Genomic DNA, 144,179 nt, shown 5'->3' with positions numbered 1-144,179 from the left:
GGTACTGCTTCCTCTCCCCAAACACTCTTCCCCCGCCCACCCAACTCCATCTTCCTGTTCCTCCTCATGCACAGGGAGAGCACAGGTTTCACCCTCTCCAGGAGGCCCTTCTGCACTACCCTCCCCAAGCCATTTCCTATAGCTAGTGCCCTAGGTCTCCCCCTGCCAGGCCAGAGCACGAATCACAGCTCATCCTTGACGACTCTGCGGTTCTTGGCCTGTCTTTCCCCGCTAGACTGTGAGTTCCTTAGGGATGTCTTCGCGACCAGTGTTTAGCCCATTGGCTGTTTGTTGACTGAGTGAATAAATGAACATCTAGATACGACTTCCTTGCCTGGAGCGCCCTCTGAAGTAGCCGAGGCCCACAAGAAATCCACAGCTTTCCAGCAGCCTCAGAGCCACTGCTGGAGCAGGAGTGCAAACTAGAGCTTACCCAGTTTAAGTTCATGCCGTCTCTGAAAACAAGGACAGCAGTAACATCACCACCATGTCGTCTATTGCCCCTCATGCATGGCAGATGTCTTATTTCACTAGAGATGCTTGTATCTGACCTGCTACACACTTCCAGAGTGGTCTCTCTGCTCTCAGTCTGACCCCCACCTCAAATCACAGAATCATATCTGCCCACCTCCATATGTCCAGTGCCTAAAACAATATCTGGCACACAATGACTTTCACTTAATAATAGTTGAATGAATGAGTGAGTGAAAATTGCCTAGGCACAGTCCTTTCCAAGTGTCCACACTGTCACTGTGGCACCTGACCCTGTAAAACGAGCTTGGCTGGGGTGGGTATCTAACTAATGGCAGCCAATCTGCAGGATTCTCTGTGATCTATGATCCATCATCTGCTGTAAAAGTTGGCTTTACAGAGTAGATCCTTTCTAGAGAACTTGAACTAAGAAAGATCAAGAAAAATTCCAAGGCAAGTACAGGGTCAATGGCTAAAAGAAACCAAGGTCAGATTGTTGTGGTGGCAATAGGATCCATGAACCTATGAGCAAGAGAGCTTTGCTCAGACAGGAGAGTAAGAAAACTGGTCAGCAGGGAGGCCAACAGAAGTTGGCATGTCAGCTGAGCCCATGCCAACCTCAAGTGCTAAAGAAAGAGGAACCAGTTGCCTCAGTTCCTGATAATTTTCTCATTTCAACTCTCAGTCAGGTGCAAACTGACTTTAGAGGGGGCATCCTTACTTTCTGGAGAGGCTGATTTTTAAAATGTGCCAGCTTCAGGTACAGGAGCACCATGCACTCACATGGTGACCTTGTGGCAATTAGATCAAAGGTGCCCCTCCCAGCTGGGTAAGAAGCCATTGACCTTTGTGCAAAGAGAAAGTTCCCCTTGTTTCCCTCCTTGGGGGGGTGGGGCACACATGTCCATGCCAGGTGCACAGCTTGGCCAAGGCAGAACACCGGCTGGATTTGAGCCCTCCAGCACCTGCTCCACCCGGCATCCTTCTGCACGGTCTGCCTTTCCCGGCAGGGTCGCCTTGCTGTTCTGTCACCAAGCAGAGACCCAAGGTAAACTTAGACACAGATGGTCTTTGTTTGGCAAAAAAAAACACTCTTGAAACACACAAACTTAAAGTGAGCAGGTGTCTGTTGTCCCTGGTTTAGGGCACCTCCAGTCTAGCTTGTCGCTGGGACCCAGAAACCCCTTGGGACCCAGTCACCCTGGCACAGTACTATGCTTTGGTGAGCAAAGCATCAACTTAAAGAGTTACAACCTTAGAGGTCTCTGACAGGCACCCTGGGAGCACCCCCAAGGTATGCACAAGCAAGGCCTCCTCCAAAGGAGTAGGTGATCATCAACTGCAGAACTGCCCTGGGACAGGACAGCACCCCGTGACAATGACCAGGAAGCAGAGGGTATGGACAGACAGGACATCCAGGTTGCTAGATTCCTCATTTCACTCAGTACTGATCAAGAAAAAGATGAATTTGCTTTCCCTACATACCTAGATATACCAACACATGGGATGCTGGCGGAGGCAGGGGTGATTAGAGTAATAATAATAAAAGAGCTGAGACTGGCTGGGCGTGGTGGTGCACGCCTGTAGTCCCAGTGACTCAGGAAGCTGAGGCAGGAGGACCACACGTTCAAAGCCAGCCTCAGCAACTTAGTGAGACTCTGTCTTAACATTTAAATATAATATTTATTTAAAAGGGAGGCTGGTAAAGTGGTAAAGTGCCCCTGAGGTCAATCCCCAGTACCAAAAAAAAAAAAAAAAAAAAAAAAAAAAGAGCTGAAACTGTTTTTGTTCACTAAGATGCCCATCTGCTTATGCAGCACCTTTTGGAGGTGGCTGAAATGGTTTTCTGTTCCATGAGCCCAGTGTGCATCACTTGAAGAGACCACTAGCCCCCATAGGCACAGAACAGTGTTTAGCACACAGTGGGGTTTCAGCCATCAATTTCTGGACACTTACAAAAGGAATTCTAGGTGGTATCCAAAGGCTCTCTGCTTCCTAAACACTGGGCTTATCATAAGAGTCTATAAGAAGCAGCTAATTTAGGACTGGGACTGTAACTCAGTGGCAGAGCAGTTGACTAGCACATGTGAGGCACTAGGTTCGATGATTAGCACCACATAAAAATAAATAAAATAAAGGTATTTTGTCCATCTACAACTAAAAAAATTTGAAAAAGAAACAGCTACTCATACGGAAGCTTCCAACTTGGAACAAGACCAATCTACAAATTAAAATAACTATGTAGCTATGTAAACCTTGTTTCAAGATTTTACTTTTAAAACTTAATTAAAACCTTGCTTTGTTTACAAAGAAATACTAGATTTAAAAAAAATCCAGACCTTTTGTTGCACTTAAGAACTGTGAGTTCAAAAACCATAAGACAAAAATCAGTTGGAGCTTTTATAATGCCAAAGCAATTCCACTTTTTAATAAGGTCAATAAAAAGGCTTATTCATCAGTTCTATTGTCATTTCAATTTTCTCTTTTTAATTCTGTATTTGAAAACACTTGGGTTTCTTAACATTTTTGTATGAATTTTAAAATATAAAACTAAAGATTTTGCTGATAAAGCGCATGCATTTTTATTATGTGAAAAATGAACTCCTCAAACCAGGAATCAAATAAAAGCCCCTGAAGTCTGAAATGACTTTTTTGGGGGGTGGGTAACCGAGGATTAAACTCAGGAGTACTCAACCACTGAGTCACATCCCCAGTCCTATTTTGTATTTTATTTAGAGACAGGATCTCCCTGAGTAGCTTCTACCTCGATTTTCCTGAGGCTGGCTTTGAACTCGCCCTCCTCCTTTTCAGCCTCCTGGGACTACAGGAGTACACCACATGCCCTGTCTGAAATGGCTTCTTGACACTTGACAAAAGCCTAGTAATAATAGAGACCTCTCAGGGAATGGGGATTTTCTAGGGAGATCTCCACAGCAGAAATACAGAGCCAGCACTAAGCAGGTCTTTTAAAAATATGTTTGGTATTAGACTGTAATTGCAGTACCTGGTAAAATGTTAGCTTTTTAATATTCTTTCATGGAAGAAAGAATGGAGGGGAATTGGTGGTGGGAGGTGGGGTGATGGCTGTGGCAAGCAGGCAGTGGTCAGTTGTCTTGGAGTGAAGCTGTTCTCTGACAACTCATGGGGAAAACCCTTCCTTCCCCTTCCTTCACCCTGCAGGGAACACAGCACTGCAAAAGGCGATCTCCTTTTCCCCTCAACCTCTCCCAGGGACTCCTACGGTGAGATCTTAGAAATGATCCCATAGGAAGAATGACGTGACAACCAGCGGAATCAAGAATGAGAATGAGAAAGGCTGCTTGGAGGTTTCGTAGTGAAAAGAGGACTAATGGAGACTGGGAAGGTACTTCAGTGCTTCAAGCTCACACTTGCCTAGGCCAGCCTTAGTCACAGTATCATAATAATACATGGCCATAGGACAACGGTTCTCAAGCTTGGCCTCAGGGATTCACCTAATGCTGGACTGCACCTGATATCGATTAAATCAGAATCCCTGGGGGTGGGAGCAGTCACAAGTTAATTGTTTGTTTGTTTGTTTGTTTTTTTCAATTCCCCAAGAGATTCCTATGTGTATCCAGTGTTCAAAAGAAAGGCTTTCCAAACTTTAAGCTACCCAAGAACAGCCTGGGGATCTTATCAACATGCAGATTTGGATTAAGTAGGTCTGGGGTGGGGCTGAGATTCTGAGATGAGGCTGGTGCTGCTGGCCCAGGGTTGGGTTCTGGCAAAGTCACACAGGAGCTAGCTCTCAATATTGCCTCCAAATGTACCGAGTTGCTGGGGGTGGCCCGGAAATTGGGCTATTCCAGGAATGTTTTCACAAAGTGTGTCAACTCCTTAATGTGCATCTAAGAAAATTCAGGTGTCATTTTGCTGGTTCTCTGATCCATCAAAGGCTGCAGCATTCTTGGAAAACACTCCGTCAGTGAGGGACTGGCTCATTCTTTTTCTCAAAGATTCTAAGAAGACTCTGATCTGATAATGGAATCCAGTCACATGGAAGACACTCACTCTCCTAGCTATGGGGCAGAGCAATACTGAGCTGAAAGCTGTCATTTCTTAACATCCTATAAGAAGGCATAGAAAAGACAAGAATCATTGGAAGTAAAACTAACTTAATAAACATGGTTCACATCACATTTGAAAGACTTTTACTGTCCTTTTTCTGAGTATAGGACTTAATTTCTATCTGTAAATACACAAATTGGAGATATTATCTATGCTTACTTATAGTATTAACAGGACTAATATTCAGTTGTCTCCTTAGGACGATCTAATAGTTAATATTTGTTAAAAAAATCAATCAAGATTATTCACGGCTTGAATTCAGTTAGTTCAAGACACCCAAAGCTGGAGGTAAAATTCATTTTTATTCTGTGTTTTCGTAAAATAAATTCAGAGGAAGACTCTTTACACAAATTCCATGATTAAATCCACTACTTGTATTTAATAATTCTGACTGGCTTTATCCATGGTGATCTGCAAAATCAGGTCAGTAATGGCTTTGATGCTTTTTAAGTACACACACTGGGTGGCAAAACTGTTTTAAAAGAATAAGACAATAGTAGGCTTTTGTGGAAAACAGCTAGCTAGCTGAAGTGGAGACAGAGGCATAGAAATGTGCTCTTTGTGAAGCAGGAACATGGCCTCATGTAGCAGTGAGTTTGAGTTAGAGATCACAGAAGGCCTGACCCCAGAACACCCAGCCAGAAAGAGGTAGTGACCCAGGTAGTGCATACAGGCACACCAGAGCAAGGGCCTTTGTTGTTGGTGGTGGTTGCAATGTCAGTTTCATTTCGAGTTTCCCAGCTCCCTTGCATCTCCATAGATTGCAAATTATTAAACAGTCAGTGAAAACTTGTGGACTTAAAAAAGAAAAAAAAAACTAGTTCTACAGGCTGGGGATGTAGCTCAGTAATAGACGGCTTGCCTAGCATGCGTGAGGTTCTGGGTTCCAGCCCCAACACTGGAAATAAATACAATCATCATCATCTAAAATTTTTAGGATAATACTTTGTTCAAAACCACTTTGAATGATTAGTTATTTAATTCATGTAACCTCCCCCATGTGATAGTTCCATAATATCATTCCCATGTTAAATACAGATATATGAGAGACAAGGTCAAGTGATTTGCCCAACATTCTACAGCACAGCCTGACAGCATGGGGCCTCAGCCGAGTTCCTGGTTCTGCCATCCAGGTGCACCAGGCAATCTCTGAGGACACAGTGTAGAGGGCCAGTGCTACAGCAGCGATGCTCTCTCCAGTCTTTTCCAAATAACAGTGAAGGATGAAATACCCAAACAGCCTGGACAAACTCTCACCACCACTTGTACCGGTTTTTCAGGAAGGAAAACTCATATCCCGTGTCCTGTTACCAGCAAACATTCAAAGAACCCTTAATTTCAGAAACCTGAGCAGCTGCGAGGGCTCCTTATAACCGCACTAGTCCCAGCCCCTCAAGTCCGGGGACCGCACCCTTCCGAGGGACTGAAGTCGCACCGAAGACCGAGAAGGTTCCTCTTCCTGATGGACAAACCTAAAGAACCCAAGCTGTCGCCGGCGCTGCCTGGCGCCATACAGCTTAGAGGGAGCGCTTGGTAAACCAGCAGAGACCGCACACTGCACTCTCCCTGGCCAAACGCGCACCCACCGGGCGCACCTCCTGATGGTCTGCATTTAGCATCCTCCACCGAGGGTCACCGAGCCTCCGCAGCCGAGCAGGAAGCGGCAATCGGGGGAGATCACCTTCACCCCGTCTCCACCAGCCTGCCCGGCTGGTGCCCGCTAGCGCCCCGGGCTGGCGGCATCGTCTCTCCGCCACCTGCCCGCTGCTGGCCCTCCACCGGCCCGCGTCCCAAGCCACCCTTACCTGAGCCGGAGATGTGGACCCGGAGCGGGCGGCCCCTGCTGGAGGACGATGAGAGGTCGCTCTGGGAGCGGCCGCGGGGACTCAGGTCTCCGGGCAGCCAGCGCAGGGCAGACGCCGGCGGCGGAGCGGGAGCCTCGGACTCGGAGGCTGGAGCAGCCGCCGCCTGCTCGGCCGGCTCGCCCGGGAGCCCCGCGGGACTCCTCCCCGCCTCGGCCATCGGTTCCGGGCGCCGGGCCCGCGCGCCGGCGCGGAGGACTGCGCTACCGGGTGCTGCCCCGCGCGTCGCGACCCCGAGGCAGCGAGGCCGGCGAGGCTGGACGCCCGGTGCCGAGAAGCGGGTGGAGAGGGCGGGAGGAGGAAGAGGACAGAAAAGTTTGCACAGGAAGGAGCCGCCTACAGTCGACTCTCGCTCCCGCGGGCGAAAGCCGCAGGGTTGAAGCTGGGCGGCCCTCGGTGCCGGTGAACCTGCCCGGCTGCTCCTCCCCCAGGCGCCAGGCACTGCCCCTTTGCAGGACCGCAGCGGAGGGTCCCCCCTGGTGGGGCGCGGTTCACCCAGTTGGCTGGCAACAGAAAAGTGGAGTCTGGGCTTGGGGAGCTGGAATGCAAAGTCAGGGCTAACGGTACCTTTTCTACACGGAGGCGGGGGGCGCCGAGAGGGACGACTTGTGCACGCTTAACCGTCTTGTAATAGGACAGCAACCATCATACCCAGTTTACGGGTACTGGCGCCCAGGGGCCTTGGGATCGCGGTGGGTTAGTGGCAAATCTGGAGTTGTTTGCGAAGTCAAGCCTGATGACCTTTCCCACCACTAAAGCACCCTGCCCTCAAAGCCCATCTCTATTCTCACCGTTGTCCACATTCCTGGGTTTCTGTCTGCTGGGTCAAATTCAAAGGTCATGTTTAAAAAGCCAGTCTTCTGAGAACTGAACAAACACCATAGATTGGATGTCCGAGTCAACCCTTTCTAACAGGGATGAAGCTGAGTTGATGGGAAGTATCTTGGTTGACACCGCATCTTGTAGGGTGTTGCAAAATGCCCAATGGAGATTTTTCCTAATTCCTTCAGTGATTTCAGGACCTGAGCTCAATCGGTTTTACAGATAGGTCCCTCAGTTGTGGGTTGTCCAGAATGGAAAGGCTGTAAATTAAGCTCAGGAGTCACCACTTCTGGAAGTTACCGGGAGAGAAGGAATATCTCTGGGCTCACCTGCAGATCACAGAGGGTGGGCAGGAAGAGGAGGAGACTATGGAGGGGAAGGACAGAGTTAGCAATTGCCACTTACCAGACATATTCACAGCCATATTCCAGGCGCTACATCAGGCACTTTGCAGATAATATATTATTTAATAAGAGAACAAACCCAAACAGTGAATGTAAGAGAAAAACAAAAACCAGGAGTGCAAACTGGAGAAGCCCCTGGAAACCCACAAAGCAACCAGGTCATCATCATCATAATAGTTTGCCCTTGATAATTGAAAAGGTTGTTCCCCATAATTCTCACAGCAACTCTGTGGGAAGGTTATAAGTGTTCCAGCTTTACTGTGAAAACTGTCCAAATACAGGTCGCTTTCCACAAAGCCAGCCAAGGTTGCCTGGTCTTGCTCTAAATATTTCCTACTAATGAACCCTTTAAATTTATACTACCTCAAATGTCACTTTACTTTCTGGATAAAGTGTATAGTTTATGATACTAAAATGATGGGCTATGTGTCACTTCAATGATAAAAGTAAAAGGGCACTTATATGGGTTTTATACTTACCCCCAAATAGTTAACATTAGGTTACATTGAGTTATAATTAGATTACAACATGAGATTATAACCTTGAATAATAAATGCTAGATTACAATGGTAATTCTCACTGCTCTTGGCAATCTAGTATACTGTATTACTGCATGGGTGGTGACAATGCTGTCTATTCCCCTTATGTCCACTTCCTCAACAGCTAGATCAGCCATGTGCAATCCCCCTCCTCCCCAGGGTGTACATCCCAGAGGCTCCACGTGGGTCTCCCCACCATCTGCTGTCTCCGTTGCCTACGATGTGAGTGCTCACAGTCTTCCAGGCTGCTTGCTTCTCCTGTCTCTGGTATCTTCCATATCATCTCTTGTGAAGAGAAATGAGTAATTAAATACTTTAAAACACAAGAAGTCTTCTCTGACTCATTATTCAGGTATTCCAATAATCCATTATTTTGACTTTTATTCAAGAAATATGTACTTGAGTGCCTTTTGTGGGCCAAGCACTGTGCTAGACATTCCATGCCCTGTGTTCCTCCCCTCATTTTCCCTTTGCAGCCAAGCTTCCAGAGAGAGAGAGAGTAGTTTACACTTGCAATTCCTGTGCTTCTGTTATTTTCCCTTTCCACTCACTCCTCTGCTGTCTGCAGTGTGATTTCTGCCTCCAGTACTGCACGATGCTGCTTTGGCAGCTGTCACTTTGAAGCACCTAGATGCTGGTATACTGGGAACCTCCCAGTTCTCCCTTAGTTGGACTTGTTCTGCAGCCTTTAACATGTTCAATAATTTGCTGCTCTTCTAGACTCTACCGTCCTGGTTTCTAGGGCACTCATCTCTCTAGATGTTCCTCCAGCCTTTTGATTCCTTCTTACCCTCTTCTCAGGGTCTCTTTTTGCCACCTTCCCTTGGATAGTGTTGCCTAGAGTCCCAGCATCAACCTTTTTCTCTTTGCAATTAACAAATTTTGCCTGGAACATCTCGCCTGGGGTTTTGAGCTATGCACAGATGACTACCAAATCTCCATCCCGGACTTTTGCCCTGAGCTCCAGATCCCAATGTCCAGCTGCCTACTGGGTTTCCCTTCTTGAAGTTTCCTTGACACTGACTGGGTGGGTAGTCAACGTTCCCAACGTTGAATTCCTTCTCTGCAAGTCTGCTCTGCCTATTCTCAAAAAGTGTCTTCAGAATCAGTTTCTTCTTGCAATTCACAGTCACCTGTATTGTTAGAACCTTCATCTTCTGTTTTCCTTTAAAAGGACTCTCTGCCTCTATAGTCACTTTCTCCCACTCTGTCCCCATCTCATTCCTAATATGATCTTTCTAAAACATTCTCAAGACTTTGCTGCCCCTCCATTTAAATTCTTTTCAGAAGGCTGGGAAGGTAGCTTAGTGGTAGAGCTTGTGCTTAGCATGCACAAGGCTCAATCCCTAGCACCTACCTAAATAAATGAATAAATTATTTTAACACAGTGTGCAGTCAAATAGATGATTTTTCCTCCTCCTCCTCCTCCTCCTCCTCTTCCTCCTCCTCTTCCTCCTCCTCCTTCTTTTTATGTGTGTGTGTGTGTGTGTGTGTGTGTGTGTGTGTGTGTTACTAAGGATTGATCTAGGGCCTTGCACATGCTAGGTAAGCACTCTACCACTGAGCCACATCCCCAGCCCATGACACATAGATATGCATACTCAGCATGTGTATCAGGGCTTCTGTATCCTGCCCAGGCTCTTCCCTCACTGCTGTTCCCTTTGGCACCACTGCTCTACTCTCTAGCCAAGCAGATCACTTGTAGTTTCTGGAATGCAGCCAGCTCCTCTTCTCATGGTACCTCCGTGAACCTGTTTTCTCTGTCTGCAGCATCACTCCGTGTCTTCCCTAACTTTGCCTAAATGACCATCACTTATCATTCCACCCTTAGTTCAAGTGTCTCCCCATACATGAAGCTTTTCTTACTCCCCCCAGCTGACACACCAGGCTAAGTGCCCCTGCTGAACTGTGCCATTAGGCCCATGTAGGTCTCTTATATTACCTTTCATGCAGGTTTGTCTCCCCTACTCCCTGTGAACTACTTTAAGGCAGGAAGTACCAATACCTGACTTTGTCCCCCAGCACCACTGTATATTGAGTGGATGAATAAATGAGTGAAATCTGTTTGGGGAGACAGACGTTAACAAATGATCACCTGGAAATTTATGGCAATGGGTAAAACTGAGATGTAGATGAAAGGTGCTCTGGAAACCTGAAGGAGCAGACACCTAACCTGCCTGGAGCAGAGAACCAGGGAGGGCTTCCCAAAGGAAGTGGCATCTGAGATGCAAAGGTACCCCAAGATGAGGTAGGGATATGCAATGATAGAGAGACTTGGCTGAAGCTTTTCAAGACATGGTCATGTGGGACTAAAGATCAGGAAGCTTTCTTTTTGAGAGAGAGAGAGAGAGAGAGAGAGAAAGAGAGAAAATCTTTTTTTTTTTATATAGACACAACACAATGCTTTTATTTTTATGTGGTGCTGAGAATCGAACCTGGTCCCGCCCGTGCTAGGTGAGCATACTACTGCTGAGCCACAATCCCAGCCCAAAGGGAGCTTAATTAAGATTCACTTTTCAAATACCATATGTTTACACAATGGTAAAATAATGAAATTTCTATTTAAGTGAGGGCTTTTTTGTTCTCAATTTTGTGCATCCTGACTCCTGTAAGATTTCTGTTTCCTTAGAAATTTCCCTCAACACCAAACACAATATTTTGCCTAGCACCTAGTAAATGTAGCCATTGGACAAACTGATACAGATATATATATATATATGGAGAGAGAGAGAGAGAGAGAGAGAGTGTGTTAGAGTTCAGTTTTTTTCAAAGTAAAATATTTCTAAATGTGGTTTTTGTTAAATTTAGCTCTTTTCATTAAATATCACAAAAGATTAGGAATAAAAAATGAAGATAAAGATAATTGCTTTTAATCACATAATTAAAATGTTGACAGAAAGACAAATAGGACACATTGTCATTCATTTGCGGAAAAAAATAGTCAGTTTTGTAGAAGAATAGAGTGGAAGAGTGGTCACTAGAGACTGGGGAGGGCAGCGGGTGGACAGAAGGAACTTCAAAAAGAGACGTCCAAACACAATAGAGGAATTACTTATGATTCCTCTACAGCAGAGTAGGGTAAATGTGGACTCAAACAATCTACGATATATTTCGAAAGGCTAGAAGTGTATGAAATTTCCAACATATAAAAATGATTGTTGCTGGGTGCAGTGGCACACGCCTGTAATCCCAGCGGCTCGGGAGGCTGAAACATGAGGATAGAGAATTCAAAGCCAGCCTCAGCAAAAGCAAGGCACTAAGCAACTCAGTGAGACCCTTTCTCTACATAAAATACAAAATAGGACTGGGGATGTGGCTCAGCAGTCGAGTGCCCCTGAGTTCAATCCCCAATGCCCCCCCAAAAAAGATTCTTGTGTGAAAAGATGGAAATGTTTCCAATCCCAATTTGATCACCTCATATTGTATATATGTATCAAATCACTGTAGCATATCCCACAAAATGTACAAGTATCATGCCTCAATTGTAAAACCAAAAAAAAAGAGATTAACCTCATTGTTTTATCATGTTCTTTAAAATTATAACCCATGTAATATCATAAAGGACAAAGGGAATGTTATCAATTAGTCCATTCCATGCATTAGTGCTTTCTACAGGGGAGTGGATGTGGTCTGGAAGATGTCTAATCTGTAGCCATGGAGCATGGTGGCATGTACCTGTTGTCCCAGCTACTCAGAAGACACAGGAAGATCACTTGAGGCCAGGAGTCCCAAGGCAGGAAGATGAGGTCTCTTAAAATAGAACAAACAAAAACCTCAGTGGACTAAGTTGAAGGCCCTATATAGATTAGTTTCATTGGTGGAAGAAGAAATTTTTATTCAGACTTAGATGTGCAAGAAAGGGTACCACCAATTCTTGAATTAGACAAGCTAGGGAGCTAAAAGATATTTTGTAACTTTATGTATTGGTATTTCATAGTACTCTATGGTGATTTTTATATATGTAAACATGGATTTTTCATGGTAATGCCAGCAATTGAGCTCTCAGGTTAAAATCAAACTCCCGAAGTTCTAATTGTTAGCAATATCAATCCCCTTCCAACTTGGATTGGAAGTTCTGCTTGTTACCTGAGTACCAAGTTCTGCTTGTTACCTGAGTTCCTTGCCTTTCTGCTATTTAATTTTGGTTGCATATCATCAGTTCTGATCTCAGAGTGGCAGAGATATATTTTTATATTTGTAAGTTTATATATTTTTATATTTGTAAGTTTCCATTGCTATCTTCTGCACCACCATATGTTTATATATCACCCAATTTATCATCCTTTTTGAGGGGAGGGGTACCGGGGATTGAACTCAGGGGCTCTCAACCTCTGAGCTACATCTCTAGCCCTATTTTGTATTTTATGTAGAGACAGGATCTCACTGAGTTGCTTAGTACCTTGCTTTTGCTGATATTGTGTTTGGAATCTCCAGTCTCCTACCTCAGCCTCACAAGCCGCTGGGATTATAGTTGTGTGCCACTGTGCCCAGCTACTTTATCATCCTTTATGTGTAAAACATGCATACAAAAGACAATTTATCTTATTATAAAGTACTGTTCCAAAATATGTGGCACTGTATATCAGCATCTTTCATTGACAGTAGCATTTCCTTAATATAGGTAGATAAAAATCACTGTGGGTAGAGGAAAGGAGATCGAAATAATATCTGAAAAGAGTGGCAGAGATCAGAACTGATGATATGCAGGCAAAATTAAATAGCATAAAGGCAAGGAACTCAGGTAACAAGCAGAACTTGGTAACAAAGCAGAGATAAAACACCACCATACAGTTAAAAATAGGCCTGAATTTAAAGTTGCATTGTTAGAAAGAAAAGAAAAACAAGAAATTTGTTTGATAACTTCTAAGGCCTCTTCTGGTCTGGGATTTTGATGAAAATGTTTGTTTGTATTTATTTTAAAATTGAAGATGAAATTATTTGTGAGAGGCCAGAGCTGGTTCATAGCTTTGAGCCCACCGTACCATTTCCTTCTATGATACCAGTCTGCAAAAGTCAACAGCTTCACTTTGACCTTCCTCTCCCCTCCCCTTCTTTTCCTCTTCTCATTATAAAAATGAACTCCAGAAGTAGAGTAGAGGAGGCTGGGGAGGGGCTGTGAAGATGAGAGACATGGTCAACCAGCACAGTTTCAGTTAGAAAGCAGGGATAAGTTGGTGTTGTGTTACACAGCATGGAAACTGTAGTTAATAACACTGCATTTTACATTTCCAAATAACCAAGATTATTTTCAATGTTCTTACCCCAAAGAAATGATAAATCTTTGGGATGATGGCATACTAATTTGCCTGATTGGATCCTCCCACAGTCTACAGAAATGTGTATGTATGGAAACATCACATTTTACCCCATAAATATATATTACTATTTGTCAATGACAAAGTAAAACTTAAGAATAAATAAATGCATAAAACCAAGATAATACCTCCTACTATTCCCAGGCTATTTTCCAGGTACATGGAGGTGAACAGGAATCTATCTTGTGCTAACAACCTAGGAGACAGGGTTATTCAAATTTCAATGGAAAGAGAAAATTGCCCCTTTGGGGTTAGGTTGGGGAAAGCTGCAACAGAAATACAAGAAATCAGTCAGAAAACTAAGAAGGATAAAAGGGCGGGGGTGGTCATGCTAAGCAGGGGAAATACTCTGTACAAGGGCCCAAGGTAGGGAGCAGAGGAGAGGACGTGGGAGGTAAATGCGCCTGGAGCCTTGGAGGAGAGTGGGGAGACGTGGAATATGAATTGGGGTGGGGGGCTGTGGAAGGATTTAGCAGAATTATAACATGATCAGAGTCACTATCTTTTTCTTCAATTTTAATACTGAAATGAAGCATATATTTAATTTGTTGGGTTGTTTTAAGATTGAAAAAATATATGGAAGATGTCAAGTTGAAGATTTACATATAATGGCAGCTCAATATAATGATCAAAGAAATTTGGGACACACATTTTATTAATTTATTTCTATAAGTCACACCAAGCACAGCTCCTCTACAAAGGTTACCCAAAAGACATTGTTATGATCTAGATGTGAGGTGTCCCCAAAAGTTCATGTGTGAGACAATTCAAGAGGGTTCAGAGGAGAAATGATTGGGTTGTGAGAGTCTTAACCCAATCAGTGAATTAATGCCTGATGGGATTAATTGCATGGTAACTGAAGGCAGGTGGGGTGTGGCTGGAGGAGGTGGGGCATTGGAAGGCATGGGTTGGGATATATATTTGTATCTGGCAAGTGGAGTCTCTCACTCTGCTTGCTGATCACTAAGTGAGCTGCTTTCCTCAGCCACACTCTCTGCCATGTTTTTCTCCCTCACCTCGAGCCCTGAGGAATAGAGCCAGCTGTATATGGACTGAGACCTCTGAAACTGTAAGCCCTCAAATAAACTTTTCCTCCACTACAATTGTTCTGGTAAGGGTTTTTGTCATAGCTGTGAAAAAGCTGACTCAAACAGACATTTTCCAGGATTCCCTCCTTCTCCTTGGTCCAAACAAAAACTTTGGGACATATGAGTCTGGGAAGACAGGTGGGGACTGCTTTGGTGGTCCACACCTCTTCTGCTCTTTGGTTCTCCCATTGAAGGCAGGGGGTCTCTACTGGCACCTTCCATTCATGCCAAGCTCAGTGTGGTTCTTTGATTAGACTTCCAAGGCACCACATGTCGTATTCAGGACACCCAGGAAACCAAGAAGCCACCCCTCCCATGTTCTGATTACTTAGATTGCTGTTGGAGGGGAAAGCTAAGATGTCCATCACTCAGATGCTAAAGGTCCCCCATTCTCTGATGGGGGTTGGAGGTGTCCAGAACATCTGGGGACCTGGCCTCCACAGTTTAATCCTCAAAACACTAAAATCAATTGCTAGTAGGAACACAAAATGGCACTGATACTTTAGAAACTAATGTTTCTTAGAAAGTGGAACATATATCTATTTACTATATGACCCAATAACCCCATTCATAGCAACTTACCCAGAGGAAATGAAAGCTTGACATTCATGCAAAACTTTGAAAGCAAGTGTTTACAGAAGCATTTTTCATAATCTCCAAAACAGAAACCCCAAATCAGTACATGCATACAATGTAATACAGCTTGGCATGATAAGAACAACCAATACACCCAAATGGAAGATGCTCATATGCATTATACCAAGTCAGAGAATCCAGGCAATACCATATTGTCCCATTTAAAATATATTCTAGGAAAGGCAAGGATGTAGGGACAGAAAGAGAGATCAGAAATTAATCAGTTGTTGGGAGTAGGGAAGAGGATGACCATTGAGGATACTGGAGCTGTTCTAAATTTTGGTTGTGGTGATATTTATACAACTCTATTTGTTAAGAAGCATAGAATTAAATGCAAAGAAGAAATTTACTGTGTGTGAATTATACCAACAACAACAAATCCCATCAGATTACCTTCTTACTCTCCCTTTGGAGACAATCCAACCTAATTCTCTTGAATGAAAAAGACTGGGCAAACAGTGAGCCAGTGAGAGCTTGTTCTGTGCTTTGAAACTTCTCTGACTTGAGAACATTGAGCTGAGATAGAAAAACATTTAAAGACACGCCCCTGGCTGCTCCATTGCAACAGGCAGGGCCCAAGCGTGCCCCCCGGGCCTTCCCCCGCCCCCAAGCGGCCTCGGCCGGCCTGGGCTGCCCCCCCCCAGGGAGGCCGCCCCCGACCTGCGGTGGGCTCCCCGAAGCCGGTGACACAGCTGCAAAAAAAAAAAAAAAAAAAAAGTTTCCGGGAGACAAACAGCTGTGACTCAGCATTAATCCATCCGGCTGAAACAACTGGTCAGCCCTTCTCATTCTATGGAGGTAAATGCCTACCGAGCCTTCATAGGTAGTGGCCACAGGTTTGAAACGGGGCTTGGGAGAGACAGTAAGGACCCACCCGTTGCATTGGTCACCTGGCAAAGGGAAACGAACTGTCGCCATTTGCAAGAGATACCACCATGGCAGAGAACTGACGTCATCAGACTGCGGCGGAGGAGATAACTTCATTGAAACCTGCGGCTACAGTGACTTCTTCCCTTCCCTTCTAATACCTTTCCTCCCAAGCATCTAATAAATTTATAGGAGTAAACAGTAACTCATCAGTCAAACAGAACAAGAAGTAACATGAGCAGCTTCAAAAAGCAAGGAAGAAAAGGAGTACAAACAATGCAGGACAGCCTAAATATTCAGGAGGACCTAGAGTCATCAGAAAAATGGTCATATAAAGAACTCAAGGAACACCTTAGACAGATGGAATGGAACCTTAAAGAGGATACAAGACAGCAAATTCAAGCAGCGAAAGAACACATTGAGAATGAATTACATAAACAGATAAAAGAAGAAGTTAAGCATCTTTATCAGGAGATAGAGATTATAAAAAATAATCAAACAATAATTCTAGAAATGAAGGAAACAATAAACCAAATTAAAAACTCAATTGAGAGTATCACTAACAGAGTAGAAGCCAGAACGTCAGATAATGAAGAGAAAATATATCATCTTGAAAAGAGTCTAGCCAACTCAGAAAGGCTGGTAAAAAATCATGAGAAAAACATCCAAGAGTTATGGGATAACATAAAAAAAACAAACTTACGAGTCATCGGGATAGAAGAAGGTACAGAGATTCAAACCAAGGGAATGAGTAACCTGCTGAATGAAATAATTACAGAAAACTTTCCAGAAATAAAAAAGGAAACAGATATACAAATTGAAGATGCATACAGGACACCGAGCACACAAAATCACAGTAGACCAACGCCAAGACACATTGTTATGAAGATATCCAATATACAGAACAAAGAGAAAATATTAAAAGCTACAAGAGAAAGGAGACAGATTACATTCAGGGGTAAACCAATAAGGTTAACAACAGATTTTTCATCACAGACACTGAAAGCAAGAAGGTCATGGAACAACGTATTTCAAACACTAAAAGACAATGGATGCCAACCAAGAATTCTGTATCCAGCAAAATTAAGCTTCAGGTATGACAACGAAATAAAAATCTTTCATGATAAACAAAAGTTAAAAGAATTTGCAGCCAGAAAACCAGCATTGCAAAGCATTTTGAGCAAAACACTACACAAGGAAGAAATGAAAAACAATAACCAAAACCATCAGTAGAAAGTGCCTTGGTAAAGACAGAGGGCGAGGGGAAAGATAATCATGGAGAAACAAACTAAATTTTTTTTAAAAAAAGGATAAATAATCAAACATGGATGGAAGTACAAACCATATATCAATAGTAACTCTGAACGTTAATGGCTTAAACTCTCCAATAAAGCGACATAGGCTGGTATCATGGATTAAAAAAACAAATCCAACAATATGCTGCCTCCAGGAGACACATCTGATTGGAAAAGACATACACAGGCTGAAGGTGAAAGGATGGGAAAAAATATACCACGCACACGGTCCTCGTAAGCAAGAAGGGGTGGCCATCCTCATATCGAATAAAATCGACTTCAAGACTAAGTTAATCAAAAGGGATAAAGAAGGACATTATATACTGTTAAAAGGAACCATTCACCAACAAGACATAACAATTATCAATATTTATGCACCAAATAATAGTGCTGCGACATTCATAAAACAAATTCTCCTCAAGTTCAAGAATCAAATAGACCACAACACAATAATTATGGGTGACTTCAACACACCTCTCTCACCATTGGACAGATCCTCCAAACAAAAGTTGAATAAAGAAACTATAGAACTCAATATCACAATCAATAACCTAGACTTAACTGACATATATAGAATATATCAACCATCATCAAATGGATATACTTTTTTCTCAGCAGCACATGGATCCTTCTCAAAAATAGACCATATATTATGCCATAGGGCAACCCTCAGTAAATATAAAGGGGTGGAGATAATACCTTGCATTTTATCTGATCATAATGGAATGAAACTGGAAATCAATGATAAAAGAAGGAAGGAAAAATCCTAATCACATGGAAAATGAACAATATGTTACTGAATGATCAATGGATTACAGAAGACATAAAGGAGGAAATCAAAAAATTCTTAGAGATAAATGAAAATACAGACACAACATATCGGAATCTATGGGACACAATGAAAGCAGTTTTAAGAGGAAAATTCATCGCCTGGTGGTCATTCCTCAAAAAAAGAAAAAACCAACAAATAAACGAGCTCACACTTCATCTCAAAGCCCTAGAAAAGGAAGAGCAAAACAACAGCAAATGGAGCAGAAAGCAAGAAATAATTAAAATCAGAGCGGAAATCAATGAAATTGAAACAAAAGAAACTATTGAAAAAATTAACAAAACTAAAAGTTGGTTCTTCGAAAAAATAAATAAGATCGACAGAACTTTAGCCATGCTAACGAAGAGAAGAAGAGAGAGAACTCAAATTACTAACATACGGGATGAAATAGCAATATCACAACAGATGCTACAGAAATACAGAAGACAATTAGAAATTATTTTGAAAACCTATATTCCAATAAAATAGAAGATAGTGAAGACATCGATAAATTTCTTAAGTCATATGATTTGCCCAGACTGAGTCAGGAGGATACACACAATTTGAACAGACCAATATCAATGGATGAAATTGAAGAAGCCATCAAAAGACTACCAACCAAGAAAAGCCCAGGACCAGATGGGTATACAGCAAAGTTTTACAAAACCTTTAAAGAAGAATTAATACCAATACTTTTCAAGTTATTTCAGGAAATAGAAAAAGAGGGAGCTCTTCCAAATTCATTCTATAAGGCCAACATCACCCTGATTCCGAAACCAAACAAGGACACCTCAAAGAAAGAAAACTACAGACCAATATCTCTAATGAACCTAGATGCAAAAATTCTCAATAAAATTCTGGCGAATCGAATACAAAAACACATCAAAAAATTGTGCACCATGATCAAGTAGGATTCATCCCTGGGATGCAAGGATGGTTCAACATACGGAAATCAATAAATGTTATTCACCACATCAATAGACTTAAAGATAAGAACCATATGATCATCTCGATAGATGCAGAGAAAGCATTCGACAAAGTAAAGCATCCCTTTATGTTCAAAACATTAGAAAAACTAGGGATAACAGGAACTTACCTTGACATTGTAAAAGCTATCTATGCTAAGCCTCAGGCTAGCATCATTCTGAATGGACAAAAGTTAAAGGCATTCCCTCTAAAATCTGGAACAAGACAGGGATGCCCTCTATCACCACTTCTATTCAATATAGTTCTCGAAACACTGGCCAGAGCAATTAGACAGACGAAAGAAATTAAAGGCATAAAAATAGGAAAAGAAGAACTTAAATTATCACTATTTGCAGATGACATGATTCTATACCTAGAAGACCCAAAAGGGTCTACAAAGAAACTACTAGAACTAATAAATGAATTCAGCAAAGTGGCAGGATATAAAATCAACACGCATAAATCAAAGGCATTTCTGTATATCAGTGACAAAACTTCTGAAATGGAAATGAGGAAAAACACTCCATTCACGATATCCTCCAAAAAAATAAAATACTTGGGAATCAACCTAACAAAAGAGGTGAAAGATTTATACAATGAAAACTACAGAACCCTAAAGAGAGAAGTAGAAGAAGATCTTAGAAGATGGAAAAATATACCCTGTTCATGGATAGGGAGAACTAACATCATCAAAATGGTGATATTACCAAAAGTTCTCTATAGGTTGAATGCAATGCCAATCAAAATCCCAATGGCATTTCTTGTAGAAATAGATAAAACAATCATGAAATTCATATGGAAAAATAAAAGACCCAGAATAGCAAAAGCAATTCTAAACAGGAAGTGTGAATCAGGCGGTATAGCGATACCAGATTTCAAACTATATTACAGAGCAATAGTGACAAAAACAGCATGGTACTGGTACCAAAATAGGCAGGTGGACCAATGGTATAGAATAGAGGACACAGAGACTAATCCACAAAGTTACAACTATCTTATATTTGATAAAGGGGCTAAAAGCATGCAATGGAGGAAGGATAGCATCTTCAACAAATGGTGTTGGGAAAACTGGAAATCCATATGCAACAAAATGAAACTGAATCCCTTTCTCTCACCATGCACAAAAGTTAACTCAAAATGGATCAAGGAGCTTGATATCAAATCAGAGACTCTGTGTCTGATAGAAGAAAAAGTTGGCTCCGATCTACATATTGTGGGGTCGGGCTCCAAATTCCTTAATAGGACACCCATAGCACAAGAGTTAATAACAAGAATCAACAAATGGGACTTACTTAAACTAAAAAGTTTTTTCTCAGCAAGAGAAACAATAAGAGAGGTAAATAGGGAGCCTACATCCTGGGAACAAATTTTTACTCCTCACACTTCAGATAGAGCCCTAATATTCAGAGTATACAAAGAACTCAAAAAATTAGACAATAAGATAACAAATAACCCAATCAACAAATGGACCAAGGACCTGAACAGACACTTCTCAGAGGAGGATATACAATCAATCAACAAGTACATGAAAAAATGCTCACCATCTCTAGCAGTCAGAGAAATGCAAATCAAAACCACCCTAAGATACCATCTCACTCCAGTAAGATTGGCAGCCACTATGAAGTCAAACAACAAGTGCTGGTGAGGATGTGGAGAAAAGGGTACACTTGTACATTGCTTGTGGGACTGCAAATTGGTGTGGCCAATTTGGAAAGCAGTTTGGAGATTCCTGGGAAAGATGGGAATGGAACCACCATTTGACCCTGCTATTGCCCTTCTCGGACTATTCCCTGAAAACCTTAAAAGAGCATGCTACAGGGATACTGCCACATCGATGTTCATAGCAGCACAATTCACAATAGCTAGACTGTGGAACCAACCCAGATGCCCTTCAATAGATGAATGGATAAAAAAAATGTGGCATCTATACACAATGGAGTAGTATGCAGCAATAAAAAATGACAAAATCATAGAACTTGCAGGGAAATGGATGGCACTAGAGCAGATTATGCTTAGTGAAGCTAGCCAATCCCTAAAAAACAAATACCAAATGTCTTCTTTGATATAATGAGAGCACCTATGAACAGAGCAGGGAGGAAGAGCAGGAAGAAAAGATTAACATTAAACAGAGACATGAGATGGGAGGGAAAGGGAGAGAAAAGGGAAATTGCATGGAAATGAAGGGAGACCCTCATTGCTATACAAAATTACATATAAGAGGTTGTGAGGGGAATGGGAAAATAAACAAGGAGAGAAATGAATTACAGTAGATGGGGTAGAGAGAGAAGATGGGAGGGGAGGGGAGGGGGGATATTAGGGGATAGGAAAGGTAGCAGAATACAACAACTACTAATAGGGCATTATGTAAAATTGTGGATGTGTAACCGACGTGATTCTGCAATCTGCATTTGGGGTAAAATTGGGGGTTCATAACCCACTTCAATCTAATGTATGAAATATGATATGTCAAGAGCTTTGTAATGTTGTGAACAACCAATTAAAAAAAAAAAGAAAAACATTTAAATTTTTTTTTGTTTTTGTTTTTGTTTTTACTCTTTCATTGTTTCCAGGAAGCAAATGTCTGGCTTCCCTTCTAGAAGAGAAAAAAGACTATCTTTTACCTTTCTTGATGCCTCTCCAGCTGCACGGGAAACACCACATACACAGAGAAAATAAGGAAGAGGATGAAGAGTGGGAGGAGAAAAAATAGGGGAAGAAGAAGAAAAAGGAGGGGAGGAAGGGAGGGAGAGAGAGATGAAAGAAAGGAAGGAAAAAAGAAATGGAGGCAAAGAAAGCTTTTAAAAAATTAAAAGACAGAACAGTTTAGTTTAAGGGTTACTATGGGTCTTGGCAATTTCCAATTTGTTTTTAGGTTTGAACTCCCCAAAGAGGGAAGGTCAGATAAAAATTAACTTTCATTCCTCAGGGAGACTGAACCTGCAAAGAAATAAGAAAGTAAACTTTTGGTAAATTTTCTGCTACACTGTATCTTAGCATACAATCCCAGTTTAGGATTTCTAGTCCAGGTTGACCTGTTTCCTGGCCGTGAGGAGGCAAGAGGCCCTAAAGGGAACTCCCAATGAAATCCAAGCACAGGAAAGGAAGACTGAAGCATGAGTCTGGTTTTTATTGTTGTTGTTGCTTTGCTAATAACACAATGCCACAGACTGGATAAGATTTCACAAAAAAGAGGTTTATTTGGGTTCTGGGTTCTGGAGGTGTAAAGTGGAGGGGCCACATCTGGTAATGGCCTTTGGCTGACTGCATCCTGAGGTTAGGCAGGACATCCTAGACAGGAGTCAAAGAGTCTGCCTGTGTATATGCAAATTTTCTTGTCTCTCATCCTCTTCTATAAAGCCATGAAAGTTCAATCATAGGCCTTCACCCTAATAACTTTACCTAATTCTAATCACCTCCCAATGGCCCCATCTCTATACCATATTCAAGTTGAGTTTCCACCCTCTCAATACCTCACATCGGGGATCAATTTTCAACAGATAAGACCTTGGAGGTCACAGTCTACCTATATCCAAACCACAGCAACAGACAAACAAGGTATGACTACTTCTCAGAGGTGTAACTACATTGAAGGAAGAAAATAGTGTGGTGTGGTAGAAAATATCTGGAAGAGGGGATACTTTAGCTAGAGTTATCTTTCTGAAGATGGGACCTTTGAAAAGACTTAAAACATGAGGCATCACTATACCAAGAACTGAGGGGCCAGCAGATGCAAAAACTGCCACAGAAGGGAGGCAGGGGTACAATGAGTAAGAGGATGGGTCTAGGTGACAGAGGTCAATGGGCCCACATCCCCCACTAGTCTAAGAGGAAGACATTGACAACAGAAAGAGCATCGTCAGAATCGCATTTGAAATAATCACTCTGGATTTTTAGCTGGGCATAGAGGTACATGCCTGTAATCCTAGCAACTTGGGAGGCTGAGGCAGGAGGATCACAAGTTCAATGCTGGCCCCAGAAACCTAGCTTGATCCTATGTCAGAGAAAAAAATAAAATGGGGGCCTGGGGTTGTAGCTCAGTGGTAGAGTGCTTGCCTAGCTCGTGTGAGGCACTGGGTTCGATTCTTAGCATCACATATAAATAAATAAAATAAAGGTATTGTGCCCATCTACAACCAAAAATATAAAATAAATAAATAAGACTAAAGATGTATCTCAGTGGTAAAGTGCCCCTGGGTTCAATCCCCAGTACCTAAATAAATAAATAAATAAATAAATAAATAAATAAATATTGCTCTGGATTTTTAAAAAATGTAAGTACTGATAGACAGGAGGCAGGGAATAAGGGGAAACAATGAATGAGGTACAGCTTCAAGATGTTGGGGTTGAGAAGAAATCAGCCTATTTTTTAAAGAAATAAAAATTAAGAAGATTTATTCAATATTTTAAAAACAAGACAGAGGCTGGGGTTGTGGCTCAGTGGTAGAGTGCTTACCTAGCATGTGTGAGGAGCTGAATTTGATTCCCAGCATCACATATAAATGAATAAATAAAATAAAGGTCCATCAACAACTAAAAAAAAAAAAAAAGACAGAGCTGTAATCATTGAAGAAATGTGCTATTGGCTACCACTTACTTAACTTGGACAATGGACCAGGCCTTACTCTGTTTTATACACATAACTCATTTAATCCTTAAAAAGTTGCACACGACAGATAACCAGTAGCACTAGTTTACAGATGAAGAGCAAAGCTCCAGAAAGGGTTAGTAGGATGTCCATGCACAAAGCTCAGGAGCGGGTGCCCAAGGTAGTCTGGTTCCAGTGCCAGGAATCATACACCCCATCCTGTAGTTTCTCATCAGCGGCTACAGATCAGACTGCTAGGCCCTTAGATCAAGATATGGAGTCCTCAAAAATCTCAGATATATATAAATCTTAGTCTGTCATAAACGTATCACTACAAATCAATGAAAATTAATCAATAATGGCTGCATTGTTTCCAAAGTATTTGAAAATTATTTTTAGCACATTCAATGGTAAAGACATGCTAAATATAGATTTAAGAGTTAAATGCAAAGAAAACACAAATCACAAAAATAGTTACAAGTAAATATGGGATGAAAAACACTTTCTAGAAATGAAAGTAATGTAAGAAATCACACGAAGAAAACAATCAATAGGTTTGACTTCATAAAAATTTAAGACTATAAAGTAAAACAATCCAGAAATACAATTGCTTTCCAGAAAGATTGTATAAAGTCTACATTATGGCTCACAAGATTACGTCAATTTCTTACCACACTAAAGTATCTAAGAGTATCCATCATACTTTGCCAACACTGGCCATAAAATTCTTTCTAAATATTGTTTTTTCCAAATTGACAAGAAAGAAAATAGTAAGCTTCTGTTGTTATAATCGGCAATGTAAAATGTCTGGTGACTTTGAACATTTGTTTGATGTCTCCACTGACTATCTGAATTTCCTGTTTGCAAAATGATTGTTCCTGCTCTTTCTCTATTTGCCTGTACGGATCTTAGCCTTATTGATTTGTATGAGCACTTTATAGATCAAGATGAGTATAATTTTTTCACATTTGCAGAATATGAGTTTGCCTAATGTTGTTTGCCTTTTAGTTTCTATATTTTTTGTTGCTATTGCTAATGGAATGATTTCCATTGTTACTGTTATTCAAGCCAGTTTTGTATATAGGGAAGCTATTATTTTTTATATCTTTGTTACTTAGTACCTTATTGAACTCTTTTAATTCTAAAAGTTTTTGGTTGATTCTTTCTTGGGTTTATGATAATATCATCTACAAAAACCTCTTCCTAATAATAAAACCCTTATTTAGATTTGATTGTTTTTTTTTAGCCAGAATTTCCAGAAAATTGATAATAATAAATATTAAACACCCCCCCCCTCCCACCCCGTTTGAATAGGAATGTCTCTGGAATTTCACTATTAAGTGTTGGGAGCCATCCGTGGACTTTGTGTGTGAGCTATGCGCATTTGAGCATATGAGGGGACTGGCCCAACATTACTGCCTGATGGGGCTGTGCAACATATGTGTGCCTTTCCTCTCGCTCTGCCTGTAATCCCACACAGCACCTGAGATGGGTGTGGCTTTCCAAGATGTCAATCTGCAGGACATCACCAAGCAAGACTCCACCCTTCGAAACCCAATCCCTTGCCTTATTTCGGTGGAACTTTCTATCAAATGTCTTTCCCTTAAATAAATAGAGGGGTTTGGGGTATGCTCTCTCTCTTGCCTCTTGCCTCCCTTGCTCCCCTGCCCTCCTGTGTGGGAGCTGAGAACCATCCCTGAACCCCCAAAAAAGGTATTTCTGTGTTTGTGTGGTCTTTTAGTTGCCAGCCCAATTCACATGGAGTGACCCTGACTCTGTCACCCACAGGGATGTGGGTGACAATTAAGTATGAAGTTGGCTTTTGTTTTTATATTGATATTAATAGCTATCTTAGAAACTTTATATTCTAAGGTAATTTTAAAGGATGTTTTTGTCTATTAAAGATAGTAATAAGACTAAAAGCAAAATGTTTGACTTCATGCATAAAACCCACTAGCATTAGTATAAGTGAGGCAAGAAAAATCTTCAACTCTTTTCTCTCTGTGGTGAGCAATTTTTCTTTTCTTTGTTTTTTTTATAATATATATTTTTTATTACCAGTCCCTTGATTTTCCTTTGGATCTGACTCCTCCCATTTTAAAAAATCAACTCCACTGAATTTAATTTAAATGCCATACATTTTATCTATTTCAACCCACAATTTGATGCATTTGAGCAGATGGACTCATCAGTGAAACCGCCACCATCAAGACACTGACAATTTGCAATTTATAACCCCCCCCCCAAAAAAAAAAAAACTCTGCCTATGTCCTTCCAACCCTTTGCCTTTGCCTCATAGCCCCAGGCAACTACTGATCTGCTTTTTTTTTTTTTTTTTGTAGATCAGTTTGTGATTTCTGGAATTGCATAAGTAAAACTGTACTGCCTGGGCTCTTGAGTCTGACATCCTGTATGTAGCTCTAATCCCACCTGTAGAATGGTAGAGGTAGCACCTTGAAAGGTAGATGAAACTTTGAGCTGCTACAGGTAGCTTTCTTCAGAATGAGCCATAAGTTTCCTTGGAAGCACCAAGCACAATAATCTCCTTTGGGGAAGAGGTGAATAGCTACAAAGTCAGCACCTCCAGAGGGTTAGTCAGACCCTCTCTGTTTTAAGGGTCCACAAGAAAACATGTTCCTATTCTTGGCATGGAGTTCTTTCTCCCTAGGAAGACAACAGAGGTTCTGGGTCCATGAGGGATCTGGTTCTGGAACTAGTCACATCAGTGCTCTGAACTTCTACAAGATGGCTGTTTGTCAAGTGAAAGGACTAGCCTCCAGGACCCGGCACTTCAGAAATTCAGAACATGACTTTCATGAGCTGAAATTGCTGACTGTGAAAATCTATCCCAAAATCCAGGCATGAGCACCCTGGGGACTTAGAGAGGTCATGTGTGTGTATTAGTTTCTTATTGCTGCTGTTACCAATTACTATAAATAGAGTGGCTCAAAACAATACAAATTTATTATCTTGCAATTTTGGAGGTAAGAGTCCAAAATGGGCTACTGTACTAAAAATCAAGGTGCTAGTAGAGCTATGTTTTTTCCTGGAAGCTTTGGGAAGAATCCATTTCCTTCCCTTTTCCAGCATTCAGAGGCTGACCACATCCCTTGGCTGTGACTCCCTTCCATCTTCAAAGCCCGCAACAGTCTATCAGGTTTTCTCATGATGTCCTCTCTCTGACTTTTGATTTTTCTGCACCTCTTCCCCATTCAGAGACCCTTTTGATTACATGGGTCTTACCTCCATGATCTAGACTGAGCTGTTTATTTCAAGTTGGCACGTTAGCCACCTTAGTTCCATTAGCAATCTAAATTCCCCTGTGCTACATGACAACATAACAACATGTTCACAGATTCCAAAAATCAGAAGTGGACACCGTTGGGAAGAGGGCATTAATTTGCCTTTAAAAACTGTTTTTATTGGTGCATTACAATTATATATAATAGTGGGATTCCTTATACCATATCTGTGTATGTTACTTTGCTTTTCACAGTGTATAAACTAAAAGAACTGACCACAGAGCACAGTTGTTTTGAGAACTCACATACAGACATCTGGCATGCAAGAGATGGCCATCCATCTGAATTAAATGAGCTAGTCACAAGAACTAACCATTATGAGGTCCCACACACAGCCATTCTGGGTACTCAAAGATGGTTAGGAATAAATAAAGAATAAGTTAAAATAAAGAATATGGGAGGGGTCTGGGTGTAACTCAGTGGTAGAATATGTGCTTAGCAGGAATAAGGTCTTGATTCAATCCCCAGAAACACACACACACACAATGTGTGTATTTGTGTGTGTGTGTAAACATATACATGTATACATATGTATATTTACACACACATATATATATACACATGTACATGTATACATATATATATACACATACTATATAAAATGGGAACATCATCCTCTTTTGAAGAACACAGAGGACTGGTATCAGATAAGCCACAGCACAGAACCAGGGCAGCTGTGGAAGGCCAACATCAGGAGTCTCTCCATCAGAATATGGAAGTTGGGTCTGCTTCCTTTTTCGCATTGTGGGTCCCCAAAACAACTCATGTGGGAAGGCCAGCCCCAGAGGGGGATATCAGGCTTTCTCCTAAGAAGGTAGGTGGGAGCTGGGGGCAGAAGTCATGAAAACAAACAAAATAAAAGATGACACACTAAATATCAAAATTTTAAATCAAGGCAAGATCTAACTCACCTTTCACAACTGACCTCATTTGCTACAACCTCATCTTAGCTTTGGTAAAACTTCATTTACAAAAATGGGTGGCAGGGTAGACATCTGTAGTTTGCTGACAGACTTCTAAAAATGTAGCATTTGCTGGGTGCGGTGGCGCACACCTGTAATCCCAATAGCTCGGGAGGCTGAGACAGGAGGATCAGGAGTTCAAAGCCAGCCTCAGCAAAAGCAAGGCACTAAGCAACTCAGTGAGACCCTGTCTATAAATAAAATACAAACTAGGGCTGGGGATGTGGCTCAGTGGTCAAGTGCCCCTGAGTTAAATCTCCAGTACCCCCCAAATAAAATAAAAATAAAATTATCATTTAAAAATTGATATTGATTGATAAATTTTCTTTGTGCTCCCTGATATTTTGCTCCTGGAGTGAGGGTCTCACTTGTCTCTTGTTTGAATGTGGCTTAAAGAAGACAAAAGGTCTTGATAAAATTCACATCCCAAGAGTGCACAGACAGTATGCTCACCTCATGGACCATGTGCTTCAGATCAAAGCTGCTTCTCCTGGTCTTTAGGGCAGTTGCCTTTGTTCACATGGGAAGGCAGTGGAAAGTCTTCTCAAGTGTGGACCTCCCAGTGAGCCAGACCCCAACTTTCTGCTTAGAAGATCCAAGGCCTTGTGAATATTTCCTCATTTATGAAAAGGGTACAGTGCTATACAACTTAACAGTTGTTAGTACGATCATGGGATCATCTACAGTGACTAGCATTGAGATTGCACAATGGGAAGCAATACATATGAATTATTTAAATGGCTGCTGTACATCTCTGCTAAAATCATTCATACATTAGAGGTTCATATTTCCAAATAAAGACAAGTGAACATATTTCCAAGTAAAGACAAGCAACATTAACAACTGAACGTCCATAACAAACAGAATACACAGATGTTGTCTATTTTGATATAGGAGCTCCAGGAGGCTGCGGGGGGTCAAGACAGGAGGGGTAACCCTAAGAACAAGCTGGTTAGGTGGCTGCTGGCTTGAAAGTTACTCCCCATAAAAGTTTCCTCTCTGTCTGGCCTAATTCTCTCCATGGATGGATATTTGCATCCAAAACAAACTCTTCAGCCATTCTGGGATTTCAGAGCTTTGGATTTAGAGAAATGGGAGGGAGCTCAAGTAAGGAGCATCCCTGAGGTCCTTCAGGCTCAGCCCCTTGGGTATGAGTCTCTCCTCGGGAATGAGGATAGGACCCCAGACTTCAAGGTCTTCACTGAACCTGGGGTGCCAGCTCTAGATCTAGCAGTAATTCCTCTGTGATTGCCTCATTAGGACAGTTCATTTCCTTGGTTGGGAGCTGAGGCAGATGTCTCTCTCTTTGAAGAATCTGCTGATGACTACCAGTGGGATTTGGTAGGGAAGAGCAAGGTGGCTGAGGAGGTGCCTCCATCTCACCTGTAAGGGCTGCATTCTTGTTTTCTGACAAAAGGTATCATGGGGAAAATCTATAATGAGGAAAATTATTCTGCCTTGTTATGGGGTGACTTGTGGAAGGGACAGAAGAGTCTTGTTCATTTATTCAAACCTTTTTTTAATTGAATACTTACCATGTTTTGGCCTTCTTCTAGTCACTGAGTATGCTATGATGGGTAAGAGCTTAAAATCTAGATGAGTTCTAGCAGAATAATTTTTGCCCTTCCAAATGTCTACCTCCTAATTCCTGGTACCATGAATATGTTATATTACATGGGAAAACTAAGTTTGCAGATGGAGTTAAAGTTATTCATCAGCTGACTTTAAGATGGGGGTTTATCCAAGCTCATTAGCTAAGCCTGATGTAATCATAAATGTCCTTGAATGTGGAAGAGGAAAGCAGAGAGTCAATCAGAGAGATGGTATCACAGGAGAGACTCAAGCTGACTTTACTGGCTTTAAAGATCAAAGAAGCTCACAAGATAAGAAATGTCAGCCTTTAGCAACTGCAAGAAAGAAACAGAATCTCCTCTAGAGCCTCAGAAAGAATGCAGCTCTGCTGAATCGGATTTTATTCAACTGAGACTTATTTCAGACTTCTGATCTCCAGTACTGTAAGACAAGAAGGTTGCGTTGTTTTTAGCCCACTAAGTTAGTGGTGATTTGTGGCAGTAAAAGAAAACTAGTAGAGACACATTGAACAAAATGAATAAATGAATGAACAAATGAATAAAATAATGTGAAAAAAAAATTACTGGCTAGGATGAAAACTAAAGAGATGTGGAATGAAGGGATAGAGTAAGAGATGAAATAATGGAAGTGATGTTTTCAAAAAAGGAGTTTGGGATTCAGAGATGGGTTGAGGGTGGAGATAGTCACTATAAGACATGACCAGGGCCCCAGGAGGAGGCAGCACTGGACAAGTTCCCTCATTGGACTCCTTTAACTAAATTGTGTAGCTAGTGGGTTGCTTTATGTTGCAGAGACAGTACCTCATAAAAGCCTGTAAACTGAGTTTAGTGCATAAAGAGAAATTGACTTCGTATTCTAGGCAAGTAACATGGGAATCCAATTTAATCTTCTCTATCCACTTGGTCTGATCCATGTCTGAATCATTTTAAAAATTCATTCATTTATTTATTAACATATTTATTCATTCATTAAATAAACATTTCCTGAGCACATTTCTAAGCCTTGGAGATACAACACTGAGCAAAACGCATCTGGTCTCTGCCACCATGGATCACTGAGTTGTATTATTAAAAATATTTAAACAATCACAATGTTTGACTTCAACCAGTCAGAAGGGACCCAGTCCTTTTTTTGTTTCCTGCCATCCCACTCTTAGAACCTTCTCCTACCTGGGAGAAGTGATTCCTGTCACATCCATCCTTCCTCAGTCAAGTGAAATTTTTTTAAGAAAAAAAAATGCCCCTTACACTCCTCTGATTAAAGAACTCCAATGGCCTCTCATTGTATACTGGAACAGGTCCATCCAGACTCAGAGGGTGGGGGGAAAGGAGGTGCATGACCCTCATCCCTCCAATGTCCTCTGCTTGATGTCCCAACATGCTCAACTCTCTCCTGTCTTGCCCAAACTGCCCTCTCAGCCTGCAGTGCTGTGCACCTCTCCCCTGATGAGATGTGCAGATGTGCCATGGTGGAGAACACATTCCTCTGAAGCCCAGAATCCTGGATATATGTAAATCCTGTCTGGGCCACTTAGAACTGGGTGACCTTGGGCAAACAGCTCAAGTATCTAGGTCTTGGTCTTTCATCTGTAATAACAGATATATCACAGAGTATCTGAGGCTCACGTTGCTTATGTGTATATAAGCAAAGAACTGAGAACTGTGCCTGGCACAGAGAAGCAGTAAATGGGTGTTCATTATTTCTGGGTCTCTCCAATGTTCTACCTCTTGTTTTCCTGCACATATTTCTACAGATGTACTGTAACTCCTTATTGTATTTATTTATTTTCATCTCTACGAGGCTGCCAGAACTTTGAGGTCAAAAATTTCCTCTGACTCAGCCTTAAATCTGGAGTTGGTGCATGTTATGGTAATAGATGTGAGGTGTCCCCCAAAAGCTCATGTGTGAGACAATGCAAGAAGGTCTGGGGGAGAAATGATTGGGTTATTAAGACCTTAATCCAACCAGTGAATTAATCACCTTTGGGGATCAACTGAGTGGTAACTGAAGGCAGAAAGGGTGAGGCTGGAGGAATGGGTCCTTGGGGGCATGGCCTGGGGGTATAATTTTATATCTGGAAGAGTAGAGTCTCAGCTTCTGGTCATCATGTGAGCTATTTCCCTCCACCACACTCTTCCGCCATGATGTTCAGCCTCACTTTGAGCCTGCTGCCTTTGGACTGAGACCTTTGAAACTGTGAGCCCCAAAATAAACTTTTCCTCTCTACAATTGCTCTGGGCAGATCCTTTAGTCACAGCATCAAAATAAACTGACTAAAACAGCACATTTGTTAGCATATAGCGGTGATTAAAAATGTAGTTATTGAAATAATAAATTTAATGAAATATGATTTAAAATAAATAAATGAAAAAATCAGAAGAAGCTTGTTATTTAAGCATATCTAAAGCTATTATGAAGTAAATAAGTTAAGTGTTTCCCATAAATCTATAAATCTAATATCACTTTTCAGGATTTTCAATAAAAGTAAAGAAATCCTTGTTTCCTTTTAATGTTTTCAGTAGCTAACATAAAGGAATTCATATGTGAATCTTGCCTCCTAAATTAAGCAAGAGCTGGTGGAGTAGTGCACACCTACAATTCCAGCAACTTGGGAGCCTGAGGCAGGAGGATCACAAGTTTAAGGCCAGCCTCCAAAACTTAGGGAGTGAGGCCCTAAGCAACTTAGTGAGACTGTCTCAAAATAAAAAGGGCTGGGGATGTAGCTCAGTGGTAGAGTGTCCTACCACTGGGTTCAAACACCAGTACTGCAAAAATAAACAAATAAAGCTAAAATAAGCAAGATTTCACAGCAGGTTGCAAAATTGTAATGAATATTTCATTTTAATAACCCATCTTCATATGTTGATGAACACTTACATGACCTAATGTTAATTTTTTAATTAATGACGTGTGTTTGAAGAAAGCCAGGAAGATGAAATATAGAGTATAAATCTTACACAGATATTAAAGGAGTCTTATCTTTTGATATGAATATTTGAGCAATGCAGTTGTCAGATAATAATATGGCCTTTACTGATATTTACAGAATAAATGACGTTCCTTCTGACAAGTTCCCAAGGTATCTGTGTCCCTAGGGGAGGTGGACGTGATGAGGTGCCTCTGCTAGAAACTTCAAGTGACAGCAGCTATGTGTACTACACATTCCCCTCTTTGTCCTGCCCCAAGAGCTTATTTGGGAAACTTGGGAAAGGGGTGTCTAGCTTGGTGCCAGCTGTAGGACAGGGCATTTCTTCCCATGAGACATAGATCTGGGGTCGCTCTGTAGGTCTGTGGTAGCCTTACTGGGCTCTGGGCATGAAAAGATTTCAGCAATTCCTTCCTATACTGTCTGCAGGGCTATCTTCAACTACTCTGGTAAATAGCCCCCAAGGCACTAAAATGGATAAGATCCTCTGTCTGTGCCTTAGGGAAATTGTTAACGGCTTATCTAGTCTTCTTTACAGATCTATCCTAAGTTATTTCCATGGGTTAAAATACCACCTCTCCACACCTCTCCATTTCTTACTGAAATGCTCCACCATCTCTCATTGCTTACCTTCAGGAATTTCTTCTCTCTTTACAACTGGAAATGTGCTGAGAACTGATTTTCTTTCCTGGGTATCTGGCCCAGGCTGTCTGCCTCTGCCTGGAACACCCTTTCTGTCACTGTTTACCTAGTCATTTATCCTTAAGACCTCAATTCAAATTCTATGTACTCTGCAAAGCCGTCTCTGGTGCCCAAATTCAGTTGGGGTCCAATGACGTGCACTTTGATGGGACTTTTTAAAAAATAGATATATTAATTTATTTATTTTTGAAATAAGTGAACCTATTCTGAAAATAAAAATTCAACAAAATTTTAAAAATTGAAGATTACATTTTATATTTTATTTTTTTCTAATAATACCTCTTTTCTTTTTAATGTAAATTTAAAAAAAAAATTATATATGATAGAATGCATTTCAATTCTTATTACATAGGCAGAGGGGTTGGAGGGCAAGGGAGGAGTCATGGGGTAATTATGATGGTAGAATGTGACGATCATTACTTTCCAAAGTACATGTATGAAGGCATGAATTGGGGACTCTATATTTCTTAGCACAAACTCCAGTTTACAAGGCTGTATTTAGGTGGTCATTTGCTTAATGTCAGTATTTTCCACTAGAGAGCAAGCCAGAGGAGGGGTAGGGCCATGTCTGCTTTCTTACCTTTGTAACTACTGAGCCAACTTAGTGCCTGTCCAAAGTAGAACCTGAATAAATATATATTTTGACCCAATGAAATAAAAAGGCAATAACCAAAAAAATGAGTGGGTGAATGCAGTGTTTTCTTTCATATGACATAAGCAGCTTTCCTTAGTTGAGTATGACAGCTAAAAATGGGTCCTTGGCCATACTACCAAAAACAACATACAGATTCAATGCAATCTCCATCAAAATGCCAATGATATTCTTCACAGAACAAGAAAAAATAGTCCTAAAAGTCATCTGGAAGAATGAAAGACCAGAATATCCAAACCAATCTTAAGCCAAAAAATCAGCTAGAGGCATCACAATACCTGTCCTCAAACTATACTACAGAGATAGTAACAAAAACTCCATGATATTGGCATAAATACAGACACATGGACCAATAGTACAGGACAGAAGACACAGAGACAAACCCACATATCTATAGTCATCCAATCCTTGGAAAAGATAACAAAAACATACATTGGAGAAAAGACAGCCTTTTAAACAAATGGTGCTGGGAAAACTGGTTATTCATATGTAGAAGAATGAAACTAGACCTTATCTCTCACCCTGCACAGAAATAAACTCAAATGGATTAAAGATCTTGGAATTTGACCAGAAACTATGCAACTCCTAGAAGAAAACTTAGGGTTAACATTCCAGAGTGTAGGCACAGGCAACAACTTTCTCCATGGGATCCCTAAAGCTTGGAAAATAATTCCAAGAGTTAATAAATGGGATGACATCAAATTGAAAGCTTCTGCACATCAAAGGAAACAATTAGAAATGTGAAGAGACAACCAACAGAATGAGAAGAAATCTTTGCTAGTTACTCTTCTGACAGAGGATTAATATCTAGAATATATAAAGAACTCAAAAAACTCAACACTGAAAGAATCAAATAATCTAATTAATAAGTGGGCAAAAGAATTTAAAAGACATTGTTTAAAAAAATACAAATGGGCAACAAGTATATGAAAATATGTTCAACATTATTATCAATTAGGGAAATGCAAATCAAAACTGGATTTAGATTTCACTCACACCAGTCAGAATGGCAATTATCAAGAACACAAATAATAATAAATGCTGGAGAGGATGTGGAGAAAAAGGAACACTTTTACACTGTTGGTGGGATTGTAAGTTAGTACAACCACTTTGATAATCAGTATGGAGTTTTCTCAAAAGACTAGGCATGGAACTATCATATGACCCAGGTATATAACTCCTTGGTATTTTTCCTAAAGAATGAGAGTCATCATACTACAGTGAGACATGCATGCCCACGTTTATAGCAGCACAATTCAAATTCATAATAGTCAAACTTATGTAACCAGCCTAGGTGTCCATCAACAGATGAATGGATAACAAAAATGTGGTGTATATATACACAATGGAGTTTTATTCAGCCATAAAGAAAAATGAAATTGTGTCATCTGCAGGAGAATGGGTGGAACTAGAGACCATTATGTTGAGTGAAATAAGTCAAACTCAGGGGTCAGGGGTTGTATGTTTTCTCTCATATGAGGAAGTTAGAGAGAAAAGGGAAAATAAAAGTGGGGGGTGCATCTTATAAAAATCAAAAGGAGATCAACAGAGGAAAGAGACAAGAGGTGGGATGGGAAGAAGGAGGGGGATAGTGGGGTATGATATTGGCTAAATTATATTGTTATATTGTGTGCATGTGAGAATATGTAACAATGAATCCCATCATTACTTACAACTGTAATGTGTCAATTAAAAAGTGTGGGGGAAAATGAACCCTTGGCTATATAGGTAAGTGATTTAAATCTCTATGCCTCTCAACCTCATTTGTAGAATGAGAATTATAGACCTGAAAGAGTGTTATGGGGGTTCAATGGAAAAATAAAAGAAATATCACGTGGGACAGTGCCTACCATACAGTAAGCATTGAACAGCATATGCCAGCACCCAAAAAAAACACCTCTCTCTGGAATTACAAAATCCCCATGATCATTGCTTCTAATTGCTGCTATTTTAATGCACTTAACCTGGCTCACATTAATATAAATATTTAATGTAATCCCTTTGTATATTTTTAGAGCTTATTATTCTGTGTCTCTGCATTGTTCAGGGTTGTCTTATCCACCAGAGCAGCAAACACAGCACCTGCAACACTTACAGAGTTCCAAAAAGTGTTTTCATTTCTTCTAAAATCAAAGGGAAATAAAAGAGCCTTTAGTTCAAAGAGAAAGTTTTAATAAATATATATAATATTAATCTATTCCCTTGTATCCCAACGTAGTCATAAGATATTTTTGTTTCTATAGAGGAGGAAGGGGCCCAGAGGCAAAGGGGCTCAGGGCCCACACCAGACAATGCAGTCCCATGAGTTTGGACTTACCCCTTCTGATTCGGAACCTACACCCTAAAAGGGGAGTGAAGATGCCAGTGTGGCTTCAGGACACTCACGCACCATCTCTGGAGTGGTTTAGGTTGGACCAGACTGCTCCTGGAGGAAGGACTCCTGCAGGAGGAAGCTCTCCATTTGGTTCTGCCTTCCCCAGCACACACATTCAGATGTTGCTGGCCAAAAAGGACTCCTCTTGGTTCCCCTTCTCTCATCCACCTGCTCTCTCCAGCTTGTTCTTCAGCCCTCCCTGCAGATGTCCTGTACCTGCTGCACTGGTCTTTGCCAGTCACCCCTTGTTTGCTGCCACGCAGGGCCAGGACTCACACGCAGGCCATCCACACCTCACCTAGCTTACAGCCTTCTTCCTCTGCACGACCATCCCTTTAGTTTCTCGCTTTGTTCTTTTAACATTTTTACTTTCTCATCTGCTTTTCTTTGTTTCAGTTTCTTTTTTATTCCAGTTTTGGGATACTCTTTCTCTCCTGTTATCCTTTTATGCTTTTACTGACTCCATTCTCTTATACATTGATTTGTGTGGGGGATGGTATGAGGGATGTGTGTGTGTGTGTGTGTGTGAGAGAGAGAGAGAGAGAGAGAGAGAGAGAGAGAGAGAGAGAGAGAGAGAGAGAGAGAGAGAGAGAGAGAGAGAGAGAGAGAGAGAGAGAGAGAGAGAGAGAGAGAAACATCTCCCCTGTCCCTCTTGCCCAGTCTTCTCTCTGTTCTCTGCTAGTTCCTATTTTTGCTTTCTCTTCCTCTTGAGACCTGGCCTCCTCCCTCACACTCCTAACAGGGCTGTGGAAACTCCACCCTCCACTCTGACTGGCCCACACCACAGGACATTGTCTCTATGAGCCACAAGGGCCACGAGAAATGAGGTTTGATGTGCAATGAAAACACCAGACCTCTTCTCCCTGAACAGGACCTCCGTGGGCAGGCACTTATTAGATCATTAATTTTTCAATGGAGACATTGGGAAGGAGGAAAAAGGGAGGCAAGTGTGATGCTTACCTGCATTACCAGGAACAAAAATTTACTTGCTGCTACTCACCATGGTGCAGAAAAAAAATGTGACTTTTTCATTTTATTTATAGTCAACCTGCTTGCCTTGCAGACCAGCATATCTTTCTCTGCCCCTGTAAACACATCCATTGGTCTGTGTGTCACAGGAGAATGGGGAGCCCAACCTCCAAATCTCAGTTCTTATGTTCTGATGAAAGAAAATATAAAGTCAGACATGAAAAGCCAAGCAAGAGAACTTCATTATAAGGGAAAGTAAATTAAGACAGTGGGCCCTCTCCAAGCAGAGAAGGACAAAGGGCACACTGCTGTCTCCACATTCATCGTTGTTTAATGCTGACCAGGAGAACTGGGCTCCACCTTCTGCAGTCTTTACCCATCAGTGTTTATCTCCTCCCTCACATCTGGTGGGGGCATTTTTGACCTTAGCTGGTCTTTTCTGGAACTGTCATGGTGACCATCCCATTCAGCGGGGCTGCATCTATAAGTTGGTCCTATATTAATGTAGGTGCTGGGGTCAATGCCCTGTAGACTTCATCTTAGTGCACCTGCACTACTAAAGGAATTTCCCTTCTGGAATACATGGAGAAATCTATGGCCATTAATCCTAACTGTATAATAACATCAGTAGACCTTGCCTGGAGTTGGTCCCATTGATCTTTCTTTCTTGACGTAGTTCTTAATTAGCTCCCTTTATTTCCATCTGTTTATTCTCAGGGTTAGTGAACCTATTGTTCTACAAATTATTTGATTTGTTCACGAAAGGCAATTTCAAAGAAACCCCACGACCCTGCTGTCATTGGTTCACACTTCACTGCTCATTTCTAACTACTATCTAACTCATGGGCAAATTTCATTGTTCCATCTGGAGTAAATGTAGACACCAAAACAAGGTGCATTAGCAAATATTTAAGCTGGTCTCTGCGTACAAGTACTCTGTTTTGAAGATGCCTCCCCACGTCCTGTGTCTTCCTTACTTATGGTAAAAATAAGACCTCCTTTAGTGTACCTTAGGACATAAATGATCTTAAAATACCAGGTTAACAATTGACATAAGATTTTGAAAGAATGGCAAATTGTGTTATTTGGAAAGGAAGAAGAAGAGAGATTCTACTGGAAAAAATTGTCAAATAACTGTAAGAACAAAATTTATGAGCTATTTTAGGACACAGTATTATGGAGAGACTCACATGCAGTAGATTTCTTACTCACATAATATTTTATAAGATAATACTTAGTAAAACTAGTTTTTGCAGCTGGGAAAACTGTGGTGAATGTCTATAATCCCAGCAGCTTAGGAGACTAAAGCAGGAAGATCCCAATTTCAAAGTCAGCCTCAGCAACTTAGAGAGGCCCTAAGCAACTTATTGAGACCCTGTCTCAAAATAAAAAAATGAAAGAAGGCCCGGGGATGTGGCTCTGTGGTTAAATGCCCTGTCCCCAGTACCAACCAAACAAACAAAAACCCTTTGCTAGTTGAGTATTAGAACCGCTCCAAACTAAGGCTTAAACTCTATATTTGAAGGTTTTGATAGAAGATCCGGAAAACTGACATATCAAGTTCTTTGGGGGGACATGGTTTATTAATAAGGCTTTTGGGGGCCCTGGGCCTCCATGGGAACATTGTCAAGAAGCTCTGATCTGATCCTGCTTGTCTGAAGGAGCCAATTGCAGGAAACGTGAGGTCGTTGTCCTGTAGCAACAGGTGTGCTCATGGAGCCACCACGGCTGGCAGCTGCTGGCACACAGGGCACTGGGCAGGAAAGCCTGGGAGACCAGCCCCCAGCAGATTCTGTGTTGCTTTCAGAGAAAGAAGTCCTGCCAGTTGTATCCTCAGGGATGTCACCGACTGCCGAGGGTGGAGCTGATATCTGAGTGAGCTCTTGATGACATTCTGGATCTCTATATGGGAGTTGGATGATGGCCACCAACCAGTCTCAGCACTTCCCAGAACTCCTCTGAAGTGGAGAGTGGAAGAAGTGAGACATTCACCCCGCAGCTGACATCAACACACAGCTGAAGGAGAGTGTTCAGAACAAATCGAATGCCATCCAGCCTTTATATGGTAACTAGTCCAGTTTCATGGTAGCAAGAGCCCATGACATAGCACAAATGAAAGAAACCCTTTCTTTTTTTGGCCTGGAGTCAGGGAATACATAGAAAAGGAGTAAAGGGAGGATGACAAGGGATTACAAATAATAAGGAGCACCCCAGAAAACAGTTTGAGACCACTGGGGTTTCCAGACAACTCCTCTCTCAGCTACAGGGCTGTGGAACACTGGGTAAGGCACTCAACCTCTCTGAGTCTCAGTGTCCTCACCTGTTAAATGTGAATGATAATGGGACATCATCTTCCTCAGATTGAGGTGAGAATTAAATTATGCATTGTACATAGTAAGCCTCCTGTAAGTGTGTGAACACTATCTTTGTGGGTGTTACAGAAGTAAGGGGGAGACTGAGAGAAGGGGCTTTTCTATCCCATCATAGGCTGATGAGCACATTTAACAGGTATAGCCCTGTTGGGCACAGAAGGCTGAATTTTACATTTCTAGGAATGAACTTGATATTTCAGTGTCACAGATAGGATCCAGAAGTAGCTGGGAAGTTAACAGAAAATTTGACCAGAGTGATTCTTTGTAGCAGGCCCTCTTTGCCATGGGTGTGCAGTTCACAACCATGCCTTAAAAGACCCCAGCATACCCCTGGAGGCCTCCCTGCAGACCAGATCATGAATCACAGGAATTTCAAGCCTCTTGTGGCAATGGCAAGAGGACCAAGGTCAGCACCCAGGGCCAGAGGAAGCAGGGACATCATATTCCTTTCCAGAACCTGGAGAGCACCTGAGCCTCCTGTCCCCAACTCCCTGTAAGCCTCATGTAAGTGTGAACACTATCTTTGTGGATGTTAGAAAAGTAAAGGGGAGCCTGAGGGAAAAGGCTTCTCTGCCCATTGTAGGGACAGAAAAGCTAACTAAAATAGTTTCTTTGCCTTCACAAGAAATGATAAATGACCCAAGTGTCATTTATGTAGATCAGAGCTAATCAGCACTCTTAAAATGAAATGCATGGGAATGTAAATAACTTATTACATGATAAAAGCATAGTTTGGAAGATGGAAGTTTTTGCTACATGGGGTTCACATAGGGCTGATGAGAAGACCAGGCCCCACTGCTGCGTTGTCACCATGACCATATCTACAGTCCCATTGACTCTTCACAATATATTGTCACTAGGAAAAAAATGTCACTTGCACTTAATACACAAACCTCTGATGAGGGATGATGTTAAGGCAACAGTGGTGAGAAGTCCACCTTATTGTTCTAGTGTGCCTTGGGTTCAGTGGCTACTGAAGTCTCAGATGGTTCTAGGGCTTCAAAGACGAGGTAATAAAAATTATCACTTTCTTTTTGTATCAAACTGGGACTGTTGCAATTGGTAGTTCATGTTTAGCAGATCTCTTGTGCCCTCTCTTCCAAAAGACCCTCGCTATGACAAAACTGGGGACTCTCATGGCAGAGCTGCAGTCCTGGGGAGCCACTTCCTTCCTGCAGAGGAAGAATGCCACTATTCCTGTGATGTCAGTGACCTCAGCTGTTCCCATCTCTCTGCAGAGGTGGGAGAGTGCAGGCAACATGCCACTTCCTTCCTTGTTCACTCACTAATTAGAACCCCGATTCTGCGAAGAAGTTCAGCAAACACATTTTGAGTGTTTTGACACAGCTTCTCTGTGTCAGGCTCTGCTGTACATGCAGGGACAAGAGAAATGAAATTCACTATTATCACCCTCAAGAAATGCACAGACTAAGGAGAAATGGGGTCTATATGTACCCACTTACAAGACGGAGCCTGAAATCCTGTCTTAGTGGTTGCAATATGGTGTTATGGAGATACACAGGAGGGCATAAAATGTTTAGGGAGGGAAGCAGGAGGCAGAGAACATCACACAAGAGGTGGCATTTAAATTGACCCAACAAAGGGAGAGGATTTTTCAGAAAGAGGGGAGAGGACTCTTTCTGGCTTTACTCTGAAGATATTTATAAGGCAGGAGAGGTAAACTTGTGAAGCGGGCTCTTGATTAATTTTTCCAAGTTTCTGGCTCCTTTCCCCAAGCCAGCTTGGAGATTTCTGAAACATTCATTTCAAAAGTGTCACCTGTCTCAGATCACCTTGTTTTCTAATGAGTAGTTCTCGGAAAAGTTTGGTCCACCCACTAACAACATGAAACTCACCTAGAGCCTTGGTAGAAATGTAAATTCTTGGGCCCCAGTCCAGATTAACTGAACCTGAAACTCTTGGGACTTCACATGATACAAATTGAAGGTTGGCAGTGACAGTTCTAACATATCCAGAAACTCTGGGGCAAATGTAGTGGTTAAGAACAATCTGGATTACTTTCTGAGTTCCTGCCTGGAGAAACTCCTGCCTCTAAGAACATGGTTGAGACACATTAGGCAGCCTCCACAGGGGATGGGGTCACGATGACCTTTCTAATGATTTCTGTAAGGGTCATATTGTTACAGGGTTTCGGGTCTTCTGAGAAACTGAAACAGCCTGAAGTCCCCCTTTCAAACCCTGATTCTTGGAATCAAGTCAGAAAGAGTTGAGACAGTGTAGCTCAGAGTTACAGGCACCAACAAGTTTATTAGAAGGAATGGGAAAGAGGAGAGGGGAACACTCTTGAGGGAGAGAGTGGGTCCTCTTGGAGAGGAGAGAGTGTGCCCCTGCTCCCCTCCAGTTTCATTGGACATCCCAGGGAAGTTTCCAGAGAGTTCTGCTCAGGTCCTCATCTTGGCTTTTGACTGACAGCAGGATGATGTCAGACTTTCAAGTCCCCACTGCTGTGGCAACTCCAGGTCACTCTGACTAATGCTGACTGTTTCTATTTGGAATCTGTTCTCACAGATTTTATGCTTAGGCCTTATCTCCCTGAGTTCTGGGGTCAGATCTGTGTAAGGGTCACAAAAGTGTCCCCCTTCAGATTAACTTGTCCTCTTCTTATGACTTTTTACACCTGCATTTCTCCTTCAGATAATAGGCAGTTTGCTGAGGAATGTAACATATCCTATTGATGTAAGCCAGTTAGGGCTAGAGGTAGAAAGGAAAGCATTTGGATCAGCACAGAGGGCCCAGTTTATAGATTTATTCCCTTAACCTCATGTTCTCACCACTCATGTCTGTCCCTATCAGTATCAGATGGAGGGCAGAGCTCTGGTCACAGGTCCCTCATCCACACTTAACTTTTCTCTCCTCAAAGCAGATGGACTGGGAGTCTTAGCTAGGCTGGCTGTGGGATAATAATTGGCCTTCTTAGTTTTGCAAGTGAACCAGGTAACCCTCCTGGGTTCAGTTTAAGGGCCCCAAAGCGGGCACACCCAACCCACAGGGAGAGAGGATGGTCCGTCATCTGACGGAGGCCGGTTTGGTCAGGTGACAGTAGCAGAGCATACTTGGCAGGAGACGCGGAAGTACAAAGCTCCAGCGGCCGCGGGAGCGTGCAGACGGGACCGTCGCCGCCCCGGGGACATGTTGTCCTGGGAGCTGGCGCGCACGCGCCTCGCGCTCCCGCTATTGCTGCTGCTGCTTCTGCCACCCCCACCGGGCCCGGCCAGCTGCGCGGCACCCTACGACCCGACCTGGGAGTCGCTGGACGCCCGCCCACTGCCCGCCTGGTTCGACCAGGCCAAGTTCGGCGTCTTCATCCACTGGGGCGTGTTTTCCGTGCCCAGCTTCGGTAGCGAATGGTTCTGGTGAGTGCGCTCCCCCCACCCCAGTCTCCTTGCAGGCTGCTTTTTGTCCCTCCACCGAGGACCCCGGACGCGCCCCAGCACGCCTGGGCCTATGGCTGCCCGCTTGTCAGTTTCGCTTGTTCCAGAGTTCGGTTCCCAGGGTTGATGACTTCCTGACAGCGCCTGGGGCTAGAAGAGCACTGGACAGTCCTTCCTCGTGACTGCAAGTTTCCAGACACCGACCCTGGATCGACCTCCTCACCTCCTGGAGCCTTGCGCTGGTCGAGCTGGAGTTATGACACTATGTATGCCGGGAAGCGACCCGAAAAACCAGTTTGTGTCGGGTAGACCAGTGCCTCGGACTCACGTCCCACTGTTGTTAGGCGGCTACCTGCCCACTTTCAGTCGTTTTGCCTTGAAGTATGGTCCAAGTGTATGTGGAACGGCTTTCATTTGTTTTTGTTTTGAAACCGGGTGTCACTGAGTTGCGCTTGCTGGCCTGGAACTCCGGGGGGGGGGGGGGGGGACTCCTGCCTTAGTTAGCTTCCAGTGTGGCTGGGATTTCAGGCGTGTGCCAGCCTGCCTAGCTAGAACCTTCTTTAAAAGTTTCTGGAGTGACACATGATAGCATTTTAACATAGCACACCAATGTGTGATGGATGGTGTGTATCCACCAGAGATGCTGAGGCAGGAGGATGGGAGTTGGAGGCTAGCCTGGCAACTTAGTGAGACCTTGTCTCAAAAAACAAAAACATTTAAATCATTAATAGACTGCCATATGAAAGGTGCTGCACAAAAACGTTTGTTAGATTTTATCTTGAGATTTATATGAAATGTGCATGTGATTTTATAAATGGTTACCACACCTTTTTTGATTAAGTGCTTCTAATATTCAGCTCTTCAAATGAGTGTGTACATGTTTATATTTGTGTTCAGCTTTCTGATTGTCACAATTTCTTTTGTAGTTCACTTTTTTTTTTTTTTCCTATTGATACTCTTACCTCCCAGCTACATCCACGGCCCTTTTTATTTTTAAATTTGAGACAGGGTCTCCTTTTGCTTAGACTGGTCTTGAACTTTTGATCCTCCTGTTGAGTTAGGAGGATCCCCAGTTGCTGTTATTATAGGTTTACACTACTGTGCCAAACTTGTAGTTCAATTTAAAAGATAAGAATGTTGGCTGAAGGGATAGCTCAGAGGCAGAGCATTAGCAGCATGTTGGAGACCCTGAGCTCAATCCCCAGCAGCATAAATAAATAAATAGTAAAAATGCATCATAGATCACTTGTGGTATTCTCATTTCAAGGCATCAAAAACCCAGGTTAAAGTTGTAATAATAGGACTTTATTGTCTCACAGAACAAGAAGTTTAGAAGTAGTTGGCTCACAGATGAATCAAAGATGCAGCCTCTGTTTGAGGGTTTGGTCCTTCATAGTCTTATGATAGTGTCCAGGCATCCCAGACCTTACATAGCCTGCAATCTTGCCCAAAGGCAGGAAGGAAGGCCTTGTTTGTCTTTTTTGCTCGGAAAGAAACCGTTCCCAGAAACCCCCAAGCCACCTTTCCCACAAGGTCCACTGGCCAGCATAGTTCTCACTTCTGTGTCCTAGCTACCGTGGAAGCCAGGAAAATATGTATGTGACTTTGGACCAGGCACAGGGCAGTACTCAGTATGTATTATGTTCACCAGCGAAGTCTTCACAGCCAGAAGAGCCTCCTAGTCATCTTTGGGAATGCAGTGCTGACTGTGGATTTGTTTATCCAGTGGAAGTATTCTTATAAAAGGAGAGGTGACGGACAGGCAGAAGATGGGTCCGAGATATAGCTTGCATCTGTTTTGTAAGGAAAGTTACTGTCGGGTTGATTTCATGTGTTTTAGATGTACGTTTCCTTATGCAGCCTTGTGGAAGCAGTTTAGGCTCAGTTCACTCTTGGTCAGAATGAATACATGTGACAAGTCATTCTTGAAGGCTGAGTTAACTTGTTAAAAACAGCATCTTCTTATTTACTGTTGCTTCTTTTTCATCTTACACCCAAAAAATGTTTTCTGCTATTGAATATAGTAGGGGTTGTCTCTTTTGAAGCCCTAGTTTCTTGTGTTACAAAGCACTTAAAGGTCATTCTAGGTATTGTGATTTAAAAGTGAAGAACTAAGAAAATATCTAGCCAGGTTGTCCAGAATGTTTTAATTTCAGAGCTGAGAGGATTTCACAGTGGGAATAGAGGGAAAATGAGTGGGGAGTTTGGTTTACATCAGCTTGTCTTAATACAAAGTCAATGGGGAAATTGATGGGGAAGCCAAAAGGATCTGGATAATTTTTGAGGATCTGGGAGATACTAGAGGGAGCCAGGGCAATTATTTCAAATGGTTATGTTTGTGTTGTTTATGTGCTACTGCTCTTCTTCCCATAGGTGGTATTGGCAAAAAGAAAAGAGACCAAAGTTTGTGAAATTTATGAAAGATAATTACCCTCCTGATTTTAAATATGAAGATTTTGCACCACTATTTACAGCAAAATTCTTTAATGCAAATCAGTGGGCAGATATTCTTCAGGCCTCTGGTGCCAAATACGTTGTCTTGACTTCTAAACATCATGAAGGTAATGTGCACATAGATGCTGACAATGCTCAGGATTTGACAAGTTATTCCTTTGCTAAAGCAAGGCTGTCCCTATGCGATCAGTTCTCCAGACTGACATTTAAGACCATGTTTTACCTAAATTGAGAGACAGTAGGGATACAGACAGATCATATATTTCACAGAACAAGATGGCCACAATTTATTCTATGCACAGTTGTTTCCAAGCATTACTTAAAGCCAACTGAAGTGGGATGAGAGAGTTTCCCAGAGGAATTGCATACTTAACTTTCTTCCCTTTGAATACTTTCTGTGAAGACACCATGAAGTCTGTGCTGCAGTCTTGCAACATTACTGATAAACTTGACTGCAGTTTTGACTAACTCTTAGGTGGCCATATGGTACAAATGGTGGATGAGCTACTAGTGATCAACACAGATTACCTGGAGGGAAAAGGATTATGGAACTGCTATGGTGCCTAGAAATATCATAGTTGGTCGAGGAATATCTAAAAGAGAACACAGTGGTCCTACACTAAGACTGCACTCCACCCATTACCACTTAGTATCATAAGACCAAGGACACATCAATAAGTTTATTGTCCCAACCTCATAATTCATTAGGTAGTTTCATTTCTATGACCATCTTTGCCTTGATATAAGAAATTGTTTTTTCTAGGAGTACAAAGGAAATAGGAAGGGAGGAACAAAAATTTGGAATTATCTTAGAGTATTTTCCTCTTTGGCCACAGTCTGAAGCTTCATGATTCTTTCTTATAGATATTTCTGCTGAGATGGATTTTTATTAAGTGTGTTTTCTTGAGATCATGTTGATTTCTTGATATCTAGGAACTTCCCCAACCTATATGGCACAAAGTATTACTTAGTGAGTGTATTAAAACACCACCACCACCACCAACACAATGATCTTAATCAAGCTGTGAGGAGAGATGACACAGCCCACATTTATACATTCTCAATTTTTATTGCTCATGGACAATGTGCTACTGGTTCCCGTTAGGAGGGACCAGCACTGTGTGAGCATATGGTGGAGATACTGAGTCAAAGATCCAAGTGGTCACTGCACTGCCTGACGTTAGGATATGTCAAGTTGAAAATATTTGAGTTAAGACCTCAAATGTTAACACTGCTTTGAAGCTTACCCCAAATGTCTTTGGAATGAGTGCAAACTATTTTAAAAACTTCATGAAATAAATCTGAAGAGAGACACAATCTTAGACTTGACTGGAACAATAACATGATACCTATGATTCTAGGAGTCTTTCATGTTGTTTCTTAAGCATTTCAGTTTATATCTCTTTGAACATGTTTATATAGAACAACTAGCAATCAAAATGCACATTACCATTAAAATATTTATTATTTCAAAATACTTGGGTAATGGTATACTACTATTTTCTCAACTATTTAATTGGTAAATTATTCACTTTGGGGGCTGGGGTTGTGGTCAGCGGTATTCTGCTTGCCTACCATGTGCGAGGTGCTGAGTTTGATCCTCAGCACCACATAAAAATAAATAAATAAACATATTGTGTCCAACTTACAACTAAAAACATTATTTACTTTTGTGTTTAGAGTAGGGTGAGGTTCCAAATGGTGGGTAGCATGAAACTACTGGGAAGTGATGTCTTTTCTGCTTCTTGGTTAAATGAATTGTCAAGATCAAGGAGATTGTTTACATATGGATCCCTAGTGTTCTAGAATCACACTATGATAAAATAGACAATCCTACAACCAAGCAATATACCTTCACGTTTGGATAAGAAGTCACATAAGAAAATTGTAGGAATGCATCATCTCAGAAACTCCATTGTAAACATTGGTGGTCATTGTTGTAGCTCGTGGGTGTGGAAGATGTCCCCATCTTAGAAGTGACCTGCTGTTGTTGGTTTATTTTGCTTTGATCTTGAGCTAACAGTTGGCTGAGCATAGTGGGGAACACTGCAGACATGATGCTGCCCCTCAAGGATCTCAAAATCCTAAGGAGAAAAAAAGAGATCACACTATATAGACCTTACAGTATACCCTGAGTGATGTTTTTAAAGATTGAGGTTCCACTTTGTTTAAATTCTCATTTGTTTCTCTTATAAGAACAGAATATGAAAAAGAAATGCTAAACTATGAAAAAAATGCTAAACAATTGTCACTTGTTTAAGTAGTTATTTATATATTGCATCTGAGTTGTTTTGGCATTTTTATGAGTGGAAATTTACTGAAGTGAAATTGACAATGCTTACAAAGGGTTTTAATGTCACCTTTCAGGCTTTACTTTGTGGGGTTCAGAGTATTCCTGGAACTGGAATGCCATGGATGAGGGACCGAAGAGAGACATTGTCAAGGAACTGGAAGTGGCCATCAGGAACAAAACTGACTTGCATTTTGGACTGTACTATTCCCTTTTTGAATGGTTTCATCCACTCTTCCTTGAAGATGAATCCAGTTCCTTCCGTAAGCAAAAATTTCCAATTTCTAAGATGTTGCCTGAGCTCTATGAGTTGGTGAAAAAGTACCAGCCTGAGGTTCTGTGGTCAGATGGAGATGGAGGGGCACCAGATAACTACTGGAACAGCACAAACTTCTTAGCCTGGCTGTACAATGAAAGGTATGTGTGCTACTAGGTGCCTGTAATTTCCCAAGAGCTCCTAATTTGCATATAGCATTTAAATTTACATACTTCTTGAAATATTTCCTTTTAGGCTCACTTGTGGTATGGAAAGTGTTACAGGGTTGGGATCTGCCAAGAAACTGAGGCTGCACAGAGACCCCTCCTCCAAATCCCCATTCTTGTGATCAAGTCAGAAAGAAAGATTTCAGACATGTCACTCAGAGTTACAGGCACAAGTTTTTTTAAAGAAAGAATAGGAAAGGGGGACACTCTTAAGGGAGAAAAATGGGTCCTTTCAGAGAATAGAGCGACAGTGTACCTCTCCTGCTGTCTAGTTCTATTGGGGGTTCCAAGGGAAGTTTCCAGAGTGCCCCCCAGATCCACCTTCTTGACTTTTGACTGATAGCAGGATGATATTAGACTTTCAAGTCCCCACTGTCATGACAACTCTAGGTCACTTTGGACAATGCTGACTAATTTTATTTGGAACCTGTTCTTGAAGATTTTATGCTTAGAAGGAATGATCCTTACCTCCTTGAGTTCTGGGGTTAGGACTGTGTTAGGGTTACAAAAGTGCCTCCACTTCACAGGAACTTGTATTCTTCTTATGACATTTTGTGCCTGCATTTCTCCTTCAGATAATAGGTAATTTGCTGAGACATCCTGTCTACCTAAGCCAGACAGGGCTGCAGGTAAATTGTTTTTTTTTTTTGTTTGTTTGTTTGTTTGTTTTTTTTAAAGGGAAAGCATTTGGGGGTTGGCAAGAAGGACCCATTTATAGAATTATTCCCTTAACCTCATGTTTTCACTGCTCAAGTCTGTCTGTCCCTTATCAGGGAAAGAAATCATTATAAATAACACTTATTAGCTGTATCCATATTCACTTGAAATTATCAGAAGTAAACAAATCAGGAATTAAATACAACTTTGTTTTCTGATTTTGAAGTCAGACTAAAAATCAAAGAATCAAAAACTTTAGAAGTATTATTTTTGTGGGTCCCTCTTTTAATCAATTCTTTTGATCTGTTAAGGACCTTGTACTACATTTTGATTACATTTTCACTTCCTCTAATTGCTTCTTTTTATCATCCTACCTTCTGATAATCTTTGCCGGTCTGTCAAAATCAACCTTGTCTGTCTTCTCTTTCCACTCATCCTCAGTATTCTCACCTCTTCCCCTTCTTTCCTGTTACTTTCTTGAGCATTCAAGACTGTCCTGTGTGAATTGGAAGCTCTTACTGAATTCCTCCATTAGGCTAGAACCATGGGAACCACATTTACATTTGTAAGCACTCGATACTGTGCAGTAAAGTCAGGAAGCCTTCTGCTTTTGCTTCCCGGGTCTACAAAGCACATAAGTACATGTTCTGGAAAACTTTTGATACCAAAAGTGGTAGTACTTCCAGGTGCTCCTTCCAAGGAAAAGGACTGGAAGCCATCTCCTTTGGTTTGTGAATCAAAACTGCCTCTTTAGAGGTGCTAAATATCTTGTAGAGGAGGAAGATTTTCATCTTTAGCAAAGGAATTTCTGTCATTTACAACAAATATTTTGAAAACAATGGAAAAACATTTTTCTGAATAAATTCATGTCTCAGTTACATTCACATCAGGATTATGTTCTCAGAGCAAAATGGATCAACTCCTAGGACACACCCAACTTGTCATGTCTGCGATATGTTGAAGATTGGAACATTTGTTTTTGATACAGCACAAGCTTTTTACATTAGCTTGGGAGAGGGGGCAATGACCTTAATTTATCCTCAAGAAGTTGTATCTGACTTGATCTGAAAAGAATTGACACAAAGCCCTGTTATGAGCTGTATTAAAATGCATTTAAATTAAACAGTAGAAAGTAAAGAGGTTGTTAATGATTAAATGTATTCCTTGTGACAAAAGGAAAAAAATTTGCCTCCTTTAAGTGCAATGAGTTCCTTCTGTGTGAACTACCAGTCATGATAAGAAATGTTGTGAAGTTATTTCACATGATTTAAACAGTTTATTTTTCTGAGATTCTAAAATACTAAGCACAATTAGAGGAGAAAGGTTAGAATATACACTTGAGATTATTGGAGAAAAATATCTTGAGTATAAATCTAGTTTGGGGTGCCATTCACAGTATGGGAGGCAGAGCTTCAAATAATAGTACAATGCTCTTGTAAGTGCTGTGTGTGCTGGGCACTGGGCTATTTACATCAATTATTTTTGTTCTAATGATAATGAGGCAATTGATTATTCAGAGGAGTTAGAAAACCTGCTCTAGGTCTTGGAGCTAGAAGGTTGACAGAGCCAGAATTCCAATCAACCTGGGTCTATTTGACTTCAGCACTTTGGGGTCCCACTCTGTCATTCTGTGGTCATTTTTCAGGAATGGATTTTGGCTAGACCTCTTTTCAGTGACATTTCCTTTTGCATATAAGACTCATTGTCTTTGAAAAAAATCATACTTCTCATTTCAGCCCAGTTCGGGACACAGTAGTCACCAATGATCGCTGGGGAGCTGGCTGCATCTGTAAGCACGGTGGCTACTATACCTGCAGTGATCGATATAACCCAGGACACCTTTTGCCACATAAGTGGGAAAACTGTATGACAATAGACAAGTTTTCCTGGGGCTATAGGAGGAATGCTGACATTGGCGACTATTTTACAATTGAAGAGTTGGTAAAGGTACGGTAAAATGTATGATGGCCATTATTGTCATGTTCTTTTTTTTTTTTTTTAATTTTTTTTTTTTTTTTAGTTTTAGGCAGACACAATATCTTTATTTTATATTTATGTGGTGCCTCAAGTATGCTAGGCAAGCACTCCACCATTGAGCTACAGCATTAGCCCATGTTCTTAATAGTGAGGTTGTGTGGGAACAATTTCTTACAAGTGGGGTAGCTTGATGACCTGCAAACACAGGGCATTACTCTATGTCTAGGTTTGTTCTTCTGGATAGTGACTGTATGTACACAGAAAATTATGATGTATTAACACATGAAAGATGAATTTTTGTAAACCTAAGAACTGTATTTATTCTTAATTCTCTAGCAACTTGTGCAAACAGTTGCATGTGGAGGAAATCTTTTGATGAATATTGGACCCACACTAGATGGCACCATTTCTGCAATTTTTGAGGAGCGATTAAGGCAAATGGGGACCTGGCTAAAAGTCAATGGGGAAGCCATTTATGAAACCCACCCATGGCGATCCCAGAATGACAGTGTCACCCCAGATGTGTGGTAAGTTTTTCTGGGTACCAAGTTCCATTTGATAGAGGAAGGCATTTAAATTTCTCAAAGATAAAAATAAGAGCAGAATAATAAGGGAAATCGGATGATATTACCCATCCAAAGCACTTTCCAACTTTACTCAAATACAAAGAGAAGAAGAAGAATTAGTATATTTTTGAATACTTAATGTTTCTCAAATTCTAGATATCTCCTAGGGATGGAAAAATTTTAGCCCAAAGTTGTCAGCTCTTATAAGAGCCATTTAAATAAGTTGTAAGCCATTTAAATAAGTTGAAAATGCTGAGTGGTTAATCTAAAGCAGACTACTATTGAATCATCAGTAAATTCTAATTTTTGCAGATGTTATATCCTATCATATTAGCAAGCAAGAGATATCCAAGGGAGGAGAAAAAAATCCAAATTACAGAGGTTTTGGGGAAGATGTCCAATACAAGTAGGAAGCACCAGGTATCTTGTCTCCCTACTGAGATAACAGTTGTAATGGTGTAATTTGTCTCATGGCGAACAAGCACAAAATGAGATACTTAATATCATAATAATTAGGGAAATGCAAGTAAAATCCATAATGAGGTACTACCTCACGTCCACTAAAATGGCTACTATCAAAAAAGGGGAAGCAAGTAAGTGTTGATGAGGATGTGGAGAGACTAGAACCCCTGAGTACTGTTAGAGGGAATGTAAAATGTTACAGATACTGTAGAAAACAGTATGGCAATTCCTCAAAAAAATAAATTATAGAATTAACCTATGACCCTTGAGTTTTACTTCTGGGACTCATATGTGCCAGGCAAGTGCTTTACCACTCACTGACTTATTGCACATCCATGTTCATAGCAGAATTATATTCACAATAGCTATCCAAGAGTCCATTGACTGATGAATGGATAGGCAAAAGGTGTCATGTACATATACTGTGGTATGCACATATTATTCAGCCTTGAAAAGGAAGGAAATTCCAACATATGTTACACATAGATGAACATTCATGTTGTTATGTAAAGTGAAATAAGCCAAAAGACAAATACTAAATATTCCATTTTGCGAGATATCTGCAGTAGTTAAACTCAGAGACCGAAATTAGAATGGTAGTTGGTGGGAGGTGGGGCAGAGGAGGTGGGAAGTGATTAATGGGTACAGAGCTGAGTTCTATAAGATGAAGAGAGTTTTAGAGATGAATGGTGGTGTTAGTTGCATAACATTATGGATGTATCTAATAACACTGAGCTGTACACTTAAACAAATTTAAGATGATAAATTTTGTTATATCTTACCACAATTAAAAAATTGGAAAAAATCAGTCTCAAACAACAGCATTATTCTTATTGATTAAAAAATGTGTTACTTGTTTATACTATGCTAATAAATCTAAACCTGATGTTTCTTTAAAATTAACTTGCTTAATTTTCTTTAACTAATATCTTCCATAAAAGTTTTTCCTCAAGTTTCTACCTGATCTTGGGAAGTTTCTGTGTGCCAATGAGTACCCAAATTACACTGCAAACCTAATGGTGTTTGATGTGGGGCCTTCATATGCATACATAAGTGCAGTCAGTGAAGTTCTAAAATTGCACCCCACTTCCACCTAAGTGAGTGCTTCCTGATCAAATATGAATCAGAAGGTTAAACTAAATGTTCTTGCTCAATCGTACTTAACTTATAACTTAAAACCTATAGTCAACTCTCTGAAGAAAATAAAGAAAGGCAATCTATTCAGAGACAAATAATTGAAAAAAAAGGTGTTTTTTTTTTTATCATGTTGGATCTTGGAGAAACCCTAATGAGAACTCAGTGCCAATTCTTCATATTACAGATAGTTTAAATCTAATTTTGGAATTTGCTTCTATGTTTTTAATTTCACAATCATTAGTATTATCTATCGAGTGGTGTTGCAATAACTAAAAGTAAAATACAAAATATTTTATGTGACCTCTGAAGCTGAGTGTCTCCCTCCTTCTTCCTCATTCTTGGGAGCTCTTCTTATTCTCAGAAGAGTTCCCAAGAGCCCTGCCTCTCCTTCTGCTATGGTCATCTACATATTCCCAGGTCAAACCTTGAAATCCTTTGAGAGTTTAGCCTTAGCTCACTATCCCTGTTCCCAGAACAATTTTTAAAATACTTCTTAATGGTTTTACTTTATCTATTCACAGTTCTAACTTGCTGTGTGACTTCTCTCCTAGGGATTTTGTCTATTCTACCTTTGCTACCCCTTCCTTTGGTTACAACTTAGATTTTGCTGCACATTTTCCATGGTTTTAATTTGAAACATTCTTATATCTCAGCTCACTCCACAAAGCCTGTCAGACTCCAAAGGGATTTATAATCCAATGATCAAATGTCTTTAATCCTATCACATTTTCCCTGTCCCTCAGCCCTCTCAAGTTTTCTTTTCTTCCTTATCTGGGTCAGATCTCTGGCCCATCACTGCAATAAATCCACTGCACATGCCCTCAGCTCCTTTGCCCTCTCTCTGTTGTATTCACTTAATGTAAAATCAGCTTTGGTTAAGTTAAGCTCTAAGTTTAGCTCTCATCTTGGCTGCCCCTAGAAAGATAATTGTCACTAGAAACACGTGTACACATGTACAGTGTCAATTTATATCACTTTTGATTTAAGGTCATTTCTTGGGGGCTTTTGTTTTTTCTTGTGGTGCTAGAGATCTAACTCAGGACCTTGCACATGCTAAGCCAGGACTATATCACTGAGCTACACTTCCACTCTTAATCCTTGTTTTAAGGATCCCATCCTAAATCCTATACTCAAGGATATTGTAGCAATTCTCCATTTTTACTGTGTGCCAATACCATGCCCTTTTTGTTATATAAGTCTGTAGTATAATTTAAGGTCTGCTATTGTGATGCCTTCTGCATCACTTTTCTTTCTAAGGATTCTTTGGCTATTCTGGGCCTCATTTTTTTTTGGGGGGGGGTACTGGTCATTGAACTCAGGGGCATTTGGCCACTGAGCCACATCCCCAGCCCTATTTTTGTATTTTATTTAGAGAAAGGGTCTCACTGAGTTGCTTAGTGCCTCATTTTTGCTGAGGCTGGCTTTGAACTCAAGATCCTCCTGCCTCAGCCTCTGGAACTGTTGGGATTACAGGCATGCACCACTGCACCTGGCAAGGGCCTCTAATTTTTCCAAATGAATTTCATGAATGCTTTTTATATTTCTATGAAGAATGACATTGGAATTGCATTAAATCTGTATAGCATTTTTGGCAGTATGGCCATTTTGACAATATTAATCTGCTATACTACCTAATCTGCCTGTGGAAGAATGTGGGATAATCATATGATTATCTCAATAGATGCAGAAAAAGCATTTGATAAAATTCAGCATCCGTTTATGTTCAAAACACTAGAAAAACTAGGGATAGTATGAACATACTGCAACATTGTAAAAGCTATATGTGCTAAAACTAAGGCCAACACCATTCTAAATGGAGAAAAATTTTCTTCTTCTAAGGTCTTCTTCAATTACTTTCTTTAGTGTTCTATAGTTTTTGTTGTAGAGGTCTTTCACCTCTTTTGTTAAATTAATTCACTTTGTTGTTGTTTGTTTTTGAAGCTATTGTGAATGGGATAGTTTTCCTGATTTCTCTTTCAGCTGATTCGTCATTGGTGTGTAGGAATGCAACTTATTTGGATGTTAGTTTTATAACCTCCTACTTTGCTGAATTCATTTATGACTTCTAGCTTTTTTGGGTCTTCTAAATATAGAATATATATTTATTCTAAATATATATATTTATTTATAAATAAATAAATATTATTTATTCTAAATATAAATATAGAAATGGGGATAATTGAGCTCTTCTTTTCATATTCATATCTCTTTAATTTCTTTCTTTTGTCTAATTGCTCTGGTTAGAGTTTCAAGGAAGATGTTGAATAGGAGGGGTAAAAGAGGGCATCCTGTCTTGTTCAGTTTTTAGAGGGAATACTTTCATTTTTTCTCCATTTAGAATGATGTTGGCCTTAGGTTTAGCATATTTAGCTTTTACAATGTTGAGGTATGTTCATATTATCTCTAGTTTTTTACTGTTTTGGACATGAATGGATGCTGAATGTGATCAAATACTTTTTCTGCATCTATTGAATAATCATATGATTTTTGTCCTCAAGTCTATTCATATAATAAATTACATTTATTAATTTTTGTATGTTGAATCAGCCTTTCATCCCTGGAATGAAACCCACTTGATCATGGTGCACTATCATTTTAATATGTTTTTGTATGTGATTTGCCAGGATTTTTATTAAGAATTTTTGCATCTATGTTCATCAGGGATATTGATCTGAAGCTTTCTTTACTTGATGTGACTTTGTCTAGTTTTGGTCTTATAGAACTTAGCTAAGAATCCATCTGATCCTGGGCTTTTCTTTGTTGGTAGGCTTTTGATAGTGTCTTCAATTTCATTGTCTGAAATTGATCTGTTTAAAATTTCTGTGTCCTCCTGATTCCATTTGTGTAGGCCATATGTCTCTAGAAATTTGTCAATGTCTTCACGATTTTCTATTTTATTGGAGTAGATTTTAAAACTAGTTTCTGATTGCAACTTCAGTTTACCCCTTTTTCTAAATCTGCTCTCATCAGCATATGAACATGTTATTTCTTTCATTTTAATAAAGTGCTTTTGACTCTGCTTATGTTTCCAGCTACATGCCCATTCTTTCCTTTCCTTTCTAGTAAAATATCTTGAAAGAATCTCCAACCTTTTGCTCCAGTTTTGCTCTTGAACTCTCTCTGGTCAGACTTCCACTCCCAACATTCCTCACAGTTGCTGTTGCCAAGTCCCATTGTAACCTCTGGTGGTTAATGCCCAGTTTCTCATTTTCTGAACATATTGGTAGTATTTGCCTCAGCTGACTGCCATTTCTCTTGGTTTTCATTGCACCTCTTGGCTGTTCCTCTTTGTTGATCCCACCTGATTTTCTCAACCTCTGAATCTTGAAGGTCCTGTGACTTACTCTTTGGGCTTTTATTTTCTCTCTAGTTCTTAATTCCAAAGTTGATCTCATCCATTTTCTTGGCTTTAATGCCATATGGATGACCTTTCCATGTCTGTTTCCATTTGGATGTAGAGCATAGTAAAGCTGTATGTCTAAAACAGAAGTCTTAATTTAAAAATTTTACTGTAAACTAGCTGAGTGCTGTTCTTGTTGGATCCCTAACTGAGCACAATACACAGATGACATGTGCATACCTGGGAAGATTTGAATTAACAGGTGGAAAGCTATCTAGTTCTTGTGTCCTACACTTAGTTCATTCTCACCCCTTTTCCAGTTCCATGAGAGCAGTCTGAAAAGAATACTAGCCAAAGAAAATTATTTTCTTCCAAGCACTCCCTTTTAGTACTAGAGGAGTGGAGAGAGTGCTTTTTATACAACCAGGGGGCTATTTTCATTCCTTCTTTTTTAGCAGAGACCTTGGTAAATGCACATAGAATTATTTCTAAAATAATTCTAGACCTGACCTATAAAGAAGGAGTAACATAGGATGTAACTTGTTACTATGCTTTCTATTTTTTCTTTTAACCAGGTATACATCTAAACCTAAGGAAAAATTAGTCTATGCCATCTTCCTTAAGTGGCCCGCCTCAGGACACCTGTTTCTTGGCCAACCCAGAGGTATTCTGGGGGAAACAGAGGTAAGAGGAAGTGTTCCTTTAAGTTGCTGACTAAAATATCCTGATGAGAACATAACTTGTTTTAATTTGAAGGGGAGCCTTATATATGTTCCTCTTATATCTAATAAGAGTAATTTTTAAATGAGCTTCATCAATTGCAAATGTTTGGCCAAAATTTTTTCAAATTCTTCCTAAGAAAATTAAACTTACAACAGATATATCATCTCCATGCATATTAATATAAAATAGATATTGTTCTTCAGTCATTTTACATTGTTCAAGTTTACTGATTTTTTTCCATAAAATTGATATTCAGGTGCTTCCTCTGACATCCCAGCCCAGAACACATCTGATTTATGATTTAAGATGTCATGGCCCTACTTTTTTCTTTTTGATATCCAGGATTGAATCCATGGGCAATTAACCACTAAACCCCATCCCCAGCTTACACCCCTTTGGGTTTTTTTTTTAGATGTTGATGAACCTTTATTTATTCATTTATTTATTTATATGTGGTGCTGAGACTCAAACTCAGTGCCTCATGCATGCTAGGCAAGCGCTATACAACTGAGTCATAACCGCAGCCCCAGCCCTTTTTGAAAAATATTTTTTATTTAGAGGCAAGGTCTTGCTAAGTTGCTTAGGGTCTTGCTAAGTTATTGAGGCTGGCTTTGAACTCTTAACCCTTCTGCTTCAGCCTCCCAAGCCTCTGGAATTACAAGCATGCACCGTGGCCTGGTTATTACCCTACTATTTTAAACTAACTGTTGTAACCACCAGGTCTGGTAGTCAGTCCATTTTGACATATTTTATGGCTTGTTCTTTAAGATGTTGATTCCTTTGGAGCTGAGTTGCCCAAATAAGCCTTTTTGTGTCACTCTCCACATTTGTGACACTTATGGTTATCAGGCAGAAATAAGATGAGTTCAAATCTAAAGTTTAAGGACACCTTTAAAGTCTGGATATGACATTATTTAAGTTTATCTATGTTTTCTTTGGCATCAGTTAGTATTATTATTTAAAAGTACATGGGATGCTGGGTGTGGTGGTGCATGCCTGTAATCTCAGCTATTTGGGAGGCTAAAGTAAGAGGATCACAAATTCAATGCCAGTCTGGCCAACTTAATGAGATCCTGATTCAAAATAAAACTAAAAAGGGTTGTGGCCTATGAGTCAATTAATATGAAGTTATTGATGAATATTTTCTTGTAGACTGCTTATCTAGCATGTGGAAGACTTTTTGACAGCAAAAATAAAAGTAGAAGGATTTTGTTCTTATGTTGATCCATCTGAGAAAGTTATGGTTCAAAATACTCTTAGCATATGTAGGGAATAACTTCTTTTAATCCACTTAGCATAATGAAAATTAAGGCTGTGAAACAATTACAGCAGTAACTGATTAAATTTATATATTATTGATTAGTGGAGGCTATTAGAAAATCTGGGAAGAAACAGTGGCTAAAGAAGAGAGTTGTTTCTCCAAACATTCAGTGTAAGCACTGGGCAGGCCTTGGTTGGGCAAAATGGTTCCAGTCTTTTTCTATCTGATTCTCTCTTTAGCATTTCCCCTCCTTGGACACTTCATTCAAGCTTCACAATTTTGATTCCCCCAATCTTTGTACAATTTTGGAAAAAGATGTATTCACTGAATTGACTTAAAACTTGTAACTCTCGAAAAGTAAAAATGTATCTTCTGCTGAGCCCCGTGGCAGGTGCCTGTAATTCCAGTGGCTCAGGAGGCTGAGGCAGGAAGATCAAGAGTTCAAAGCCAGCCTCAAAAGCAAAAGCGAGGTGCTAAGAAACTCAGTGAGACCCTGTCTCTAAATAAAATACAAAATAGGGCTGGGGATGTGGCTTAGTGGTCATGTGCCCCTGGAGTTCAATCCCTGGGACCAAAAAAAAAAAAAAAAAAAAAAAACCAAAACAAAAGAATCTTCTGTCAGTGGTGCTTTTTTAGAAATACCAATCACTTCTTCTCCCCAAAAAGTGGGTGGATCTGAGAGATGCATCTGGAGACATTGTATGTCTAATGTTTCTAATTTCAGGTAAAACTACTGGGACATGGAAAGCAGCTTAACTGGATTTCTTCAAAGCCAGATGGCATTATGGTAGAACTGCCACAGCTAAGCTTTCCTCAGATGCCCTGCAATTGGGGCTGGGCTCTTGCTCTAACTAACGTGACCTAACGTGCAGCAGAGAGGCCTATGCTGCAGTTAGCTCTAACACTAGGAAATGATAGGTGTCTGTGATTATACTATGTGGAGAAAGCAAATATAAAATTTTATCCCATCTGACTCAAATGTATGATATGTCAAGGTCATTGTACTGTCATGTGTAACTAATTAAAACAATAAAAAAAATCAAGTAATTAGAAAACACAGCTCTCTGTTCCCTTTTCTCCCTGTTGCCTAAATTACTCATGGTATCATTTTAACTTTCACTGCACTTTACCATTTAAGTTTTTCCTCTTCACATTGAATTCATTTCTATGTGTGTCAGAGGTAAAATTATTTTTTGTTTTTAGTTTTGCTTGGGAATTAGTGGTGCTATGGATTAAATTGTGTGTGTCCCCCCCACCCCACCATTCTTGTGTTGAAGGTTCTAACCCCCGATGTGACTATATTTGGAAATAGAGATTTATAAAGAGATAATTAAGATTAAATGAGGTCATAAGGGCAGGGCCCTAATTCAATAGGACTGGTGTCCTTATAAGGGAAAGAGGTACCAGAGATGCAAGAGCACAGAAGAAAGCTATGTAAAAACATAGCAAGAAGGTCACCATCTGCAAGCCCAGACAGAAGCATCAAACCAACCAAATCTGCCAATATCTTGATGTTGACTTCCAGCCACCAGAACTGAGAAAATAAATTTCTGTTGTTTGAGCCATCTAGGCAAGTGTGTGTGTGTGTGTGTGTGTGTGTGTGTGTGTCTTGTTTTGTTACGACAACCCTAGCATACAATAATACAAGTATTTAATAAATTTGGCCCAATGTGTATTTCCAATATATCCAGTAATAGTCTTTTCCCTCTTAGTTATAAAACTGATACATGTTTATTATAGATATTTTAAAACAAATTCTCCAAGATGAAATTGCTACTCAGATTGGCACTACTAATATTTTAGAACATAGTCTTCCAATTTTTTTTCCCTTGCAGAAAGAGAGGTTAGAAAGAGGTATGAGATTTGAGGTGTGGGCCTATTTTTGAAGATGGGTTAATCTGAAGGCCAACTTAAATTCATAAATTTGTTTACTGTATTTACCTTCAAGCAAACTGAAGTTGAAAATCCATTTGAAAATTAGGAAATCTATTCAGATCTTCTCTTAGAAGGAGACAAAAATAATTATGATTTTTCAAATGTAAGTTTAATGAAAATTGATTAAGGAGCTCATTCCCCTCAACAAAAGATGTTTTATATGGCCCTATCTTTATTTGAAATGCTATAGATTCCACTTTGTTACAATCAAATGTAGAAATGTGTTTCAAAAAAGTCCTTCAAATAGTGAGATTAAACATTATTTTTATTTCCTAAAATCAAGCCAAGGTTGAAAACTTTATTTTTAAAATTACTCATTGTTGAGGTTCTTGAAACTAACCATTATTTTTTCTTGTTGAGACAGGGTCTCACTATATTGCCCAGGATGACCTCAAACTTCAGGGCTCAAGTGACATTCTTGCCTCTACCTCTCAAGTAGCTGGGATTCAGCTGCAATTATTAAATATTTGAAGCTATGCCAAAGAATTTATGTGGATAAATATTTCAGTAGTTCCTAAATCCCAATTAACCTTTTATTAGAGATCCACTCTATGTAGATTTTCATGATTCCAAACACTATATGAAGAAAAACAACACAAAAAAAGAAAGAGAAACCAACAAATAAAATAATACATAAAGGAAAATGACAAAACAAAATCCAACCAAATGATACTAACAGTAATCTAAAGGCAAAAGTAGGGTTAGCTGTTTGAAGAAATTATTCTTGAGCCCAAAACTTCTGAATTGCTTAAATTCCTACCTTGCTTTTATCGTTTAGATGTGGTGTCTCCCAAAACCTAACTCGAGAGAGAGACAATACAAGAAGGATTGGAGGAGAAATGATTGGGTCATATCCTCAACCTAATCAGCAAATTAATCCATGATGGGATTACTGGTAACTAGAGGCAGGTGGGGTGTAACTAGAGGTGGGAATTGGGGGTGTGTTTTTGTATCTGGCAAGTGAAGACTGCTTTCTGATCACCATGTGAACTGCTTCCCTGTGCCATACTCCTCCACCATGATGTTCAGCCTCACCTGGAGCCCCATAGAATGGAATCAGCCTTCTATGACTGAGACCTCTGAAACTGTGAGCCCCCAAATAAACTTTTCTCCCTCTACAATTGTGCTGTTTGAGCCTTTTAGTCACAAGAGTAAAAACGCTGACTAAAACACCTGCCCATCTTGATCTCTTAAAATTAAGAATGAAGTTATGCTAAAAATGGAAATACTTCAGGAAATCATAGTTAGAGACAGGGTTTAGTAAATGAGTAGCTATGAGGGAGCTATATGAAAAAAAAATCAGTATTCAGAAGTGCTGATGTTTTGCCAATAACCGGACTATATATAAAAAAGTATAGATCTAAATTTAGATTTATTTAAAGTATATCTTGTTTATATGTGAAATGTACTACCACTGGGTAAATTACAACTGTAAAGACAACATTTCCAAGTGAGCTAATACTCAGAGGTTCCAGGTGAATAATTTGGAGGGAACACTATTATACTATTATAACAAGGATTTGAAACACTCCAAATTCTTAAAATGATCTGAGGCATGGAAGGCAAGGATTGAGGATGGTTAGAAATCAGACCTTTCACTACCTTTCTAACCCAATAGTTTTTTATCCTCTCACTAATTAATCCTTTTCCTAGAGTTGCTCATAGGCACAAATTTGCTTTACTTGAATTTTGGTAATTTCTGATTTACTTTTAATGACTATATATTAAAGGCAGAGTAAACCAAACTATATATTAAAGGCAAAGTTTTAGATTGAATAATATAGACATTGATGTTTGTTTTGCCATTTTAAAAATGAATATCAATTTAATAAGATTTATCTCATTTTCTTCTGAGTGCCATATTGAAGAATGTAATTGCTCTTAGAGGTCAGACTACAAATAAATATGAATTATAACAAACCTTCATTTCATTTTGGCTAAGTGAAAAACTTGGTTAGATAAGAGTCTTCTTAATTTCCAGATAAAATAAATGCCCATATAAAACTTTTATACATATATAATAACAAGCATATTTATGCAAGTTTGAAAGTATAAAAATAGAGACAGTTTAAAGTCATATCCATTTAATCATCAGATTAACTGATACTGTTCATTTCCTTGTAAAAAATAGACAGATTGATGCCCAGGACAAGCTTTAGGCTTTTATTTGGTAAGCTCATCCATTTCCAGTTGCTAAAATATGTATAAACCAAAAGTTAGTTGAGTATGTGACTATCATAAGTTGAATAGTGTTCTCAACAATTATGAGCATGATCTCACTTGGAAATGGTGTTTTTACAGATGTAATTAAGGATTGAGACAAGCACATAGTGGATGTGGGTAGGTCCTAAATACAATGCCAGTATCCTTAAAAGAGACTTTAGAAAAGGACACAGAGATACATAAAGCCTTGTGAAGATAAAGCAGAGATTTAGGGTTATGCAACTACATAAATCAAGGAATGCTTGGTGCCACCAGAGATTGGACGAGGCAAGGAAAGACTAGAAGGATCTTCCCTAGAGCCTGCAGTGGAAGTGCGGCCTTGCTGATACCTTGATTTTGAATTTCTAACCATATCTGTTGTCTTGAGCTTCCCAGTTAATAGTAATTTTTTACAGCAGCCCTGAGAAACTAATATGGTTGCTAAATTGATTATGCAAGTTGACATTTTATTTTTATGATTATATTAGTTGATGAATGTTGAAGAGTTATAGTTGCTGTGAAAGCCAAGTTTAATACTTCAGAAAGAACAGATAAAATATTGCCCAAATGTTAAAAATGCTATTGGTTAAGTGTAGGCAAAACAGTACTAACAAACTGGAGAGAACTACAATAAAAATGTACAAAAATTTTGCCCCTCTAGTTCACAGCCATGCAATGAAATCCATGTGATTTGTGTAGGAAAGACAATTATAGAACACTTACAGTGGACCTCCACTGGAAGGCAGTTCTGCTAATCACTCCACCACCAGTGTTCCAGCTCAGCAGCGCATACTGAAGTTAGAAAAGGCCCGGGTCCTATGAAAAATCACGGGCAAATAAAGAATACTTATAAGTTAAAATGTCTAAAATATGTGTATATAATAATCTGTTTCAAATAACTTTTTAGATTAAGCATACTAAGTGTCTGACAAAGCAACTCTAGTATTACTAGAAAGTAAACTAGTAATGCCTAACACAAATAATTTTAAATACATATGGTTTTACCTTGCTATCTTTCCAACAGCCACAACTGTACAGATGCAGATGATTCCAAGTAATAATTTTCAGTTGATCAAATGTGTTCTTATAAAACCGCCCCTGTTTATTCTCAAAATTTCTCTGATGAAATCCTGGGTAAATATTGCTGGAAGACATGCATGCCCATTATATATGTTCCCTAACCTTCCAAAATGCAATTTTTCCTTCACCGGATTAGGAATGATAACAATATATTCTGTCAAACTTTGAAAGCATTCCCTCTTCTCGATTATACCTGTTTTCATTTTTTAAAGCATTCTAGACATACACACTTTAGCAGTAGGCTCTGGGCCTAGCTCAGAAAAGACTTCACAATTCATTTTTGCCTTTTACTATTTAGCTATGTTATGTTAGAGAGACATAAATGATGTTTGAAAATTATCTATTACTGAAAATATATCTAATACACTAATGATAATGATTCATTTATTTCTGCCATAATTCCCCTTCTATATTCAGAACTATAAAGTTACTAGAGACAATGCATTCATTTATTTTTCAGAAAGTAATGCTATTTATTTTTTTTCTAAACAAGTTAAAGCAACTATATTAGCAGTTAAAATGAAACCTAAAACTTGTTCTTCCAAAATAACAGTAAAAGCACTATGGGACAAATAATGGCAGTAAAATATTAACTCAACAAATCTGTTGTATTAAAATAGTTTATTGCAATAAGATTCATTGTACTCAAAATCATTACAAAGTAAGTTATTAAAATTATTTACATACAAATTAATAAAATTATGCAGTTAATAATAGCTGTGAGTAAAACAGCATTAACACAATTTGAGCCTATAAATCAATATGTAACTTTCTAAGAAAGTTAGAAACTATTGCAAAGAAATAGCAAAGAAAAAAAAAGCTCATCATAATTGTTAAAATTCACTGATTTCCTTAAGGAAAAAAAAAACCCTCCAGAATATATGAAACAAATAATTTATTCCTTTGAAAGGTAACTGGAGAAAAGTCCAATATTTACTCCTGGTTACTGCAGAGTCCAAGGAATTTTATGATTAGTTAAACAGCACATTTTCCAAACTTCATACATTTTAGGCTTATTTCCTGAACAGATTTTTCTTCAGTATTAATGCCAAAATACACAGCACTTCATAGTTTATATAAAAGTAATTACCTTAGTTGTAGTCAGTTTGGATCAAATATCCCTGATGTAATAAACTTTGAACAATTCTTATATCTGCATTGTGTGTACATTTAGATATACCTGCAAAAATTGGTCTGTTGATGAATTTAAAAAAATATATTAAGATGCCAAATAAATCTATTTCATTATGAAATGAAGACTTTGATTAAGAATATATTTTTATTAGGCATTTTTGTAACAAATTGTCACTCTATGTATAGTTGATTTATTCATGTATTTTTAAAAGTAACTGAATCCCACTGTAGTTTTTCTTGAAGGAAAAGTCATTTCTCCAATTGCTGAGGGGTACTAAAAGCTTCGTACACATTAGCAGCAAAGTCTTTCACTTGTTCCATCATCAACAGATCCTAGCAAAGAGGACAATATAACATTACAATTTGTAAAAAGTATAGGTAATTTTGAATTCATTTCTGCAATAAAACAATGAATTTGGCTCTAAGTGTTGTGGTAGTTAAATCCAAGAAATATACCATTAAGGAAAGGAATATTTTTTCTTATAATAAATCCTAGGACATATTTATTGTTTGAAAGATGGCGTACAAATATTCAAGTATTATTTAGCAAAAGAAAGTCCCAAATAGTCTTCACATAAATTTAAATGTATATTCATATAAATTTAAATGTATGCCAGGTGAGAGCTCTACCACTGAGCCACAACTCCAACCTCATAGCGGGCTCATATTTTATATACACACACATACAAACCAACTATATAAACGTTAGAGCAAAGGTTCTTAACCCCAGGGGTTTGTGAATATAAAGATAAGGAAAAAATTACCTTTATATATATATATATTTTTTTTATTAACCTTTAACTCTAAAATCCAAAACTTCCTTCAAATATGAACACAGGCCTCAAAACACAATAATATTAAACAGGATATATAAATTTGTCATCAATAAAAATCAGACATTTTTATATTTTACTTATGTTACTAGACTTCCCCATCTTGACATTTAATAAATAAAGCAGCAATACTGCTACAAAATGTTTGATTTTAAGAGGTATTTTGAAAACTGTATTAGTCACCCTTAAAAAAAATTTGCATGAAAGTTTTTTAAAAAGCAGTTTTGCTGCCTTCATTTGTAGACATGATTCTAAAAAGGGGTCCATGACAGAGGCTTAAAGCCTCTGAAAGTGTCAAAGACATAGGAAGTGAACCTGAACCTTGAGTACTAGAAAACCTAAGTGCACTCAGTGCAAGTGCTGATCTCAATCAGTTCATGGTTAAATTCTCCCACCAAAGAACTCAATGTATTCAGTTTCAACTATGTTCAATGAAACAGTTTTAGATCAATGTTTTTTTCAACCAGGATTTATAGACATGCTTTCAGGGCCCAAGAATTTGAGAGGAAATTTTGAGTTTTAATTTCTATGAACTCTAAAAGAAAATTCACAAATTAGATCATTTGAAAGATAAATGTATAACCTAGAATTTAGGGCTTTTGTATTTATACTTACATTCTTACTGGCTCCAAGTAAGTAGTATTTTGAGTCTTACGAATTAATTAAAAGTACAGAGGTAATGAGAAAAGAATAGAGATAGAAATTCTTTTAATGAAGCCCAAATCATATACTAGTAGCTCATAGGATATAAATGAAGGTTTCAGAATAGTTAAAGTAGACAAAAAAGAGTGCCCAGCAAGTTAGGTGTAGAAAAAGCAGGTTGAATGCCCACAAACATGAATGGTAATAGATAGGTCCATGTTCACTTTGGAACAACAAATTAGTAGCCATCAGCTATGTTTAGTAAGGTGTGCTTTTTGTAGTTCAGATCTAATCTAATGAAAAAAAAACATGCTTTTTGTTTTTAAGTTATGAAAAGGTCTAAGCTTAAGGAGTTTATATAGTTTTTTTTTAACTTACATATTAAAACAATTTCAACACTGGTGGACTGATTGTTTTTTTAAACTTAGAAGAGGTATATCAATAAGTTTGAGAAATATTTATTATTGCAGTGCAAAGCAGTATCAAATAGTACATAAACTAAAGGACATAGGTTTGTCCAATAGAACAAAAGCAGGTGGTTGGCCAGATTTGACTCAAAGTTTATAGATGGCTGACCCAAGCTCTACCCTACAGGGTTGGTTCAGACTGTTATGGTTTGGATATGAGGTATCCCCCAAAGACTCATTGTGAGACAATGCAAGAAGGTTCAGAGGAGAAATGATTGGGTTATGAGACCCTTAACCCAATCAGTGAATTAATCCCCTGATAGGATTAACTGGTAGTTGAAGGAAGGGAGGGTGTGGCTGGAGGAGGTGGGTCATCAGGAACATTTATTTGGGGTATATATTTTGTATCTGGCAAGTAGAGTGTCTCTCTTTGCTCCCTAATTACAAATGTTCTTTTCTTACGTTATTTGGAAGCAATCTGAAATAATTTGTCTCATTATGTTATTTGAAATAGCATTGAAAAAACTAACTTTCTCAATTGTTTTCCAATTTTGTCCAATTTCCTACCTTTTCTAGCCATACTACCATCCTAATATCTTTTACTACAAGGGTCAGCAAAGTATGGCCTACAGGTCATGACTTCACATGACAGATTATCAAAAGGTAGGTGCAATAAAAATATTGTTTAAAATTATCTTCAGGCTATAAGATGCATTGAAACATAAATGAATTTTGTGCTTAGACTTGGGTCTCATCCTTAGGATATCTCATTTTGTATATGCAAATATTCCAAAATCCAAAAAATATTCAAAATCCAAAATACTCACTCTGATCCCAAGCATTTCAGATAAGAAATAATCTGTGTCTGGCCTTCATGGAGTTTGCCAACCCTGGTCCTATAGCATTCCCACAAGAGTATCTCCTATACATCTTTGTGACTGAATTACTAGCAGTAATTTGGAAGGATTAATTTCAAGTATCTTAGCATTCCAATCAAGGCAAATGCTTTATGGAAGATAAATAAATATAAAAGAGCTTAAGACATTATTTTTGGTTAAGAAGATCACTTGGTATTTTAACTCAGAGAAATTTAAAAAACAAGATAGAAGCCTTTTAAATCAACGATCTAATATATAAACAGAATCAACATCCAGTCACACTGAAAAATGATAGTAAATGCTAATATTAATCTTATTAGATTAGAACCCTTTGTTTTCATTATATTAATTATGCAGAATTAATTTATTTTTTGGTTCCAAGGATTGAATGCAGTGGTTCTTAACCACTGAGCCACATCCCCTGCCTTTCCTTATATTTTTGTTTTGAGACAGGGTCTCACTAAGTTGCTTAGGGCCTCACTAAGCTGCTGAAGCTGATTTTGAACTTGTGATCCTCTTGCCTCAGCCTCCCGAGCTGCTGGGATTTCAGGCGTACACCACTGCATCTGGCTAATTATACAGAATTAAAATGTACTACATAAAATTACTTAGGTATTAAGGCTAATGAGGATGTTTATACTTGGTTGTATTTCCCACTTATTGATCAAAATGAATGGCCTACAGGTAACACCAGAGATGACTTCAATAGAAAGTTGAGAAAGGTAAAGTTAAGCTTTTTTTTTTTTTTTTTTTTTTTTTAAGAGAGAGAGAGAATTTTAATATTTATTTTTTAGTTTTTGGTGGACACAACACCTTTGTTTGTATGTGGTGCTGAGGATCGAACCCGGGCCACATGCATGCCAGGTGAGTGCGCTACCGCTTGAGCCACATCCCCAGCCTAAAAGTTAAGCTTTAAGTGCTAAAAGTCACAATTTTTTTTTTCTCACCCAGATATACATGTGAAGCTTAAATTCAGTGAAATATGATCAGCCTTATTCACTATTTCTTCTGAAATGTTAATGCTCAGCTCTTTTGGGTAAAGCTGATGACACTGAAGACTGAAGAGAACAGTAAAGGAAAATAGGCATGTGAAGAACAGGCTAATAACTCTACTGGGGAAAAAATAAATAACATTTCTTAGCCTCGGTGCTCTTCACCTTCCCAAGACTTCATTGAAGATGGACTAAATTGTCTGAGACAATTTGTATATGCAAATATTCCAAAATCCAAAAAATATCTGAAATCCAAAATGCAACCATAATTCTACCACCTGGAAATGACAACTACAATTGAATTTATGGATAGTTTTTCCGGTAATGTATATGTATCAAATTATCATTCTGTGTCTGGTAATTTGTACAATTAAAATAGTAATAGATAAAATAATAAGAAGATAAATTTTCCCAGAGCAGAACCCCTCCTCCCAAATAACATTATGAGGATGCCATCTTTACCCTTAGGCCTTCTTTCTGTATACTGCTGCAGCAGTTTAGCAACTGAGGCCTACTGTAAGTAATTTTTTCCTTATAATTCAGTTCCTAAATTTTCAAATGATTCAGAAATAATTATGTAGATAGAGATTATCCTTTTAATAACAACAGTTTTACTCACTGCATTCCCAAGAAAAAAGAGCTGTGGGTTGATGAGTAAAAAATTTAAATAACTCATATTTATGCAGCTTTTAGTGACCAGACTGATGCACTATTAACAGTTGTATTTCATTAATTACTAAAATGCATGTCCATGAAATTTCTTTTAGTTTTCTTCAAACCCTGAGCAACTGGATCACTGATTTGCCTCAAGGCTCAATTTTCTCACAAGGACAGCTTCATGCAAACCATTAATGCTGTATAAATATATCTGGTCTAAAAGGGAGTCCAACAGGTGTTTGGACTATAACACGGGGAACCTTATAAATGTTCTGTGATACATTATTGCTCTCATGGGGCATTCCACCACACTCTACACATGATTCCAGGTTTTGTGTTATTTTGAACGTATATTACAGTGGATAATGCAATTTTATGTTAGAAAACACGATTATGTCATGAATATAATTTGTGTTCAATAGTATCCCCAAGTTTGTTCTTACCTGAACAAAATGACTAGGAGTTTCACTGCAAACTGAGTGGATCTGTCCATTTACTATTGGAATTATCTTAGCTAAAGGCAGGCTGACACTAGAAAGACTGAAAAATCATCATAGTGATTATTTTCTAAAATCATCTCATAGTCATTTAACATTTTAATTAAAAAGTAACATTCACTCATAGAAGAATACATACAGAAATATATTAAAAGAAAAATCAAGTCCAACCATAAGTCTACCACCTGGAAATGACAACCAATTGAATTCATGGATAGTTTTTCTGGTAATTTTTACACATAGCTTTTTTTTTCTTTAACACAAAACTCTTAACTACTTGAAAATATTGTTTTAAATTTTTTGTTATGAGCATTTTTCTATCTTTTAAAAAGTTCTAAAATTTTGGTCTGATTTTTTTTTTTTTTTGATGATTGCATGGTAATCCATTCTCTAGCTATGAGAATTTTCATCATCAGCTTCTTAAAGTTGGGGTAATTTAAGTATTTGTCTTGATTTTCTTAACATAAATAATTCTGTGTAAACATGGTCAAACAGTATCAATACTTTTAAGATTTATTGTGAACACTGCCAAATGCCCTCTGCTTCCTCGGCAGTATATGAATAGGCTTGCTCCATCAGGCCTTATTTCCACATTGGGTACTGTTTTCTTTAATCTTTCTATGTATGAAAAGTGAAAATGTTATAAGTCTGTATTTCTTTTAATTACTATCAAAGTTGAATGTTTTTTGCCCCTATTCTGAACTACATCATTATCTATCTGGCAATGTAAGTAGAAAACCTGGGCATTATCCTTGTTGATATCCGATCTCTCCATAATCCTAAACATTCTTTTCTTTTCTTTTCTTTTCTCCTCCCTTCTCCTCCTAACCCTTCCCCTTATGCTGGGGATTGAACCTAGGGCCTATGTCTGGAATTTATATTGTATTCTGCTAATTTAGCTATTCTTTTATGTGTAACATATTATCTTAATAATTAACACTTTATGTATTCTACAGGAAAAGCAAATTCACTGCTCTACTTTTTCAATAATTCTTAAATAGTCTCAGCCCAGTGTTTTTCCAGATCATCTGTATTATCATTTGTTCAGGCTTACTATTAACAAAGCGATATCCTCCAATTCCCCAATGGGGTTTTAGTATAGTACTTTGACTAAGACTAGGAGAATAATTTTATAATTTTTAGTTAATTCTCTTGGTTTTCTAAGTTTAAAATCATGTCACCTTCAAATAACAATAGTCATTCCTCTCTCTTTCCAAAACTTGTATTATTTTAAAAGATTACACGAATTTAACTTAGAAAATCAAGAGTCAATTAACAGTTTATTAGAATAGTAACAACAAAATATATAACAACAAAATATATAAAAAAATCAATGGCTTTCCTCAATTTTGTCTTCAAAACAATGATCTTGTCTTAGCCTTAATACATTAGTTAGAATAAAAGAATGATGCTGAGTAAATGTATCAATACTCACCATCTTTATATTGTTTCTGAATGTAATGAAAATCATTCTGGTGTTTCACTATTAAATATATTTGCTCTTGATTTCAAATTTTCTTTTCTTAATATTTATTTTTTAGTTGTAGTTGCACAATAACTTTATTTTATTTATTTATTTTTATGTGGTGCTGATGATCAAACCCAGGGCCTAACAGGTGTGAGGAAAGCACTCTACCGCTGAGCCACACCCAAGCTCTTTTATTTTCATAAACATACTTTTTTATTTATGATAAGAGGTTTTATCAATAATTGATTATTCAAAAGGCTTTATTGAATGCCTTTTCAGCAACAGTGATGATGTTCTTTTGTCCTATTAATTTTATAGTTTATTGTAAAAGCTTTACTAATGTTTTGAACCTCTTCTCATTCTTAAAATAAACCTTATTTAGTCCTAGTTGCAGAATAATTAAAATTCTGGGCTCTGATATTCAACAGAAGTTATTGAACATCTGTCTTTACCACTTCCTAGATTTTTGACCTGAAGTTATTTAACTTTTTTGTGTCAGTCTTCTCACTTGGAAAATGAGAAAAATACCAGCACCTATTTCCTAATGTTACTTTAAGAATTCTATGAGATAATGTTCTGAAGAATATCTATCATCACACTAGCAAACAGAAAAGGTTTTGGCCACCATATATTTCTGGATTTCATTTGCTAATATTTTATTAAGAATTCTTATGTCTATATTCATCCCTTGAAAATCTATAGTTTTCCTTTTAGTCCTATCTTATTCATTATAGTTTCTATTGAGCACTACTGGTGATAGGTAAGTTTTTCATTTTAAATATCCATTGTATATATATATATTAATATATATGTATACATAATATATAAAGCATTATGCATATACTTTATATATCTAAAACCTTTATTAGTTTGCATCATTTTCAGTTGACTATCTCCAGAGATGTGAAATATTAATCATAATACATAATACATAAATAATGATACATTTTTTCTTTGCCAATTTGAAAATTTTATTTTTTTCTTCATTTACTATAATGACTAGAAATTCCACAACATGTTCAGTAATAGTGATGATAGTATGGATGATGTAAATGTTTCTAAGTGTTACATATAGATTATAAAGTTGGTTATTTTCTGAAATAGAAAAATAGGAAAATCTGAGGTCCCAGTATATACATGCAGAGATATGAAAGGGTATAAGATGATCTCTATTTTTGAGAGGAGACTCAAAATTTAACTGAGGAATAAAACTTCAAAGTGGTGCCTGTAGGTTGTGCATGAAAGTATAGACAGTAAGCACTCTATGTGTTCAGAAAATGATAAGACTATCAAGGGCTGATGATGTTGCAGTCTAATTTTTGTAATTATTTAGTATAAGATAAAGCTTTTGTTCATGTTAAAACAACTATTACCATTCTTTACCACCACTTGGGAAATAACTAATACTTTGCTAAGTTCAGATTATACTCAAATTTTATTAACTACAGTTTTTTTTTTTACCAGTATTAACTGAGTATCTTGATTTTCAAATACAGGATTGGCCTTGAGCTAAATATTTTTAATGTAACTTAAAAGAACTGCCAAAAAAGGTTTGAGGATCATATTCAAATTGTTTCAGAAAATAAAGTTTATGGCTCTAAGTATTCCAAATGCTCAATGTTAATGGCAAATTATTCTTTTCTGTACAATAAAGAAGGGTTTAATAGAAGTGGGTAAACTATGTCTTGTCATATATAGATATTTAAAAATTAAACTGGACACTGCACATATTGCTTATCAGTTATTGTTTCCTCAAATTTTAGTGGGACACTTTAGAGTCATCATTGATTTGGTACCCTTATTTCTGAATGTGACATAAACATCTGCAAAAACAGAGCTCCTGGAAGAGTGTAGATCCTAAAATGAGACCAAAGGTGCTCATCTTGAGCTGATAAAGAATCCACAATGTAAATAACAGGTATAATTAACATTACTAACATTGAACTAACTAAATAATACCAATCCTATCATAAAATGAATTTTCTCCTTGAATTATAATGATCTCAATTTTTAGAGATAGTTGTAATAAGATAATTATAATACAAGGAGAAAATTCATTAAATGAGAATCTACAACAAGAATGCCCAGTAAAAGTATTGAATTATGTAAACCAACAATGGCTTACAATACCAGAATAATATTGGAGAACACATTTAAATTTAAGTACATTATCATTTTATGCCTTAAAAAGTTAAAAAAACTATAACTGGAATTGGTTTATAGAAAGGCAGTTTCACAGCTTAAATACTTCAATATAGTGGCAAAAATTTTAGAAAAACTGCAAGTTCTAATATTGAATCTAGAAGGAACTTCCACTAATGAAGAAGTCATTGGTTCAAAAAGTTTAATATGTTAAAAATGAGGTACTCGAATTTATTCTCTAAGATTTCATCTGGGACAAAAAATAAATGTATCCAAAGTACCATTTTTAAAGACCATTCACTTGTATGATACCATTTTCATATGTCATCTTACCTATTCATGGAGTTGCTATGTTGCAGGTCCTGTTCAGTAGGTCGAAAGAACTCAGCCATGTTGTCTAAAAGTCTACTAAAACCTCGATTTAAACAGGTATTCAAAACTGTACTAAAATCTGGACTATATAAAATAAGAAGTATATGTTACTTTTTAGATTCTCCATGGAAAAGGAAACAAATTCAATAGTTATGTAGCTATCTTTGAAAGCCACCAACATTTCTAGTTACAATCTAGTTTTTATGGCCAGAAACATTAAAAATTTATCAAGGAACCAATCTTTAAAAAAATAAGCATAAAATGATATTATTATTTAGCACAACATGATGACAATATTCATTCATTCCACTAGATTTTTTTTTATAAATCAACACTTTATACAACATTTTTTTAAAAAAATAGCAATACAATTATTACTTCTCTCAAGGAAACTTTTGAATCCTTCCACACTCACAGATTATTGGTTTGCTTTACTACAACATCCATATTCAATGAGATAGAAAATATTATTATCATGTATAGATGAAAAACAAGATACATGAAGAATGGAGAAACTCCATCAAAGGAATGCAATTAGTAAACTGGGGAGGTCAAATTCATATCCAGGTATTTTTCAATCCTAATTCAGGCTCCTTTAATTACATGGATTTCATACCTTACCCAACTCTGATATAAAAAATACTATTCAAGGATACTATCAAAGTTAGAAAATGCCTAGTGAAGTAAGTACCGCTTTTTAAATCAGTGTGTATGTATATATATCTATGTATTTTTCCTATTTCTTCTCTTTTTAAAAAAACTTTAATGTGTTAGAACTTTGATACTATAAATTTCACTCATTTTAAATGTACTAAGTACTGATTTTCCACAAATTTACATATTTGTACAACTATCACTACAATCCAATTTTAGATCATTTTTCTCACCTTTTTTTGTCCAGTTGCAGACAAGCCCCTTCCCACCCGGGCCACAGTTAACCATAAATTTACTTTTTGTTTCTGTAGTTTTCTGGACATTTCATGGATACAGAGTCTTAGGAAATTGTGGTCTTTTGTGTCTGTCTTCTCTCACTTAGCATGATGGTTTCTTATTTTTTATTTTTTGCAGTAGTGGGGCTCAAACCCCAGGGTATTTTACTATGAAGCTACAGCTCTAGCCCTTTTAATTTTTTATTTTGAAAATAAGAGTTTTGGTAAGTTGTTGAAGCTAGTATGGAATTTAAAGTCCCCCTTCTTCAGCCTCCTGAGTTGCTGAGATTACGGTTATACCGGTGTGCATGGTCATGTCACACCTGGCCAGCATGATGTTTTTAGGGTTCATCTATGTTGTGCCATGTATCAATAGTTTGTTCCTTTTTGTTGCTAAGTAGAATTCCATTGCATAAATATATCACATTCTATTTATTCATTCATCAGTCCATGGGCACCTAGATTGTTTCCACTTTTTGTCCATTTAAAATAATTCTATTATGAAATTTCTTAAGTTTTTGTGTGCACATATGTTTCAACTTCTCTTCAATAGATATCTAGGACTGGAATTGCTTGGTCAGGTAGTAAACTTAATTTTGCCCTCAAAGGGAATATGATAGGAATAAAAGAAGAAAAAAATGATTAAGGGGACAGAAATTCAAGAAATAAAAACTGAACCTACCTGCATTTTTTCCATAATTCCCATATTTTTAAAAATTATTTATTTATTTATTTTATTTATATATGACAGTGGAATGCATTAAATGATTTAGGAAAGGTAAAGGAGTATAGTACAGTGTTTGGAGCACAAGTCCTCGAAAATATTAATTTTTATTTTTCTTCTGATTAGATTGCATTCATTTGGGCAATAAAATAAATGAGAATAGCTTTTTTAAAAGAAATGACCTTGCTTCCTACTCCACAGAATAAGCAATGAGAACTTCCACATATTTGTCCTACCACATCTACCAACTTACATGCCTCTGTGCCTATCCTTAGCTATCTCTCACTGACTCCTAAAACCAATCCCTTAGAAAAAAAAATTTACTGACATGTCTTTGTACATATTTATGGATGTGATGTAATTCAATAATGTATACAATGTTTGTAATGATCAAATCATGGTAATTAGCAACCTTTTACAGTGTATTGAATCCCACTTTTTTTTTCTATTTGAGGTTCTTTGTTCTTAAAAGTACTCTAATTTCCTACACCAATTTCTCCCTCTCCTATCACTTTAGGTCAGTTAAGTAAATACTTATTGAGTATCTATTATCTCATGGAGTTTAAGTCTATTAGAACCTGTGATTAAAAAAATGCTTGAAACCAAAATAGACCTGTAGACCAATGGTATAGAATAGAAGACAAAGATTCTAACCCACATAACTATAGTTATCTTATATTAGACAAAGATGCCAAAAACGTACATTGGAGAAAAGATAGCCTCTTCAACAAATGGTGCTGGGAAAACTAGAAATCTACATGTAACAAAATGAAATTAAACCTCTGTCTCTCATCATGCACAAAACTCAACTCAAAGTGGATCAAGGACCTAGGAATTAAATCAGAGACTTTGTGCCTAATGGAAGAAAAAATAGACCCCAACTTTCTTGATAAGACTCCTGTAGCACAAGAATTAAAACCAAGAATCAATAAATGGGATGGATTCAAACTAAAAAGCTTCTTCTCAGCAAAAGAAACAATCAGTGAAGTGAATACATAGCCTACTAACTGGGAACAAATCTTTACCACAAGCACATCAGATAGAGCACTAATCTCTAGGATACAGAAAGCACTCAAAAACCTTAACACCCAAAAAACCAAATAACCCAATCAATAAATGGGACAAGGAACTGAACAGACACTTCTCGGCAGAGTATATACAATCAATCAACAAACATATGAAAAAATGTTCAACATCTCTTTAGCAATTAGAGAAAGGCAAATCAAAACTACTCTAAGATTTCATCTCACTCCAGTCAGAATGGCAGCTATTAAGAATACAAACAACAATAGGTATTGTTGGTGAGGATGTGGAGAAAAAGGCACACTCATACATTGCTGGTGGGACTACAAATTAGGGAAGCCAATTTGGAAAGCAGTATGGAGATTCCTTGGAAAACTTAGAATGGAATTGCCATTTGACCCAGCTACCCCACTCCTCAGTTTATACCCAAAGGTCTTAGAAACAGCATATTACAGGGATGCAAACATATCAATGTTTATAGCAGCACAATTCACAATAGCTAAATTATGGAGCCAACCTAGATGCCCTTCAGTAGATGAATGGATAGGGAAACTTTGGCATATATATACAATGGAACATTACTCAGCATTAAAAGAGAATAAAATTATGGCATTTGCAAGTAAATGGATAAAGACATGAATGGTGTGAAAATACTTTGTGTACAATCAGTAACTTGAAAAATTGTGCTCTATATGTGTAATATGAAATGAATTGCATTCTGCCATCATGTATAACAAATTAGAATAAATAATTTTTAAAAATGCTTGAAAAACAAAACTGAGATTGAACAGCTAATAAGGAGCCAATTTTGAATCTAGGTCACATGGTCTTCTAATGCACACTCTGGTGCTTTTTCATTTTTAATACTTTGACTTTTAAGTGATTCAAATAATAATACTAAATTTAGGGAAGAAATGAATTTCTATATTGCTGGGGTATACTAAGATTACCCTGGAAAGCATTTTCAGAATATACCTTTTAACCTCTCAATCAATATATCGTAAGGATCTATAGTCCAAGGGAGTGGGTGGCCAAGGTGAGTATCTTAAAAAAAAAATCCCTCCAGTTAGGTAGGAAATCCTACCTGAAGGCAGGAAAATAGATTCAAAGTTTAATTTTAACACAAAATTATGTTGAATATGGTGTTCAGGAAAAACTAAATAAATGGTCTTACACACATCCAAAATACAAGCCCATTTTCCCTGTTACATGCAGTCTACATACCTTTCTAACATGTCTCTAGTTTCATTGAGAAGTTTAATAGTAGTAATATCTCTGGAAGAAAGTCCACAGGCCTGTAAAATTAAAATGCCATACTTCAGAATTTCATATATCACCTTGGTTTCATGAAGAAACTAATCACATTCACAGACTCAGGAGTTCAAGAAGTTTAAAAGTCTTTGTTACATCAATGATAAAAAAAAAAAATTCACCAAACTCAAATACACCTACAATAGTTAATGTACACAGGTAAGTAGTATTTAAAAATGAGTCAAAGTATACTTTATAAAATCCTTGTTAATTTGGCCCTTCTTGGGTGAATTTCTTGCATATATAGACAATGAAAAATAGGTTTTCAGATTCCAGAGATTTGGGGGTTTTTTTTCTCTTTCACCATTAAAAAAATTTATCAGGAAATGTGTCTTTTTCATCAGTCTATCCTGAGGCTCCATGTGGTTTTTCAATCTGAAGTTTCAGGTTTTCTTTCAATTCAGTAGGATTTATCCATCATTCTGCTCTTCACCTGTTCCTCTAGATCATTTTCTTTTTTAGTTCCACTATTGAATTTTAAAATTTGGAAATTGTTTTCTAGTCCAGAAAGCTTTTAAAATTCTCTTACTATGTCTCCTTGAGACCATTCTGTAAGTAAGTTTTCCATTAATTCTGTACCACTTGTCCTCCTTACTCAGTTTAGCCTCTCTATTTCAAGTGACAGGTCTCCCTTAAATGGTAGATTGCAACTTTTAAAAAAAAAATTGCTCATGAATGTTGCTTAGCACTCAAAGAGGTCATCTTTGGGGTCTCTAAGGGAAGGCAAACTGGCAGGCAATTAAATTATAGTATTCTAGTCTATGGTACCTTCATGCTGAAGAATGGCATAGAGGCTTTAGCTGGTTAGAGTTATTATTCTTCCAATTGCAAAGAATTGGCTTAATCTAGTTTATGCATAAAAAGCCACTAATTTAAAAATGAACTACATAATCTACAATCTTTGGCACTTTTATTGTTCCTAATCAATGAATGACTTTTATACAACAATTGCTTAGGACACAACAGTGTGTAATAACACTATAGTTGGTAATTTGTTAGATTAGGTTTTGTTTCTCAACTGGATAACTACAACGTCCTTCAGGTCATTTCACATTACCCTTATCATTTTTTTTTCACTACTGGGTATTGAACCCAGGAGTGCTCTATCACTGAGCTACATCTCTAGCCCTTTTTAGTTTTTATTTTAAGATAAGGTCCTAGTAAGCTGCTGAAACTGGCATTGAATTTGCCATCCTCCTGCCTCAGCCTCCGTAGCAGCTGGGATTATAGGTATACAATACCAAGCCTGGCTGCCTTTAGTTATTTTAAAAGCAAATTTGAATGTAGAACTTAACTTCATTAAAATTTAAATTTGTTTGTCTGCAAATTGAAGTTTAATCTGTTTACCTTGGCATACAAAGCTTTGCATGATCTTGTCCTCACATGATCTTGTTCTAGGTTCTGCTACTTGATCTTACAGAAATAGGTCTAGCCACACTAACTGAATTTGTCTTCTCAATTCCCAAGTGAAATGAACATGTCTACCTTATTTTATATCTGCAGCATATATTGCAGTGTCTGTCACATAAATATTACTCAAAAATTTGCTGAATATCTAAAATTATATGTGATTCTAACTAAAAAATAGCTGTATTTACAGTTTGTTTTCTAAATTAATCAAGTTTTATTTAAATTATTGAACTATATCTTTCAATCATTTACATTTCAAGAGACAGTAACAAATTTAGAAGATACAGAATAGCTGGTTTGGTTAAATGGTTATAAATTAAGCACCTGAACTGCTAATGGAGTTTCTTCATCTGGCATCATATAATGGCATAATAAAGACTTGGATCCATCTTTATTAATCCAAGAAGATGATTTATCTTGTTCAACAAGAGTTCTGATTTCTTTTATTTTTTGCTCCAAGTCCAAAAGGGACAAAGAATGTTTAAGAGAAACACTAGAAACAAAGAAAAGAGAATTGAGTTAAATTTAAACTATGAAACACATCACATACACATTTTTTTTCTTTACAGGCTACTATCTGTTTCATCTGGTCAAACCTGAAACTGCTGAATGGATTAGAATGGATTAATAAATCAGCCACCAGTTAAGGATCATTACTACAAAGCCAAGAAAAAAAATCTTGCTGCAGATTAATAAGAAAATTCCTATTGTAATTATAGATTTTATTAGTGTTAGTGGGAGATAAAAGCTTTAGGCAGATTTTAAAGGAAGCTTTTTTCTTTTATTTCATGACCCAAATATTTCTGATTTGCAAAGAAATAAATAAACATGAATGTTAAATATTTCCCCTGAGTATCAACAGGTTGATACTGATGAAGAAAAAAGGTTCTACAATGCAATACTCAGGGCTGGTATCTGGTTACACAGTGTTTCACATATCACCATTCATCAAGTTACCTGCTTCACTAGAACAATTTTAATTTTTCTTTTATTTGTCAGAATCAGGGAGTCTGAAAAGTCAAAAACTGCCTTACCTTCCTAAAATATTCTGCACAGCTTGTTTAATGACAGTGATCAATTCTGTCAGGCCTATTAAAGGAAAAACAAAATTTAAAAAATCTTGAAGAATTCCTCAATAATAAATACAAGTAAGTGACCTGAAATTAATATACAGGTCACAAGTCAAAATCTTACCATCTCCAAGGAGGTGTTGAATACTTGATAAATATTGCTGTTGGACATCTGGGGGAGCAAGAACTGTCTGTACAAAACAAAAATAAGGTTAAATTATCTAAATTTTTATTAGTAAGTAATATTTTCAGTACAATCTGAGTTGAGATTTTCAGGATCTAGAATGTCAGGGAAAATATTTTTTAACATACAAAAATGTCTGTTTTCAAAAGATGAAAAATAATCATAATGCCAAAAGTTTATAATCTCATTTAATACAAAGTTATTTTTCATAAAAACTGTTATCAGAATACATAATATACAACTAAACTTTGAACTTCCTAAGAGAAAGGGCAATATGTATTTAAGTCTATTAAACTTACTGTGCCATTTTTGCCAACAGCCGCATTATCCAAGTAAATATATCCACCAATTATGTTTAACTGGACTCTCAAAAGAACAACCAGCATGCAAGTACTATATACAGCCACGATACTTCTTGTGAAACCTTCAGAGAGAAAAGAAATCCTTTGGTATTGTTATTAAGATATCAACAAATGTGTAAAATCCTGAATCATCTCTAACACTATTTTTTTCATAACATGAATTTAAAAATGTATTTGTAACCGTATCAAGTATAAAAATATATCAATTTAAATAGTTCATATTCAATCCACCTCCTTACAACTGGTTTAGAAGTAATATAGGTTAAGCTCCTAATTTAAGTAATAACCAATGAAAATATATTGTATAAAAGAGCTATACAATATAAACTTAGAAGGAAAACAAGAACAGATTGCACTAAAAGTAGCAGCCTCTAAACTCAAGAGTTTTCCAGGGAGCCAGAGAGCTAAGAGAAGGTGGCTAGGCATGGAAAAACTATGGCTTTCAAGGGCAGGCAAAGTAGGAACAGCCCAGTAAAGGAGTAGAGGAAAGAAAAGAAAAGGAAAACACCTCAGCAGCATATGTCACAGAATGTTCATGACAGAGGAGAGAGTAGAAGTGTTGACTACTGCTGGGAGATCTAGCAGGTAAAAGATGTCCCAGTGGATTTAGCAACACAGACTTACTAGTGATGACTACAAAATCTGCCTGGGTAGACACAGGGGTGGAAGTCAGGTTATAGTGTGTCAAAGAGTGAGTGAAAGTGAAGAAAGAGGGTGTAGAAATCTTTGGTCAGAAGGAAAGTAAGCAATAGTTGAAAGGAAATACAGGATACTAGAAAGGCTTCTTTAAAAACAGGCAAGGCTTAAACATCATTCAATTGCTAAGGATTAGTTGAATGGATCAAAAAATATGGGAATATTGTTAATATGAAATTTTGAGACATAGGTAGATATACAGGACCCAGGGAAGCTCTTTCTTTCTGTTTTTGCCAATGAAGGTTTGCATACAATATCAAAGTAAAGTTCCTAACTGGATTAGAGTAAAAGCTCCCTTTAAAATATAATGTTAAACACACCAGTACTTAACATAGGCATATGTAGTTTAGGAGTTTTCACATTATAATTAGAACAATAATAATACCACCATCACTAAAATCCACTAAGTACTTCTTATGAACAGATATGGATCTATTTGTTTTATGAGTATTATTTTATTTAATCCTGACAATAACTTTATGAGGCTGGTAGAGTTATTCATATAGTGCAGTACAAAAATTTCCCCTTATAAATAGCTTAAGGATGTGTTCTGAGAGAATATATAGGCTTACTTATTATCTTCAGATCCTCCCATATTTCTAGCTTGTTTGAAGGCCTAAAGGAAAAAAATCAGGAAATATATAAAAATAATAATCCAGATAAGCTAATAGAAAACTTTGAATTCAATTTTTTAAATTAAAAACAATAGAGATAACTGAAGAAGACAAAGCTCACAAAATATAATAAAAACCAATTATAATTCCAGGAACCAATGATAACAATCATTTTCACTGGAATATATTCATTCACTCTTTTTCTTCTTTCTAAGCATATGCATACATGTACTATAAAACCATGAAGGACAATCAGGAAAGGATGTTTATTTCTTTCCCTTATTTACCATTTTACAAACAAGAAAGTATATCTTGTAATCCTCCAAAGGTAACTGGTGGGATTTTTGTTTCAAATATCATATAAACACATAAATTTGCACATATATTTGATATCTAGTGCACTGTAGTTATTATCTCTAATGATGTTCAAATTTCCCATCTCTGACCACTAATGGGTTATTTAGGTAGACTCCTGGATCTTTTTGAAGTGACTCCATTAATCTTTGAGAGCTTCCTTGATTTCTGATGAGAAAACCTGTTCTGATTTCATCCTATGCAATTTTTGCTTCAGACATGAAATTATCTGTATCTCTTAAAGTCCTGGTTCCTTGTCATGGAAAATGGTAGCTAGAGACCACATCTTTGATTAAGGACATTTGTTGTTACTAGGTAGGTCATTATTTCTAACCTTTACAATGGACTAAGCTGGTCAGTGCTTAGTCCTTCAGAAGTCCATGAATTAAAGGCTTGGTACCCAGAATAGCACTACTGGGAGGTGGTAGAACCTTTAGGAGGTGGGGCCTAGTGGAAGGTTGTAAGGTTATTGGTGGTAGGGGGCGGGGGTTATGTCCTCAAAGGGGATGTTGAGACCCTAACCCATCCAGTGTTATTCTTTTTGCTTCCTGGCTATGAAGTAAACAGTTTGCCCCACCACATACTTCCTGGCATTGCCATGACACTCCCACCAGGTGCCTACAGCCATGAGTCTGCCTGCTCTTAGACTGGAACTACCAAATCCATAAGCCAAAATAAACTTTTCTTTTCTTTTTTTTTTTTTAAAGAGAGAGTGAGAGAGGAGAGAGAGTGAGAGAGAGAGAGAGAATTTTTTTTTAATATTTATTTTTCAGTTCTTGGCGGACACAACATTCTTGTTGGTATGTGGTGCTGAGGATCGAACCCGGGCCGCACGCATGCCAGGCGAGCGCGCCACCGCTTGAGCCACATCCCCAGCCCTAAACTTTTCTTTTTGTAAGTTTATTGTCTCAGGTATTTTGTTATAGCAACAGAAAGCTAACTAATACATTGACAAATATGTGTCTATCTACTTACATGTACATGTACTTGAAGAGAGAAAATACATCATACAGTCATACTTGTATTTCCAATTCAAAATCAGGACCACAGGGTTTTTAACTTAAGTTCATTGATCTTACATCTGCATTTACTGAAAAATCAGTGAAACCAACATAATTGCTAATTTGCTTCATCCCTCAACACAAGCACAGCAGACTTAAAATAGCAATACTAAAAAGGATTTAAATGTTTTTTTTTTAAGATACTGTGTGTCAAATGAATATATGTACCAAGAAGGATATATAATCAAATTTCTGTGGTAAAGTCACTTGGCAATAGTTTCTGTCTTTTTGGTTATACTACCAACTAGTGTTTTTTTTTCCTTTGTTATATCCAATTTGTCAGAGACCAATATTTGTGTAAAATACAATAGATTACCAGAAAATTAGTTTAACCATAAATATATAAAAAATACAAGCTTGAAAATCCTTATTATTATATTTAGACACAAATTTGTATTTCAATAAAAATTGAATTAACATTACAATTGTGGGATATTATTAGCTCTCATCTTTCTTTACCAATGAACAGATTCTAAAGCTTTAGTCATTTCTTACCTAGATGACACAGGTTTAGTAGAGATCTGGAGTAGATCCTACAAAATACCACCATAGCCTTAATATAATTTAACATTTAAGACTCCTAGTGGAATGCCATTTTTCCCTTCCTCCTCCTCCCCTCCCTTCCTTCTCCTTTTTTTCAGTGGTAAGATTCTCCTTTTTTCACTGCTAGGATTCAAGCCCAGGGCCTCATTCATGCTAGGCAAACTATTCCAATTAAATTGATGACTGGGCCACAATTTGAGGGTGAGATAGTTTAATATAAGGAAATCATATCTTTTATCACCTCAGAAAAACTTCCAAATGTGAAATAAGAAAATAATGATCCTTAAATGTAGGAAGTGCTTAGCAGCAGTAGCTTGTGGAAGGAAAAATTAGATTATTTGAATTGAAATTGTATTTCCTGAAACTGTATGTTATTTGGGGTGATTTTGGATGGAGAGGACAGAGTAACAGTCACCTAGGACATTCCTTTGTGTTGATAGTCATCAAAATTAGGCTTTAAAAGTAGATATAAAAATACTGTCCTTAGGACTGTGGACATAGCTTAGTGATAATGCTTGCCTAGAATATTTGAGGCTTTGGGTTTGATCCTCAGCAGTTAAATATGTATGTTATGTGTGTGTGTATGTGTATGTATGTATGTGTGTGTGTGTGTATATATATATATGTATACACACACATAAGGCATTCCACCAGAAGTCTTGAATATTAAATTATATTAAGGTTTATTAAATTGTGTGTGTGTGCGCACATGTGCGTATATATATTTATGGCTGAATAATCTATATATATATATATATATATATATATATATATATATATAGAGAGAGAGAGAGAGAGAGAGAGAGAGAGAGAGAGAAATGGGGGAGGGAGCTAGATACATACAACTGTATATATGTATTTATGTATCTGCCCCCTCCTTTTTCTACATATATTAATTTTTTTAATATATGTATATATATATACATATATATGTATTCTGTTCCAAATATATGTAGAAGGACAGGGAAAAATATTTTCTACGCAAAGATTCCTTTCAAATGCTTCATCTGATGGAAATCTACTCCAAGTTAAATACATCCAGGTTCATTAGTGTCGCTAAAATATATGCTTAAAAATTAAACTAATCCGTACAAAGTAGTCTCTTTCTTGTGATGAGTTTCTAAGATTCTTTGGCTTCAATCTTCAATAAGAATGCTAAATATTAAAAAGTGATACATGTATATTTGCTATTATGAAACTGACAAAATAAGGCTATAAGGTCATTTACGTATTTCTGATTAGTCATTATCAAATTAGTTTAAAGAGAAAATTAATTTGCTTTATAAGTTTATATGAGATCAGAGTTGACTGAATACTAATATAAAAGCAATCATAAGATTGGGGCCTCGTGTAATCATACTTTGTAATGGCTCAAGCCTCTTTTTAGGCAAATGTTTTTCAAATGGACCTTTTACCCCTAAATTGCAAAATAGAAATTTCAAGTCAAAAGTAAAGAAAGAAAAACAATAACATTTAGATATTTAAAGAAGGAATGATAAGGGAGAAGAACAGTGACTCATCTCAAAATCTGGAATTTAAAGAAATTCTCCTATGAATTGAGGAAGAAAAGGGGAATCACATCTTTTTTTTCCCCACATTGTTTATTGGTGCATTATAGTTCTACAAAATGGTCTGATCTGTTGTTATATATTTGTACATGCACACAATATAACTATATAGTTTGGCCAATATCATTTGACAGCATTTCCCTTTTCCCTCCCCTCCTCCCTTCCTTACACTTTAATGATTTCCTTTGATTTTTATGAGACCTCCCTCACCAACCTTTCTTTTCCTTTTGTCTCTCTAGCTTCTACATATTACCCTTGACATTCTGAGTTTGGCTTATTTTGTCTAATGTAATGGTCTCAAGTTCCATCCATTTTCCTGACAATTGTGAAATTTGATTTCATTTTTCTTTATGGCAGAATAAAACTCCTTTGTGCATATATACCACATTTTCATTATCCATTCATCTGTTGCAATCAATCACCTAGGCTGGTTCTATGGTTTGGCAATTGTGAATTTGAATTGTGCTTTTTAAACATGGGTATTCATATATCACTAAAGTATGATAACCTTAATTATTTAGGATAAATACTGAGGAGTGGTATAGTGGGTCATATTGTGATTCTATGAGGAGTCTTTTGAGGAATCTCCATAACGATTTCCATAGTGGTTGTACTAATTTAAAATCCAGTAATTTACTAATTTAAATTATTCCAACAGTGTAAAAGTGTTCCTTTTTTCTCCACATTCTCTCCAGCATTTATTATTGTTCATGATCTTGATAATTGCCATTCTGACTGGAGTGAGAAATCTCAGCATAGTTTGATCTATATTTCCCTAATTGCTAATGATGTTTAACATTTTTTCACACATTTCTTGGTCATTTGTATTTCTTCTTTTGTGAAGTGTCTATTTAGTTAATTTCCCCATTTGTTAATTGAGTTTTTTTATGTTAGTTTCTTAAGTTATGTATTCTAGATATTAAACCTTTGTCAGATTCTTTTCTTTAAAGCTGTCCAACTTTAAATCCTTTTCTTCTCTATATGCCCATATTTTCTCCTCACATTTTCTACCATGACACTAATAACTCTTGTATTATGACAATTTTGTTTACTCCTTCCTTTGGCTTTGGATGGTGGAAGCCTCCATGACCCCCTAATGCCAGCATCCTGCATTTCTGCAGAGCCAGCACCACATGGTCGAGACCAAGGTCTGCAACCATCTTGAGCAGTAGCCAACCCTCCTGGACCATGGCTGTAGCAGCCTCTGAGTGCCTGGGTAGCTAGGAATGGTAAGCAAAACAAAACAAAACAAAACAAAATTTCCTGGGCTCCTCTGTGCAAGCAGTGTGCCCATGATCTCTTCTCAAAAGAATTATTTACTTTTACACCATTGAGCCTGAGATGGGTATGGTCTTGCCAATTCTTGACATGTCCTGAAGCCATCTTTCCTATTGAATCTGTGGAAAGTACTTAGCCTCTGTGCAGTGGCTGTAATGTCTTTAACAATCATGCCTCCCTTAGTTTCAGTTTTACACACAATTTTCTAGACAAACTGCAAGTTTTAAAAAATCTTTCTGCTTTACTTTCTGCTCATAATTATCATAGTAAACTTGGATAGAAGTGCCAAAAATATCCATGCTACTTCTTAAATGCTGTGTTGCCTTGAATTTTCCTCTACTAGATTAATTAGTCCATCATCTTTAAATTCAGAGTCACAGGAAGGCTCAGGACAAGGGCAAAATGTAGACAACTGCTTTGCCAGAACAGACAACTAATGGCATCTAGTCCAGTTTCCAATAGTCTTCTCCTTTCTTCTGAAATCTCATAAACCCATCTTTACTGACTGCAGTGCTAGTCATATAAGCAAGACCAGCGTGCTGGTCTTATGAGCCTCTACCAGAATGTACCACTAAACTCCACTTATCACATTCTTAAGATTTTCCAGTTTGCATCTCTAAACTTTTCAAAATTCCTCCTGCTGCAAACCATCCTAAGACTTCTGAACCACATGGTAAAGTAGTCACAGTGAAGACCCCATTTCTCAGTTCTAACTTCTGTTTTAGTCAATTTTTGCATCACTGTGGCCAAAAGACATGAAAATAACAACTTAGAGGAGGAAAAGTATATTTTGGCATGTAGTTTCAGAGGTTTCAGTCCATAGTTGAGCCTGAGATAAGGCAGAACATCAGAGCAGAAGGCTGACAGAGCTAAGTAGTTCAGGAAGTAGCAACCAGGAAGCAAAGAGTGAGCTCCACTCACGAAGGACAAAATATAATCCACAAAGGCTTACCCCCAATAACCTACTTCCTTTAATTACACCTTGCCTACAGTTACCAACCACTTATCTGTATCGATGAATTAATCCACCAATTAGGTCACACCTCTCATAATCTAATCATTTAACCTCTGAAAATTTTTGCACTGTCCTCCACATGAACTTTTGGAGGATATGTCATATCTAAACCATAAGAGTGTCTTAATTATCTTTATGTGTGTGTGTGCGCTAGGGATTGAATCTAGGGCCTTAAGCACGGTCACCACATACTATCTTAATGATTTTGAATCCCCCAAAACATATGGGACCTAGGGCCTTTCAGGATACAGATTAACCAAGAAGAAAGAATGCCACTGTGTTTATTACTTTATTAAAAGCTTGTTATTAGGTTAGCATTATTCATTTACTTCATCTGTTTTGCCTCAGTATGACTCAAAGTTAAGGCAACTGAACTCTATTTCTTTTCTCTCCTATACTAATGTATAGGTGGTAATTAGGTATTTATTTGACTAACGGCAATCAACTCATATGCATTTTGTATATAATTATACAAATAATTTGTAAACCAAACCTTACATCTATAAGCAGGGGTTAAAGTCAGTCTACCTCTAAGAATGATAAAATATATGGAGGAAAAATCTCTTGCCAGTAGTAGTATACTTTAATCAGAGTTTAAAAAATATCAAAGTACAAAAATCCATTGCTATTTTAGGAGGTATTCTCTGCATATAAAAATATTTCAAAGAATTTTTCCAACTTCTTATTTCACCTATCTGAGCACTAAATTCTTATGTGCAGAATGGAGATGATAATGTCTATCTCACAGGAATACTTTGAAAATTAAATAGGAGCATGTATGCATGGAAGGTATCTAGCACTGGAGCTGGCACAGAGAGACTCTAGAAATAGCACTTTTTTCCCTCCAACTATTTGAAGGGTGACAACAAGGCAAATAAATATTTCAGTAAAGCCACAGTGATTAAAATTTATTTAGCGTTGGAGATATAGGTCAGTGACAGAGTAGATACTTAGCCGTGTGTAGGGCTCTGGGTTTGTTCCACAGCATTACGCAAACACACATACATAAGCACATAACATTTACTTAGTGAAATCATACCCATATCTAATCTTCCTCATTAAAAGAAGGAGCCATTTCCTCTGGAAGTCTTCTCAAACTAACCTAAAATTATACTAACTGAGGGCTGGGGCTGGGGCTCAGAAGCAGAGCACTTTCCTAGTGTTCGTGAGGCACTGAGTTCAGTCCTTAGCACCACATAAAAATAAACAAATAAAATAAAGGCATTCGGTTCATCTACCACTACAAAAAAATGTATTAAAAAATTATACTAACTTACAATACCCCTGGGTATACTATATGTCATATGTAAAGTGATACATATGAAAGTGCTTTGTAAAATGGCATTATCATATGCAAGTGTTATGTTTGTACTTCATTTTGTTAATAATTTATAATGTAAATTCAGGTGCTTTAGTTATTAAAATGTATGACAACATGCCTCACTTATTACACTGTAAACAATATAAGAAACACAATGTTTAACGTAAGTTTTGTCTGCTAAACAACATCTGGTTCAGGAATATGTTCCATAAAAACTCAATAATTAAATTTCTGAAAAATGTCAACATTATATAAAATCTATTTATATAAAATAATGCATAACATATTGGTGCTCTAAATTATTTGCATAATGCCAGTGGTACTATACTTTAATCAGATTTAGCAGAAATGAATGAACAAAATAAAATATGGATTCAGTGATATAGTCACTTGATTTTTTTTTTTCTGAGTCTATATAAGTCTTCGTTAGAAAGAAAAGTAAGAAAACAAAGACTTTGGGAAAGTATTTTTGTTCATTCTATTAATTGCAGTCCATGAACAAAACATGCTGGAACTGGCATTTACCTGCTTTTCAGTAGAGCTGTAAGGCTCTCTGAATTGAGTTGCTGCATTAAGGCCTCTCTCAGTGTTGGAAGCATGGACAGCACTGTAATCCAAACAGAAAAAGAAGATCACAATTGATATGACTGTAATTACTGAGAAATACATGTTATTTCAGGCTATATGAAAAGCAGCTAGTAAAAGGTGGAAGGAAGTCAAGTCTAGAGAATTCCAATTAATACTATTAGTGATATAAAACTAATTTGTGCTAATAAATCATGCATTTTCTGTGTTATTACAACAAAATTATTCATATGCCATGATATGATCACAGCAATGTAAACAAGTACAAGCAGAAGAATGAATGAAAAGAATTACCCTCAGGTGGTAACAATGGTGGTCTACGGGCTATGGATTATGAATAATTCTGTTTTTTTTCCTTGTTTTCTGTACTCTCCAAATTTTTTACAATAAATGCTTATTTATGATATAATGAAAATGATTAAGACATTTTTATATTAGATATACTTTTTCTACATATTTTATATATAATGTTATAAAAAGGTTTATCAAATACATTAAAACATTAAGTACTATAGCATGGCAAATAGGAATTAAGTACTGCTGACTTTTAGTTTTGGTTTTGTCAGTGGCTACTCTATGTCTACCACTCCCAAGAATAACATGAAGACAAAATAATTCAGTATTCCAAGGAAAAAACCTTGCAATTACTTCATATCTTGAAAGTTATTTCTTAAACATTGTTTAAGAAATGCTAGAGCCACAAACACATTTAAATTTAAATGAATTTCTAACACTAAATAAATCAAGAAAAAAATGAAAAAAAAATCCAAGAGATCATAAGTACCACATTCTAGAAGGGAAAATTTTAGTATATGATTTTTATTTCTCAACTAGGTAAAACTGTCAATATAAAATCCAAGTTTTTTTTCTATAGAAAATTCAGGTTTTAATCTATGCAACATTTATTTCAATACTGCACTCTTAGTTTCAGCATATTTCTTCAAGCTGCACTTGAAATCTCCTAAGTTATTTAGACCATTATCAAAGTAGCAGCTTAGAACCAATATAAAAGCTAGATTGTTTCTTAGTGTATTTGGTATAGATGTCCAGTCCAAACACAATACAGTTGGCTCTTTATATCAGTGGGTTCTGCACCTGCAGATTCAACCAACTTCAGATCAAAAATATCTGAAAAAAACTGGGTCTGGGGCTTGGAGTATAGCTCGCTGGTAAAACACTAGCTTGGCATGCACAAAGCCCTGCCTGGGTTTGATTCCCAGAATCACGAAACAAAAATTTTGTCTATACTGAATAAGTACAGATTTTTTTTTCTTATCATTACTCCCTTTATTCCCTAAACAATAGAGTATAACAACTTTACATTGTATTAGGTATTATAAGTAATATAGAAATGATTTTAAGTATAGAGGAGGATTTGTGTAGGTTATTGCAAGTACTATGCCATTTAATATAGGACTTGAGCATCCTATTTTGTATACTGAAATCTCATTTATGGTGTCAGTTATGCATACATGAAGAAATTCAATAAGCTTCCCTCCTAGATCTTCAGTAAAATCATGAAGAAGGAAAGTGAAAATGGAAAGCACAGAAGCAATCCATTAGACATTATCTTTCAAGATGGGATTAACTTCTTGGGCAAAAAAATAAAACAAAAATAGTTACGTTTATCCAAAAGTATTGAAAATTTTCTAGTATATTCACTAAAGATTTCTAAGTAAAAGAATAGAAATTTGAACATACTAATATCAGTTCATATCAGAAAGCTAGTCTGCCAACTTTTTAAGTGAACCTATATTTTGTCTATTAGTAATCACCATATGTTATTTTAAAAATTATCCATAGTCAGCTATTTCTTCATCTGAGGGTGTGATGGTCATGGACATGTGTCACCTCCATCTTCTGTTGGGAGCAGCATAGTCAATTAACAACTCTATCTGCCACCCTCTAGATCCATTGCTGTGATTGTACTGATCCTTGCCAATGACAGTGCTCAGGTGGGGACTCCTCTACTAGGGAACTCCACTGGCCTGGCCAGGCTCTCCTAGAATTTGCTATAGTCTCAGGCTCTCCTAACCTAATTTTTCTTCCTTCTCTTTTCCTTTCATAAATGTCAGACCAGAATTGTGATATAAAGGTTTTCCTTGCCTTCTCCCCTGTTCCTCCCTTCCAGAAAATTTCTCACACATCTAACCCATCTGCATCCTGAAGCAACCAAACTGACATAAGGATCTATGTCAAACTGAGATATATCTTGAGACCCTAGAAGCTGCCTTTTTGTATTTTCTGAAAATCTGAGTAATTGTCTGAAATGAATCATTCCTATACTCTAAAAATTCATCAAAATGTTCTTGGTAGCACCACTACATTTAATGCTGAAATTTAAAGAATTATGTTTAAAAAATTATAATTTACTGAGTATTTATTATGTGCCAAGTACTTTAGAAGCATTATTTCATCACATTCTTACAAAACATTTCTGAAGTGGCTTTTATGATGTGTACTCTGTAGAGAAGAGAAATGAGATTTAGGTTGGCCCAAAGGCACATAAATAAAACAAGTCAAACTGGAAATTAGACCAGATCTGCCTCACCCTAGCGCCTATGCTCTTACTCACTATGCCATATCAGAGTAATCATTGTATACAATATTTCTGGTCACTCTCTGCCCTATTGAATAGAAGTATTTTTCTGTTTATTACTACTTCAAATATTAAAACGTATACTTAAGCAGTAACTTTCAGACTATCTCTCACTTCTTGATCTTAGCCTCTTGATCTATAAAACAAGACTAGTGACCTAACAATAAAGTCCTTTTAGCTCTGGAAAAAATGTTCTACTTTTATAATTTAAAAAGGAGCACGTAGCTTTATAAAGTCTTTCTAAATTAATTGTTCTTGAAAGAAACATCTTTTTAGAAAAAATATTAAGCTTTAAACAATGAAAAAGATGAACAAGTTTGACACAGATTTGAGAACTCTTCAAATATTGACAATTGGTTTTATTATGACATTCAATCAGTTTCTAGCTCCAGGGGTTAAATTATTACCATTACTTAATGCTGAGTGAATGTATACTACTATGAAAGAATTACAGGTCTATAATTGCCTGCTCTAAATTTAACAAACTTAGGACTCTTTACTATGACCTATAAGGCCCAATAGATAAGGCCAACCTTTGTGGCCTTGTTTCCTATCACTTATCCATTGTTAATTATTTTCTAGCTACATGACCTTTTTGCTATTTCTCGATTGTCCCAAACTTGTTCTCACCCCGGGCACTTTGTATGGCTTGCTCCATTGTACTGAGTGGTTTCTCCTCAGATGTCACCTCCTCAAAGAGACCTGACTGATGATCATCCTCTCTTAAGGGACATCGTCACTCCTCACACAGCTTTATTCTCCTTATAGCAGTCATCACTGCTGAAAGTCATTTATCTGTTGTTTATCATCTTTTCTTCTCACTAGAATTTAAACCCCAAAGGTCAGGAATCTTAAAAATATTGTTCACTCTCTGCTTCCCCAATGCTGGATACTGCAAGTATTTACTGGATGAATATATAAAATGAATGAACAAGTATTCACGTTGACTTTTAAAAATTCATATGGAAATGATATATTTCAGTTAATGCAAATACTTGCTAGATTTTTCATTCTTGGTCTTTTCCTCTAAATTTGGCTTTGGAAATATGCAAAATACTACAAATCAACAAGCAAATTCATACACATATAAATATTTATTTTTGCCTTACCTGTCATATTGCAAGTCCTCTGGTTACTTTCAAAATGATACTGTCGTCGTGCTTGGGCAATGTATTCTGCCGCCTCCCTTTCTTGTATTTCTCTTATTTTCTTCTGTCCATATTTCCCCAGGATATATACTCCTAAAAATAAGTTAGTATGCAATTAGAGTATTAAAAATCCAAAACACTATTTTTAACTTGCTTTATCCAATTATAAGGTTTATATTATGGAAAACCTAAAACTTATAACTTCTAGAAAACCCTATATTAAAAACTGGTATACAACTAAACTAAAGATAAGGAGAAAGAGATTAATGTTTAAGGGCCAATGACAGAGGAAATGATGGGCACATAAGAAAAAGAAAGGAATTAAATCTAGAAAGTCTGGCAATGACTTTAATAGTTAACAGGAGACACTGTAAATGTCCAGTAATAGGGTATTATTTAAATAAATCATGGCCTATCCACACAATAGAATTTCATGCAGCTATTAAAAACCACATTGCTGAATAGTTAATGACTCAAGGAAATATCCATGTTTTATGATGTTAGATGATAAAATAAGATCTTAGAACTTTTATTTTTTTCATCTCTCACAGAAAGAGATGAGTTTTAATTTCTAGCCTATAATAAAGTGATCATTGCTGACTGATGGGATAACAAGTGATTTTTTCCCCTCCATTTGCTTTCCATTTTCCATATTTTCTTCAAAGAACATGTAATATTTATAAAAATTTTTAAGATAAATTTTTAAAAAGGAAGAGTGAAAGAAAGGTAGGTAGTCAGGCATACTAAAAAATAACACATGCATCCATGTGTTTGAAAAATTTCTGAAAAGGAGAGAATGAAGCTTGAACCATCTAAAACCCAGTAACTTAAACATAAAAGGGAAATATTTTTACAGTATAAAAACATAGGTGGTATCATGTGTTCTGCAATTAAACACATTTCAGCATAGACAGTATAATATAAATGTGTATACGCTGATCTATACCCAAGGTGGTTAGTTGTCCCAGTAGAGAATGTGAACACACCAGTGTTTAGTTAGTATATGATCAAAAGACACATTCTAAAGCTTAAGTGCTTCAGTTAACTTTTATCTATGATCAGAAACAGATAATTTGTTAATTAGTACACTGATTATCAGAATTGGATTTTAATAGATTAAATTAGTGGTGTTCAAGATACTGGACCATCTAAAGCATTTTAGTAATAATCATATGAATGTGAATACACGAATCTAGCAAGTCCTACCACCTTAGGAATGACTTAGCCTGGGATCATGAGCATTCAGAGGATTCTTCTTAGTGAACATGTGTCAAATGAGTTAACTAGATGACCAGCTGGCTTCTGTAGCTAGAATTTGTTGTATTTGTTTCAAGTAAATCTTTTGTACATGTTTTGTCATAGCACTAAAGAAGTATAGAATTCAATGAGCTTATAGAATAGGTTGTGTTGCTTTTTCATCTTTGTTTGCTAATACTTTTTTTATATGTGTCAGAACTTGGCTTCATTGTAACCAGACAGAGAGGCTGTATGAGAGTAACTAATCCTCATTTACCTCCAATTGTCTGTGGCCTACAATATCTACTAAAATGAATGTAAGAACTGTGCATGACCTAAATAATTGGGTTTGTATGTTTGTCACAAGTGAGGAGGAGACAGCCCTGTAGGAATTGCAAAGTAAATCTGTATTCTATAACTAATACAGATGTTATAGATGAGCTGATAAGATGTAATATATTCTTTAAAATAGTTCAGTAAGACTATGTGCTATGATAATTAGAAATATAGTATGATTGTTGTTGCTACATTTGTATATATATAAATATATTGCAGTCATGCTTAAGGAACAAATACAAGTTCACCTAAGGAGCTTCATGGCTATCTTTCTTGTAAGCAATCCTAAATAAACTGATAGTGTCACAATACCAACAGAATGAACAAACTGACTTATATTTCACAAAGTAATACCTTGACAAGCAACTCTGATACAACTAGTTCTGCCTGAAATGCTTGTTATCTTATTCTCATAACAGGCTACTAAAAGTAATGTGCAAAATGGTTCAAGTTATATTGTAAAATGAAACACTGAGGTAGGAATTTTTCTGGAATAATGGTAAATTTAATTGTTATGCATGTTTTCCTGGGGAGAAGCTACACATCTTTCATCAGATTCTCAAGAAATCTGATAAAAAATTAGGAATCACTATATTTTATAAATGTCTAGCTACAGCTAAAAAAAAGAAAATAAATTGTTTTGGGCTAAATTGTGTTAATTCTCTTCCCCCAACAAATTGATATGTTGGAGTCCAGTATCTTAGAATATGACCTTGTTTGGAGATCTGGTCTTTATAATCAATTATCTCTGTAAAGAATTGAGATATATCTTTATATCTCAATTATAAAATGAGGTTTTAGGTAGGTTGTAAACCAACATGACTGGTATCCTTTTAAGAAGAAAAAATTTGGACACAGATTTGGACATGTGGATAGGGAAGACAATGTGAAACTCAGAAAAGATGGCAACCTACAAGCTAGGAGAGAGGCCTGGTACAGATCCTTTATAGCACTTTTTCTCTCTGAATCTAAACTTCTTCATAAAATGACAGATTGGGATTATATGAGCTTTAATGTTTCTTCTGTAGCTATAACTTGATTTATGAATAATGGAAACATTGATTAAACACCTCAAAAAATAAATGTAAAATGTAAGTTTACCTTTCAGAACATTTCTGGTAAAGCAAAATATCTTTAAGTTGTTTTAAAATCATCTTTTAGTCTTCTCTTTCAGGATAAAAATTCCTAAAATGCAACTATTTTGCCAGGTTAAACATTTCAATAACAGTTTGAAAAGTAATATATTAATATTGTTCCCAATCTAACAGATCCCCAAATCCTTCTACTCTAATTCTATTTCAGAAATAATTTTCTTTTCTTTACCATTACATGTTTAGAACATGAATTAGTGCTCTTGAACTGAGTCATAAATAGCTTCTTAGTTTTTTTCTTTTGTTAAACTCTTACTGGTGCACACTGGGAACTCTATAAATATTTGCTGAATGAATTAAGGAATTCTTGAACTGTACTTCAGACCTAAAGGATCAAACTTTGTAGAAGTGGAGTCTTTATTTTTATTATTCCCTTAAGTAATTTTTTTCCATAATAAAGTCTTAGAAGCACCCATACACAGGATATTATCCATATTATTTAGAATAGGGTAATAAGGAAGGCCTTTAATCTAGTTTTATTTATGACCTAGTGACTTCTCCAAATCAACCTTTTACCACTCCTCACTGCTTAGCTATAGTGAAATATACTTTGACTTGTCAAAATCAGTGTTTCTGAATCTCTTGTATACCTCCTTTTTCTTCCATGCCTTTGACTCCTTTGCTAGCTTTAGAACTTAAGTGGAACTTCTGTGAAGTTTGCCAGACAAATTCATGCTTCTCTCTCCTCTGCTTCCATAGTACCATAATATTATCATTGTGCTACTTTTATTTCTATTTATGCTTTCCAGATTGTATCATGATTTCCTCAAAGTCAAGAATTGTGTATTACTTCTTTGTTTTCCTAGAGTCCAGTAAAAAATAATGAATAATGAACCCAGTAATGAAAGTAGGCATTTATTGTCATTAAAATGCTTGTTGAATGAATGAATGAATAAAAATCTGAAGAGTTCAGAAATGACAAAGTTTAAGACTTAAACCATTAGTCAATGTTCTGTGATTTTCTAAAAATCAGCAAGCCAATATATACGAATCTGGTTGCTTTCTATTCTGCAATACCTTCTCTAGTGCATTGATTCTTCATGGCTTGGGCACCCCTGGGCGCTTTGAGGCTCTTTCAGGGGATCTGTAAGGTCATAACTATTTTTGCAATAGTATTAAAATGTTATTTGCAATTTACATTATCAATCTCTCATGAGTGTACAGAGGAAGATCCTAAGAGCTACATGATGTACGGTATCACAACTGATTGAATGCAGAATAAGATATGAGAATCCAGTTCTCTTCAGTTAAGCCAATCATTATAGAGACTTGCAAAATTTAAACAATGCCATTTTTTCCAGTAAGTGTTGTTAATGTTAACATGCAATGGTTTATTATTTTAAATGAATTAAAATAAAAAATTTTAAAATTTCTTGGTTTTAATTTCAAATATTATAAATAGTAGGTATAACATTTAGAAAGCTCTTTAGGCTCCTTAATTTTTAAGAATTATGTAAAGGAGACTTCAGATCAAAAAGTTTGAGAACTACTACTTTATACCCTTTCCACACTGGTCAAATTGTACAAATTCGTCTGAAGTTATTACCCATCCAAAATTCAGGGAAATAGAAATTCCCACATAAGCAGCCTTGCAACTCAAAATTTGATTTGAGTTTTTTTCCACTAGTAAATGGTCAGACTTCTTTGAGAGTGCATGTAGATACCTTACCCAGCTTTCAAGCTTGTCAAAATGTGCCACTTGGGGGCTGGGACTGTTTATCAGTGACAAGAATGCTTGCCTTATACGTGTGAGGCACTGGGTTCATTTCTCAGCACCACATAAAAATAAATAAATAAATAAAGGCATTGTGTCCATCTAAAACTAAAAAAATAAAAAAAATAATGTGTCACTTCTTTCATGAAGTCCTTCCTGATTTTTACAACTACATATGCTGTCTGCTAGGTTGATTTGTACAGTGTTTTCTCACCCTTCATGGATTTGTAATTTTAGTATTTTTATGCATGGTTTTCCTTCCTATTAGACCATAAAGTCCATGAAGACTGAGTGGTACTGTGTGGAAAGAGAATGAGCATTGGGATCTAACATACTATCCAGGTTCCCTGTTACTAACTCTGAGACCCTAGGCAAGCCTTTTAAATTCTCTGAGCTCTGGTTCCTACATTTCTGAATGGGATGACAATAACTACCCTATTGTCATCCCTACTGAATAGAAAGAACATAGTATAGTGTTCAATATACAATTGGTACCCAATAAATACTAGCTATTACTATTTAAATCTGTAAATCTGTATCTCCAATCATATTACCTTTGGCACTGCAGGCACGTGATAAATATTTCTTAAATTAATTGAAATTTAACATGCTATTAGACTTTCCCTTGAAACAGAAAAAAAATATGAGGCTCAAACAAACAAATTCTAGCTGTGGTCATCTCTTTTCTTTTTTTCAGACTGACTTTCTTTGCTGTACGATAGCAGAAACAGAACATCAGTTCTATTATTCTGAACTTGTTAAAACAACTCCTCTTAGTCTGATATTTTAATCTGTAATTATAAAGCTCTCCATAGATTTTAAAACCCCTATAACTATCTTTTTTTTGTTATCCCAGGATTGAACTCAGGGGTGCTTAAACACTTTATAGCCTCCCATCCCTCTTTTTATTTATTTATTTTTTTTATTTTGAGACTGGGTCTCACTAAGTGCTTAGGGCCTCACTAAATTACTGAGGTTGGCTTTGAGATTGTGATCCTTCTGCCCCAGCATGCCAAGCTGCTGGGATTACAGACATGCACCACCATTCCTGGCTTCTATAACTATCTTTTAAGAACAGTCTTTGTTTCCCCTGTGATTATTTCTGATCTACCATTAGGTTGTTCTATAAGCCTGAAGGGGTATGCTATTCCTTCTGAAACTGCTAAAGGGAAAATTTGCCTTCCTTCAGAAGCAGCATATATTGTACTGACACATATTCCATTACAAATATATCTTTAGCTTTTATAAATAGAATGGTCTCTGTAGTCTCAGTGTAGCTTAAACATACTTTAAGATGTTTAAAGTATCAGAAGAGGCTGAAGATATCAGAAGATACTTTTTATTTATAAAGGATGTCTTAACGGTGATCAAAATTTATATATGCTTATTATCAATTTGTGCTAGACCTGAGACATGCAAAACATAATCCTTGCCTGATCAAAAACCCTATCTCAAACCACAAAGAATCATCATATCTGAATTACTGATATAATGGTATTATTAATTTCAAATTGTTTGGGCATAATAGAATACAATCAAAAAGTAACACAATAGCAACCAAGTTCTTTGGAAAACGTCTGTCCTTGATGTTTAAGTACTTATGTAACCTAAACATGTAGTTGGTGATAAAAAAAATTCTCAAACCCTCAAGTTCAAAAACATTCTCTTAAAGTTCCTAAATTTCCTTTTTGTATAATTCAAAAGGCTTTTTATTTTCTCCTTCAAATTCCTGAATGCTATGACATGAATGTCATATGATGGAAAAGGGTCTCAAGATTTTTAAGTAAAATCTGTTTCTAAATCTCCTTTCAGCCAGTGATTTCAGTTGTGTTACCTAGATGTGCACTGATCCTATCCTTCACAATCCTGAGAAGATTGCACAACATCCTAATCCTAAGCATTTTGTTGCTGCATAATTTTATCTAAAATGGCAGAACCAGAGCTGAAATATTGATTTGCTTTTCTTTATCTAGTACATATCTTCCTTCAGTACAACGTGCTATTTTTTTAAAAGTCAAGTTATCTTTAAACACCACCCAAAGTACAGACTTCAGATAACTCCCTTAGAATGTTATGAAACTCCAATAAAGGGTGAAAGCCAAAGTACTGAGAGTGCCAAAAAGAAATGAAGGCTATCACAAGAAAGCAACAAAGAGAATTAGAAAGAATGCCTGGAAAAAAAAAAAAAACTTAATTGTGGTACGTTCTCCAAGTTCTGTGGGGGATAGGGGGTGAAGAGAGAAGCAGAGTGAGGGGCAGTGACAGGGCAAAGGACTTAGAAACTGGAGAGATGGAAAGAACCCTGGAGGTTTGCCACGCCGCTCCACATCCGTAGCCTCTACATATCCTGGCCTCTCCCTGTTTTGGAAGAAAGCCACCTCTCTCCCACCTCTTTCTCCCAGTGCCCCTTTCCCAGCACGCTGTCACCCACCTCCAAGAACTGTGCCCAGGAAAATGCATTTCTTTTTGTGACGTTTCAAAAAATTCCACATAGATCTCAGCATCTTCAGGCGCTGGGGGTGCGGGCTTCTTGGGGTGCGGGACAGGTTCACCAGGAAACCGTTTCTTTGTCACCTGGGCCGGAAGACCCGGCAGGATCGCCGTCGTCCCTCTCGGTGCTCTCCAGAAATCACAAACACGACTTTCCGCAGAGGCTGTCACCAGAGCGGGAAGGGGGCGTGGACTACAGAGCAGCTGCGCTTTCTGTCGCTGCCGCCGCGCCGCCGTCGCCGCTCACTGGTCCGGAGCTCCCAGGTCCGTCGGGAAATTGCTCCCGCGTGCCCTGGCCTTCTCCTCTCCCCCCGGAAACGATGGCCCATTTACACTGCGTTCCGCAGTCCCTGCTCCCCTTGGGTCTCCGCCTCTGGCACCCAGAGGTCGCGCGCGGGTGCGGTATGGAGGCAAAGGTGGATTCCTCGCCGGCCCCGGACGGCTCGTGCGTGGTGTCAGCAGAGGAGATCGAAAAGTGGATGGAGGAGGCGATGCAGATGGTGAGGAGCATGGGAGGGTGGGTGCTGCCGGTGCGAACTTTCTCCAGCCCCATCCCTAGCCTGGTTTTCCAGCAAAACTCCCAGGCGCGCTGCTTCACACCATCATCTTGATGGCGCTCAAATTTTCTGGGTAATCGACTGGCTTTACTCTCATAATTTTTTAAAAGTCCTTTCTCACAGTGGCTCCCGGAGAAAGGGAAGGAGAAAAGTACAGAAATTATTTGTGTTGGTGTCAAGGAGTAGGTGCTAATGTAGTCCTTCAGCTGTTCCTTGGTCCGCTCTGCCTCTCCTTCCTTCCCATGGACTCACAGTCCCAAATCTACAAGTCACAGGAGTTTGTATTTGGGACCCTCAAACGTATCTAGTAGAAGCAAGAAAGTTGAAATGTTTCTGGTGGGGAACAGTTTGAAATGCGTGCCTGTACTTGATACTCTGACTCATTCTTTAAGCCCTCTTCTAGATTTATTTTTTTCCATTAAATTTAGAGAATGCACAACCTTCTGATACTTATGTGCAAATATGCATTTCAATATTAAACTTCTAATTTTTAATAAAAAATTATTTGTCCTGAACTCCTTTTTTTTTTAAAAAAAATTTTTAGTTATAGTTGGACACAATACCTTTATTTTATTTATTTGTTTATTTTTATGTGGTGCTGAGGATCGAACCTAGTGCCTCGCATGAACTCCTTTATGTTATTAAATTCTCCACATTGGACAGGAAATTTTCTTACGATACCAAAATTTCATTATTCCTCCCAGTATAAATAGCTTTCTATTATTATAACAAAATATCTGAAATAATTAATTTATAAAGAGAAAAGGTTATTTTGGCTCACAGTTTTGGAGGTTCCAGTCCATGATCAATTGACTCCATTACTTTGGGGCATGTGGCAAGGCAGCACATCATAATGGGAGAGTGAGAGTCCTTGTATCAGGAGCCAAGGAACAAAAGGGAAAGATAAAGAAACAAGGGTATCACAGTTCCCTTCAAGTGCAAGCCCCCAATAACCTAAAGACCTCCTATTAGGCCCCAACTCCTACAACCTCCTAAGAGTGCCACACTGGAGACCAAGCCTTTAACATATGGGACACTTAACTAAACCATAGCACTACTCCAAATCATTTCAATAATACCATGCACTAGATAGTTCCTAACAGCCGGGATGAAAATACTAAAGATGCATGAAGGCTAAAACATCATAGAGTAGGTTATTCTGCTTTCCATCACCATAAAGAATATCTGAGGTAATTGATTTATGAAGGAAAAGATTTATTTTGACTCATGGTTTTAGAGTTCAAGTTTGTGATCCTATTTTCTCCAGTGGAACCGCCCATTGGTGATGGTGGAGAGCATGTGGTGGGGCAAAACTACTCCAGCCTCAGCAAAAGCGAGGAGCTAAACAGCTCAGTGAGACCCTGTCTCTAAATAAAATACAAAATAGGGCTGAGGATGTGGCTCAGTGGTGGAGTGCCCCTGAGTTTAATCAAAGACCTCCCACTAGGCCCCACCTTGGAAAGGTTCCATCACCTCCTGGGGTCCAAGCCTCTAACACATGGGCCTTGGGGGGACATTGGATATGCACAGAATCAGCTGCATTTGTATCTTTCTATGGGTGAGAGATCTAGAGGGCGGATCTAGAGGTCCTGGTGCTGGGAAACCATAATTTGGTTTCCTCGGTTTATTTTCATAACTTTTCTCAAGGTGCTCATCTGCTGAACTTGCTTAGATGAAACTTTTACAGACACTAACATGAAGGTAGTTTCAGAACAGCCAAGTTCAGTCATTTGTTGAGATTTTCACTTTCGAATTGGAACTGTGTTTTCTTTCCATTCTTTCACATTGTGAGTCTCTATTTTCTTTTAAGCATCTTTTCATCAAACTGTGTCAGGGCATTTCATCCACCCACCTGTGTACTATTCTGTATCTAGACTTCTGCACTAAACACATAAGTCCTTTTGTGTGACTGTGGCAGATCACTTCATCCTCATAGCTTCACTTTCTACTCTGAAATGAGATGGTTGAACTCCAGAGAATTTCTGTGATCCCTATGGCCTTGACATTGAGTCTCTCGATTCACTTATATATATCTAGGTTGTGATTACCTAGTTTATATCCTGTGTGAGGTTAAGGAGTTCCAGTTGCTGCTATTATTATTATTATTATTATTATTATTATTATTATTATTATGCCAATGTGTGTTTCTTCATGCCTTAATCAAAAGAGAAAAAAGTATTTGTCATAAATCTTGTTCTTCATCCTGAAAGAAATTTCAAATCTTAAGTTATTTTGAGAATTACTTCTAAGAGTTTCTGATTAGACCAGAAGCATAAGTACTGTCAAATCTGTAGGCAGCAGATTAGTTGTTAATTAAGTCATGGTGATTTTTAGGATGGGAGTCTCACTATGTTGCCCAGGCTGGCCTGAAACTTGTAATCCTCCTGCTTCAGCCTCCCAAAGAGGGATTAGAGGTGTGTGCCACTGGAAGTGAAAATGTCCAGTATTATATGTAATGGGGAGGATACAAGTGTCCTCATAGCATATGGATAGAATAAACATATTTCTATGGCCAATATGAATCACTGGAATGGCTGACCAAGGTGGGAGGTGAACACAGGCAAGGTGAAAACAACTCAATCATTTCTGGGTCTTATTTTATTCATGTTTAAAATAAGAGCATTACACTAGACATTTTCCTTCATTTAAAAATGTTAGTAATAAAACAACCCATAAGCCTAGGTTATAAGAAGAAAGGAAAGTGTTCTTTAGAAAACTTAAAATCTATTTTTTACAAAATGTTATCTAAAGTTAATTAGATTGCAAAAATCAGTACAGCCATACCAGTCTAACAGGTTTAATGTTTTTGGAAGGCAGCCTAGCATAACATTATTAACATCCACAAAACATCATTTGACCCAGTAATACAGTCGCTTCTGTAAATAGTGTAGAATGATAAAAACAATTGTCATTTCAGTGTTAGACATAATGATGAAACTAGGGAACATGTGATATTTAGCATTAAACAAGCAGAATACAAATTGTTTTATACATATAAGTTTAGAGGTTTGCTGTGTTTAAACAGCTGCTGACCAGCAAACTGACCTTGACAGGTGCTTACCCTTTCAGCCTCAGTGTCCTCTTCTGTAAAAATGAGAATATAATATTGGTGTCATGGGGCTATACAGATTAAAAGAGACAGTGTGTAAAGTGTTTGACATAATATGCTCAATACACAGAAACTGTCATTCTGTGAATGAAGACCAAAGGAGAATATACGAAAGTCCTTAACAGAGTCAAATTATGGATGATTTAGAAAAAGAATTATCAGTATTTTTTATAGTAAAAATATAAAAATCTAATTGAAAAGATAGGATTAAAGAATAAAACCAAATAAAAATTAACAAAACTATCAGAGAATCAGGAACAATAAATGGTAGTAGTTATATAATCTTCCTTTAGTATACCACTAAAGGAAGAAAACATGAAAGAAAAATTATTGACTTTTCATTATATAAACATTCAAAACACCTACCTGTTTAAAAGATAACATGCAAAGTAACAAAGCAAATGGCAAAGAAAGAAAAATGCTACATATTTAAAAGGACTGGTTTAACAACCTTAATGAGTAATTTATAGATGCCTAGAAAATATATAATTTATATTGTTTTGGTCTATTCCTGTGTTTAGATTTTGGCCTAGTAATGCCATTTTTTTTCTTTATTTTTCCTCCCAAATGAAAATATTTTAGTGTTTTATTTTTCTGATTATATCACTAATTCAGGGTCATAAGGATTCAAACTATAAAAGTTTAATAAATATGTTTAATGTTTAAATAAAGGAATATATATATGTACATATATATATATATATATATATATATATATACATACATACACACACACACACACATATATATATATATATATAAGTTTAACAAATTATGTAAAAATTACCTAAAAATCCTACCTTCAGAAGTAACACTTCACATTTTAGGAGCATCCTTTCATATATCGCTGTCCACATAGAAACAGCTACATATACTTTTGCATAAATGGAATTATATATTCTTTTTGATTATTAGCAACTTTTTGTGATTTTACAAAAAAAAAAATTATTTTTGACTTGTCATCATCCTCTCAGCCCTGCCCCATGGAACTTTTATTGCAATAGAGTAACTATCAAAAGTAGGACAAAAGATGTGCATGTGTTTTTAAAACATACAGATAGTATAGTGTTTTTTTCTAAAATAATATTGTCCAATATAGTAGCTATTTAAATTTAAATTAGTTTAAGGAAAATAAAATTCAACTTCTCAGTTGTACTAGCTACATTTCCAGTATTCAGTGACCACATGTAACTACTGGCTACCACATTGGATAACACAGAATAAGACATTTCCATTGCTACAAAAGTTTCTTTTGGTCACCACTGTTAACAATGGTCACAATTCCATTACCAGTGTGTGAAAATGTACTGTTTCATCTGTTGAAGGGCATTTAGGTTGGTTCCATAGTTTAGCTATTGTGAATTGAGCTTCTATAAACATTGATGTGGCTGCATCACTATAGTATGCTGATTTTAAGTCCTTTGGGTATAAACTGAGGAGTGCATCCTGGGTCAAATGGTGTTCCATTCCAAGTTTTCTGAAGTATCTCCGTACTGCTTTCCAGAATGGTTGCACTAATTTGCAATCTCACCAGCACTGTATGAATGTACCTTTTCCCCACATCCTCACCAACAATTATTATTGCTTGTATTCTTGATATTATAGTGTTGTTTTCTAGAATAATATTGCCTAATACAGTAGCTATTTAAGTTTAAATTAGTTCAAGGAAAATAAAATTCAATTTCTCAGTTGTACTAGCTACATTTCCAGTATTCCAGGCCAAATATTTTCTCTGATAAGCAGATGTGATCCACAGTGGAGGAGGGGTGGTAGGGAAGAATGAAGGAACTTTGAACTGTGTAGAGGGGAATTAGGGGAGTGGTGGGGCTGTGGGGATGAGAAGGACAGTAGAACGAGGCAAGCATTATTACCCTATGTATATATATGATTATACTACAGGTGTACCATGTGCAGCCAAAGGAATTAGAAGTTATGCTCTGTTTGTATACAATGTGTCAAAATGCATCCGAGTGTCATGTATAAATAATTAGAGAAAAATAAATAAATAAATAAATAAATAAAATACACACAAAAAAGAAAGCATCCTGGTTCACTCCTTCTCCACTAGACCTGGAATCGTTCCTCGTTAATATTTGGCACTGTGATAAGTAAGAAGATATATCCCTGTTACTTTTGTTGTTGTTGTTCCTAAGCTTTAAATAAGGCCATCAACTTTATTAATTTTTACTAAAACCATTTTTTCGTGACAGTTTTAATTTGTAGAGCTGAGCATGTGTGAAAGGTTATCATTTTAACCATCATAGCCTGCTGAGCACAGCATTCTAGAGATATGGGCTTAGAAAAATATCTGATTAAGTAACAGTGTTGACCTCTTATGTTCCACCCACAGTGCTATGCAGTATTTCACCTGGGTGTGTGTCACTTAAGCCCCACACCAGCCTTTTGAGGTGGAAATTGTTAGTGTCTTCTGCTTCAGATGGGGACATTGGAGTTGAGAAAGTTGTGATTTCCTCAAGTTGACAGGTCTGGTTAGTGGAGCTTGGTTGGAGTCTACCCATCCATTCTGTTTTGGCCTGTGCTTCTAGTCAGGGTTGGGTTGCTCAGGGCTCAACTGCATGTTCTCTACTCTCCTTTTCTCAACTTCGTTTCCCTAACTTCCACTTTGAGCATACTAATTGGACGTTTAGTTTCTTTTCTTCTGTGAATTGCTTAGGCATGTTTGCCCAGTTTTATTATTCTTTATATATATATATATATATATATATATATATATATATATATATATATATATATAAATTATAAATCACACTGTAGGAGTTCTTTGTGTTTTATAGCTATTTCTTGGAATAATTCACAAGGAAGCAATAAACATACTATATAGGGCAGGTCTACACTTGTTTATAATGAATGAAAAATTTGAAGAAATGTAAATGTCAAACAATTGAGGATTGAGTAAATGAATCTGATATATTCATATAAAGCAATACTTTAAACCTTTAACCTCTAAAAGATCATGTGATAAAAATTATTACCCAACCAAGGGAAATGTTTACAATGTATTTCTAAAAGAAAAAGGCAGACTGCTGCACTGTATATAAAGTGTAAATCTTTTGACTTAAAAAAAAAAACTACAAAAATAGTGTGCAGGTAACAGGAAGAAAACTGAAAAACTTGTTGCCTCAGAGTAACAGTGATTATATTTTGGGGTGATGATATTATGAATTGGTTTTGTTTTTTATTGTTCTAGCCCCCCCTCCATGTTTTCTTATATATTTTACCTTGTAGTTATAAAAAAAGAGAAAGATTTACTATATATGCACAAAGAGGGGAAAGAATTGCAAATTTTCTAGAATAAATTATGTTTTATTATAGTATACATTTTGGGGGCACTTAGGATAACATTGTGTTAGGCCTTGAGGAAAATTAAAAGAGAAAGCCAAAATAAACACTGATTCATTTTAATGAATGTGGCATGATCAAGTGCTCCCTGTGTGTTAGGACTTGTGCTGAGGGCTAGAGCCGCAAAGGTGAGCAAGAGCACTGGATCTAGGGCTCACCTCCTAGGATTAAGCCATGCTCAGATGGAAATGTGGATAGGAACATGTCCAGGGATGTCAGGGTTTGGATATGCAATATCCCACAAAAGCTCCTGTGGTGAAGTAACTCGATTATGAGAACGTAACCTAATCACTGGTTCAATCTGTTTGATGGGTTATAATGATTTGAATGGACTACTAGGTGGTAACTGTAGGCAGGTAGGGTGTAGCTGGAGGAACTGGGTCACTGGGGGTGCTTGAGGATTATACCTTGTCCCTGGCTCTTCTTTTCTCTTTCTGCTTCCCAGCTGCCGTGAGCTGAGCAGCCTTCCTCCACCGTACCTTTCCACCATGATGCTCTGCCTCACCTCAGGCCCAGAGCAATCGAATCGGCTGACCATGGACTGAACCTCTGGAACATGAGCCAAAGTAAACATTTCCTCTTCTAAGTTGTTCTTGGTCAGGTGTTTTAGTCACATCGATGGAAAGCTCACTAATACAAGAGATCAACATGAGAGACAGTATAAAATACTATCACATAATCACTGTCAAGGTCCCAAGCAGTTAATTAAGACAAATTATAGAATTCCTTCTGCATTTTAAGGGAAAAAGGAGACAGAGGTTAGTGGAAAGGAAAGACTGATCAGAGGAACTGTCAGAAACAAAGAAATGAAAGACTTTGTCTACTATCTTTCTAGAACAGAGCTTCCTAACCTGGGACTCACATTTTAGGGGGATCTGTGAACCCTGAAACTATCTGGGAAATTATTATGTGTATGTGCTGTCTTTTTCTATTAAGAGAGTCCATACCTATCCTCAGATTCTCATAGGGGATTTTGGCTCCAATAAAAGGTTGAGAACCACAGACCTAGAAGAATAGTGAAAAGATTCTCTGACTGCTTGGTGGGGAGGATGAGTGGGAGTTGGGAGGCCATTCTGAGGAATGTTAAGTTGATAGAGTGAGAACAGAACTGCAGGGAGTCATTTGCAGTAAGAGTCGTATCGTTTAACCTTCCTATGTTATGATGCTGTACCTAAGAGTTATTCTGGCTCATTGTTTTTTCGCCCTCATTTTTTGTCCTTAGTAGGAAATACATCTTCAGAAACTTATCAAGAGTCTCAAACACAGTCTGTTTTCTTCCTAGCCTCTCTTTTAGTTTCACATCAGTTTTGGGTGGTAATGTCTTTAGAGAACATAGTCAAAACTACAACAGCTCTTCCATGCAGGAGCTTTCATTATCGACGTGGGCAATCCATGACTAGAGAGGAAAGCAAATTATACTTAAAGACAAAATGGAGACCTGTGTTCAGGCTGGAAAGAAGAGAGCTTTTGTGCTTCAATTTTGAAAGTTGATAATTTGTTAGTTTATGTAAGACCAGGATGCCATTTGAAATAGTGAACTGAGCTTTGCTTTCCCAAAAAAGGCAAGGTATGTTAAATTCAGAGCTGCTTGCACACATTTCAGATCCATTTTGCTTGAGCTCTTTTGTGTTTGTAAAGAAATGATCAGACTTGACAGAAGAGGTGGGAGGAGCATTGGAAAGTATGAGAGGGGATAGAGTGAAATGGATTTTCAGCTTAATTAAATCTGCTTTGAACTTGTCAGCAAAGAAAATATATGTGTGTGTTATTGGGAAACAGTTCCCTCAAGCTCCTTTCCTTGGAGCCTTGTCTTATTCTCCCCATGAACCTCCTGGCTTGCCATTCTGAGTGCTCATCTTCACTCCCAGCATGGCTAACTAGGCCATTCTTCATTGGTGATGGTATCTGTCCTTTTAAGATAGTCTCATCACTCCTCTTTTCTAACGAGATACATTTGCTGAAAGAAAAAGAAAAAATCCAGAGGAAGAAACAGAAGGCACAAGCCTAGTCTGCTGGTGGCCTGAGAGCCAAGAGAGGCTATCAGGCCAGCAACAGCCTCTGTAGCATTGTCCCTGCTCTTTTCAGTGGGCAAGACAGGTCTGGTGGGCAGTGGGAACTCCCTGTCCCTCTCACCTCCCACCTGTGCACATTCCACTTAGTTTTGGATTCTCCTCTGTGTGTTTGAAATATTCATGTGGAAATACCTAGAGTCCTTCAGGGGGTATACTTACAGAAAAACCTTACAAATGGCCTCCTTTGATTATTCTCTTGCAGGTGTGTTTTGTAATCCTTAAACTTTCCATGTCTTGCTCTTTTCGCTGACTCTTCCCTGGCCTTTTGTCTCTTGACCCACTCTAAACCCAAAGTCCTGATAAAAGCAGCTTATCAATGATGTGAATAAAATTAGAGACAGCATAGTAACAGAGAGCCTTGGAGCTTATCATCTGTTAGGTACCCACAAGTTTTTGTTGAGCAAGTGAATGGGTACAGCCAAGCTGTCTGGGCTGTGACCCCAGCTCTCTTACATGAGTGAGTTATGTGATACCCCATGCCTGTCTTTCCTCATCCGCAGCATAGGGAAGATCATGGCAACTGCCTCGCGGGGTTGTAAACTAAATGGATTTATTCTTATAAAAGGAACAAGATAGTCTTAGATGAAAGTAAGCTTGCAATATTTTCAATCTCTCAGCATCTGAATATTTGAGATGTAAACGCATTACTTCTTGAGAGGTTCACTGGGAAGTACAATTGGAAGCTAGAAATTTAACCCATAGATAAGTTTTTAAAGTTAACGCATAGATAAGGGCATTTAGTCACTCTTTAGACCACTGATTTTCATTTCCACCATTCCATCTAAATCACTTCTTGTCACTGAGTTTGACACAGCTGACTTTTTTCTGGGGTTTTCTGTTACACTGAACACTTCTGGTTTCCTTCCTCCCTTAGAAGGCAACTTTTCTCAATTTCAGTTGCAAGAGTTGCAAGATTCTTCATGTTTACTTGTTTATTTATTAACTTTTCATTTGAAGTAATTATAAATGCACAGGAAATTGCCAAAAAAAAAAATGTGCAGGCCGGGTGCCATTTTTACATGGAATGCTCCTAAACTTTTATTGTCTCGCTTACAGTAGAAATTGTGGGACATGATGACATTCATTCTGCTATTGACATCCATTTATGCTATTGGGACTCTAGGGGATCATTTCTATAATTTTTGGAAAAGCAAAAAAAAATTAAGTAGAACTTTAACATAATTCTGATGAAAGCTTTGTAAATGTTATTTCTTCTTCTTTGCAAATATATTTGTATTCTCTCTGATAAGGGCTGCCCCGGCATGTTAAGATAGTGGTTAGTAATCGTCCTGTGGTCCCATGTGCTTCCAGTGAGAAGAAGAAACTCGAGTCTTGGAAACTATGAAGGGAATTTATTCCCAAGTCTTCCTTAACAAGGACACACAGCAGAGAACATGGGTGCTGAATATTGTAACAGAGCTAGATTTGAGCAGAGAGAAAGTTCAGTTGCATTTCTTTGTTCTGGTGGTTGTACATGTGCATCTTGTTTGTCCTGTATCAGTTTCTCTCCTATAGCCTTCTCAAGTATTGAACGTTACATCTCAGGTTTTCTACTTTTGTGTTTCAGGCCAAACAAGCCCTCGAAAATACTGAAGTTCCTGTTGGCTGCCTTATGGTCTACAACAATGAAGTTGTGGGGAAGGGAAGAAATGAAGTTAATCAAACCAAAAATGTATGTGAGTTAATTAGTGTGATTACAAATGTACAGTAGCGATGGTAGTAGCAGAGGGATCCTAGGACAATTGAGGAGAAGATGAGACTGAACATGGCCCCCAAGGTAGGCACCAGTGCTGAGGTAGTTTTCTTTAATATGTCTCTCTTTTTAAAAATGCTTTTTTCAGATTACAACAGTAATACAATGTTTTGTTTAATTTAATTTATTTATTTATTTGTTTATTTATTTATTTATTTCCATACCGGGGATTGAACTCAGGGGCACTCGACCACTGAGCCACATTCCCAACCCTATTTTGTATTTTATTTAGAGACAGGGTCTCACTGCGTTGCTTAGAGCCTAGCTATTGCTGAGGCTGGCTTTGAATTTGCGATCCTCCTGCCTCAGCCTCCTGAGCCGTTGGGATTATAGGCGTGTGCCACTGCGCCTGGCTTGTTTTATTTTAGAAAAACCTAATGAAGTTATAAAATCGTAGGGGATAAGATTTTCTGGTTTTCTATTTCATAGAGTTTTATGTTGACCCTTGAGTGAAACCCAAGAGTGGATTCTGTTATCTCAGTGTGTCAGCATGGATAAACAAGTCTAGCTCCATTTTAAGCAAATCTAATATGTGAAAACTACACTTTGCAAAGGAGATCAATGTACTACTTCATGCATTCTTCGTTTCCTTTAAGCGTTTTCTTCCTAGTAAATCAGTTTATACCTTTGGAGGGAGGAATAGAAGAATTATATAAAGGAACCTATTTTTGTGTCAGATAATTCAACAGAATAAGGTCTCCAGCACCAGCTGTCTGTAGCCACGTGTAGTGCATGTGCTCCAAGGGCTTGTGGTTTTCTCTTGGTTGGGTGGGAATTGCATGGTTTAAGGCTGTGCTCCTTAGACATGGTGTCACAACAGTGTCATAGTAGGTATACTTGGGAAGTGGAAGTGGAAGGGAAATACTAAAATTTATGATTATAAATCCACATGGATTCAAGGATAACTTTGATCTTATCATGTGATCTTGGGAGCCGGAGAACAATCTAGTGTTGGTACCCAATGCTGCTAAAGCCTTTAAAGTTCATCTATCACATGTATCAAAAATAAAAAAAGAACCTGAGATTTAGCAAAACAAGTAGAATAGGAATCCAAATTCACAAAGAAATTGTTATGAGGATATCAAAACATCTGTGAGATAAGTAATAATCATAATACAGCAGTTACAAATGAATTTATTGATGCTTGCCTAGGAATTCTGTTTTTTATTGTTGTTTTGGGCACCTAGGGATTGAACTTGGGGGCATTTAATCACTGAGCCACATTCCCAGCTCTTTTTCAGTCCTTTTTATTTTGAGACAAGGTCTAAGTTGCTTAAAACCTCAATAAACTGCTGAGGCCAGCTTAGAACTCCTGCTCTAGCCTCCAAATTTGCTAAAATTATAGGTGTACACCACGGTGCCTGGCATGGAATTCTGTTTTAAACAGTCATTGTTATCTCCCAATTTGTGTTCTGTAGTTTGGTATGATATCTTTAGCATGAGAATTTTGAATGACCTGACAATAACCATCTAATCCCATCTAGACCCATCTAATCTATTCCATAACCTGGATTTCTTCTATATCTAAAAATTAAGCAAGGTCTATTCTGGTATCACGTGTTATATAGATTACCCTAATATGCACAGAAAGACTCTGGACCCTAAATGAGGAGACCTAAATTCTACTTTTGTTCTGATACTACCACCACCCCGTCAACACCACCAGCCTTTAATACCTGTGCCTTTAATACATGCTAACATAGCTTAACTTACATTTCTAGAAGGAGTTGACAGAGATGACTCGGTGCAATAATTATTTATCAGGAGCTCTGGGGAGATATGATTCAGGAATTCTGAACCTGAGTTTTAAAGAGAACCTACAATGGGGAGACATTTTTTTTAACCTTTGCAGGAGTTTCAGTATGATGTCAAGATTGGCAGTCTCTTTTCTAAAGTACTGTCCGTGTGAGTTTCTGATTCTATGATTTACCCACATATCTCTCTTGACCAGCTTTGCTCCCATCAGCCTCTGGCTTCCATGGCATCTTGGGTCACAGTGCCAGCACTTCTCACACCATGCCTTAGATCATAGCACCTTTCAATTGGCCTCATCCAATTTTATGCTCATTGAGGGCAGTGATGTTTTTTTATCCTATGCAGAATTTATTTAGGACTGTGTTTTGCACATATTTAGCACTCAGTGTAAATTATTGATAAATGCTATTGTAATGGATATTATAAATAAGTATTTTATAGAGGATCTATGATCTACATTAAGCTATTTAATAAGGGGAGAAGAAAAGGGAAAGAAACCTAGCCAAGAACATATATGCAACACTGTGTTTCATGTAATTCAGCTATTACATGCATTATGAGGTGTGTAGGGGTAGATATTAGTGCACCCCATTTTACACATGGGGAAACCAAGGCTTAAAGAAATTAGTTAATTTTCCCAAGACTACATGATTACTATCATCACTGTCAGGATTCAAATTTAAATGCAGTCAATTCCACATGCTGTGTGATTTCTCCTATAGTGTGCTGTCTCCCCTGAGGTATCTGAGATTCATACCAAATCTCTGTTTCTCTCCAGCCTGCCGGTATATAAAATCTCATTCCCCAAAATGTAAATGATGACATTCCAGTAAGCTAAATATAGATTTGCTTAGAGTAAGGTCAGTGACAGCCTTGAGAATATATTTGAAACTGGAACTCAAGCTTATAAAAATTTTAAGCTTCCCCTAAAATATTCAGAAACCATAGATGTCTTTTTTTTTTCTTTTTGAGAATTCTCTCTGGCATTTTAATTGCAAGTGTCCCCTAAGGTACTTAGGAAGTTAACTAAATACAGCAGAATTTGTTCAGCATCTTAGATGAGGGGGTCTTCTGCTGGTGAGGCTATGATACGTGAACTGGGGAGTAGGCTGTCAGCAGCTCAGGATGTCCTAGAAACACATTCATTAAAATGGCAGAAATGATGGGCATCTATTTTTGTAGTTAAATTTTGTATATTTGTAGAGTATCTATTATATGAAGCAAATGATATTGTGTAAACATCTCTTTCTTTTAAGGCTACTCGACATGCAGAGATGGTGGCCATTGATCAGGTCCTGGATTGGTGTCATCAGAGTGGCCAGAGTCCTTCTACTGTGTTTGAACACACTGTGCTATATGTCACTGTGGAGCCGTGCATTATGTGTGCAGCTGCTCTCCGCCTGATGAGTATCCTTTGACTTCATAGGACTGTGTCTTATACCCGTCCCTATCAGAAAGTGACCAAACACAAAACTTGTTTTCTTCCTTCTTTTTTGACCCTGGGGATTCAACTCAGGGCCTTACTGCACATGCTAGTCACACATTATCACTGAGTCACACCCTGGCCCTCTGTTTTCTAACATAAGAAAACAAGCTTATAAAGCACATCATAAACACTGTGTGTCTTGGCAAAAAAAGGGAAAGTTTAAAATAAAATTACCTATTTCTTTTTGTATCAATACATGTAGAACTCTTGAACAAATAAGCTAGAAAGCTGGAGGGCTGGGGATGTGGCTCAAGTGGTAGCACGCTTGCTTGACATGTGTGAGGCACTGGGTTCGATTCTCAGCACCACATAAAAATAAAATAAAGATATCGTGTCCACCTAAAGCTAAAAAATAAATATTAAAAAAGGAAGAAAACTAAGGATAAATAGTAAATTAAGTTAAAGTAAGTTATAGGAGAAGTTCGGAAGAATATGCACCAAAGTTTAAGCTTGGATAATGGTTTAAATTCTTTCTTCGTTTATCTGTCTTTTTTTAAATAAGAAAATTTAAGCCAAAAATAAATAAGTTAAAAAATCATTTGTGATACTATATAATTATCTGCAAATGGTAAATTATTTACATTACAATTCTGGGTTGTGTCTTGCTTAGAGTAAACAATATAAATACTGGGTGTAGTCAGCCTAAAGATCTTTTCAAAAATTATATGAAAATAAAGAAACTTAGTTTCACACTGGTATTTTCATGTACTTTTTAAACTATGTATTTTTAATAATTTTATCACTTTAAAAATAATACAGAGGTTTGTATTGGGGCACGGGGTATATTTTACTTAGGGACAGAAGCAGAAGCAATCTGTTATTTTTAAAAGGTAAAAATCCCCAGATTGAATTTCAGCCTCTTTTCTGGCTCCAATTCTCTCATGTTTCTGGAAAAGCGATTTAGGAAAAAGCAGAGAGTGCGCTAAACTAAAAGCTGAGCAACTGCTCCATCGGTTTCCATTCTGTAGCAATTGTTAAATATCACTCTCTAAATACTTTAACCCTCTTTGTTTTGTGTAGCTGGATTGTGTCTTGTTTAGGACTGACCCTAGCTTAACTGTCTTGCAGAGAGCAGCCTGAGCTTCCTTTCCACCCCCATTTTGCCACAGAACTTCCTGTACTATGTATAACCTTAATTCTGTCTTATAAATCCCACTGGTCGTCTATGGCTGTCAGAATGAAAGATTTGGTGGTTGTGGCTCTGTCCTGAACATTGCCTCTGCAGACTTACCAAATACAGGGAGGCCTTTTCAGGTAATATGATCTGCTTATGCTTCTTCCTTCTCTGATTGCATTCATTTCACAAATAGTGTGTGGCTGGTGTTCCAAGAAGCCATGTCAGAATCAGACAGGATCTAGGGACCCCAAGGGTGGGCCCCTTTAAACCCCAAAGGAGGACAACAGGTAAGTTTCTTGTCAGTGTCCCCTCTCTTTCCTCACAGCTTCTCCTAACCTTCCCCTGGCTCAACCTTCACCACAACAGGTAAATTAAAGAGCTGCTGCAAGAACTTTCACTCACTGAATATTACCTGCTCCAGGATGGACCAACTTTGGGGAGGCTTAGCCTGTGTCCATGTCAGTAGATAATATTTTAAGTGAACACAGTATTCTAACAATCATTTTGCTTGATCACCCCTTACTTACTAGCAATCACTGTAATTTTATTTTCCCCTGGCCTTCTTAATGTTGAAATTTCTTCCAGATCCAAGAATCCACATCTTTCATCTCTTAGAAATTCTGCTTTCTTTGTGCTCTTGCCACATCTTCCACATTTTTATGGTTAAGAGTGTAAGCATTAGGAATTTATATGCATCCCAGACCAGACTCTGACATGAATTGTTGTTCTCTCCAAGATGTAAGGTTAACCCCCAAAGTATTGTATTTTCAAAAGAAAAGGATTTAACAAATGGTGAACCTTGGGCAGTTCACTTTAAACCCTTGGGTATTCTTAGATAAGGACCTATGAAGGGCTAAATTTGGCTGCATCCCACTGAGAACAAGTTTTGTAGAACGTTCTGTCTGAATTTGCCCAGCTGGACATTAGCTTTCTTAACAACTGCTATACATTTGAGAATAGATGCCTTTAACATCACATTAAAAGAAACTGTAATGGGATGATGGAAAGTGAACAGTACAATTTCCCTGATCATTAAAGACATCAGCAAAGTCACTGGATTTTTTTTCCATCACTTCTATGAGTAGCTGAAACTTTAATTGCATAACTCTTTGCAAATGGATTGCTGACTCTGTACAGTACTTCTTTTTGGGAATGATCTAAAGAATTTCTCAGAGGTTTTGGGCAGAACAAAGATGAGCCCCAGGATATCAGACATGGATGGAACATTTCTCTCTGAGACGTCATCATTGTGAGGCCACAACCATAGTCCTTTTTCCCTGATATCTCTGCACAGAGTCAGAGAACCTAAAGTCTGGCTGAACCTAAAAAACATTCATTTGCAGTTTGTACACCAACTACATAAGCTCAATCAGAACTGAATGGCCACAGCTTGAAGCCGTATATCTAGGTTTGATGCTCAAGTATGAGTTTTAAAAGTGTTTTGAGATTCTAAAGAAACATGGATGCCATAGCTTTCTGGATTCTGTATTTTCTTGCTTTCTTTGGCTGGATTCAGCAGGCAGGGGATGACAGGAAAGTAGGCTCTCTTTTCTTATTGTAGAATTATATATTCTATAAGCAGCAGGAAAGTTCATAGAAAAGACCAACAGAACTGTTCTTTTCAAAGAAGATGTCAATTCATTTATAATACCTGCTCTGTCTTAAAGATTTTTTTATTTTATTAATAATGTATGCTTTTTACTAAAGCCACAAATCTGTAGCTACAATGGATACTTGAAAATACTATCTTGATATCTTAGCACAACACAATTTCCTTCTCCACCTGTAATCCCAAGAGCCTTTTCCCTGCCTGCATATCACCTGGAGGGCTTTGGTGCTCAGTCTTTGCCCTTAAACCAACTGAATGAGAAGGCAAGGCATGAGCACTGCTGTGTTTGAAGGGGCCTCCCAAATGATTCTACTAAGCAGCTGGGATTGAGAACCATTGATCCAATTCCATGGGAGAGGAGAGGGCTTTGCATGTGCACTAGGGTGCTGCTCTCCAGAGCAAAGGTAGGAGTCCTGGGGTACCAGCTCCTATACACAGAAAGCCCAGGACACCTGTGCAGAGACCAAGCAACAGTGGTTAGAATAATAATATACAAAGGAAGAGAAGATGCCTGAGGCAGGTGTGGAAAGAAGGTGTGGAAGAGAAGATGCTGAGTTAAGGAGGTGGAAAGAAGACCAGGGTTTTGGTATGTAGGGGCCCTTAGAATATCTGAGCAGCAGCGTCAGTGGAGTCGAGAATATAAGCCAGTGATGGTGAGGTTGACAAGGAAATGAGAGTGAGAGGGAAATCTAGAATGTTCTGGGGCAGGAGCAGGACATTTGCTCTGAGAAGACAGGTGAATTGACAGTTGTTACCATGGGAAGGGTGTGGGGGGGCTTTGTGTGGTCTGGGCATAGCTCCTCCTGATGCAGACACAAATACACATTCCAAGGAGAAGTTCATTAAAAATAAGAGCAGACTAGGCTGGGGTTGTGGCTCAGTGGTAATGAGCTTGCCTAGGATGTATGAGGCACTGGGTTCGATTCTCAGCACCACATATAAATAAATAAAATAAAGGTCCATCAACAACTCAAAAATATTTTTTTTTTAAAAAAAAGAGCAGAACTGGGAGAACAGTAGGACCTTATTTTACACCAGTCTTTGTACCCCAGACTCAGGAACCATTGGGACATGGTCTCAGATATGACCTCTAGCCTAAAGACAGGAAGAAAGACCATGATCTGGAGGACCCCGCTATCCATGAGGCTAAATGCTGTGCATTCAGTCTTTGGCATCATTAAACTGTCATGTTTTAAAGACCATCTAGAAATAATGGGGTGTCAGTGGAGGTGGATGGTGCCAACTGGGGTTGTGCTGGGGATGTGCTTGTGGGGCACAGTACACCCAAGGTTTAATGTCTTAAGAAATGCTTTCCATGGTGTCATCAGCATAATAGGAATTCCCTTGATCTGCGTTCAACCCCAAATCGCAGTCCTCATTAAGAATGTCAGCAGTCTGGTCCTTGGGTGGACAGAGTCTTCCCTCTGATGACTTCCAGGTGTTCAGTTCCTATCAGACTCTTCCTCAATCACAGCAAGGCCTTTCTCTTTGGAATGTGTGCCCTAGCTACAGACAGGAGTGTCATTAGGGATGCTCTGCACCACTGGCTAATCTCAGTGTCTGTTTCTCTCTCTCTCTCTCTCTCTCTCTCTCTCTCTGTCTCCTGACAAATCTTGGCAAAGCCAGCCTCTGGGTTGGGAACAGCTCCCTCCTGCTTGGGAGTAGTTGTGGGACCCTGACATATCTCTGTGGCCCCCAGAGCCTGGGCCCTGGCCACCTGGGGGCCCATGCCTGGCTGCCTGTGGCCTGCTACCCTGAATGCTGCTTGACTATGTGTTGTGCAGGCCTAGTTGTCAGCCCGAGGATATGTCCACTTCTTTAAATATCCTTCAAGTTTTTCACCTTCTCCATATAATATTACCTATAATATCACTCCCTACTAGTATCACAACTTCTTATTTATTCTTTCACATGTTTTGATTTCCCCTCTACAGTTAGGTCCCAAAGATAGAACAAACACTTTTTAAAAATCCTCTATAGCAAAAACTGACAAACTTTTTATATAAAGGGCAGATAGTATATATTTTAGCCTTTATGAGCCACAGTATCTCTGTTGCAGAGCATTTTTTTTAACAAATCTTTAAAAATTTATAAACCATTCTTAGCGCACCACTCTTGGCTGTGAACTGAATTTAGTCCACCAAGTATAGGTGGCCAACTCCAGTTCTGTAGCATCAAACACTTAAAGAGCCACCACCAATAATAATATAACAGCAGATAAAAATAGTTAATGCTTTAAAAGCACTTGTGATACACCAGGTATTTAGTAGATATTATCTCATTAAATCCTCATGACTTCTCTCTGAGCAAGTGCTGATACCTATGTTGTACATGTGAGGCATGGAGTTTAAGTATCTTATTCAAGATCACACAGCTAATATCTCTAGTAATAGTTGCTTGAGAGTGATGTTTGAGGCTAAATGTCTTTTCTTTTGTAAATGTGCTTCTTTACCCATAGTAATATCCCCAAAGTCATTAATATTATCTGAAATTTCTTCACCTAACTGTGTGTGTGTTGCTGTTTTTAAGGTCTACAACACACACTCATGGGCAGGTGTTCATTTCTCACTTTTCTCATTTCCTCAGTGCATTCCTGGGTATCGGGCCGAGGAAGCAGTACAACTGCTGAAGGCTTTCTACAAACAAGAAAATCCAAATGGTCAGTTTTCCCCTCTTCAAATAATGTCCCTCCCCTAAAGCAAATCAGTGTGAAGAGAGTCTTCATTTTCTTTTCTATTCTTTTCACAGCCCCCAAATCGAAAGTTCGGAAAAAGGATTGTCAGAGATCGTGAACTTGTTTTGAGAAAGACTAATCCACACAGTGACCTGCACAAAATTCCTGGCCTGAAAGCTGTTGACATTGATGAATCATATGTTTGTTTATATGTTGTTTCTCTGTGGGAAAATGGTGCCTCTCATCATTTGCTCTGTTAAGGGAACAAATTAGCACTTTTAAAAAGTCTGACAATTGTAAACAACTATTAGCTTTTCCACAAGCTGAGAGAACATTTTAAGAAGGGGGAAAAATTAAGGTTTGAGGTTTTAGGAATTAGCAAACAGTGCATGCCCCTCAGCCACAGCATGATGCCCTGCCCAGGAAAGGGCTGGCTTTTCAGGGAAAGTGCATCCAGCCCTAGAGACCTGCTTATGTCTGAGCTAGCATATGCCAGGCTAGGACTTGTTCTCCAGGCCCGGCCTTTCAGGGTTGGATTCCTCCCTAGGGACTGGGGCCTGGCTTTATTCTAAATTGCATATGAGTTGTATAGATATGATCATGATTATATAGTCCATAGTATAGATTTTTTCTTTTATAAAGCATTTAGAGAAAATGCATACTTAAAATAAGTCCTTGAAGGTCATTTTTAAGTTATAGCATATTGCTATAATAAAGCCTTATTTATCCCTTCTTTGAAAAGGAATAGTCTTAAAAGTAAAACATAAAAGCGGAAATGAGACAATTCCTTGTTTTTGAGCAACTGTTTTGTGCCAGGGTCCTGGAACAAAACAAAGAATTCTGCCCTTGTGGCAAAGGGAGACATCATAAATATAGCCAATCACATGGTTTACTAAAGGGTGATAAAATTGGGGGTAATGCTAGATAAGGGTATGGGCACACCAGTTGGTGATAGGAATTCTGCTAGTTGCAGAATTAAATGGAAAGATCAAGTTAATCTAAAATCAAAGTTATTTTTGTTTAAATATAATAAACTTTAAATTTAATATTCCAAAATCTGAAACTGTAAACTCGACACAGGAAAGAGTACCCACTGCAGAAGCCCCAGGCGATCACCTCACCCACTGCAGTAAGGGTCACTGATGCCAAGTGCCACTTTGTAGAGCCTCCCTGGGAGCAATGTGCTTCTCTAGCCAGAAGGGGGCCTCACCGTTCCAGCAGAAGCCCAGTGCCAGGCCCTGGGTGGCAGTGCCTTCTCAGTGCATTTCTTCAGTGGATTCATTTCCTTGATGCAAAGCATCTGTATTTGTTGGTTCTGCCTTTGAGTGATGTCTCTGACTTGTTTGTTTTGAATTACATTACAGGCTGGAATGTAATTGTGGTGGAAGTATTTTTATATCACTGAGAGTAGCAGCTAATCACAGTTACATGCTTCAGAGGATTTATAATTGGTTTTGTGCATCTGTGTTCTTACTGCATTTGGGAAGTTTTATGGAGAAGAATATGCATGATTTAAAATCTACAATAATGTCATAGGCACCTTCTCTTTGATTTTACCTATTTTTAAAATTGTCTTCTCATTAAATTTTAGTGCCTTGACTAGTTTGTTCTTTTTAGCAGTTGGTCATAATTCACTTCTGGCTCCTTAGGCTTTTCTGCAAGCAGACTTCATTTCATTTATTATCTGTATACCATCTTCTTGGAGATTATTTGTAGGACAAACAACCTGGAGGGTCTTCCCTCTGTAGAGTAGCACGCAGTAAATCTGGCTGAGCACCTTAAGCCAATAGGTTCTTAGCAAACATTTGCTAAATTAAATTATTAGCTGAAACTTGGGGGGAAATGAATAAGGAGACTAAGATAAAAACACAAAGCCAAAAAAATGGTATATGGTTATATTGTTCCAGAGACAGTAATTACTAAGAATCAAAACAAAGCAGTAAACAGGGAAAGATAGAAAAGAGACTATACATACATATATTCTGTTTTTGTTGTGTTTTGAAGAATGGGTAAGTAGTATTTCCAGATTCTTTAACATGGATGAACACTTTAATTTCAGTTTACCACCTTTTCAGGTCTCTCTCTGTGACTGACTCTAAGTCTGTGCTGAAGTTTCGGACACATGCATAGTTATGTCTATTGCTTTGGTAGAAAATCAGTTAAGATGGCACATTGTACCCTGGAGGCCAGCATTCCCAGTGCTGATGCAAGACCACTGTGAGTGCCACAGACATTGCAGCTGCAGAATTCAGACAGCAATATTCATGTAGTGACCCCAGTTCCTGAGTACCATGTTCTCCAGTGACTTAGCCATTGCTTAAAATATGAATATGTCTCAGCTCAAAAGTTTGCTTTTAATTCATTGATACTGACAGTGCCTACCTAAGAGAACAGCTAAGAAACTTGCTTTGTCTACGGATGGTTCTGGAAGAAGTGGGTTACAAAAAGGTTTTAAAGTCACTTTCCTGTTTAGAGAAATTGAGGGGAAATTATTAGATCTAAGCTGTTAGAGTATCCAATGTTTGCTGGTTTTTACAACAAACTCTGCTGAAGATGGGTGGTATGTAATGTTTTGGCAGACTTCAATCACTGATAAAAGATCATGTTAAAATATCTTTGTGCTTTCTTGTTACTTGGCACGAGCGCTTCTTCCTGTGTTGTATTTGGAATATAATGGAGAGAAATTAGATAGTCAAAAATCCCAAGCACTATTAATTTTTCTTTTAACTGTACTTGGAAAATTGTATATATCATGCATCATGGCCCTTTGCTCTGAATTTCTTCAGTATTTGATAGGCAAAAGGTATTTCTTATGTTACCACTGTATAGTTAATGATTTCAGGAAATTTTACATTGATGTACTTTAGGGCTGGGGTTGTGGCTCAGTGGTGGAGTGCTTGCCTGGCATGCATGAGGCACTGGGTTCAATTCTCAGCACCACATATAAATAAATAAAAAAGGTCCATTAATAACTAAAAAAATTTAAATAAAAATAAAAAATAAAATAAAAATTGATGTACTTTATCATTGGTATTTCCATTTTGCCATTTGGTTCAATTACTCCCTTTTGCAAATTTCCTCTACTCTCCCTACAATACCAGATCCTTTCTAGGGTCAGATGTTATATTTAGTTTCCTTGTGGAACCCAAGGTCTGTCTGGTCCATGCTCTACCACTCTACCATTGAGCCCCACCCCAGCCCCACTGGCAGTTTTTAATAGCATGGTCATTCTGCCCCTCCACTACCTGTTCTTCTGCTGCTGTTTCTTTGTCATCTTCTAAATAATAGACTGGTCCTTTTTTTAAATTTATTGGTGTTCTCTCATGATTAGATTCAGACCATGCACTCAGGGGACACGATATTCCCCTTAGAGTATCACATCTAGAGGCACAAAAGGCCATTGACTCCACTGGTAATGTTAACTTTGGTCACCTGGTCAAGATATCTGAGTTATTCACTATATTATTGGTTTTCCCCCTCCATTGCAATGAATAAGCTATCTGTGGGAGAGGACTTTTACATTTTTAGGAGAAAGTTCATTGGACACTGATAGAAAGGAGGGAAGGAAAATTAATGATATAAAATTTAAAGCAGCTATTGAATTATTAGACTGCATTTTCCCTCTGATACTATGCCTGCCCAGAATACACAAAATTCTTTTTCTAGTAAGAATATTTTAAATTGCACTATCTTTTTGAAAAAAATTTTTACGTGGTGATGAGGATGGAACCCAGTGCCTCACACATTCCAGACGAGTGCGCTACCACTGAGCCACAACCCCAGCCCCAATAGCCCTGTCTTAATGAAAGTTAGAAGGAAGCCTCAGATGTTAGTTCTTTCCATCTTCCTCCTCAGCAAAAGTAAATTTCATATGACTGATAGAATTCCAAAAATTCTAAGATATTTCTGACATTGGAGATGGCAGAGAGTGATCCAGTAGGATATAGAACCTAGGTAGGTAGTCATTTGGCCACAAAATGTGAGTCTTCTTGGGTTTCCATAGAGACATCTCATCTAGGCTTAAAATGCTTTAAGCCCTGCTACTTAAGTGTCAGTAAAAACAGCAAAAGTCGGGACTTTTAAAAAAATCACTTTATTGTTATTTTTTAGTGTAGGTTCCCTGTTAAAAATCTCCAGGGAAGCCAACGCTTGTCCTTCCCAGGCGTTCTGCATCAACTGGCCTTGAGTAGCCCCAGGGAAAAGAGACTTCAGGAATTGGTTTCCCTGCCTTTTGGCAAAGGAAGGAGACTGTGTTGACTTCATCGATGAAGACAACTGCCAGCTATTTCCTTACTTCATAAATTGCTAATTGTGTGTGGTGAGGAGAGGAGTGATGGGCCACGTTATTTTTATGGGTGAGATTGGCATAAATTGTGGTGAGAGTTTGACAACTGTAGGGTCTTATGTTTTTCCAAGTTGAGTTAATAAAAGCAGGCTCGTGGGATTGTTTCTTACCTGCTTTTTAAGTGGATTTTTACCTGGCTAACCCTGTGTCTCCATGACTCGCAAGGAGGCTCTAGGTTGCTGTTTGACAAAGGCTGTCCTCTTGACCAAACTTGAGTCAAGCTCCATGCCCTCAACCTTCAGCCATGGCCAGCTGCCCCTCACTGGGCCTGCATAGTCTAGTCCATCATTAGCAGGAATCCTGCTAACTCAGAGAGAATCTCTAACCCTCAATATCATATTCTATTTCTCATCCCCTGCCTGATGGGAAAGTCCTTGGCTTGCCTTCAGCAAGAATCCTAAATTGGTTTGGCAAGAACTCTCCTACCCTTAATGTCACCCCTTTCCACCCACTGATCCCCTCATCCCCTTGTTGGTTTTCTACCCACTGATCCCCTCATCCCCTTGTTGGTTATCAGTCTCCATTTCTGTATTTAGGGTTGAGCCCAGTCTTTCTCCTCTATTGTGCTGTTCTTGACACCAACCACTATAATCTTGAATAAAATCTTCCTTTCCATTTTCACAAGTGTCAGAATATGTTTTCCTTCCATTCGTTGAACATGAACCTGAGAATCTAGAACAAGAATCCACAAAGTGTGGCTGATGGGCCAAATTCAGCCTCATATCTGTTTTCATACCACTCATGAGTTAAAACATATTTTTACTTTTCTAAATGGTGGTGGGGGAGTGTTAAAATAATACTTATTGACCCAAGAATCTTACATGAAAATAAAATTTCAGTGTTCATATCATTGGATCTCAGCCAGCCCTTTTTTTCCATATTGACTATAGTTGCTTTAGAGCCACAATGACAGAGGGGAATGTGATGACAACCATGATGCTCAAAAAGCCTATTTAGTGTCTGTTCTTTAAGAATATTCACTGCCCACTGGCCTAAAGTAGGTATAGGGATGAACATGGCTCTCTGAGGTCCTCATTCAAATTCTGTGGCTTTGGAAGAGAATAATGTTCAGCTTTGCTTTGGCATTGTGATTTTTTAAAAAAAAAATTTTGGTTTATAAATTTAGATGAAAGATTTAAGACACTAAAATATTGTGGCTTGGGGTATTTTTATTTATGTACATTTTAAGAGAGGCAAGGGAAAAAGGTAATTTGCCATTTTATTTGGGTTTATGATATATGATGCATTTATTTATGATCATATTTAAAATGTTGTCAAATATTTATCCTCTGTAAGAACAGTTACTATAATGTCAGAAATCTATTGGACGCCTTAAAAAACCCGGAACATAAACAGAAACCATCTCCATACCATCCTCATTACTACTTTCCCCAATTTTCTCTGCAATGGGTTTGCTCATGCTCTGATGCTAGAACACACACAATTGATTTGCGGGAAAGACAATAAGAAGAAAAGAACAGAAAACTTACTAGGTCTTTAATTTCTCCCCTAGCACTGAATTCAGGACAAAGCCTTCAGATGTATGATAGCCAAATGCAATGTCTAGATGCTAGGGGTAGGGAGCTTTGGGATTTGGAAAGGTCAGTGAGAGGATAAGAGGTCACGTATGCAGTGAGAGTGGTAGGAAGAAGCACGATGTGAAGACAGGGAAGGGACATAGGGCCCTGTTGTCATAATACAGACACACACTTCAGAGGACAGTCCATCTTCATTCTCTTCTGATGTTTGCTTCCCGGGGTACACCAGGTTTGGGTGGAGTATTGACAGGGACGGAGCTTCCGGACACTCTGGTCACTGAGCCTAGGAGATAGGAACTAGACATCACAAGGTAGGATTTGAGGTGTGGGGAGTGAGTGTGTCAGTGATAGAAGGTAATGTTTACCTAGCACTAGTACCTAATGTGTGCCAAGCCCTGTTCATATATACCTCCCTAATTCATTAAGTCCCAGGTTTTTAATTCTGGGAATATTTCAACAAAGTCAACCAAGGTACATTAAAATAGGTTGGAAATCCTAATTTAGAGCTTGTATGTATCATATTAATATTATAATTTTATGCATTTTCTCAGATAATTATATATTATGTACTATATTTAAGTTTTTATAGGTGTTTTATTTGGCTGTTTTCCAGATATGACCAAAAGACCTGGCAAGAGCAATTAGAGGAGGAAAAGTTTATTGAAGTCGTCTTTGCCCCTAGATGGCCGACTCCATTCCTCCAGGCCTGAGGTGATGCAAAACATCATGGTGAAAGGGTGTGTTGGAACAAAGCAGCTCAGGACATTACCAGGAAGTAGAGGAGCTCCCCTCATCACAGACAAATATAAACCCCAAGGGCACACCCTCATCTACTCAGTTGCTCCATTCACACCCTACCTGCCTACAATTACCACCCAGTTAATCCCTATCAGGCGATTAATTCACTGATTAGGTTAAGGCTCTCATAACCCAATCATTTCACTTCTAAACCCTCTTGTATTGTCTCACACATGAGCTTTTGAGGTTTCCCTCATATCTAGACCATAACAACAGGTGTTCCACATCTGGGAAAATGAAAATGAGTTAGTCCTTTTAACATCCCTATGAGTAAGAACTGTTATCTTCATTTTATATCCAGGAAACTGAGGCACAGGGAGACTGAGTAACTTGTCCAAGGTCACAGAGTGCTAAGTGAGTCAATCAGAATGAATTATGTTATACCAATATAACAACCCTCAAGTCTTAGTGACTTGGAAGAAAAGATTATTTCTCTCAAGTTTCACTTCTTGTTCCTTTCTGGACAGGTCAAGGGGCCTAGACTAAAGGAAATGCTATGTGGAAACTCTGCTCACTGGCTAGAAAAGAGAATATGGGTGAATGATGCTCTGTGTCTTAGGAACAGGGCTTCATAAACTCTGATGTGCATAGGAATCTCCTGGGAGCTTATTGAACACATGTTCTATTCAGGAGATCTGAGAGAGTCATGCTCAACTTTATGGTAGCCAGGTTGTGCAATCTACCATCTCCATCAGGAGGAAGAGAGTTGGAGTATTTGTGAATATCTCCAATGCAGGGGAAAAACCTGTGACATGAGGATGTGAATTCTACCAGGCTGGCCCAAGTTCACACTAGTCATCATCCTATGCAGTCATGGGAACTGGTCCATTCTTTATCAGGAAAAGGCAGCACAATGGCACCAGGCCCTAGGTAGGCAGCCTGTTGGGCCAGTTACAACTGACTTCTGTGACCCTGGCACTGGTTGATCCAAGCAACATAGTATCCAAGCCAGGTGTTTTTAACAGCTCTATGAAATGTTTCAATTCATTTTTATTTTAATAAAGCACCAATATCTATAAATTATTATTATTTCTAAATTGAAACCATACCTTAGGGTCAATTCAACTCTTCCCCTATACTCTTTCTTCTCTAAACATCTACCTTGCTTTCCTATTCTGGAGAAGGCCTGGGGTTAAAAGCAGTCTCCATGGAATTGTGCATGATCCTGGTTGTGCCCAGGGGTGTATGCCTGCGATGTATACCATGCCCTATGTATGTTTGCTGCAAAGTGCTTGTCGGGGACAGCCCCAGGCTTGCAGTCAGCATAATAAACTTGATTTCCGGATGGTTTGGCAGAGAAATATGCAGGTATGAGCCTGCAACCTATAACCATAAACTGGGAAATTCTGATATCACCATAAATCATTGAGTAGCATAGATGTGGGTGGTGGATCCCAGGCCAATTTTGTTGAAGTCTTTAAATAGAGTAAAGTGGACATGGTTTCTTTGAGAGGGGTACCAAATGAATATCACACCTCTTTTGACCTTCTAATGCCCAGTGAGCCCCTGTTCTCGGTCCTACAATTGCCCATTTTGCTGTTGGTTCTCAGGTCGGAGTGCAGAGAAACCATTAGATACATGGGATTAAGAAAATCTTCTGTTTACCTTATGAAAAATCTGTCTTCTGATGATACTTAGAATGAAAGGAGATTGTTCTTCATTTGGAGGGGAAAAAAACCTCCCCAAAGAGATAAATAGCTCTATATTTCAGTTTTACATAATAATTAGTGTGAGATAAGATTTCAGAATTAACCCACAGCACTAGTTGAGTCAGTCAGCACTTTTGCTAAAAGTGAAAGAGAAAATTTTAGCTAAATGTGAAGGAGAAAATTTAGCTAAATGTAAAGGACTTTGCTGCCTTTCTTTTGGAAAATCAAGTTTGCCATGTTGAAAAATGCTTCCACTTCTATCCATTTGTCCTATCATTAATCATAGGACGAGCTGGTTAGGTTTGGGTTGTTTCTCCAGAGACAATTTTGTCAAATAATGCTCATAGTTTAGTTAAAATATGCAGATAAATGCAAAGTTAATAGTTAAGGGAAAATAATAAAAAGCATTGCTATTTCCATCAATTACTTAGGTCAAAACCTACAATATGACTTTTGTAAATTAATGGAACAGACAGAATTGTACTGTGTGATCATGCTAATCCTAGAAAGTATTACCAATTGGCTGTTAGCATCCCTTAATCCATTAGTAATCCTGACTTTGCAGGAAAATGCTTTCCTCTTTAGATCCAGCCTGTGCTGGCATTGGTAAAAAGTCATTTCCCTTCCATGATGTTTCTGTATTGGAGGCCTAAATAAATTAAGGATGTCTGATTTTTATGTCAGCAATGTTACCATCATGATTCAAATGCTAAACACTTTCAGGAAAGATTCAATTTCCTCTTGACCTGAGAGGAACCCCATTTTCTTGGTGATGAGCACTCTGGCAGGATGCCAGGAAGCCCAGCACCTCCTTCCAGGGTGAATCTGCTCTTCTGGCTGGTAAGCCTGGTGTGCCCCCAGCGTGCTTCTATCCCAAGCACATTTATCACCGTCACGAACCTCACTTGTGTTGCTGCTCCCTTCAAAGTCCTGCAATCTCTACGAGCTCTTTCCCAACGACTCCAGCCCACAATGATCATTTTCTTCAAAACACCTACTTAGTGTCACATGGTTTAATACTCAGTTGGTCTCTAATTATAGTGATCAGATGGTAAGCCCCTCAAAAGCCAGGGTCTAGCTCAGTGCTAGGCCCATTCAGCGAATGCCCGCCGAGTGATGGATTTGCAATTCTGGATGTTTTTCCAGTCAGCAGGACAAATGGGTGAATTAGCACTGCCGTGGGGACTGTCATGGATTCCTGAGCAAGCCCACTGCCCACTGTCACTTCTGCAACATTGCCAGACGGCTGGGCTACTTAGATTCTAGATGTTATCCTCCAGTTCATTTCTGCTCATTGGAAACCCACATTTTGAACTTGGGCTTATAATCTCCCATTCTTGGGTTTGAAAGTTAAAGTGAACAATGTAGAAGGGTGGAGGGCTACCAATGTTTCTGCCTACTTTGCTAGAAGCTAACTTTCCCCTGGAGGTATAAAAAAAATAAAGAGAGGACACATGGCATATTTAACAGCAAGTCAAGTGCTGTGTAGAGATTTATATAACTCTTGCTAGATTAGTCCAGAAGCTGGGTTAATATTTTAATCATATTCTCTTGACAGGAAAAGGCAGCTGGTGAAATTGTTGGAGGTGACATGCCAATCTACATAGAAACCAAGTGTGGCTTGGAGACCACCATGGAAATAATAACTCCAGTCATTAAGTGGAGAATGAAAGGGAGAAAGAAACCAGATAAGTTTTCCAGGATCAAGAAGTTATTTTTATTATAAACTAACCTTAGGAGACCACAGAACTTTATTATTATTTTAACATTTAAATTCGAATACTGACGGCATTATCTCTTCACGGTGATTACTCTTGGCAACAGCAAGTTAGTGATGAGGGCAATAGAACATCCTTCATCTTTGTTTTCTAAATTGCCATTTGATCCACGTCTGTAAGCTCCCGTTGTGTAGGCAAAGCATAGCAAGAACATATGGCACAATTGGGGTCTCCATGCAGGCTTGCTCTGTCCTGTGAAGACTCCCCAAGGCCTAAATTCTAAAGGTTGGCACAAATTCACTGGCATCATTTCCTGGAAAGAAAAGGACTTAGTTCCCTGCAGACCTGGACAACACCAAATCTTTACAGTGGTCGCTAGCAATAAGGGTTGGATTATAACATATGTGGGGCTCTGGGAAATGCTGTCCTTTGCTTGGGAACTAGCATAGGTGGAAATGGATGCTTGTATTTTTAATTGGGAATTTGTTTGTGCTTCTGAATTTTATGGGATTAAGGCAGGGGCTGTGATATTTTCATGTGCTCTGTTGACCCTTGGGTGTTGTAGACAAGAGGGAAATGAATGTCTCAGGACAGGAATAGTCCCTGGCTGGAGGTGCTAAGGCTCTACTCCAACTACATTGGCAGTGCCCACGGTGCATCTGCTCGAGTAGGACCCCAGATTCCACCCACACCCCCAAATACCATCCCTTCTGCCTGTAAGCAAGCCAGTAAAGGGAAATAGTAAAGGGTAGAACTTTAGACTGAGATTTCTTTGTGGGAGCAGCAGATTGAATTGATAATGGGAGAAAGTTTTGTATTGTTAACTTTTATAAGGTGGCAGTAATTTCAGGAATTTTATAGTGTTGGCATATGACTTGGGCCTTATTTTCGTCTGGTGCTCATTGTTCACCCTGTTTGGTTGGGTAGCATTGGCTGAGCAGGATTGAAGATGAGGAAGAGAATTGTGATTGACTTTGGCATTGGCATTCACGAAAGCCCTGAGGGATGAAACAGGCATCTCTTTGACTTCTAAAGGTCAGGGAGGAAGAGAGGGAAGAAGCCACCCAGGAGGTGGCTTCATGGAGAAGAGAATGAGAACTTAGGCTTCTCCCCTATCTGAGGAGGACACCCATACTCAGGGTAGACTGGTTCTGTGGTTGATTTCACTAAATTAATAATAGAGAAATAGGGAAAAAAGAAAGAACATTGGTGTCCAGGGGAAGGATAATCTTCCCATGCCCTTGGTTGATTAGGAGAAGGTCATTTGATCTGTCTGTGTGTCACAGGCAGACCTACAGTATAAAGCTGCAAGTCACTTTGAAAACTTTTCTCCTAAGAGGCTGGGTGGGTGACTTAGAAGTAGCAAAGAAACATGGCTCTTGGCAGCCATCCAAAGTCCTGACCCTCTTCTTCTCCTTCATAGGTGTGGCCTTTCCCCACACTGGAGCATGGAATCTGAGACTTGGTTTTTGATTTATATCTGGGATGGCTATAGGTGATTCAGTGCTCATGACCTGTTTGGAAGCAAGGCATCTTAGGCTCAGCTAACGCAGATATCCATGTGGTCCCCAGAATCTAGCTCAAATAGAAATGGAGTGGAGAGAACGCAGACTCTCTGTTAGAAAAAGTAGGAATAGCTAATATTTATTGACTGTTTATTGTGTGTCAGGCACAGCTCTAAGGAGCTTTGCAGCTGTAATTTTATATGATCCCTGAACAGCCTTAGGAGGTTACTGTTCTTATCCCCACTTAAGGAATGAGGTAATAGAGGTTTATAAAGTTTAACTTGCACAAGATCACAGAGGGGCAGAACCAGAATTTAAACTTTAGGTCTCCCATTTCTTACCCATTATACTAGATGACTCCAAGATTTACAAATAGGAAAAGAACAGAGGCTGGTAATGAACATTGTTCCCTGCCCAGCCCCTTCACAGCAGTAGAACCCACAGCTTAGGTTTATTCATGAGGCTAGCCTTTGGCTTCTCTCAGTGGACTGTGAATTTGAATCTCTTTACTTGTGTATGTGCGTGCATGTGTGTTTGTGTGTGTGTGTGTTGGTTTTGCTTTTTAAAATTTTAGCAAAATAAATATTGTAGGAAAAGAAGAACTGTTTAACTTACAAGGATATTTAGAAGCTTAAAAAATGCAATTGGATCATCATTTTGGACCTTTACAAAAACTAAAATTGCCTGGTTCTATAAAACTTGTCAATGAAATGTGTTATTCAGGATTTACAGATGAATTTCCAATACTTTTGCCTCTTCTGAAATTGGTTCTCTTAAAGAACAACACATGTTAGCATTGTTGTTATTGTTATTAGGGACTGGGTGAAATGATTGCCATGTATTTTCCCACTTAAATTGATACATGTATGATAGGTATTACCATTGTTATGGTGTGTGTGTGTGTGTGTGTGTGTGTATATATATATATATATATATATATATATATATGGTGTCCCCTAAAAGCTCATGTGTGATATAGGGCAAGAACTTTCAGAGGTGAAATGATTAGATAAGAGGGGTGTAACCTAATCAGTGGATTACTCCTCTGGTGTGGATTAATAAAGTGATAATCAAAGGCAGGTAGGGTGTGCTTGAAGGAGGTAAGTCACAGGGAGTGTTCCTTAAGGGTTTCTATTTTGTCCTGGGTGAGTGGTGCTCTTTCTCCTTCCTGGTTGCCATGTCCTGAGGTGCTTTCCTCCACTGTGCTCTTCTGTCGTGATACTCTGCCTCATCTCACATCCAGCGCTCAGACCACGGACTGAATCTCTGAAACTCTGAGCCAAAATAAGCTCTTTCTCCTCTAAAATGTTCTTGTCAGGTCTTTTGGTCCCAGTGATGCAAAACAACCATCACTTATCAATAATCTATTGTCATGGCCCTATAGCATAAGAAAAAGATTAATGAAACCTCAGTGACATACAAAAATAACTACTTACTGCTTCTTCATCTGGCACGACAGCTAAACGGATCTGCTGATCTTGGCTGGCCATGGACAGTTGGGCTCACTGGAGGCTGATGGAGCCTGGCTGTGGTTGGCCTGAAGGGAGCAAATCAGCTTCACGTGTCTCTCATTCTCCACCAGCAGGTCTGGTTATGTTCTGGGGACAATTGCAGAGCTCCGATCACAACTCTGAATAAGCCTAATTAAATACATTTTAATCTTTCTGCTTGCAACATATCTGTTTATAGCTTATTGGCCAAAGAAAGTCACATGGCAAAGATTAAAAATGTGGGGGAACACCTTAATGTACTCCCGCCCTTGGGAAACTACTGGAAAATAGCCCAGCAAAAGGAATGGATACAGGGAATGGTAATCTATGACACGTTCTCAGTTTACAGGTAGAGAAACTGAGGTCCACATAGTCAAGTGGCCTAGGGTCACATAAATATGAAGTGACCGAGCTGGAATTTGAACCTGCACTTGTCTTTCCTCCAATTTGGAGTTCTTAATGATGGGTAGAAAAGGCAAGATTTAGAAACAAGCTCTGCCTCCAACCCCTTTCCAGATCTGAACAATACTTTAACTTCCTTTTTGTTCATCTTCACCAGTGAAGACAAAATGCAGCTGTTGACATTAGGTAATGTGAATGCTGCCAGGAGTAATTAATATTAGCAAATTCTCTGAAATAATGCTAGGTATTATGATCAAATATCCAGACTTTTAAATTACTTCCTGGCTTAATCTACATTTTGTATTCTTTCAGATCTCTATCACTTGCTAGAGATTAGAAATTTAGTACGTATAAAAATCTTGTAATACTTTTCACACCCCCACCCTCCAATTATCCTGAAGTGCCCCAATCTGCCTCTTTCGGCAATAACTATGATTTAAAATAATCGCTCTCTAAGAAAACCATAGTAACATCTTTAAGGCTGTCTAGAAAGCTGTACACTTTAACAATGGACAATTGTGTGCTCTAAACTGCTAGAAAAATCTTGTCTTGCCAGATGTGGTGGCACATACCTGTAAATTCTGGCAACTCAGGAAGCTGAGGCAGGAGGATCGCAAGTGCAAGGCCAGACTGGGCAATTTAATGTCTCAAAATAAAAGCAAAACAGGGTGTAATCCAGTGGGAGAGTACCCCTGGGTTAAATCCCCAGTACCACAAAAATAAATAAGAAAGAAAGAAAGAAAGAAAAGAAAAGAAAATGCAGTCTTTATGTCAAATGCCCTTTCAACACATGTCTAGTTTTACTTCATGACTGCTTGCTATTGTTATGGTTTGGATATGAAGTATCCACCCCCACCAAAACTCATGCACTGAAGTCTTCCTCCCCATTGCAGTGATGTTCAGAGGCGGGGCTTTTGGGAAGTGATTGGATCATGAGGGCTCTGACCTCATCAGTGGGTGGTAGAGTGGACTGAGAATTGGTAAGAACCATAGGCATGTGGGGCATAGTTAGAGGAAGTAGGTCACTGGAGGCATGTCCTTGGGGATTATATCTTGCTCCTCCCCCTCCCCACTCTCCTTCCTGGCTGCCATGCATTGAGCAGCTTTCCTCTGCCACTCCCTTCTTCCATGATGTTTCTGTCTTGAGCCAGTCACGGAGTGAAATCTCTGAAACCATGAACCAAAATAAACTTTTCCTCCTTTAAATTGCTTATGTCCAGTAATTTGGTCTTAGTGACCTAGAGCTGACTGACAGACTAGTCTGTGTGTGTGTGTGTGTGTGTGTGTGTTTGTGTGTGGTGCTGGGGATTAAACCCAGGGGTGCTCTACCACTGAACTACATCCTTAGCTCTTTTCATTTTGAGACAGGGTTTTGCTAAATTGATGAGGCTGGCCTTGAACTTGTGATCCTCCTGTCTCAGCCTCCTGAGTCACTGGGATTATAGGCATGCACTACTGTGCTGGCCCCTATTGTTATTCTTTTTGATAAATCAGACCCTAAAAGCAAAAGAGCATAAAGAGGGAGCACCTTCAGACACATTGCTTGCCAAAAATGCATTCCTTAAGAAGAAATTTCATGGTGTGCCCTTTGGCCCATGTCCCTCTGGTCCTGTCCTGGACCATTAACAGCAGAACAAAGACAACCCCTTGGTTCTCAGGAATGGACATATTTGTAGAGCTCAAGGACCACTGAGTGTCCCTCAGTCTTTGAGAATGTCCTGTGGATGAGAAGAGTGTTGGGCATCACTTTTGAAATATGGAGTTAGGGAGAGAGACTTTGAAGGAGAAAGGGGGAAATTGGAGAGAAAAGATAAAGATGAAAGGACATTGCCTCTGGGATGAGGAGAGAGAACAAAGCTGATGGATTCCAGCCAATATGCAAATGATGCAGGCCGACTAAAAAACTCAATTCTGCTTCCTTGTGAACATCAACACTTGGGAAACCTGAGTATGTGCTGAATCTCCTCCAGCAAGCTCCCCCACTCCGCATGGTTCAGACCTGCACTCTCCTGGACTGTGCACTTGGGGGGCGCAGGGGCTGAGCATGTCTTGACTGGTGTTATCATCACAAGGTAACCTAATGTGTTGTGCTTGGCGTGTGCTAAATAAACGTTGATCAGCCGAATGGACCAGTAGCTAACTAGTACTTCTGGAGCATTCGTCTCACGAAAGCTCAGGATTGCTTTTATCTTGTATGATCAGAAAACTTAAGGCCGGAATGAAATAAAATATAACTCCAGTATTTAATTAAGTCCCAAAGGAGAAGTTTCTCATGATAGAGGAGAGGAAGGGAAGAAATATCACCATAAAGTGAAGCGCCTGTCTTCTCGAGGTAGCTCTGGTTTTGATCCTATCACATGACCCAACCGCAGCTCCCCAAGTATACAACAGGAATAACACGTGAGGTGCTATATACGAGAAGGCTTCCGAAATAAAAGTTCCAAATTAAAGCCAGGTACCATCATTATGTAAGACACAAGTTAAACTGGAGAGTAACTCCAGATAACTCAGGAAAGTTGTACTAGAGCCAGAACAAGTAGCATACATATAAATATTTTTACAAGAGCACAAATCCAGTTTTATTTATTTTTTAATTCAAATCCTTGAGCAGTACAGCCTCACATGGATTGTGTGCCCAATGGCCTTAACAGAAAGGCTGCTTCTGAATTTGGCATGAACCACACCACTGTTTCCATGGGTACGAGTTACCTTTCCGCAGATTACTCTGGTTTTCTCCGATTTGCCACCAGGACTCACGCTGTTGTTTTCTGTTTTCTACACATAAGAACATATCTTGCCCAAGTGGAATTCAGTTTCATCTCTGACATAAACCCTTAGATTTTTAGAAGAGCTGTGTACGCCCTTTAGTCCTGAAGATCTTGCTTATAGCCAACAAAAATGGCCTTGCACCCCAGCCTTCCAGATAGATTTTTCTTTTCTTTTTTCTTTCTTTCTTTCTTTCTTTCTTTCTTTCTTTCTTTCTTTCTCTCTCTCTCTCTCTCTCTCTCTCTCTCTCTCTCTCTGTACTGGGGATTGAACCCAGAGGATCTTAACTACCCTTTTTATTTTTTTATTTGAGACAGGGTTTTGCTAGGTTGCTGAGGGCCTTGCTAAATTGCTAAAGCTGGCCTCAAACTTTTGATCCTCCTGCCTCAGCCTCTTGAGTCCCTGTGATTATAGGCATGCACCATCACATTTGGCAGTTAGATTTTTCTTTTAGAAGTCCTATTTCCTCAGCTGTCAGGGTCCCAGCACCATCAGTTCCACATTTCCATTCCATTCTCCCTTTTCCCAGAATTCCTATAAATCACTGGCTGGAAGAGTCTCTGGGATGAACTGGTGCCTGACTGGAGTATATGGATAAACCAAGTAGTGTATTTTTTAATCTTTTGTTTGTTTTCAATGCCTGATACCAGGCATTGAACTCAAGGGCACTTGACCACTGAGCCACATTGCCAGCCCTATTTTATATTTTATTTAGAGACAGGGTCGTGCTGAGTTGCTTAGCACCTCATTTTTGCTGAAGTTGACTTTTTTTTTTTTTTTTTTTACCCAGTAAGGCTGACTTTTTAATCTTATATACAACTCCAGTGCCTCACATACTAAGTACATGGTCAATAGTGACACCTTTATGGCATCAATGAATGATCCTCACTATAACATAGAATACAAAAGTAATCCCAGATAATTATTCTAGTCCTTTTGTTTTACAATAGAAGATTTTCATGTATTTTGTTACCATGCAGTTTTAGAAACTACATAAATTAATAAACAGTTGAATTGTTCAAAACTACTTGTTGCTGAAACTCTAATGGAGGCAGTACCATATGTAGAGTCAGTGAAAATTTATAGCCTGACTAGGATGGATTTCATTTATGTAAGGGATTTAGTTATAAGACTAAAGAAACTTCCAACCTCACAAGATCTCATTAGCCCGTTAATAACAGGCCATAGAAGAGTCTTTGGTTAAGTGCTTTTGGATGTAAGGGCTGGTCAATTTCAGAGGAAAGAATGTGTGGTTTTCAGAAATGAAGGGAATGTAGAAAAGCCAAGCCCAGAGAAGACAAGCTCCTGTACCTGCAGGATGTAGGGGCAGGACACGGAGTGAGGTCCACCAGGCTCTGCAGCCATCGTGACTATCTTTATCCTTTTCCTCCTTGGGTCACTCCATTCTTGATTCACAGAGCTGGGAGGGAAAGCCCAGTTGGCACAGCTGGGAACACTGACTCACTCCCTTGTCAAGGAAGGGTAGCAAGAAAGAGCTGCATGAACTGGGGACCACATGTTCCCCAGAGTCCAGCAGGATCCAACTGTGAGATGCAGGGAATCCCGCCAGCAGTTAGCATGCTGAGAGTTCCAAGAAGGGAACCCTGGTGCACCCTCAGGGGATCAGGATAGACATTTAAGAGTGAGTATGAATGAGATCAATGAAGAAGAACAGACTTCAGACAGCCTTACATGAGGAGCAAGGCTTCGAGTTAGGGTTGAACCAGACATGTCCACCAGAGGAGACAGAGAAGAAGGGTATTTAAAGATCCTAGTAGGAAATGAAGGTAGACACCAGGTTCAAAGCATACACCAATAACCCGGGCAGGGAAACAGTAAATATACCGGACAAAATATACATCCTGAGAAGGCAAGAGGGACACCTGTGTATTTTTTAAAGAAAATCAGAAAAGTAAAGGACACATTCTGGACATGAGATTGAGAATCCAACTGAAGAATGAGTCTCAAAGATGAACGAGGTCCCTGCTTGCACAGAGACTAAAGGATAGGATTGGGAATGTTGGGACATCAGCACGACCATTTTATTTTGGATATACCAGACCTTCGCAATTGGGGTAGAGATCTTGGCTGGTGAAGGGAGCAATGTTGGATGAAGACTCAAAGATGAAGGTGCTTTGGAGTGTCCACTGTGGTCAGACCACAAAGCAATCAACAAGGGGTCAGTACAGGATTACCAGTGTCTCTGCTTAGGTTAAAATTAGTATGAATACGAGATGATTTTCCAAATGACTAGATGGAAACTCTTCTCCGTTAATATCCAAAAGCTAGGGTTTCCAAAACTTTGAAGGAGATTTTGAAGATAAGGGAATTTATTCAGGAATTTAGCCTTTGTTCCTAGACTTAAAGGATTATTGGAAATATTTGGAAGGCAGCAGAGTGGTGTATTTTGTTTGCGATGCTTTGCACCCCTTATTTATAAATGGAATAGTTGCTATACAAGTCCCTTGATCTTATATCCTTTTCATAAAATAAACATATTACCCGAAGCACCAGACATTTCAGTGTTTGACTTAGCACTGAAACAGGATCCTGTGTAGCTGTACTCACCCTTCTTCTGTCCTTGCCCATTATTTATCCTGGAGTTATCTCAAAAATGGATTAAAAGAGAAAGCGTGAGTCTACAAGCAATCTTTAACCTCAAATATTTGATCTATGTCATAACATTTAAGTAGTTCAGAATCTGCTTAGAATAGACAAACCAGAGGGTTTGGCTTCTCCTTGCCCCTTTGACAGAGTCAACATTGTTAAGACTTATTAAGCCAGAATCTCCCCATGCCTGAGTCACCCAGCGGTGGCCCTTTCTCAGTTTGCTTAAGGCAATGCTTTATGACAGATCTGTCACTGCAAAATTAAAAGTAAACCAAATTTTACTTGCTTCAAAAGAGGCCTATGAATCATGTCTTTAAAAAAATAATCACCCACTATTTATCTGTTTCAAAAGTTTAGAATTTCACACATCGGATTTACTTATAATGAAGAACCTCAAAACCTTAAAAGCATAACCTATGGGGTATCTCCCTGGTCCTCAAGAGGCCCCTCAGTATACCTGTGTAATTTGTTCCAAGGAGTAAGCTAGTCATTGATGTAACTCATTGTAACCAAGCACAATAACAACTACTACAAAAACTGTTGGCTGAATTTGTCATAAGTTCTGGACAAATATTAGCTATTGAGTATAGCTAATCATAAAATGGACACAAATATAGGCAATTGTGTTAAACCATATAAAGTTGATGTGGTTATGAGGATCCATTTGGAGAAAGAAACAGAGAGATTAGGTAACCAGCCTGGCATTGCAGTTTGTAAGCACCAAGGCCAGAGTTGAGCCCACATCTGGATGGCTCCAAAGCTGTGCCTTCTCTGTGGATTACTGTTTTCTTGCTTAATAAATGGTCCCATATGTGACCAGATTCCCAACCAGAAGAACTTGCACAGTTACTTGCTGTTTGTCTTGATATTTTTTAAATTAAAACTTTCAAGCTTTTCATTTTAAATTAGTTTTAAGCCCACAAAAATGTTGTACAAACAGTACAGATAATTCCAGTATACACAGATTCCCCCAACGTTAACATTCTACATCACTACAGTACAATGATCAAAATCAGGAACTTCATATTGACACAACAGTCAACAGACCTTTCTTGAATTTCACCAGTTCCCCACTCACGTCCAGGATGTAAACCAGGATGACATGCTGCGTTTAGTTGTCAAGTCTTCGTCAGGGCCATCCCTATACTTGTGTGACCCGAAGAGCAAAGTCCCCCTTAACTCTGCACCTTATCAGCTTTGCCTGTTTCATCTCAGTCCCTTGAGACTAGAACAATTCTCTTCCTATCTTGGTCTTTCATGATACATTAAAAAAAAAAACCCACTGGCCAGTTATTTTTGCAGAATGTTCCTGAATTTGCTGTTGTCTGATTTATTCTGCATAATTTGGGTTGTGCATTTTGTGTACTACAGATGTGATGTTCTGACCTCCTCAGTGCACCATACCAAGAGGCACCTGTGTGATTTTTCTAATCACAGCTGACTTTAACTTTGATCCTCTGCTTATAGTGATCTCTGCCAGATTTCCCCACTATAAATAACTATTTTGCCTTTGTAATTAATGAGTTTTTGTAGAAGAGACTGTGTAAATATCCTGTTCCTCGTAATACTGTGTCCACTAATTTTATCATTCATTGATGATTGTTGACGATTCTTTCCTAAAATAATTATTGCTATAGTACTTGAAAATTGTGATTTCCCCTGTCATCTTAACTTCTATATTTATTAATTGGAATTCTATTGTAAGGAAAAGTTTTATCTTCTTCCCTGCTGTTCAGTTTTTTTATTTACATCAGTATGGATTCATGGATTTTTATATTCTCTGGGTTATGTCTGTTCCTGTCATTTTCTATTTTGTTTGCTAAATTGTCACATATTTGGTCAAGAGAACTGCTTCAGGTTGGTGACTGTATCCCCATCCTTAAAAAAAAAAAACACACTTCCTTAATTTCTAACAATAGGAGATGTTTCAAGTTCTTCTTGCATTTTCCTTGCTTATCTCTGGGATCCAAGGAACCCTGTTTTCTTTTGTTGGAGATTGATATTTAGAAGCCAATATCTGGATACTGGATATACTCATGTTATTGGAGTAGCATTGATTTCAGCCTCTCTCAATGAAGAGAGCTAGAAATCTATGTGAGGATACACACATACTGTTATGGGCCAGGCTATGAGGGCAATAACCAAACAGACTCTATTATACCTTGAGACTTCATATCCTGTAAGAAATGCTTCTCCCATGGGAAATCCCTGCCTCTGTACCCATTAGTAGTTACCTAGCATAACATACTTGGCAACACAAAATAGCAATTCTTATACAATGTAATATTGTTCTCTTTGGTTTCCATTTTTCTTGGGCAATGGTACCTTGTCAGAGATTGATTGTCTAGACGTTAGTAACCATTCTCTAACTTGTACTGAACTAGGGTCATTTTGACCCCCTTCCCTTCTGCTTGCTTGCTGCTATGCCAACCTGGATAGTCCTATGGGAAATATCAATGTACCCATTGCCTTGTCTCACTAAATGCCCAATTCAGCTTCTGTACCTGCTTGCTTGCAGCTATGTCAACCCCAAAGTTGTGATTTTTGCCTTTAAATATCCTAAAATGTTCAGGCTTGGGGCTGTTCCTTGGAGAGACAGTTATGGGTCCTGCAGGGAGCAGTGGCAGGCTGGCCAGCTAAATAAAGACTCTTCAATTTGGATAAAACTGGGACTTGGTGTGTTTTCTGAGTGACCTGCCCCACAACAATACTTCTTTGTCTATTTATTTATTTGTCTTTCTGAACTTATATTAAATTATAGGCATTAATATCACTTCACAGTGATGCCTGCAATTCCAGTCCAACCCCACAATGTTTATTCTAGACTTTATAAATCCTTTCTCTGTCAATGAGAAAACTGAATCTCTTTTGTCATAGTAATTAATATTCACTTATTTGTTCAATATTGGAATTCACAGAAAGTGGTTTCCCATTCCCGTAGAAGTAAGGTTCATTTTATCCAAAGTAACTTAAGGTTAGTTGCTTCTTCTGGGTGGATATGCTATTCATTTGTTATTATATTGATTTTTTTCGGCTCTTTTGCCAGCTATCGATTAATTGCCTGCTCTCTCCAAATTGCTCCTTATCTTCAAATGAGGCTTGAATCTCATCTTTGAAGAGAGGCCCTTCTAAGCCTGTTCATACTGTGGGTTCTTTCAGCCCTAGTGTATACTTTAAAATTCTCTGTATACCTTTTTAGCTCTCTTTCTATTATAGTTTATATTAAATCTCTCTACTGAAATTACATGAAACCACATGATTTTTGCCTCCTAATTGGACCCAGACCAAGACATATTCTATTTGGATTTCCTTTCTCATCCTTGCTGGTTTTATGTATGTCTCTTTCTTGAATAAATAAGTGATTCACTACTATGGTTGCCAAAAGTCAGACTCATGTAAGAAGGTGTATTCAGAGAAGAGCTACTCCTCTACTCCCCACACCAGTCTACACTGCTTTTATTTTCCCACCCTTTTCAACCCATTCCCATCTACTTCTTGGTTTGCAACCAATCTCATCAGTTCCTAGGTTATCTTTTCTCTATTTTTGTACTATTAAGCAGATATGTGTATATTTCCCCCCTTTTTTCTTATGCAAAAGATAACATGCTATTAATTTTTTTAACATTTTACTTTTTTCATTAACATAGCCTAGTGAATACATCACATGGGTTCAAAGAGACCCTTTAACATTGCTTTTAACAGCTGTGTAGTTCTCCATTGAATGGATACACTCTAATTTATTCACCAGCTCTCTTAAGTATGAACATTTAAATGACTTCCAACCAATACTGCAATGAATAAACTATGTATTTGTATTTTTGGAGTTTTATCTTTAGGGTGGATTTCAAGAAACGGGATTTCTCCATTGAAAGGTAAGTGCATGAATATTTTGTTAGTGATTGCCAAATTCCCTCTAACATGATTGAGCCAATCTGTATTCCTACCAGCAATACAGGAGAGTAGCTGCTTTTTTCTAGCTTTGCCAACAGAATGTGTTGAGATATTTTAAAATGTGGGCTTATCTGATAGGTTTTAACTTGCATTTCTTCAATTATGAGTTATTTGAATATCTTCTTATATGTTTGAATGCCATGTACGTGTTTTTGAATGAACTGTTGGTGCATGCTTTTTTTTCCCTGTTTTTCTGCTGATCTCTGTCATTCCCTTCTCTTCAAGAATTTGTTAAATATTGAGGATATTAACACCATGTCTGTGGTGTAAGTTACAAATATTTTACCTAGTGTGTCAATTGTCTTTTGACTTTATATGTGGTACTACTGTTATGAATACATTTTTGTAACTTTTTGTTTTGGTTTTGTTTTTGTTTTTGATGTTACTGGGGAATTGAACCTAGGAACTCTCTACCACTGAGCTGCATCTCCAACCCTGCCTCAGCCTCCTGAGTGGCTGGAATTACAGGAGTATGCTATTTTTTTTTATCATTTTATGTAGTACAGTTACCATTTTTAAATGTTTTTTTCCTGGGTTTTGAGACCTTAATACCAAAATTAAAGGGGAGTTCACCCATATTTTCTCCATGTACTTGTATATTTTAAATAGTTATGTTCAGAGTCCTGATCCATTTGGAGTTTCTTCTTGTGTGTGGTGTGAAGTACAGATCTAATCTTTTTCCAGTGACTACTCAGTTTTCTCCAATCTTTACCCTACATATTTAAGATTAACCTTTTGTTATATACTAAATTCCCGTATGTGCTTGGATCTCCTTTGGGAATTCTTATTTTATGCCACTGGTCTTCTTGTTTCGTCATGTGGTCAGTACCAGACTATTTTGAACACAAAAGTTGATTGTAGGTTTTTGTGTCTGGTGGAGATAATTTCTTCTCAAAGTTGTCCTTTTTTTAAAAAAAATGTTTTCTGCATGATTCTTGCACACTAGACATGTTAACTACTTTTCCTTGATGGTTCATATGATTCAGTTATGTGATACTAAATTGAGGAAGTACTTCAGGGATTCAGAAGCATTTTTGCTTTAACAGTGAGTAATTTAGGCAGTGGGAGTCTACAGCAGAGACCTGGGCCCTGGAAGAAGTTTGAGGAAAAAGCATCAGGGGCCCAGATGGAGTGAGGAAAATCACTGAGGTAAGAGGCATACTCTGGGCAAGTTCTATGTCCTGGAACTCACCATTGGACAGAGGGTCAATATTAGATGATTAGAAGGGGGAATCAGGACCCCACCTGATAGTAGTCAAAGCCCAGCACATTTGCTGTGGAAGCCCACAGGTTTTTAGCCCTCAGTGAAATAAATTTATATTATACATTTGAAAGAAAAAAATTCTGAAACCTCTATTCAAATAGCCAGCAACATGGCCCTGAAGAGTTCAAGTGTATCTGCAATAAGGTTTGCTTTATTTTATTCCTGGAAAATCTAAGTTCCTTCTTGGAGAGTTCAACCATTTTAAACTGAAATTTCAAATGCATTTTAAACAGCCCCTTTCCCTCCTCTACCCACACATTTACCAAAATAAACAGGGCCACCCGACAAGGCGCTCTCTGATTTGCAGAGCAGTCAGAACCCATGCAAATCCTCACACTGGGGGCTATTT

At 38.1% G+C, this 144,179-nt stretch overlaps 3 protein-coding genes and 1 long non-coding RNA gene across 5 annotated transcripts; 3 read left to right on the top strand and 1 right to left on the bottom strand.

The window, feature by feature from the left end:
• Nucleotides 1–42,675: 42,675 nt before the first annotated feature.
• On the top strand, nucleotides 42,676–59,396 carry FUCA2 (alpha-L-fucosidase 2). Its single transcript, XM_081295514.1, has 7 exons — nucleotides 42,676–42,973; nucleotides 45,365–45,552; nucleotides 47,813–48,152; nucleotides 50,612–50,822; nucleotides 51,189–51,379; nucleotides 56,933–57,041; nucleotides 59,066–59,396. The coding sequence occupies exons 1-7, from the start codon at nucleotides 42,750–42,752 to the stop codon at nucleotides 59,204–59,206; spliced, it is 1,404 nt and encodes a 467-aa protein (XP_081151640.1). The 5' UTR covers nucleotides 42,676–42,749; the 3' UTR covers nucleotides 59,207–59,396.
• PEX3 (peroxisomal biogenesis factor 3) lies at nucleotides 46,910–100,534 on the bottom strand. 2 transcript variants are annotated; one of them, XM_081295516.1, is made up of 14 exons: nucleotides 100,244–100,534; nucleotides 93,337–93,468; nucleotides 89,569–89,650; nucleotides 81,862–81,905; nucleotides 80,531–80,655; nucleotides 80,172–80,238; nucleotides 80,012–80,066; nucleotides 79,302–79,470; nucleotides 77,481–77,551; nucleotides 73,542–73,664; nucleotides 69,545–69,641; nucleotides 68,400–68,510; nucleotides 63,202–65,025; nucleotides 46,910–47,529 (listed from the first exon to the last, which is right to left on the bottom strand). In XM_081295516.1, exons 1-12 carry the CDS (start codon nucleotides 100,314–100,316, stop codon nucleotides 68,469–68,471), a joined length of 1,080 nt encoding a protein of 359 aa, XP_081151642.1. In that variant the 5' UTR covers nucleotides 100,317–100,534; the 3' UTR covers nucleotides 46,910–47,529; nucleotides 63,202–65,025; nucleotides 68,400–68,468. The 2 variants fall into 2 exon arrangements, with proteins under 2 accessions (XP_081151642.1, XP_081151641.1); XM_081295515.1 differs by lacking the exon at nucleotides 68,400–68,510 and having other exon boundaries at nucleotides 46,916–47,529; nucleotides 100,244–100,533.
• Nucleotides 65,522–68,533, top strand: LOC308649735. Its single transcript, XR_014022159.1, has 3 exons — nucleotides 65,522–67,237; nucleotides 68,247–68,316; nucleotides 68,404–68,533. It is a non-coding gene; the product is annotated as an uncharacterized lncRNA (long non-coding RNA).
• Nucleotides 100,535–100,642: 108 nt separating the features above from the next.
• On the top strand, nucleotides 100,643–122,818 carry ADAT2 (adenosine deaminase tRNA specific 2). The gene is made up of 6 exons (XM_081295517.1): nucleotides 100,643–100,802; nucleotides 110,968–111,072; nucleotides 114,165–114,315; nucleotides 115,542–115,648; nucleotides 119,707–119,779; nucleotides 119,869–122,818. The coding sequence occupies exons 1-6, from the start codon at nucleotides 100,707–100,709 to the stop codon at nucleotides 119,910–119,912; spliced, it is 576 nt and encodes a 191-aa protein (XP_081151643.1). The 5' UTR covers nucleotides 100,643–100,706; the 3' UTR covers nucleotides 119,913–122,818.
• The last annotated feature ends 21,361 nt before the right edge of the window (nucleotides 122,819–144,179 follow it).

Source organism: Spermophilus citellus (genome assembly GCF_964194105.1).
Source record: "Spermophilus citellus genome assembly, chromosome: 5".
Taxonomy (NCBI): Eukaryota; Metazoa; Chordata; class Mammalia; order Rodentia; family Sciuridae; genus Spermophilus; species Spermophilus citellus.
This window is presented reverse-complemented; position numbering and strand designations above follow the sequence as displayed.

Bases quoted from the DNA above. Each gene is read 5' to 3' on its own strand.
- ADAT2 (XM_081295517.1), top strand. From the start codon at position 100,707: ATGGAGGCAAAGGTGGATTCCTCGCCGGCCCCGGACGGCTCGTGCGTG. The intron at 100,803-110,967 runs GTGAGGAGCATG...TTTGTGTTTCAG, and splicing joins TGGAGGAGGCGATGCAGATG to GCCAAACAAGCCCTCGAAAA. The intron at 114,316-115,541 runs GTATCCTTTGAC...ATTCTGTCTTAT, and splicing joins AGCTGCTCTCCGCCTGATGA to AAATCCCACTGGTCGTCTAT.
- FUCA2 (XM_081295514.1), top strand. From the start codon at position 42,750: ATGTTGTCCTGGGAGCTGGCGCGCACGCGCCTCGCGCTCCCGCTATTG. The intron at 48,153-50,611 runs GTATGTGTGCTA...TTCTCATTTCAG, and splicing joins GCCTGGCTGTACAATGAAAG to CCCAGTTCGGGACACAGTAG. The intron at 57,042-59,065 runs GTAAGAGGAAGT...TTCTAATTTCAG, and splicing joins GTATTCTGGGGGAAACAGAG to GTAAAACTACTGGGACATGG.
- PEX3 (XM_081295515.1), bottom strand. From the start codon at position 100,316: ATGCTGAGATCTATGTGGAATTTTTTGAAACGTCACAAAAAGAAATGC. The intron at 89,651-93,336 runs GTAAGGCAAAAA...TTTGGATTACAG, and splicing joins GAGGACTTGCAATATGACAG to TGCTGTCCATGCTTCCAACA. The intron at 81,906-89,568 runs GTAAATGCCAGT...TTTTTCCTTTAG, and splicing joins ACAGCTCTACTGAAAAGCAG to GCCTTCAAACAAGCTAGAAA.